This window comes from Papaver somniferum, chromosome 1 (assembly GCF_003573695.1).
Source record: "Papaver somniferum cultivar HN1 chromosome 1, ASM357369v1, whole genome shotgun sequence".
NCBI classification, from domain to species: Eukaryota; Viridiplantae; Streptophyta; class Magnoliopsida; order Ranunculales; family Papaveraceae; genus Papaver; species Papaver somniferum.
In genome coordinates this window covers 200765106-200909284 of record NC_039358.1, presented here as the reverse complement: position 1 = coordinate 200909284, position 144179 = coordinate 200765106, and the positions used below count along the sequence as shown (strand labels likewise).

The window sequence follows — 144179 nt, the reverse complement described above, 5'->3', positions numbered from 1 at the left end:
TGAATAACAACTATATAACATACTCTAAGAATATTTCAATGATTGAAGTGTAGAGTTGAGATTATATAACCATCTTTGGATATAAGCATATATAGTGTGTTCGTACATTAGTGTATAAATCCATGAACCGGGAACCAAGTGTATGCATATGTATGTGTACGAAATTGGTGAAGGAGACATGTTAAGTACGCGTACCCGTACGCATACTTGCGGAATTTCACGTCCGTGAATATCTGCTGAGTGTGGGAATTGACAAACTCTTAACCAGTCATCTCGGGTACGCATACTGACGTAAGTTTTCTGCCCGAGAATTTTTGCTGAGGTTGGAAACCAAAACCAACTCAATTCCGATTGCTTAGGTACGCATACTTAAGCTGGTTACTTTATCAAATCGGTCAGTTCATGAACTTAAACATTTAAATTATAAGGAATGCAATCTTTGCAAACCGTGACTATAATGTTCATGAATCGATTCAAGTGAATCAAACCGATTTTTTTTCAATTGTGTCTTCCAAAAGATCTAAGCAATTGAACAACTTTTTAACTAGTTCATTTGAGTCATTTGAACTAGTTGTGGTAAAGAAGAATATGGTTGATATGAAAGTGCTCATATGGCTAACCATTTGGTTAACTGTCGTGAACCAACTAAGTGTACACGTTTAGGTTCGGTTACTCAAACCTAAATGAATTACATTTCGTTTGTGTATAACAATCTAAGATTCGATCTAACGGTTGAAAGATATTAGCTTGAATCTAATCAGGTTTTCATTTAACGGTGGATATTGAATGCTTTGTTACTAAGCTAACATTGATTGCAAACCATGATTTGAAAACTATATAAAGGAGAACTCTAACAACTGGGAAACCTAATCCTCACACCTCCTCTGTGATACTAGTTGTGTTAGCTAGAGTCAATTCTCTTTTAACCTTAGGTTTCTTCTCGAGACCCTGTAGGTTAATGACTGAAAGACTTCATCGGGATTGTGAAGCCAGACCGGACTACTTTCTTGTAGTTGTGTGATCTGATCTTGTTGTATCTATCGTACGTGTACAATCGTAAGATTGGCTTGAGATTGATATCTATGATAGGCAAGATAGAAAAGAAGTCACAAACATCTTCATCTCATCGTTTGTAATTCCGCAATATCCTGTTTCGTTAGTCGATTAAGATTATTGTGAGGTGATTGATAATTCTAGGTTGTTCTTTGGGAATATAAGTCCGGTTTATCGATTGGTTCCTGTTGACCTTGATTTATCAAAAGACGGAACGAAACTCGTAGTATTTTTGTGGGAGATAGATTTATCTATTATCGTAGACTTTTCTGTTTGATACAGATTTGTTTATCAAAGTCCTCGACCTTGGGTCGTAGCAACTCTTAGTTGTGGGTGAGATCAGCTAAGGGAATCAAGTGCGTAGTATCATGCTAGGATCAGAGACGTAAGGAGCGTAACTGTACCTTTGATCAGTGTGAGATTGATTGGGGTTCAACTACAGTCCAGACCGAAGTTATTTTGCAGTAGTCTTGTGTTTGTAGCGGCTTAATACAATGTCTGTTCAATATGGACTAGGTCCCGGGGTTTTTCTGCATTTGCGGTTTCCTCATTAACAAAACTTCTGGTGTCTGTGTTATTTCTTTTCCGCATTATATTTTGTTATATAATAGAAATATCACAGATTTTTGAAATCCAACCTTTGGTTGTTGATTGAAATTGGTTGATCCTTGGGTATTGGTCTTTGGTACCATCCAAGTTATTTCTCTTGTATTCAATTAGACTCGCAGATTTCTGTTTGCTTGAGTAAAGATTGAATCGAGATATTGAGATACTAACTCTTTGATATATCTTTCTTAAGATTGAGTCTAACTGTCTAGTTGATTCTCTTGAAAGTATATTTGAGTTAGTCCATACAGATTTTTAATTGAAATATTGGGTGAGGTTGTTAGATCCCCGCTTTTTCACTTTTTATATAAACTTTGAATTTCAAGGTTGTTTAAGAATTAAGCTAATTAAGGTAGCTTTAGAATCAAGTAATCAATAATCACTGTTAGATGAAAAACTTGACTTGATATTAACATATCAAAACATACACTCTAGTTAGGATGAACCATAATCGAACCGTGTACAAAGACCTGTTCATGAAGGTTAGCCGAAACTAGCCAGTTGAACGATAAGCTTAACCATTTTCATATAATACTTTAGTACTTTAGTCTTAAGTCACAAATGTGATCGAACATGTATATAATGTTTTTAGAGAGTTGTTTAGATGACGATTATCTCGTAGAAATGATTCTGATACATCCAAAAATGTTCGACAGGGTAAGTATGTGAATTGTACATGTCCGTGAATATTTCTGTTATGGTATGTATATCGAGTATGTATACCCTTAAGACAAAAACAGGTTCAAGAAATCACATATTTTTTATGGTTCTCATACTAGGTATGCGAACCTTTTCGGTTTCGAAACCAACAGATCTTTTCTGGTTTACATACTAGATATATGTGGCTTCCTGGTTCACGAGTCAACAGACTTTTTACAGTATGGATACCGGCTATGCGTACCAAAAAAAAGTTGTCGAACTATAGCTATGCCGGTACGTGTATTGGGTACATGTACTGCGGCTCTGAACTTATTAAAGTTCTCCCAGTATATGAATTGATATGCAGACCGTCATGTATCCAGATTTATAGTAGTTTTATGTCTCTCTAATAATCGATTTGAAACATTCATGAATAACATCAATGACACATAACACTGTTCCAGGCTGTTTTCAAATGATTAAATCTTAAATCATAATTAGGTCAAAAAACAATAAAATGTTCTTGACCAAATTCATCAAGCATGAACAAATGTTCTTAATCTCAGCATATTTCGAGAATGATTAATCAAGATATACTTGACTCAAAATTTCGATTATGCATGTAATGTATACTTTAATCATGCGACAATGTCTCATAGATAGAAAGGTGAAAACTTGAGAAATAGGTGGTTCAGTCTTCACTTAACTTTTGTTGATAAATTTCTCCAAAAGATTCGGTTGACCTTCGCCTTCAAACGGTAGAACGCAGTGATGTCTGGTACTCTACTACTCACTTCAATCCTAATCCGAGACTTGACTAAATGTAAACTATAAACAATATATAGTTTTGGCCAACTAAATTTGACAACAAGCTTGAGATAGCAACACTTGTGAGTTCGACCGAGCAATGTTTTAACCCGATCCACACCCAAATCTTGTTTCTTCTCCCCCCTTAGTCCGACTGGTTTTTTTTCCAGTTAGTTCTCTCTCTCTTTTAGTCTTTCTAGTGAGTTTTTCCGTTGATATCTCATAGTTTTACTGGTAGTTCATCAGCTGTTTGGTATTGGTATATTTCTTATTCTGATATGGAGAAAAAATTTAGACATACAACCTTTTCTAGATGTGACCTCCGTCGAAGTCAATAGATTAGCTTCATTTTCGGCAACTCGAAAATAATTAGATTTGTTGTATATTTTAGTTTCTGTTTCTTTAGCATTTTTCTTGTTTTGGTTTCATTGTACTTGTATATTTGTGCTCTTATTGGATTTTTCTGCAAACTTGAAAGTGATTTTTTCCAGCAGTTATAGAAGTTTTGTTGTATTTTCCGGCGAGTTCATTATTTTCTGTGGAGGAAAGTTTCCTGACAGTTCTTTAAGAATAATATTGAGATCCTAGTTTAATCTGACCCGGTGGATTGCTGGTTGTGGTCTGAATTTTGTTTGCCTCATGAATATGTTTTTGGTGCTTTGGCAGAGAAACAAACAAAACATAATAGCATCTTTAGTTCTTATCTTTCAACAAATCAAGGTTAACTGTCTTTTTTGCATCAGCTTCAACTACACCAAATAATTCCAGACCTACTATATTTTTTATTTATGATGTTGAGAGGATTTCATTGTTCCTTGTTTTACATTTGGATTACTATTTGACACACTTTGGTTACAAGTCGGGTCATTGCTACCTTGATTGTACTAGACAATCTAAACTTAAAAAAGTCTGGCTCATGTTATTTACATGCTTTGAGGAACATTGGGTTGGGCTTGATATAGTTATTGCCTTATGCTTTAATACGTACTCGTTTTGTTTTTAAAATCAGTTTTCCCTTATATGTCTGGTCATCTCCTTTCCGAGAGAAAAGGATTTCTGAAATTATTTCTAGATCTGAAGAGATAAATTTGATAGGCAAACTTTGATGAAAATACTACAATATGTACGATTGTTTTATGATCTTGTAAACTTCGTATAAAGTTATATTAGGTTAGCCTCTGTTTTTTTAAAAGAAAATAATATAAAAAGTATATCCACGTTAGACTTCTTTTTTTTTAATTTTTTTGGAAGCGATAAATGGCAAAATTGCTAATATAGGTGCCAAATTGTTTGGGGATGTACCAATCCCTTATCAATACTGTATATATTTTGTCTTATATACATATTGGTCCATCCCAAACAATTTGGTATCCCAATTAGCAGCCTTGATAAATGGCTGTGGAAAACTGCACCAGATTTCGTCAATTTTTTTGATGACCTTCGACACGCTTGAATGTCTAGCCTCCTTGTGAAGCAATAGAAGATATTTTGAGATTATCCCAAATTTGGGAAATTGGGAAAGAAAGAAAGACTACATAGTACGCTAGAGTTCCTGGACGCTAGTCCCAAACCTTGTCAAAAGAATCAAGCTTGTTTTGACCTCTCACTCATGCCCCATGGTGAATTTAGGAGCCAAGGCATCCAATTCCTGCACTATATAGGCAACTGAAGTGAACTCTCTACGTCCTTTCTTTGTTTCTAGTTAGTGGGGGACTGTTACTTTTCGCAATAGTACATGGTACTAGTAGTAGTTTCTTTCACGAGTCATTTACCAATGAAATTTAGGACCACCACAAAGGTAACAGCTCGATTTTGTTAGTACCACTAGACCTCGCTAAAATCGCTTTCAAATTTAACGCCTTTTTCTCTGAAAAAAGAAGCCGCCGCCGGCGACACACCAGTCGTGCAAAGATAATCTGGCGGAAGAATTTATATACCGGAATGCAAAAGTTTGACTAGGGAAAATCAACGAGCATCGGTGGGACCAGGTCAGTCACCCTACGTGTGTGTGTGGCAGGGGAGTGACATCACGTACTGGGCGGCTGGGCCCTTGTATACAGCCCTATTGGCCCCCCTGTTAGCCACCCTTTGTCTCTTCCCCTAAAACACACACTGAAAACCTTGTACTCTATCTCTGGCTCTGAGTACGACTGACATCCCCATGCAACAATTTCCACAGATTTTCATCACCATATAAAACCTGCAGTTGCAATTGCAACCATGCATTCTTTCCGATTGACACGAGCATGACGGAGATAACTATGACTTCCGGAGAAGGAAAAAATTTCAACAGAAGACAGGGGTAGCAGAATCGATAGGTAGGTCCAATGCATCGCGTATTCAACTACACAATGAGCATCCATTTTTTTGGCCGTCAAATCTTACAGCTCAGAATTGCATGATACTAAAAATGTACGTGTACTCTGTGTTGTCATGCCCTTAACGAAGAAGTGTGTAAAATTGGTTTATCACTTAAATGAGTCATTATGAAGTAATTAAATATACTTTGTAACGTGTGACTGATTTTTGGGGTCTATAAATGAATGAAATTCACCAGACCAGTGAGTCCATCAAGTTCCCTTCACTCACTACAAAATCAATTACTGTCTCCCATCTCTACCCAACCAGAAAAACAATGTCTCCATTCAATTCATCTCTCTACTTTCTCATCTTCTTCCTTGTTCATATATCCATGGCTTCTTCTTCTGCGGAATTACAACATGGGTTTTATAAACAAACTTGTCCGAACGCTGAATCTATTGTCAAAAAAGTGTTGAGAAATGCCATGGCCAAAGAACTCAGGGTTGCTGCTTCTGTTATGAGATTACAGTTCCATGACTGCTTCGTTAATGTAAGTAAAAATCAATTTCACTCTTTCTTTTCCTCTATTTTTCTTCATTTCTTCAATTTTCTAGATGCTCTGTTTTTTTGGTGTAAAACAGGGTTGTGATGCATCTCTGTTACTTGATGATACACCAAAGATGCTTGGTGAAAAACTATCACTCTCCAACATAAACTCACTGAGATCATACGAAACCATCGATGAAATTAAGGAAGAGTTGGAGAAACACTGTCCAAATGTTGTTTCTTGTGCTGATATCATAATCATGGCTTCTAGAGATGCTGTTGTCCTGGTAACAAACAAAACCCAGAAACCCTTTCCTTGATTCTGCACAAAATAATCAATCACACCCTTTGATTCTGATTTTGGGATTTTTTTATTTTTGCAGAGTGGAGGACCAAATTGGGAAGTGAAATTGGGCAGACAAGATAGTTTAATAGCAAGACAGGAAGATTCAGACAAAATCATGCCAAGTCCAAGAGCAAATGCAACATATCTAATAGACCTTTTTGCGAAATTCAATCTCTCTGTCAAAGATTTAGTAGCACTTTCTGGGTCTCATTCAATCGGTAATGGAAGATGTTTCTCAATAATGTTTCGTCTTTACAATCAATCAGGATCAGGTAAACCAGACCCAGAGCTTGAATCAGAGTACAAATCAAAACTGAACAAGCTTTGTCCAATCGGTGGTGATGAAGAAGTTATTGGTGATCTTGATGCAACACCGCATTATTTTGATAATCAGTATTTCAAGGATTTGGTTTCTGGTAAAGGGTTTTTGAATTCTGATCAGAGTTTGTATTCTGCTGGTGAACCGACGAGGAAGTATGTGAAGATGTTTAGTGAGGATGAAGGTGAGTTTTACAGAGCTTTTGTTGAAGGGATGGTGAAAATGGGGGATTTGCAGTCTGGGAAAGCTGGTGAGATTAGGAAGAATTGCAGAGTTGTTAATCCAAGGAGGATTAGTGGTAACGGGTTTTGGTTTGCCAAGTAATTAAGGGATTATTAAGTGTCTTTGTTATTTGTTTAACTTAATTAGTGTAGAGAAGTGAAGAGATTAGATTTTTGATGATACAGAGGAATATTATATGTTTTTAAGTATCTAAGTTCAATATATTTTGATTTTTTCTATTGAAGACAAGTCTTTGTTAAAAGCAGTTTTTATACAAACAATGTATTTGATTGTTAGTTTTTTTTTGAGAGGAATCTTCTTAAAACAGGGTATGAAATTGTGGACAACCAGCTAGGTGATGCATGTAGTCTCACAATCATGCATCTACAATGGGAAACAGTAGTAAGTTGAGTGGGGAATGGGCATTTTTGAGTGACTAAAACCAACAAACAATATTAAGGACCACTGAAACCTCTTTTTGTTTGAGGGCAGTTGAAATTTGTTGCTGATTCATTCCGCCGAAGAAATGCAATCTCACACAACTCAAGCAATTTAGAGAGTGGTTTAGATTTCTCTTAAGAAAAGCTAAATTTGTGTTTGTGGTTGTTTACGTCATTATTATATCATTAATTTCTTATAATAAATACTTAATTAATCTCTTATCATAAGTGTTTTATAATTATCTTAATAAATATACTTTTATTAAATAAATAATAAATTTGTTAATTAAGAAACATAATAACTTTTAAAATTCTTTTTAACCAATTACATTTTTCTAAATATATTTTTATTAAATAAATATATTAATAATTATATCGATATAAATTAGAGATAATCAGTGTGGTGTTTGAGAGTGGTGATGCATGGAGCCGATGACGATAATGATTGTGGTGGAAAAGGTAGTGGTAATGAGTCGTTCTGGTGGCGGTAATGCAGGTTCAGTGTCGTAGTGGGAAAATGTTTATTGTATGTCAATAGAAACAAAAATAACATTATTACAAAAGTTGTGGTTGATTTTTTCAGTAGGTCCCACTACATGTTTCAATCGGTGATTTCTTCGGGACACATATTTCGGTCAACCTAGCAATTCTTCGTAAGAAACATAATAATTAAAAAATATGAAAAACAATTATCAGTTATATAAAGCCAACAAAAAAATAAAAAGTGTTAAATTGACATAATCTTTTTTACTTGTTATGGATAATGTCATATTTATTCTTGCAATAGATAAATCTAAGGTTGTAATTGTTTCTCATAACTGATTATTAAAATTTTATCTAACGTCTAAAATTTAATTAACAGATTACTAATTTTTCATTTATCTTTCATAATAACCATTCCGTTAATTTTCCATAGTAGACGTTGCATCAAAAATGATAATAATTAAATTATTCTATTAACAAAGATTTTTATTAAACAATGATATTAAATATAATTCGATTAACTAATATCTAAATTGGCCAACATTTATTAAGTGGATCACAATGGTGTTCGTGACGGTGTAAAGGAAAAAACATTGTGGTATGGTTGGAAACGGTGACGGAAGCTATTTCAGTAATAACAAAAATCGTGGATGGTGTTTTTGTAGTCGCAAGTATTGGTGACCAAATTGCACCAGTGAGTAATTTCGCACCGTCTCACGTATTTCTTATTAAATGGCAGAACATTATTTTTGTTAAATAATGAAGGATAACATAGTCTATTGTCATTAGGTCAAGTGGTTAACCATTTGACTACTATCTATATTTTTATGCAGCGAATAACCTCACATTTACAAGATCAATGTCGTAGATTGTCTGAGGGTTTTGAAGAATTGAAGATATATCTTTTCTGAGTCGAATGGGTTGCCATCTGAAATGGCTCAACTTTTTATAATATAATGACTTGGATAAATGAATTAGTATTTATTTGTGTTATTCAGATTGTAAAAGCATACGATGTAATATGTACTGTAGAGTCCATTCTGAGTTTCAATCTTTTTGGACCATTTTTAGAGGGGACAAAATCAACAAGGATCTTGACATTGTTAATACGTACACAATTATTTATGGGACGAATACCCTCCTTCTGAAATTTTGTCAAATTTAGGGAATTGGGAAAGAGCTTTTATTAACTATAACCTACATAAAATAAATCATTAATCCAACCAAACGGATTCCTATAATTATTAGCATAACTCATAAAATTATACATAATTTTTATATATAGCCAAAAATGTTGCAGTGGAAAATATGGAGAAAGTAAAGAGACAAAGAAAAACCCTAGATATGGAAAATATGTTGATCAGGATAATAGGGTTACATGGAACAATATCCTTTATATACATGTAGAAGAAAAACCCTAGATATCTAGCTGGGCCGCACATCTATGGGCCGTGGGCCCTACAACACTCTCCCTTGTGCGGTCCAATAGAACTTTATATGCAGTGCTTCACATTTAGTGTCTCGAATGTAGTTCTTCAAATGTCGTCCTCTCCTTGATGACTTGTGTCGTAATCAACTGCCTCATTAAAACTTTGACAAGGAAAAACCCATTGGGACAAAACCTTGGCACAACTCCTCACATGTAGTACTTCACATGTTGTATCTGGTACTTTACATGTAGTTCATCACATGGAATACGGACTTCAAGGACCGCCAAGTCTAAGTTAATTGCCTCCTTAAAACTTCGTCAGGAAAAACCCAAAGGGACAAAACCTGAACTAAATAAAAAGAGTACACTATTAAGAAAACTTAGAACATACTTGGATGTGTATATGTTGCCTCATTAAAACCTTGACAAGGAAAACGCAGTGGGACAAAATCTTGACGAAGGAAAAAGAGTACAACGTGACAGATGCAAGTAAAGGTGATCCATTACAGATGATCACTTTGCTCCGTCGAAGTTGACTAGTTGCTTCACAACTCTTAAGGAAGAAAATCCTCGTGGGAAAGACAATATCCTTAGATGGGAAATCATATTCCCGGTGTTTGTTGTTGTCTCATTAACAACCTTTCCGAGCAACAAAACCCGGTGGGAGAAAGTAACCTCGGTGAAGGAAAAGAGTTCAACACACCATTAGATGCTCCCCCTGATGCCAGACAATTTTCATTAGTCTAATGCAGTCAAAAGAAGTTGATCACACATTACTTTGGTGGCTTGAATGTTTATAAAACCATGTTGTTGATTCTGGAAGTTACGTTGCTTAAGACAATATCGCGTTTCATTTCTTTGATTCAGATATTTTCAGTAATATCAACGCGATCTCTATGTCTTCAACGTTCAACATACTTGATGTTTTTAGTGTTGTCTCGCTAAAACCTTGTTGAGTAACAAAACCCTTTGGGAAAAGCTATTCTCGATCGAAGGGAAAAAGAGTACAACACAGGTTCAATTTCGAAGTAAAATATGTCGACATCATATCCTTGGATCCTCCGCCTGATGTCGGCATCTCCCCCTGATTACTTTCAAAGTTGTTCCAGACAGTTCCTTTAGTCATGTACTTTTCGAAACTGAATATCGGTAATGACTTAGAAAATAGTCTACCATGTCTCCCCCTGATTACTTTCGTTGGAGAAGAGATTATTGTTCCTTCATAATCAACAACCTTTGGATTGCAGTTCCTTTAACATTCCTTTTTATGTCTTTGCAGGGATAAAACAAACTCATGTCAATGGTTAGTTTTAAGTACATGATTACATTCACTGTACCATTCCAAAGACGTTGCGTTGGCGTTGAGCTATATCTAGCTAACAAGGTCCCCGAGAATGTAAAATTTAATCGAGTATATGACTATACTAAGTACAACAATGCGTATATTGTTACTTAGATATGGGAATTTCATCTTCCAACACATCTTCGTCATCTTCCTTTAGACGAAATGGTCACTTACTTACATTTGAACCTCAACTAATCATGGGAGTGCTATCAGGATGCATGTCTTTATTAAATTGCCTGAAAACTTTAGAAAAAATGCAAACTGGTGGAATAATATACCACAAGCTCAGTATTCGGTCGAGCTTTCCCCAGATTTTTCATCTCAAATTCGGATTTCAAATAGATTTTAAGGTCTCTTATTACATCAAGAGTACCCATCATGTCTGTATCATCGACATATATAGCTACAATTCCAAATCAGGAACTTTCTTGTGAATACTCAATGAAAATAACTTACTTGTCTATCCCCTCCAAATCAAAAAGTCACTTAGACGGGTATTCCACACCCGCCTGATTGCTTCAATCTATAAGTGAGCGTTATATCTAACTGTAAACGCTCTCTGTGGTTTAAAGTCACTTGATTTGGGAAACAAAAGGCTATCAAGTACTTTTGTAAATATCTATTATCTCTTGATTCTTTCAGAGATACGTAACAACCACATATATATGCTGCATTTCAAGTCCTTTTGAAGTTACCAAGCTAACTAAGTAGCGGAACGCTATAACGTTCATTAGTAGAGGACAATTCCAGGTCTTTGTGAGAAACCTCGCGCCACAAGGCGAGTCTTTCTACTTTAAGACTTCATTCTTCTCACTGCGCTTGGTGATGCTTTTTCAAAAGTTGTTGTAGATAGTGGTAAAAGGGGTTCTTTTCGAACTTGTGAAGGTAACTCTTTATTTTTAAGATTTAAACAAATAAATAAATGAAGGAAATTAATAGTAATGTCAAGATTTTAGAAAGATTAAGGCTCAGGATTCACTATTAATTCAAGTTGATTGGTTATAAATAATATTTCAGAAATTATTATTAAGCTCTTTTCTTATTAAATCACTTTTTAATTTAAAAGGTGTCCAAATATTAAGTTGTAATCCTTAAGCATGATTTATCAAAGAATTATTCTAAGCATAAAACATCAAACTGATTCACAACTAATTAAGAAAACCATTTTATCCTTTTTTTTATATTTATCCAAGTGAATTAAATAAAGTAAATAATTAAAGAAATTATAAATAAAAATATTACCAATCAAACATGAGTGAATAGATCCTCCTTTGCCTCAATCACCAAGAATTTAGCCTCTCATCATGTTGGAAAAATACTCAAAAGATTTTATTAATGCTCAAAAGTTGAGTACAAATGATGAAATAAAAAGAAATCGTTTTAAGACTGTCCTTTGCGACACACAAGAAGCGTAGGGAAGAACGGCACTTCAGAAGTGCTGTAAGCTCGTCGTGGGAAAGGAACTGAGAATTGTCTCAAATATGCGACACTAATCAACGACTTTCCTGGACTGTACAATGTTCTTCGTGTTCTTCCTTTGACAGCAGCAGAACGTTTTCTCTGTCGACTCTTCTAGTGATTCTCTCGGCTCTAAATCTCTCCCAATCCCGTGCTAACCTTTCCCAAACTGTTTTGCCTTGTATTTATAGTGTTTCAGGACCAAAAATCCCCTCATTTATTGCGTATATTCTCCATTTAATCTGAATATTCCTTGCTGCCCATAATAACGATAATTTCCATTTTTAAGCCCATGCACGCGTTAGATTTGATCCTGCACGCTCTAGTTAGCCTTATCCACGTCTCAGCACTCTTTCAACGCTAGTAGAACTCCTCCATGCACACAAGAACTTCAATTTTGCTCGTGTTACAGTACATGTGCTCTGTTTTGGGTGTGTGAATCATCACGCGTTTTCCAGCCAATTCCGATCGAATCCACTGCCCAAAATGTGTTCCTTAACCTATATCACATCTCTCTATCAAATTTCAGCCATTGAATCGACCCGTAACCCCTTCATTTTTGTGATCAAACTTCTGCCAGTTGAGAATTTCATTTCCCGCCAAAAAACAATTTTCAAACGAAGAAGAAAGGGTGTCCCCCTATCCTGAACTAGGGTGCGAATAGCAGGTGTCCACTGAGGTGCCCCATAACCGATAGTGAGAGTCCGAATAACAATTGTCCTTCAAGGGTGCCCCGGGCAACTTTTCGAGCCGAATTTTCCAAAAATGTTTATTTCCTAAAAATACATAAAAACACAATATTAGTACAAAAATAGAGTTCCAACAATACGGACATTGATGACAAATTAGACACAAAAATGCGTCTATCAAATACCCCCAAACTTATTATTTGCTAGTCCTCGAGTGGCGGAGTGTTGTCTCCGGAGGGTTTACCAGAGGTGTACCCACAAAACCTTTACTTCAGACCCTAGCTATCTACAACGAACCTTGGAAGGCACTAAAGAATCTCCTTGGTTGGCATACTTATTGACTACAAGAGGAAGTACCCTGATGCGAAATTCCAATTGATGTACACGAGTTTGCACTCAAGCATACTAAAATTCATACATAAGTGACAGACCTCTACTCATATAGTTGCACTATGGACATCATATTCGGAGTCAAACTAATCACATGGAAAGATTAAGAGATGGATATAGAAAAACATAGATGGTTTTGATGTTTACTAAGTGAATGGCTTTTCCCATATCTGTCTGAAGGCCTCTGCCAAAGTGAACCTATCCTAATGGATTGAGATACTAGTCTGACTAATATCAACACACTGGCATATACAAGGGTACCAGTGGTCGATAACCTAACTCTAGGTCAACACGACTAGCATATACAAGGGTACCAGTGGTCGACTTTATTGAATTTATTCCTTTTGGTCAAATGGTCTGGTCTCAATATTTATTTTATTTTTCAACTTTTTGGTAACTACCATTTTTTTTTTATGGTATCTCAATCATTCTAATTCACCCTAGCATTGATAACAACTTGAATCGTGGGCCCCACCTATCACTTAGAGAAACATAGTTTAAAAACAAATAAAAATAGAAGTGAAAAGGACTCAACGAGATATGGTGCAACTATCATGTTATTTCTAACACCTGAGCTATGTGCTTTTATGAATAGACTCTATAGATGTTTCCATCTAATCAGATTGGTTCCTCAACTCCTACAACCAAGATGTTTCCATCCACTTATATTAGTTAGTTCCATCCTGAATACGCATAAATTTCTAGGCTCTGGAGTTTATTTATTGCAACTAAAAGATTTTCACATACCCCCAAACTTAAATCTAACATTGTCCTCAATGTTTCCAATGATAAAATTAACAGAATGAACGAGGAGAAATTGTTACCACTTGAAGCAAAAAGGGTTGAGGAAAGATATTACCGTGTTGCGTGAGATTAGGTTACCTCCCAAGAAGTGCTAAGTTTAAAGTCTTCAGCCAGACATCAAATACCTCAAAAAGGATCTTCACCTTCCAAAGTCATATACCAATAGCCGAAAAAGTTGTGGGTCCATAATACCAAATAGAGCTAACACCAATATGAGACAATTGCACTGGCTCAGAAAAATGAACAGAAGGAGCACATCCTCATCTAAGGTTTCTTGCAAGACAACCGGATCTATACAGAGCCTCCAGTTGGGCTTCATAAGGGTGTCTTGAAAAATAGATTCATCTGAAAAACGGGTTTCTAATATATGGATTTCCTCCTGAACAGTATCAGGCGGATCAGGTTGTGGAGTCTGAATAGACTCAAGCGATACTTCAGATGCACTAGGCTTGAGTCCCAAGTTAGGGACTTCTACTTGGGATAATTGACAATCTCTACCCCCAAATTTAGGGTAATCATTATTCTCCGTAAGACCTTTAACTATGGATTGAATTTCCGGATCCGGAGAGTATTTAAAATACTCTAGAGCTTCTTCTAGTTCACTACACCCAAACTTAGGGTTTTGGGTGTCCCTAGATAAACTAGTCACAATATTCCTAATTTCTAGACCATCCGGTTCCTGAAAAAGGTCAATTTCTTTCTCTGAGTTATAATCAGGTGGTTCATCCTCTAAATTCTTTTGAGGTATACTATCTATAGGACTTATATGTTTCATATCCTCTATGGTCATCCCTAGAGTTTCCTTATTGTGTTGAAGCGCGGTTGCTGGCCTAATCTCATGATCACTATCCAAATCGGAAGTTATAGGCAAAATCTCAGATGGGCCTACAAATGCATAATTGGGGTCCAGCTTAGGAGGATCTTTAGGCTCTTCGAAATAAGGGCTTAGGTAGATTCGGTAGCTAGTAATGGTTCAAACCTAGATTTCCATCTATCGGTATCTAACATAGGAATAGAATCCAACAGAGCATTTACTTGTTCAATGTTGCTATCATCGTCGAAATCCATGCTAAAACGGGCTAGGCAACTCTCTAATGGATCTTCCGATTCGGTGTTTGGTACACACTTCGGAACTAAGGTTCCTATCATGTTGACCTCTTCAATGCACGTGTCATCTAGCTCATAGGGTAGCTTACTAATATTAAAAATGTTCAGTTCAATAGTCATATTACCAAAAGACAAATTCATAATACCGTTTCGACAGTTAATGATCGCATTGGATGTAGCTAAAAACGGGCGACCTAAAATCACTGGTATTTGGTTCTCTGGGTCAGAGATAGGTTGGGTATCTAGGATAACAAAATCCACCGGATATATAAACTTGTCTACCTCTATGAGAACATCCTAGATCACACCACGAGGAATTTTAACGGACCTATCAGCTAACTGAAGTGTCATCTGTGTAGGTTTCATCTCACCAAGTCTTAGCTTAAGGTACACATGGTATGGCAATAAGTTCACACTGGCTCCTAAGTCAAGCAACGCTTTCTCAACACGGCACTTACCTATTGTACAAGCAATGGTAGGGGACCCTGGGTCTTTATACTTAGGAGTAGTGGTATTCTGAATAATAGAACTCACATGACTAGATATGAAGGCTTTCTTCTGGACACTGAGCTTACGCTTTCGCGTACACAAGTCCTTAAGGAACTTGGCATAAGAGGGAATCTGCCTAATTGCATCTAATAACGGAAGGTTGATATTAACCTGCTTAAAAACCTCTAATATATCATTAAAGTTGGACTCCCTCTTAGTCGGAACTAGCAGCTGGGGGAACGGGCTCTGGGAACAAAGCCGGGCTCATCAGGACCCTCATTGGTCTCTTTGGAGACTCTATCAGTCTTCTCATTTTCTGGCTCATAAGGGTGAACTACAACATGTTCACTATCAGGCATGGCAACCTTATTGTCAACTTTCTTTCCACTCCTAAGGGTTATAATAGAGTTCACATGATTGTACGATTTCTATGCTTTAGGATTGGGTTGAGTTTGACTAGGAAACTTACCTTTTGCCCTCAAAGACTCATTTATATGACTAACCTGGGTTTTCAACTCGGAAATAGCCTGAGAGTTAGCCTGACCTATTCTCTTATTTTCTTCTATACCTTGAGCAACATATTGCTGAACTGCATAGTGTTACGAGTTAACAAAGCAAGAGACTCTTCTAAACTCATTATCTTCTTATCCGAAGGGTTCTGAAACTGTGCCGGGGCTGAAGGATTCTTAGGATATCCAAAACCTGGGGGAGCTTGAGAGTTACTAGACTGACCTTGATTCTGGCCCTTAGACCAAGAAAAGTTGGGATGGTTTCTCCAGCCAGGGTTATAGGTTTCTGAATAAGGGTCAAACTTCTGACGGTTATCGAATCTAGTATTGTTATAAAGAGCATTGGCTTGCTCTTCAACAATATGTTCTTCCCAAAAAGACTCTATTCTACCACTAGTATCACTAGAATGACCTAATTCCAACGCTTCTAACCTTTTGGCTATGGATGCTATTTTAGCATCTGACTCATAGGATCCTTCTACCCTATTGACATTTCCTCTACTTAGAAGAATTGTTTTCTGGGGTTCCCTATTATTTTCCCATTGTTGGGTCTTATTGGCGATTTTATTCAAAAATGTCATCGCCTCATCAACAGTTTTATTCTCAAACCCACCTGTGCATAAGGACTCAACCATGGTCGTTGTTGAATAGTCTAAACCCTCGTAGAGGATCTGAACTAACCTAACCTTCTCTAAACCATGATGAGGACATTGAGAAATTAAGTCATTGAACCTTTCTAAATACCTATATAAAGATTCTCCCTCTTGTTGAGCAAAAGTACAAATTTGTGTCCTAATAGACGATATTTTGTGCCTTGGGAAAAACTTATGTATAAAGGCAGATGTAAGTTGTTCATAGGTTTCAATTGACTCAGAATCCAAACTATACAGCCAAGATTTGGCTTTATATTTTAAGGAAAAAGGGAATAACCTAAGTTTCAGTGCATCATCACTAAGGTTTTTAATTTTCAGAGTACTACATACTTCCTCAAATTCCCTAACATGAAAATAGGGGTTCTCATTCTCTTTTCCTAAAAAGGTTGGGAGCATATGTAAAGTCCCAGGTTTGAGTTCATAATTTTCCTCGGTTTCAGCTAACTTGATACAAGACGGACGAGAGGTCCTAGTTGGGTTCAATAAAGCTTTTAAAGTTGCCATTTCTGGCACTACCAAAGGACTAGGAGAAATTTCTTCACAAAGACGCAGATTCTCAAAACTGAAGTTTCCAAAAACGGGCTCTCTAAAGAAGAGTCTTCGAGCTCCCCGCCTCCACAAGAATAACTACTAGGTTTATCACTAATCAGACGACCTAGAGTATCTCTTTTCTAAGACCTATTAACAAAATCGGGCATACACTAAAAAAATCAAAAAGAAATAAAAATCCTAACAGGAAGGTTCTAGCAATCACACAGCAGGCTGACTCGACTTTACCACATCAAACCTAGATATTTCTAGCAAACAACAAGCATGATGGCTCACTTAGATTGTTTCTAGACTAGCTTCTATATCTCGAAAGGTAATTCGTTAAAATTTAAGCAAACCCCTCTGGAATCAATTCGAGTCAAAGTAAGTTGAATCGAGGCGAGGGAAGCTTAGTGGAGCTTTGATACCCAAGGCCTCACCGCAGTACAACGCGGCGCAGTCACGCATTCAACTCACAGAAACCATCATGAACTTCGAAGTATGCTAAAAGAATAACCAATATCCTTCGAAAAATTTTCCTAACAAGCTCGATACCCTATAGGTCTCTTTCTAATCAGATTTTAAAGCTTGGGTTCGCGTTAGGTTTTGTTCTCCTAAAGCGGGCAAGAAGGGAGCGGTGATGAAATCCGAACCCTTATCTTGTTAAGGCCAGGCCTTGCCCTTTACTAGTAAAATAAATACAGTCCAAATTCGTCCTCAATCAATGATCACCTTAAGGAATACAGTAACTCGCTTACAGGAGATTCGTGAGTGTTTCGATTGGACTTACCTCCCGTACCAGGCGAGGGATGAATCGTTGTCGTCGACTCGGGCCACGACTCCTATGCCGTGTGCGAACCCGAGGGGCCGAGGTGATATTGTAATCACCGTCCTTCCCTGCACACAGTTTGTATTTAACTACCCTTCCGTAGGGTTTTTAAAAAAAAAATAATAATAAAGTCCAAGAGTCCAGTCCAAAGTCCAAATAAAGTAAAGTGCAAAAGAAAAATAAAAATAACCTAAAAAAATATATATATATATATAAATCTCTCATTTTTTTCTCTCTTTTCTATATATAAAACAAAAAAAAAAATTCCTCTTTCGCTCCTTTCGCTTTAAGCTTTTCCTTCCAAGGTCCTTAGTACTCCACTTCGAACCTGCAAATCAAATACAAAAACAAACGTAAAAAGGAAAAAAAATAATAAACCTAAAAAAAAATCTACCTAAGCACAGGTCCGCGTCGGCGGCGCCAAAAATTTGATGTTTTTTCAAAAGTTGTTGTAGATAGTGGTAAAAGGGGTTCTTTTCGAACTTGTGAAGGTAACTTTTTTTTTTAAAGATTTCAACAAATAAATAAATGAAGGAAATTAATAGTAATGTCAAGATTTTAGAAAGATTAAGGCTCAGGATTCACTATTACTTCAAGTTGATTGGTTATAAATAATATTTCAGAAATTATTATTAAGCTCTTTTTCTTATTAAATCACTTTTTAATTTAAAAGGTGTCCAAATATTAAGTTGTAATCCTTAAGCATGATTTATCAAAGAATTATTCTAAGCACAAAACATCAAACTGATTCACAACTAATTAAGAAAACCATTTTATCCTTTTTTTTATATTTATCCAAGTGAATTAAATAAATTAAATAATTAAAGAAATTATAAATAAAAATATTACCAATCAAACATGAGTGAATAGATCCTCCATTGCCTCAATCACCAAGAATTTATCCTCTCATCATGTTGGAAAAATACTCGAAAGATTTTATTAATGCTCAAAAGTTGAGTACAAATGATGAAATAAAAAGAAGTCGTTTTAAGACTGTCCTTTGCGACACACAAGAAGCGTAGGGAAGAACGACACTTCAGAAGTGCTGTAAGCTCGTCGCGGGAAAGGAACTGAGAATTGTCGCAAATATGCGACACTAATCAACGACTTTCCTGGACTGTACAATGTTCTTCGTGTTCTTCCTTTGACAGCAGCATAACTTTTTCTCTGTCGACTCTTCTAGTGATTCTCTCGTCTCTAAATCTCTCCCAATCCCGTGCTAACCTTTCCCAAACTGTTTTGCCTTGTATTCATAGTGTTTCAGGACCAAAAATCCCCTCATTTATTGCGTATATTCTCCATTTAATCCGAATATTCCTTGCTGCCCATAATAACGATAATTTCCATTTTTAAGCCCATGCACGCGTTAGATTTGATCCTGCACGCTCTAGTTAGCCTTCTCCACGTCTCAGCACTGTTTCAACGCTAGTAGAACTCCTCCATGCATACAAGAACTTCAATTTTTCTCGTGTTACAGTACACGTGCTCTGTTTTGGGTGTGTGAATCATCATGCGTTTTCCAGCCAATTCCAATCGAACCCACTGCCCAAAATGTGTTCCTTAACCTATATCACATCTCTCTATCAAATTTAAGTCATTGAATCGACCCATAACCCCTTCATTTTTGTGATCAAACTTCTTCCAGTTGAGAATTTCATTTCCGCCAAAAAACAGTTTTCAAACGAAGAAGAAAGGGTGTCCCCTATACTGAACTGGGGTGCGAATAGCAAGTGTCCACTGAGGTGCCCCTTAATCGATAGTGAGAGTCCGAATAACAATTGTCCTTCAAGGGTGCCCCGGGCAACTTTTCGAGCCGAATTTTCCAAAATCGTTTATTTCCTAAAAATACATAAAAACACAATATTAATACAAAAATAGAGTTCCAATAATACGGACATTGAGGACAAATTAGACACAAAAATGCGTCTATCACTTGGTGACAAATAATCGTGTATGTCATATAGGCTTTACACTTGGTTGGTTAGCACTACCACACCAAATACCTGTATATTTGTCAATGAACCAAGTTCTACCTGGATTGTGTAGGCCAAATATGCTCTTTGTTGAAATTTAAACAACAAGAAGCAAGGCTCGATCTTATCTTTCTCTATTTCCTTAAGAAAGTGTATATGAAATTAATCATCAATACTTTCGCATGATCTTTCCATTGACTCGTACGCATTCTCATAATCCACTTGGGATGTCATCGTTCTCTGAAATCATTAAACTTCGGAGCGTCCTCCAGTTTGATTCATGGACATATTCAAAGACAATATTATGAGATGATTTCTGATGATATAAATAAGTTGTGCTTTATTCACCTACTTCCTTTCTAGATGAGGTTTGATTCGAACCAAGTGGTATCTCCAACTTTCTTTATGGAGCCACGACCTCGACCACACTTCCACTAAGTGTAGTTGCAACACCCTGGTCTATGGTGTATATCCATTATTTGAGGATTCATAACCTTGCAGGTAGGTATGCAGATGGTATGTGTGATCTCATCACTTTAGCGACATCAATGTACATTCTGAAAATCGATTATTCTTTGTCACTTCATATTTACATTTGTGGAGTATAAGAATCAATATGAGACACAGTAGGAACACACCACGACAATTCATGTCGTTCCCTTAGAAAATACTTTTTCTTATCTCCCCCAACGTCCGGAAGACTGTCTCATTAAAGTGATAACCTGTAAATATAGTGGTAAGAGATCCCCTGTCAAAAGGTTTAAAAATGCGGATAGTTATTAGACATTTTTGTCCAACAGAGTCACTTAATCATTTTGATGACCCATCATAGTACGATGTGGAGTCGTAGGGGCACATATTAGTGAAACCAAAAATGTGTAAGAACAAAAGAATGTCAGGCTTATATCCAGTTACCAACTGGTACGCAAAGAATGGTTGACCAATTGTGGGTCTAAAATGAGTAAGTGAAGATGTGTGTCATATTGCATATTCCCCAAGCAATTAAAGGTAGGTTTTTACGCATAACCATGCCTTAGGCACCATCTTATGATAGCCTTTGTGAAATCATAGGGTATAGGATGCTCTGCATTGATTCTATTAAATACTCAATAACCATCAAGTCCTTTTGATGTATACTAGCTAGCATTTACAAGGGATGGTGAGCCCTTACATGTATAATATTTGCTAGTAGTTTTCCAAACGAAAAATTTCTTGAGAACTATAACTAGTCCAAAATTTTAAAACATTCACCAGAGCCATAAGTCACTTTAATGGTCCGCATTCTGCCTGAATATTTTTTAAATTTTCACCTTGTTTTTCTTTCTAATATGTAATTTTTACCATTTGCATCTTAGGATGGTCTCGATCCTGTTTTAATGAAGACTTTGTGAAATGATTGATATTCTCTTACTTGGGGGGGTTGGGTGTTGTGCATCTAGTACTTTAGAAAACACTCATTGAGAGATATGTCGTCACTTTGCATTCTTTCAATCTTTTTTCCCATTTTCGTTCACTCAAAAAAAAAAGATATTTGTATGAGTTATTTCAAAACAATCATCATGTCACAACCAAAGTTGCTTTATGATTATGATCAAAGCCTATATGAGTCAATTCCCAACATTTCATCGACGGAGTCAATATGGATTCAATAATCCAAATATTATAGTGAATTACATTGCGTTAGATTGACTCATTAGTTTCTCTAAAATATATTTCCTTCTAAATATATTAGAGACTATAAAAGATGCAATCAATTACATGCTCATCATATTGATGTTCCACATGATATCCATTTTCACGGGTTATAACAAGGCGTGATTATCTCTCGGTACATCTAGAGATTTTGCTACGTCTTTGTTCTATCTTGAACAAATTTTGAGCAATGCTGCGCCCGATGTTCGAATCCTTATAGTCACATTATAAGGAAATAGTGCAACAACTAATTTAAATTCTTTAAGAATTTCGTGTAATAAGTGGTGTGACCTTATTATGTAACAAAAAAAAATATATCTCATTTACTTTAGAGTGTTACCATTCATGAAGATGATATACTTTTCATCATAATGTACGATTGATCCTTATAACTCAAGTACTTTTGAGTATATCTCAAGTGCTTTAGAGGATTTCAGTCTCGTGGAAATGATATCCTTTTCATTCCACAAGAGCATACACTGGATATAATTCTTCGCATAAATTTTTTTTTCTTTATTTTAGATAATATAATATCGGACAAACTATCATGTAGACAATAATTTTGGATCCAATCATGCAAAATATAGAATCTAACCATATGAATTCGATTGAATAAAGATAGACAATAAGAAAAATTGGCAAAGTTCTTGTTGCCATTAATGTTGACTTCTAGCTATGATATGACCTTCTCCAAGAATATAATGAGTTTTTTTCCATTAAATTCCCTATATCTCTTATAGTTGACTACTAATATATGATACTTGCATTACAACACTTGTACCATTGTCACTAAAATGCTTATACCAATATTTTCAACTCTCACTCATATGAGTCAGAATTACATCTTTGTCCCATTATAGGTAGATACATTTACTTTGTATCATTACTACTGGATCCAGAATTACATCTCTGACTCATGAAAACTTTTGTGAGTTTCTTTCCACAAAAAGTGAGGTTTGCTTTTAATTAAAACATATCATTGTCGAAGTTATTGACTCATTATAGTCTAACAAGTGGATTACATCCCACTGAACATTCAAGTTTGGGGGAAAATGAATGTTTCGACAAACTTCCTTCAAAGCATTACATCGTCTGAAGTTAATATGTCGCCTTGGAAATGTTTAAGGTATGACTTCCTCTTTGAAAGGTGTATCTTTACAAGTTGAAGATTTTTATGACGAAAGTATTGTACTTGTGCACACATACTTCTATATCATAGACTCTTTAATGGTGCTCAAGTACTTCTGAGTCAAAAAAGTCAAATTAGAATCGAATTGGTTTAGTCAAAGTCTGGTCAATTATTTGGTCAAGACCCGGTCCATTGGGTTGACAAGGTCATGGTTAATGAATATAAACATATACGGTCCATTATATATGAAGTATTCGGGCCCATTGTTATTAAGTTTGAAACTATTAGCATGTGATCCCAAAACATATGGTTAACCCTAAAAATTGAAAAAAAATATTCTTTCAAATGTTCTGATCGACAGACATGCATCATAGTTCGATCATGATGAAATTTTTACAGTTGCGTCAAAACTATGTTTTTACAAACATAATAAAATTTCAATAAAATCCAACGGCCAGATAAAATTATATTCATGTTTTGGTATGACTTTTCCAATTAACGTTTCTGTGGACACAGCTGGAAATATCACGTACTTTGGAGTATTTCACCTGGTTGGATCTTTATGAAATTTTCACAGTGATTCAACGAGAACCATATGTAGCACATAAAAAAATACAGAATAATCTAACGGTTGGAATTCCTAAAACATACGTTTTTCTACGCTGTTATAAATTAGGGTTTTCCTGAACGTACACAGATTCATTAAAATCCAGTTTTGGCTGAAACTATTAATATTTCAAAAGAGTAAGTAATACCTAATTGGGTCGAACATATTAAAATTTCATGAAAATCTAACGGTGAAATCTTTATGTTTGATAATCATATATTCGTGGAACCCTAAAAAATACTATGAAAACGAAATTCTTTTGTGGAACATGTATACCTGGTAACACATCCATAATGAAAATTAATCTTGATTAGAACCACGCTAATATCTTTGTGAAGGAATCCATGATTAATCTCGAGCGATAAAAATTAATAGAAATTTTTTTTGCACAAAGTGGTAGAGTCGTGCTTGATAAATGTGAAGCACTGCATATGAAGTTCTATTGAACCGCACAAGGGGGAGTGTTGTAGGGACCACGACCCATATATGTGAGGCCCATCTAGATATCTAGGGTTTCTCTTCTACATGTATATAAAGGATATTGTTCCATGTAACCCTATTATCCTGATCAATAGAAACCTCTCTTTGTCTCTTTACTTTCTCCATATTTTCAACTGCAACACAAAATAAATTAAATAAAAAATAAAATAAAAATAAAATTAATTATATAATTTTCATAATTAAAGCTATGTAAGATCTATAGTATAATTGATGATTTTTAAAAATCAATGTAATCATGATTGGGAGAAAATAACACCATCTTAGAATTTTTTGTAGAATAGTAGTGCGTATGGAGTTTTAGAAAATTATTTTTTTTGGAAAAGAATCAATAATTCCTCTCCATATAACCAAGAACATTATCCCAAATAATCAATAATTCCTCTCCATATAACCAAGAAAGAAAAAATAGTGGTCCAGCTGAACTTGTTTTAGAATTGCAAAGAATAAAACCACAACAACACTAACACGAGAACTACCGTTTCCGCAAAATAACTAGAGCATACGAGATATCACGAGCAAACCCGAAAATAACAAGAGCAATTAAAGAATATTATCGGAGGAAAAAGAATATGGTATATATACTCCTCTCTTGGGCTAATTATTTTTTCTTAATGCAGAACGTTTTGAAGTTTCTTTGGCAACCGAACAAAATCTCCCTTCCTTTAAAATGCTAAGTCATATGAGCTTCCACGTCGCACGGTAAGTGTAACACCTCCTCAAATTAAATTAGATAAAAACTTTGGGCATTAGTAATTCTGGAGAGGACACTTGGCGGAACTTTATTGGTCGGGACAGTAAAACTTGGATTACATTCTGTTTACACCCTATATTTAACTGGCCGTTTATAATCCCATTAGCAAAAACGTGGGTACACAACACTTATGTGATGATTTACAACTAACTAATTACTTACACTTGGTTTACACCAAATACTTAACTGGACTCACGTCCGTTAGGTATACAAAACATCCGTCACAAACTATACATAACTGATACACTCTTATCGCTTAAGAAAAATCTGGAATGCTTTCATCAGACCATGATTCTTCCCGTGAGAAATTAAACCTAAGTGAAGTTTTTTTTTCTCTTTTTCATCTTCATCTTAATCTTCTTTTCCTGTGATTTTTAGGTTTAATTGACCGGCTTGTTTATTTTTGTTTGTTGCAGCAATTAATGAAATTCCAGGATTCGTGGTCGCTGTTGGGTGAATGAATTGAACAAGAATTGAATTTCCGCCATGAAATAGGTTGAGGAAGAATTGGTTTCTCTTTATGTGTATTCTTTTGGCGAATAAATTGTATGACGACGAAGTAGTTACTCCGGTGTTCTTTTGGTATACTTCTATTCTTTGGAGAATTTTGCATGGATATATCAATAACCCGAAGGACAAATCCAATGAAGGTGATGCAGTGTTTTGATACGATGCAACACCATACAAAGATCCAAGGTCCGATGACAGCCGGAGTCTTCCACGATGTCCAGAGTCCAGGGATGAAAAGTTACAGGTGACGATGGTGCAGAGCTTGATTCAAAGCCTAGTTGATCCGGAGATGCAGTCCATCACTCCACATACTTCTTACATGTTTTTCAACACAATTCACAATGACGAAGCATGGTCTGTCCGCCGCCCAGCTCAACTACGAAGATTCAAGCAACCCGAAGATCTAAGCTCCGCAGTCCAAGTGAGGGGATTACGACAAGTTTTTCCGTTCATCTCTTTGCACGTATACGATCAACAACCAAGTATCTTCGGAGGTGCAACGAAGATAAAAATCTGTTCCTCCAACCCTACGATAAAAGGTTCACAAAACCATTGTCCAGTTTAAACAAAAGATCAAGCAACAGTCTTTTACAAAGACTCCAAGTTTAAAATTGGCAGTATCAGAAGTACACTACCAAGATTCTTTTACAAAGATTCAAAGCTCTGCCATGTCATGAAGGGGCATGGCCGACGAAGATGCAAAGCCATGTCAAGAAGGGGCATGGCCGACGAAGAAGCTCTGCCATGTCACGAGGATGCATGGCGGATGACCATGCAAAGCGATGTCACGAAGGGGCATGTCCGACGTTGATGCCAAGCCATGACAAATATCGCTGCTTGGTCTAAGCCGTAATAGACTTATCTTTGACAGATAACCTGTTGAGGGAAGGACCACTCTACGGCTCACATTATTGACATGGTCAAGTAATCCAAAGCTCAGAGCTCACCTTCATCCAACGTGCAAATTACGATGCCAACGATCAAAGTACCCAGAGTTTGATTCCACTGGATCGAAGTACAACACGAAGGTGCAAAGCCCAGTGGAGAAGGTGAAAAGTAAATAAAAAATCAAAGCTAAAGTACCAAAGTTTATGTCCAGTTCAAGCTTAAAGATAAGACAAGAACAAAATGGACGAGTCCCAGGGAAGCATAGCTCAAGATATTGTAGAGTCCAGTGAGGATGATCTCCAAAGACCGATGAGCCAAAGTCTTGCATGGACGATGATCCCCGAAAACGACGATGTCAAACCCGAAGGTAAAGCTTTTCACTTTCGTTTCTCCACTCCAATGATGTAACTCTCATTTGTGCTAGGATGCCAAAGTTCAGGTGTGAAGTAGTTTGAAGCTCGCACCCCCATGAATGCGAAGCACTTGGAGTAGCTCAAGTTCAAGTAATGATTGCTCCCAACAACATAACCAAGGTCATAGTTTCTATAATGATATGTAGCTACAGTGTAGCACCATTCGTCGATGCTAAAGTATCAGAGAGGCTATGTCGCAGAGACACACGATCAGTGGGGCAACAAAGTTCGAAGAATCAAACGACAAGATTCAGTACCTTCCCTAAGCAACAATGATGATGGCTTACCTCCAGACACAACCAACGTATCGGAAGTCAATTAAAAGATATGGGAAGACGAAACAGTTCAGTTCAAAGGACATACCAGTAGCAGAAGCAGCAGCCACGCCATGCGGCAAACCTCATTCAATGTATCAGCAAAGATTTTGCAAGAACAAATACTTTTGCTTCCACAAGCTTCAACAATCAACTTCTGAAACCAAAAAGGGGCATACATACATCACACCTAACTACAGAGTTTGAAAATACTGAATACTCCTTACATTCCTTACATTTTATTTATACTGGCATACATTATCACGCACACAACACACATTTTGCGTACTTGGTACGTGTCTTACATTTTTGTAAACTACATTTTTACAAATCTCAAAACACCACCGGTCTCATATCTTCATACTGGGTAAAGCGTTCACACGCAATCTCTCCGGGCTCCCCCATAAGCGTCTATGAGTGTACGACCAGGGGGAAGGCTTCCATAAGAAAGAGATGCCCAACATGACATGCCTTTGGCAGCTCAACGGAACGGGTGTTTGCAAAACATTCAGTTTTACACCACGTCTCCGGGAGACTTTCAAACCCCCACCGTTCGATAATCTCCTGGCCCGAGATTCGGCAACGGGGTGACAGGTTCAAACACTCATCTTACCTCTGCGACAATAGATTTACGATTCCCCACAATGCAGGGGCAAGATCAAACCATACAAATACTTAATAAATTTGTTACTGCTCATACGATGAATTTACCTTATTTATTATAATACAAAAAACTCCTACGAAATGTCGTCCACTTACATTTTTGTGCCGGATAAATTTGAGTAATCCTACGAGGCCCATGTATGATCCTTGGTTCAAGAAAATAGCCACATGAGCATGAAGACGAACATAAGAAAACTGTGGGAGCTGTAAGGAGGAAGCAAAGCAAACCAATAAAGCTGGATGTAGACAATACCAAGAAGCTACGAACAGCTACTGGTACGTATTAATAAAAGAGATGTTGCCTGACCGACGCCGGAGCTGCTATGTGAATAAAGCAATGTTGCTGCCCAAAGTTTTTGTCGCTGCTGTCAACAATCCTGATGTGCCAACAAAGCGATATTGCTACGATGCTGAGATCCACTTATGCTGCGTCTCATTCTCGGAATATGATGCATAAAGATCCACTTATGCTGTTGAGACGCACCTGTGTTGCTGTTGCTGTGGCAAACCCAACTCTGCTGTAAGAATGAAGGCACGACTGCTATGATGCTGCGATCAAGTTGCTGCCTCTAAGTGATGGACGTAGCTATTACCACCCGCTGGAATCATTAACCCATGTCGTTGCTCATTTGATTACCCGAAATGAGACTCGCAAGCGATGATGGTGCATAGTGCGACGATGATAACATAGCAACCTGACGATAGCTCAGACCATGTAACAAAGGCGATATGTCCAATGACAGTGATGAAATCAAAACGAAGCATAGTTCACCCAGAACTCAGCACCAATCCCAACGACAAGGAGCGGCCGAAGGAAACAACAACCGAAGCATGAACGATTATGGTGAGAGGAATTTTTCTTAAGGATCGCCTATCATCGACCCTCAAGAAAAGGGGCAAATTGTAGATACCAAATCATGCATCGTACACGTGGAGGGTGATTAGCAGTCGCAGCTGGATATAAGCATACAACGGCGCACACCGAATCAGTTCTAAGTTAGCTTAGAATCTAAGTAGATGTCATTTTTGTAAATAACTAACATCCATTTTCCTTATAAACAGAGGAAGATAAGGAAGAGAAGGGGAGGACTTGAGGAGTGGAAGAAAGAGGGAGGAGTAAGAAACCCAATACCTCTGAAGAGAGGAATAATAGCTGGGTAGTATTACTACCTTCGTTCTATCTTCTATCTTCGGTTTACCTTCGGAACCTTCGTTATACCTTCGTTTTACCTTAGTAACCTTCGTTTTACCTTCGGAACCTTCGTTATACCTTCGTTTTGCTTTAGTAACGTTCGTTCTATCTTCGTTTTACCTTCGTAATACCTTTTTTACCTTCGTTTTACCTTCGTTACCTTCGTTATACCTTCGTTACATCTTCGTTATACCTTCGTTATTGAAACTTTCACTGAACTTCATCATCATTAATGGGGTTCATCACCCTTGTAACAGATAAAAATCATAATAAAACTTTTTTTACCCTCCCGTGGATGTAGACACTCCGATGTCGAACCACGTAAATTATTGTTGTGTGAAACTATTGTTATTTATTTGTTTAAATTCATCTTCTACTTTCTGTTTTATGGTTTAAAACAAGATCCAATGATCTTGTTCGTTTGGTTGTTGCTACTAGAATAATGGTAGTAACAATTTGGCGCTAGAATCAGGCTATGGGTAAATAATTTATTCTACCTGTACTTTTAGTTTCTTAACCATTCTGCTATTATTCCGAAATTAATTTATTTCTATCATCTGAGATTTCATTGAATCGTTGTTTTCAGACGGAAAGTTTGTTTGGCTATCATCAAAATCCAACGTTTACCATCTGAAAACCATAATTATTATTTTTTCAGTATTTTATCAATTTTCTGAAGAGATTTTCAATTATAAAACCCATTTTTATCCATTTCTTTGAGAGTTCAGTCAAGACTCTTCGTTGCTTAATTTTTCCCTTCGTTTTATTTTGCCGGTGCACTATAAAATGGGTATTGTTATACCATCGTTTCCTTTGATATTTGCTTTCAAAAGCACGATTTCACAGTTACTTAACACTTTGTCTTACCATTGCTAGATCAAGCCTTGAGCCACCTTTCAACTGTTTGAAAAAATGATTCAATTGTAACTCAAAATCTGAAGTGCTCAAAACCTGTTTGTGAAAAGATACAATGAACCCATTATTTGAACTGGTTTTTTATGGGTAATTTTAAGGCAGGTCTGTTGGTCTACAACCCAATACTCTTCATTCCTAGTTGGTATGAACGGGTTTTTTATGAACTAATTGATCTTTGCCGGAATATGCACCGGATTTGTTATTTTTATTGCATCCATTCTGTCCCCCTTCATTTCTTGCTTTATTTTTAAAAGAACAGAAAATGAAAGTTTCTGCAGTTTTCCGGATTTAGCACTGTTTAGCCCAAGCTCTTCGTTTCGAATAGATAATTCTATTATTTTCTTTCAAAACTTTCAGATATTATTAGTCAAACCACTGTATTTTCTCTGCAAAACTACTTTATCATGTCTTATCTTACTGATGTCCTAGTCTTTATGAATTAATCTGACATCTGACAAGTTTTGTAAGGTCTGACAAACAAGTTTTCAATTAATCTTGTCTCTAGTTCACACCAAAACGATGCAAGCTTTCAACGATACTGTAAAGACTCCTCGTAACCACAAAAGTAGGTGGTCAAGACGATGAGATGCTACATATATGTAGCTCAGTTCCTCTAGTAGATGATGATGGCAGGATCGAAGTACAATGCCAGAGTTCACCCAAGTGGACGATGAAGTACAAAGTCCACCAGAGGACGAAGCCATGCAGCGATGAGAAAAGTCCGATGCCAAAGCTCTTCTAACGAAGACCTGCACGATGATGTCTTCGGACCAACCAAAAGTGGCAATACAACCAACTCAAACCGTAACGACGGAGGAATAAGAAACCCACTACCTCTGAGGAGAGGAATAATAGTTGGGTAGTATTATTACCTTCGTTCCCCCACACCACCGGTATTCCTCAGATGATGTACCTGCGTTCCCCCACTCCAGCAACGGTGTACCTTCGTTTTCTCCGGTCCATCTTTCAATCTTCATTCCGATGATGACAGGCTGCTGTAAACCCAGACGCTTACTACATACCACCGTTGTCGCTACCGTGGTTTGGTCAATTGCACTCATTCGGAGGAGGGGGAGAGGGAGGAATAAGAAACCCACTACATCTGAAGAGAGGAGTGATAGCTGGGTAGTATGACTATCTTCGTTCCCTCATGCTCATCGGTCACTCGAAGTACAAAGCTATCGATGAGACAAAGCCTTACAACGATGATTCAAAATCCGAGAGGAGGACTGATATCAAAGACGACGACACCCGAAGACCATACACAACGCAAAATACGAAGACGGTGGACGGAAGCCAATTTATGGGGATAACCGGCGCATCCTTGTTACAAGGTAAGCTGAAGACGAAGATCCCGTCTTACAACAAATGTTACAAGGTGACATCTGTTATGATGGCCCAAAACCGGCGCGTCAACAGGTGATGACCTTTGAAAACGAAGAGCTGAAGTCTTGCTATGAAGGCGATGTCCAAAGTCTTCTCCTCGACAATATCCTTTAAGACTTGTACAACAACCCAATCCACAACCATGTGAGGATGTGCCAAAGCCCGAAGACTCTGATGAAGTTCTAGCCCCTCATTCCGGTGATGCCCATCCAAGAAGAATTGCCAAGATATAACAATGGTGGAAGCACGAGTCAAGGGAAGTTGCAGTTCAACTAAAAGAGTTTGGCTCAAGCTCAGTTAAAAGCAATTGTCGGAATACAACTAGAAGCCACGGTTTAACCCAAGTCTGATGTCGACTATGGCATGAAGATGCCAAGTCTGATGTCAACGACGATGGGTTAACCTACTTTCTACACGAGGAGTTAATTACGAAGCATACTTCAAGAAGGTCTGTGACTGGCACGATCGTAATGAACGAGGTTGTTGCAGTCTAGTTCAGTCCAAAGTCCTAAGCTTAGATAGGACGATCAACAAATGAAGCAGATAATAACTCTACTCCGGTTTGCAAAGTGATGCCGATGCCTAAGAAGTACAAAATTCATTATAGTGTTAAAAGTGGTAGTAAAAGTTCGTTGCTCGGACTTGTAAAGATTTAAAAATAAAAATATATACAAAAAATATTAACGATATGGGCAAGAGTACTGGGACTAAGATTCGGCCGTTTTTTTCTTCTTCAAATGGTTCAAAAATTAATTCTAGCAATTATAGTTCAAAAACAAAACAAATATTAACTATAGTTTATTGCCAAGATAGATTTTATAAAATATTACTTGTATTTCTTAAGCATGGCATATCAGAAATCCCTAGGACTAACCATACTCCATCAAATGAAATCACAAAGTAATTAATTTAAAATCTTAATTCAATTAAAATTTGTGCAAAAAGTAAATAAAAGAATTAATGAAATTACCACATGGATAAAATTCGACCTCCTCCGTCGTCCCAGTGTTGGGTTTAGCTCATCATGATAAAAACACGCTCAAAATATTTATTTATTACTCAAAGGGTGTTTACAAGGATGAAAATGGAGATGAAATAATAAAAGAGTGAATGTGCGACCCACCGAAAGCGTCCAAAATGAACGACACATAAGAAGTGCTATTGTTACTGTAGCTCTAAGACCCACACCTACGACCCACGATAAACGACTGCTGGTGCAGTTCCGTTCTTCGTGTTCTTGGTGTTCTTCATCAGCAGCAGCAGCAGAAAAATGGCATCTCTGCAACTCGTGAGTTCTTCATTTTGTAGCCTCCAAAACTTCCCCAAACTCTCGACACCCCCTCTGCTCAACCCCAGCAACCTATTTATAGCCAACAGACCCATCGAATCTCGCTCATTCACTCCATATAATTCTCCATTACTCGGAAAATATTTTTTTCCATTTTCTTCACTGTCAGCCGAGATATGATCTTCTCCATCCCCTATGCCTGCGCATATGATCTGTAATACTTCCGTAGTTGCATAAACACTTAAGAAGATCAGATATCTTCCTCATTTAGTCCACAAAACTTCCCAAAACTTCCTCTCACAGAGAACTCGAGTGTATCTTCCCTTTTTAACTCTCGATTGAAAGTTAGCGGATTCTAGCCAAATTTAACTCATTCCAACGCTCAGAATAATCTTGTTATACTCAATAGATATGACCCAATTAATTCCAGCCATTTAGTCTCTCCACAAATCCATCGAAAATCAATTTGAAAATCTGCCAGGGAGAGAATATATTTTCCCGCCAAAAATGAAATTTGAATTATGAGAAGAAAAGTGTACTCCCCCTAATCCTGTACGGGTGTCCCTTTAGAAATTGGGGTGGAAATAGTAATTTTGGGGTGGAAATAGTAATTTTTCTGGGTCCTCCGGTGCATTTCTGAGGTGCCTCCGGTACATTATCCTAGGGTGTAAAACACTACTTTTCGAGCTCATTTCGCCGCAAAGGCTTATTTCTCTAAAAACATCTACAAAAACACAAAATAACACAATAAGTACTTAATCGAGTCTAACAATACAGAACATTGAGAACAAAATAGACACATAAATGCGTCTATCAAATACCCCCAAACTTATTATTTGCTAGTCCTCGAGCAAATTTATTCTAGAAAGGAAAATCATTTGAACCCCTAGGTGGCCCTAGTGGCGGAGTGTTGTCTCCGGAGGGTTTACCAGAGCTGTACCCACAAAACCTTTACTCCAGACCCTAACTATCTACAACGAACCTTGGAAGGCACTAAAGAATCTCCTTGGTTGGCATACTTATTGACTACAAGAGGAAGTACCCTGATGCGAAATTCCAATTGATGTACACGAGTTTGCACTATGGACATCATATTCGGAGTCAAACTAATCACATGGAAATATTATGAGATGGATATAGAAAAACATAGATGGTTTTGATGTTTACTAAGTGAACGGCGTTTCCCATATCTGTCTGAAGGCCTCCGCCAAAATGAACCTATCCTAATGGATTGAGATACTAGTCTGACTAATATCAACACACTGGCATATACAAGGGTACCAGTGGTAGATAACCTAACTTTAGGTCAACACAACTGGCATATACAAGGGTACCAGTGGTCGACTTTATTGAATTTTCCTTTTGGTCGAACGGTCTGGTCTCAATTTCTTTTTTCCAACTTTTTTTTTTCAACTTTTTTTTTTTTTGTAACTCAATTACTCTAATTCATCCTAGCATTGGTAAAAACTTGAATCGTGGGCCCCACCTATCACTTAGAGAAACATGGTTTAAAAACAAAATAAAATAAAAATAGAAGTGAAAAGGGCTCAACGAGTTATGGTGAAACTATCATGTTATTTCTAACACCTGAGCTTTGTGCTTTTATGAATAGACTCTTTAGATGTTTCCATCTATTCAGATTGGTTCCTCAACTCCTACAACCAAAATGCTTCCATCCACTTAGATTGGTTAGTGCCATCCTAAATACGCATAAATTTCTAGGCTCTGGAGTTTATTTATTCATACTGCAACTAAAAATTTTCTCCCATACCCCCAAACTTAAATCTAACATTTTCCTCAATGTTCTAAAGATGAAATTAAAAGCATGAACAAGGAGAAATTGTTACCATTTGAAGCAAAAGAGATAAGGAAACATATTACCGTGTTGCATGAGATTGGGTTACCTCCCAAGAAGTGCTAAGTTTAAAGTCTTCAGCCAGACATCGGAAGGAATTAGTCACCTCATAGAATCAAAAAGTAACAGCCGAAATAATTGTGGGTCTTCAAAACCAAAAAGAGGTGACCAAAGGAAACTACAATAACCCAAGAAAGTGAACAAGGATAACATGCCCTTATCTAGTTTCTTGATTAAGATATTTATATCTAATTGTGGTTCAGGTTCTAAGAAAGGGTCTAAATAAAATATTTTCATAGGTTGCGTTTCTTCATAGGTGGGATCCGAATCATTAGGTCCTAGAGTCTGGAAAAACTCAGATATGATCTTAGAAGCGCACAATAATAACCTAAATAACTGAGGATCCTCTAAGTCAATAAGATTTGACTTACAATATTGACCAAAATGAGAGTAGTGGTCATTCTTAAGCAAATGTGTCGATTCTAATTTCCTAAAGCATTTAGGTTTAGTCTCACAACTTAATATTCGACACATTTGAAATATAAACGTTCCCACATTTGGAAGAAAACTATTTGGTGGGAAAACAAAGTCAATCTGGGTATCATAGCCTGGGCAAACCACATAAACCAGAGGATGGGTTTCTAACGACTGAACTTCTTCCTGGACATCATTAGGTTCGGGAAAACGAGTATGAAGGTAATCTTGCAAAATGGTTGAGGCAGAGATATCAAGTCCTAAGTGTGGGGACTTTCTGAGAGTTAAAGGTAAGGCACTAGGAAAGTGATAATCACCCCCAAACTTAGAGTTTTCAGTGTCTCTAGATAGACCTCTAATTATTTCTTGAATTTCCGTATCTTCAGAGTCCTTAAAATATTCAAGAGATTCTTCTAAGTCATTATCAGGTAGTGCATCTTTACTCATCTCTACGGGTCTATCTTCTTCTTCCAAGACTATTGTTTCTAAGTCGCTAGACTCTAAAACAGTATTTTCGAAATAAACCCGTTCCTCTAAACCACTATCGGCTTCGTAATCAAAAGGAAAAACTACATCGTCTAAAACGGTGGTATCCCTAATCAAATCCTCGTCCTTTTGAATAGGTGAATAATCATAAAAATTATTTGGATTTGAACTATAAATAATATAATCACTATACAGCTCAAATGGATTACTAGACTCCTGATCACTATGCCTACATATTTCAGATTCTTCATTACTGCTATCCTCATCATCATAGTACGAAGATGATTGAACCTTATCTAAATAAGTAGTGTCTTTTATTCTAACCTCGTCCTCTAGATTAGGCAAATATTCACTATTTACATCAAGGGTAAAATTGGAAACACTATTTTGGCAATTTAGATCTTTTAGAGAAGTTCTATTCTGGGTCTCTAACAAAAGATTTTGGGCCGACTCACATGAATTCCTGACGTAATCTAGGAAATCAGGTAAAGAAAGTTCACTCATTGCATTATTTTCGTCCATAACTAAGTTATTCATTTCAGCGAACTTACGTGCTGTCTCAGCTAACTTACGTGTCGACTCAAGTAAAAAGGAATTAGCAGAATTTTTCTCGTATGACTGATGGTTGTGAGGATAGTAATTGGGCTCACCATGGTATGAACCATAACCTTGAAAAGTTTGGCGTTCCCAACCACTATTCCCACCATGGTAATAAAACTGATGATGTCCATATTCAAATTCAGGTCGATATTCATTGTATTGGCTTCTATCATACCAGCTCGACATTCTTAATTGCAAGGAAATTCTACACAATCACAAACAAGGCTGACTCGACCAAATCAAACCTATAAAATCTAGCAAACAAAAAGCATGATGGCTCCACTTAGATTGTTTCTAGACCAGCTTCTATCTTTCGAAAGGGAATTCGTAACAATTTAAGCAAACCCCTCTGGAATCAATCCGAGTCAAAGTAAGTTGAATTGAGGCGAGGGAAGCTCAGTGGAGCTTTGATACCCAAGGCCTCACCGCTATCACAAGGCGGCGCAGTCACGCATTCAACTCACAGAAACCATCATGAACTTTGGAGTGTGCTTAAAGAGCAACCAATATTTTTCGAACGAGTTTCCTATTAAGCTCGTTACCCTATCGGTCTCGTTCTATTCCAAATTTTAAGCTTGGGTTCGCGTTAGGTTTCGTTTTCCTAAGGCGGGCAAGAAGGGAGCGGTGATGAAATCCGAACCCTTATCTTGTATTGGCCAGGCCATGCCCTTTACTAGGAATTTAAAAACAACCGGTTTAGTCCTCAATCAATGAATCACCTTAAGGAATACAGTAAACCCGCTGACAGGAGATTCGCGAGTGTTTCGATGGACTTACATCCCGTACCAGACGGGGGATGAACCGTTGAAGTCGACTCGGGCCACGAATCCTATGTCATGTACGAACCCGAGGGGCCGAGACGATATTGTAATCGTCGTCCTTCCATGCACACAGTTTATATAATTTTTTTATTTTTAATAATACCCTTCCGTAGGGTTAAAAAAAGAATAAAGTCCAATTGTCCAGAATAAAGTCCAAATAAAAAGTCCAAAAATTACAAAAATTATGAAAAATAAAGCCTATTTACAAATTCTAAAAAAATAAATAAAAGCTTTATACATCAAAAAAATAATAAAAAATTAAATCCTAAAAAAATTATGACTTTTTTTTCTTCTCTTTTAGCTTTTAGCTTTAATATATTTGTTCCCAAGTCCTTAGTATTCCACTTCGAACCTGTAAATCAAAGGCACAAAAAGAAACGTAAAAAGGAACAAATAATAGTAAAAAAATAATAAAAACCTAAAAATTCTACCTAAGCACAAATCCGCGTCGGCGGCGCCAAAATGATTTAAGATTTTTCGTGGGGTTGTAGTAAATAGGATTCGTTTCAGACTTGTGAAGGAAATGAAATTTTTAGATTTAATAAAAATATATACAAAAATATTGACAAATTGGTAGAGAGGTACTGGACTAGGATTCCGCCAAATTCATTTCTTAAGGTTCAAATAATAATTCTTTTATCAATAATAGCTCAAAAAATATATTAAATATATCGACTCTAATTTATTGCCAAGATAGATTCTCAAAATATTAGGTGTAAATGTTAAGCATGGGACATCAAATCATCTAAGCTAAGCATGACCCATCAAATCAAATCAAATCACAACTAATTAATTTAAATCATAATTTCAATTAAAATTAATGCAAAAGTCATGAAAAGAATTAATAAAACTACCCATGTATGAAGCTCAGCCTCGGCCTCCTCCGTCTTCCCAGTGTTGGGGTTTAACTCATCATAGTAAAAATGCTCTCAAAATAATTTATTATGGCTCAAAAATGGTTTACAAATGATGAGAATATGAGAAATACAATAAAACCAGAGACCTACGACCCTCAGTGACAAAATAAGACTGTCGCCGCTGTGTCGCAAACGCTGTGGAAAATAAGACTGCCTGATGTACGACCCACAGCTATAAGTCGTTATTACTGTAGAGAAACGACTGCTGTTGCAGGTCCGTTCTTCGTGTTCTTGGTGTTCTTCATCATCAGCAGCAGCAGAGTTTCATCAACTCTTGATTTATGCTTCTCTGGACCTCCAAAACTTCCCCAAACTCTCGACACCCCCTCTGCTCAACCTCAGCAACCTATTTATAGCCAACAGACCCATCGAATCTCGCTCATTCACTCCATATAATTCTCCAGTACTCGGAAAATATTTTTTTCCATTTCTTCACTGTCAGCCGAGATATGATCTTCTCCATCCCCTCTGCCTGCGCATATGAGCTGTAATACTTCCATAGTTGCATAAACACTTAAGAAGATCAGATATCTTCCCCATTTAGTCCACAAAACTTCCCAAAAATTCCTCTCACAGAGAACTCGAGCTTATCTTCCCTGTTTAACTCTCGATTGAAAGTTAGCGGATTCTAGCCAAATTTAACTCATTCCAACGCTCAGAATAATCTTGTTATACTCAATAGATATGACCCAATTAATTCCAGCCATTTAGTCTCTCCACAAATCCATCGAAAATCAATTTGAAAATCCATTTAATCTCTCCACAAATCAACTCAATATATTTTCCCACCAAAAATGAAATTTGAATTATGAGAAGAAAAGTGTCCTCCCCCTAATCCTGTACGGGTGTCCCTTTAGCAATTGGGGTGGAAATAGTAATTTTGGGATGGAAATATTAATTTTTCTGGGGTCCTCCGGTACATTTCTGGGACGCTTCCGGTGCATTTCTGAGGTTCCTCCGGTACATTATCCTGGGATGTAAAACACTATTTTTCGAGCTCATTTCGCCGCAAAGGCTTATTTCTCTAAAAACATCTACAAAAACACAAAATAACACAATAAGTACTTAATCGAGTCTAACAATACAGAACATTGAGAACAAAATAGACACATAAATGCGTTTATCAATTCACCCAAGTACAAGTCCAGTGACGACGATGCAAGGTCTACCAGTGTACAACTCAAGCCCGATGACTCTTCTTCCACCCCGATGATACAGAGCACCAGCCGAAGTCCGATGCTGGTAATGCTTTCCAAAACCCAAAGCCGACCGCAGATGCACCAAAGAACGCCAGCAACGAACCGAAGATCCGAAGACTGACGCCGATGTTTCAAAATCCGGCAACGACGATTCAGATCCGCAGACGAAGACATAAGGATGGACGATGGTTCAAAGTTCAATACCGAAGATGCAAAGTCATGCAAGGTATGAGGATAATGAACCAGAGTCCGAAGATAAGGACGAAAATGACTCCAAGTACAACGATGGTGGTCCAACGTACCAAGACGATGATGATGCAGGCTTCCACCATTCAGGTTCCAACAACGAAGGCTAAGATATTCATCGAACACTCAGTTGACGAAGGTTCCATCAACGCAGGCTCTGCTGACGAGGAACCAACAACGAAGGTTCTTCAACGGTGACATGCACCCGCTATTCTTCGACCATACTTCATGAAGAAACAAATATGCTCCACACCAAAGAACAAAGTGAACCCGCACACTACGACAACCCTGATGACAAGGAAGATTCTAGTCTTCCCACAACAATCCGAAGTCTCTCCACGATGATTCATAGCCCAAAAATGATGAGCACATGCAGCGGTTCTGGGTTGTAGAACTCGAAGTCTTTGTCTCTATGAATACGAGGCACATGCAGCTCAGCTCAAGTTCAAGAAAGCTGCTTCACAACAATCCGAAGATACAAAGCCCCTTGATTAATCCAAAGATGGTTTCATGTCACTGGTGTGACATGAATGATGCAGATCCAAATATCCATTCCAACAACCATACAGCTCCGATAATTTCTATTCGTTATCAATGCTCACCTAGTGCTCATACTATAGGCACGACGCTACAAGGTTGCTATAATGACCAATTGATCGACGAAATCCATCATTGTATTCTCTGCTACTACAGTGATGTGCTTGCCGCAAAGAATTCATTGAAGCAATCCTGAAGCTATTGGATGTTACCGTTGTTGCTGCAAAGATATTGCGGCCCCAAACGAAGTCCCTCCGCGGATACAAGAATGGGGCAATGTCGTGAAAGCGTGTCCATGCAAGCTGAGAAAAACGAGGCACAGTTGCTGAGATTTCTTTGCTATGGCAAACATGCCGCTGACGATGTTATGTGGTAAAGAGGGAAGGATGAAGAGCCTTCGTTCTCCATCTAACTTCTATTCTTTGGAAAATTGTACAAAGTACGATGTAGAAAATGCGAAGACAGATTTCCCTCTAACTTCAAATGACGCCACTGTCAGAAGAAAAGGGGCAAATTGTATGTGTATTCTTTTGGCGAATAAATTGTATGACGACGAAGTGGTTACTCCAGTGTTCTTTTGGTATACTTCTATTCTTTGGAGAATTTTGCAAGGATATATCAATAACCCGAAGGACAAATCCAATGAAGGTGATGCAATGTTTTGATACGATGCAACACCAGACAAAGATCCAAGGTCCGATGACAGACGGAGTCTTCCACGATGTCCAGAGTCCAGGGATGAAAAGTTACAGGTGACGATGGTGCATAGCTTGATTCAAATCCTAGTTGATTCGGAGATGCAGTCCATCACTCCACATACTTCTTACATGTTTTTCAACACAATTCACAATGACGAAGCATGGTCCGTCCGCCGCCCAGCTCAACTACGAAGATTCAAGCAACCCGGAGATCTAAGCTCAGCAGTCCAAGTGAGGGGATTACGACAAGTTTTTCCGTTCATCTCTTTGCACGTATACTACCAACAACCAAGTATCTTCGGAGGTGAAGCGAAGATAAAAATCTGTTCCTCCAACCCTACGATAAAATGTTCACAAAACCACTGTCCAGTTTAAACAAAAGATCAAGCAACAGTCTTTTACAAAGACTCCAAGTTAAAAATTGGCAGTATCAGAAGTACACTACCAAGATTCTTTTACAAAGACTCAAAGCTCTGCCATGTCATGAAGGGGCATGGACGACGAAGATGCAAAGCCATGTCACAAAGGGGCATGGCCGATGAAGAAGCTCTGCCATGTCACGAGGATGCATGGCGGACGACCATGCAAAGCGATGTCACGAAGGGGCATGGCCGACGTTGATGCCAAGCCATGACAAATATCGCTGCTTGGTCTAAGCCGTAATAGACTTATCTTCGACAGATAACCTGTTGAGGGAAGGACCACTCTACGGCTCACATTATTGACATGGTCAAGTAATCCAAAGCTCAGAGCTCACCTTCAGCCAACATGCAAATTACGATACCAACGATCAAAGTACCTAGAGTTTGATTCCGCTGGATCGAAGTACAACACGAAGGTGCAAAGCCCAGTGGAGAAGGTGCAAAGTAAATAAAAACTCAAAGCTGAAATACCAAAGTTGACGTCCAGTTCAAGCTTAAAGATGAGACAAGAACAAAATGGACGAGTCCCAGGGAAGCATAGCTCAAGATATTGTAGAGTCCGGTGAGGATGATCTCCAAAGACCGATGAGCCAAAGTATTGCATGGACGATGTTCTCGTCTTCTAAGAATGTTTCAATGGTTGAAATGGGAGTTTAGAAAATTAACCATGATTGGATATAAGCAAAGTATGCGTACTTGCATATGTGTAGTCCAAGTCCGGGAATCTAGTATGCATACCCATATGCGTACTGGCGAAGTCAGTTGAAGTCCGAGAACTTTAGTATGCGTACCCGTACGCGCACTATATTCAACTGAGTTTGGATTGTACAATATTATGGGTACCCGTTTGCATACTGATGAACACAGTCCATGTCCGGCTACTTAGGTACCCGTTTGCATACTTGATTGGGTTATGTTCTAAAATCGGTATAGTCATGAATTCATATATTTATATAATAAGGAATACCATCTTTTGCAAACCGTGGCTATAATGTTCATGAATTGATTCGAGTGAATCAAAACCGATTTCGATTCAATTGTGTCTTGTATGCTTTTATGAGAATATAAATAATTGAACAACTCTATAACTAGTTTCATTTGAGTCATTTGAACTAGTTTTGTTAAGATGAATAAAGTTGATATGAAAGTGTTCATATGGATAACTTCGGTCAAGTATTGTTGAGCCAACTAAGTGTACACGTTTAGGTACGGTTACCCATATCTAAATGAAGGTACATTTCATTTGTGTGTAACAATCTAAGTCAATCTAACTGTTGAAAGATATTAGCTTGAATATAATCATGAGTTCATCTAACGGTGAATATTGATTGTTTTGTTTCAAAGCTATCAAACCCTGATTTGAAGACTATATAAGGGATGACTCTAGCAACTAGGAAACCTAATCCCCACACCTCAGATGTGATACTAGTAGCGACTAGAGTCGATTATCCTTTAACCTAGGTTTTTCCTAAAACCCTAATAGGTTAATGACTTAAAGACTTCATTGGGATTGTGAATCCAGACCCAATTATTTTCTCTGTAGTTGCGTGTTCTGATCTTACTTTATACTATCGTGTTGAGTACTATCTTCTCTAATATTTGCTCGAGATTTATCTCTGATAGGTATGATATAAAGAAGTTACAAACATCTTCGTCTCATCGTTTGTGATTTCGCAATATCTTATTCCGCTTCCATACAGTTAAGATTATTGTGAGGTGATTTATATTTCTTGGATGTTCTTTGGGAATATAAGTCTGGTATATCAATTGTCTCATGTGCACCTTGATTTATCAAAAGACGAAACAAAACTCATAGGTATTTTTGTGGGAGACAAATTTATCTATTTCAATAGATTTTTCTGTGTGAGACAGATTTGTTTATCAAGTCTTCGACTTTGGGTCGTAGCAACTCTTTTTTGTGGGTGAGATCAACTAAGGGAATCAGTAGAGTCCTATGGGATTCAGAGACGTAAGGAGCACAACTGTACCTTGATCAGTGTGAGATTGGATAGGGCTCAACTACATTCCAGTCCGAAGTTAAGTTGTAGTAGGCTAGTGTCTATAGCGTCTTAATACAATGTGTTTTTCAAAGATTGACTAGGTCCTGGGGTTTTCTGCATTTGCCGTTTCCTCGTTAACAAAATTCTTGTGTCTGTGTTATTTCTTTTCCGCATTATATTTTCTATATAATTGAATATCACAGGTTATGCGTAAGTTCAATCCGTTCTTGAATCCGGCCTTTGGTTGTTGATTGAATTGATTGACACTTGGATATTGGTTTTTGATACTGTACAAGTTGTTTCTTATATTAATCAGGCTCACAGATTTCTATTCGTTCAATTTTCTGATTACATTAAGAAACAGAGATATAACTCTTTGATATACTTTTCCAAAGATTGAGTCTGATTGTCTAGTTGATTATCTTGAAAGTATAATGGAGTTAGTCCATACATATTTCCTAAATGAGATATTGGGTGTGGTTGTTAGACCCCCTCTTTTTCAATTAGCATCTACAAAGCAAACATTAGATCAACCATGGGACTATTCTTAAATAAATTTTATTCTTACGAATACCCAAGTTGTATAAATGTAAAAGGCTTGTATTTTGCTTGTTAAAGGTTTTGAGTTTGATTGACTTTGGCGGACACGCTATACAGTCTTACTGGTGCCTGAAGCCACTTTATGCCATGTGTTCTTCTATTTGACTTTGTTGTTTTCCTATAATCCAAAACAGAGAAAACTAGTAAATTTTCCTAATCAAATTTAACCGAAAAATATGGAGATTTCGTAAGTAGTTATTTGTTGGAAAATTGTAAATTAATTTAGGTATGAATGAAAAATCGTAGGTTAAGTGCCTTAATGGATTTAGGAGTTGGGTTATTGTTTCGGCCTTATATGATTTCGGTCTAGGTATTAAAGTTAGTTTTACGGAAGTTTCGCTTCTAAACTAACAGGCATGAGAACCTTTCACAGGGAAAGGACACAACCCTTTGTATAATCAAATAGGGATTCCTGTTTAGCATCCCTTGAAGAATCTCTATGAAACATCACATAGTTTCAATGAAGAGGCACCTAACATCTATAAATACCCTGCATGTTAAGATTAGAGAATAAATTAGAAACCTAATTATCATTCTACTGCTTTCTAAAATCATCAATCAAGTTTTGTGTCAAAGAGAGAGTTCATCGCTTTAAGTTTGATTCGCCGTTTCTCGAAGTTTAGAGTGCTACTACATCGAGAAGATAGTCGTTGTATCCTGGGAAACAGACATCAATAGTCTGTAGGCACTTGCGGGGTGAATCTGTCTTAAGGATAGAGGATATAATCCTTTCCTTGACTTTGGTTTGTCTAATTGGGTTTGAATTTCTCTTCTTCTTTTCTGTTTGTTTTATTGCAGTTTATACACAAGTTTGCCAAAATTATTTTATGCTACTTATTCTTAGTTAATATTGTCCAAAATAAGACGTTTGACCGCTCAAGCATTTCTACAACCATTTCATGAAGAACTTTAAATTAAATCAAACAATTCATAAAAATCATCGCCAAATTGAACCATTTAAATAATAAAACCTAATATGGATCCCAAATACAGAATCAGATAACTAACAAACCTTGGACTGAAGAAACATAACACATTAAAAAAATTATTCTACAACCATTTTTTCAGTTGGAATCTCAAAACATGCCTTCCATCAATTTTCACCAAAATTTCATTAAGCAATTCTTCTTCAATTATTTTTACATTGGAAAATTTTATACGTACGAATCCTAAAACCTTGTTCAACTTCAAGCAAGCGAGAGAAAAACAAAGTGACAAGAATGAAAGAGGAAGAGAAAAAAATAATCGACAGAGAGACTAATGAGGATAAGAGAGACTTGTTCTGTTTTGCAGTTTGCACACGCATTAGACTTTGGGCTTACTCGGGAGTAGGAGATCCGGAATTAAACAGTGTGTAATGAAATCAATCGTATATTTATCTATTGGGAGAGTTAATCTGGACTACCACTTACATAGGCAAACTTAGCCAAATTGTGCTTCGTATTCTTGATAGAGTGTTCAGGGAAATTAATTTTTAAATCCAAATACATATTCTCTTAAAAGGAATGAAGGATATATTTTGTTTCCTTGGTTACATAAATTTCTTTAATATTTTAAATTGGGTCTCCTTGAAAATGAATTTATGAATATAAAAAGTTTGGAAAATATTTTGAACTCGCAGCTCGAGTTCAAAAATGAATTCGCAGCATCCTAACTGTCCGATGATGGAGATAATACATCATCAAACTATGGACCTAATCACAGTTAGATATCGGAAGTTTTAAAAATTCGCCGTATTTATTAAAGACCATGTGAACGAATCGTCCTAACTTCTTGCTTAATTACAAATAAAACACGAGAACTTAAAGCAGACCTAATTAAATAACTAGGTTGCGATGCTGATGATCATGACTTAACTGTCCATTCAAGAATGGGGATAAGATATTGAATCCAAAGAAAAAAAACGATGAGCAGTGTATATAGTTTTTTGATTGGTGAAAGGCATTGTATTTATTCAATGGTGATGATTTAGCGGGGTTTTTTTTCCTTGCCCTCAAGTTGCCTGGAAGCACATAATACAAAACGAAGATCATTCGGACTGTTGCATTTATTCAGTGATGATGATAGTAAGAACATCTTACGTTTGTGATCAGCATCTTGTAATTCTCTTTAATTGATCCTTCGTTTCCTTCCCCTCAAGTTGCTTGCTTTTCTTAATTATTGATTAATTGTTAATTTAGCTATCATGTTTTTATGTAAGATGATTTCGCCTCTGTTATTATATAAACCAATGTTATTTTATGCTTCTCGCTTTTTGCTATCATCACAAACAAAAATATATTTTATCAGTTAGAAATAAGAACGACTGATAGGTACAAACTCTAGGTAGTTTAAAAGAATGCATGAGATGTGAAGAATCCCCTTGTGCCAAAACTGAGAAAAAAAAGAAAATATGGTATTAGATATATGCGATTATGTGGGAAGATAAAGACGTATGTTTTAAAAAACCGGATATAACTGTGGTTAAGTCCACATTTTGATGATTGTTTGATCTCCACTATCCAACAGTTAGGATGCTGCGAATTCAAAATATTTTCCAAAAAGCTTTATGTGTATTAGAGAGTTTATTGGGAAAAATATGACTATAAATAGAAGCTGAACACAATTTTAAAACTGACGAAAATATGATAGAGGACGGTCTTTTCGAAACATAGGGAGTATGTTATTGCTTATAGGAACTTTTATAATAAACAAGAGAAAGCCCGACTCCTTCTAACATATCTTCCATTGTTATTAGAAATAAAAACTCATACATAAAAATACAGCTTGCTTAATGTAAATGAAATTGAACCATAAAAAATAATTATAAATCGACAAACATAAAGATTATCACTAAAGTTCTTATTAATTATCGACAATTATCATTATAACCGGGACCTCCATAATAAAATCCGTAACCGTTTGTATGTTTGTCATCAATTTGCAAATCATAACAATTTGGATTTCTTACGGACGTTTTAACATCTGAGGGGTCCTTGGATTCGTTGTTTTCATTAATCATTTGGATATGATGAAAATAGCTGGATATTCCGAGACCTCCTTCTGAAGAGAAATGACCGCTTCCCATTCGAGACGTAGTATGTCGTCCTTTAGATTTAGCATTAGTGATTTCTCCACCAAAATCTATTCTTGTTACAGTCTTTGACAACTGGGTGAATAGATAACTTGGATAATATCCCACGGGAATATTTTGTACTTGTACCCACCAATTTCCACTGTTTTGTTCCTACAAAATATTAAATGTCAATTTTTGGAATAACTTTTTGGCTAAAAAATACGAGACATTAATTACTTCAAGTTTCTTACCTTGTGTATTCTGAAAGTGGCATCTTTTTGGTTGCCTTTGAAAGTGGATACTTCATAAAAATTGCAACCAAGGGCGATTTCTGAGGACGTGTGCACAAAGTCATGATATTCGAGGTTGGAGCATTTATTTTTGTAGTTGTCACCTTGCAGAATCAATTAAAAAATTAACTTATTTGTTTCTTCTTTCGTAAATAATACTGAACAAAAGTAGATTGGGGTTTGGATTATCCTTCGGTATAATGAATTCTTATTATTTTCCCCTCATGGAAGACGCATTAAGTTTTAATTAACATCCTTCTTATGAGGGAAGTAAAGAATATATTTGTAATAATGATTTAACATCAAAAAAGAAAAACAAAATTGCGGAACAATAATACTTACAGTCCATAGTATAAAAAATCTTGTCTAGAAATCATAGTATCTGGGTTTAAATACCTAATTAAAAATAAGAATCAAAATATATTGATATAAGAATGACATCTAAATTTGAGTTGAATTTTGGAAACTTAACCTAGGATGAATAACTTACCTCCCATCCAGCTTCAATGGTATTGAGATCATCTCTGTTACCTGCTGAAACCCAGATTTGAGAACAACTTAATTCACTTAATGTTTCCACGATCGGCTTCCACAGATTTATTTTTGCTTGTGCTCCTAGAAAATTGCCTTCCATCCTAATTATCGCGTACTATAATGTATTTAAGCACGTAGAAAAACATATTTTTTAAAACTATTACAACCATTATACAAATAAGAAACAAATTAATAAAAAATTTACAAGAATAGTAATAATTAACTTGTGAATATACCTCATGACCGTCATCAATGTCGTTTTGCTGCAATGTATTGGGAGAAGCCTTAAAATGTGAAAGTTTTGGATGGAAATGTTTACACAAAAGTGTTCAAGGGTAATCTTTTCTAATCCTCCATACAGGGATAGTTCCTTGTGGACACGTTTCATACTTATGTTTGTGTAAGTTGAAGTGTCCCGAGGTTATCTAGTTTCAATTTCTTCGGATACATACTTGGTCTCCCCTGTTTCATATGTACCAATAAAAAAATAATTATCTTCCAAGTTTGATATAAAAAAATATGATACCATATATATTATTAAGAATAAAACAAACACTCAAACCTGTATCGTATGGTTACGAAGCAAAGGATGATTTAAAGAAGGTTGCTTGTAAGTGTCATAACAATCAATGATCTCATCTTTTTCAACCTACACGATATAAATTGATAAATAAATATATAAATATTTTAAATGTATAAAATCATTCTTTAATATAAAAAAATATAAACTGCATCTTAATTGGTCTGATTATTCATGTATTTGAAATCGTTCTTCCGTCAATTAGTCCTTCATATCGTTAGGATGAGTAGCCAACATGCAAAGTTGATGACCTTCAACATTATTGTTTTGATTCTTCTTAGAAATCAATAATACAACACAGAACCTTTCACATGAGAGGCGGGAAAAAAATCGATTTATAGGGTTACACAAAATTTACATGAGTATAAATATTTACTTACTTCCAAATACAGGATTCTAAAATATATATGGTAATCAATTATTATAACATCATTAATTCAAAAAAATATTTTTAAAAGAGGCATGCACTATGTTTATCAACCAATTAAGTCGCAACACATGTTTTTCCAATCTTTGTGAGGAAAAATATCATTGTTAGAAAAACACTGCCTTTGTCTTCATTACTTAGCCAAATTGGGTTTTCTATTCTTCATAAAATGTTCAAGAAAATTAATTTTTAAAGCCAAATAAATATTCAGGAATGAAGGATATATTTGTTTCCTTAATTACATAAAAAAAAAATAATATTTTAAATTGGGTCTCCTTGAAATGAGTTTATGAATATAAAAAATTTAAAGGTGTAAAGCGTTTATTTGGAAAAATATGGCTATAAATAGAAGTCGAACACAATTTTAAAACTGACGCATATGGAATAGAGGACGGTCTTTTGGAAACAAATGGAGTATGTTATTCCTTATAGTAACTTCCATACCAAACAAGAGAAAGTATGAATCTTTATAATATATCTTCCATTTTTATTAGAAACAAAAACACATACATAAATATAACTTGCTTAATGTAAATGAAATCGAATCATAAAAGATAAATATAAATTGACAAACATAAATGTTATCATTCAAGTTCTTATTATCGACAAATATCATTATAACCAGGACCTCCATAATAAAAACCGTAGCCGTTTGTATGTTTTTCGTTAATTTGCAAATCATAGCAATTTGGATTTGTTACGTACGTCTGAACATCTGAGTGATCCTTGGCTTCGTTTTTTCGTCAATTATTTGAATATGACGAAAATAGCTGGATATTCTGAGACCTCCTTCTGAAGGAAAATGACCGCTACCCATTTGAGTTGTAGTATGTTGTCCTTTAGATTTATCATTGTTGATTTCTCCACCAAAATCTTGTTGCAGTCTTTTGACAACTGGGTGAATAGAGAACTTGGATAATATCCCACCGGAATATTTTGGACTTGTATCCACTAATTTCCACTATTTTGGTCCTGCAAAATTATTAAATGTCAATTCTTGGAATAACTTTCTGACAAAAATAATAAGACACATTAATTACTAACAGTTTCTTACCTTGTGTATACTGAAAGTGGCATATTTTTGGTTTCCTTTGAAAGTGGATACTTCAGAAAAATTGCAACCAAGGGCGATTTCTGAGGATGTGTGCACAAAGCCATGACATTCGAGGTTGGACCATTTATTTTGGTAGTTATCACCCTGGAGAATCAATTAAAATTTAACTTATTTGTTCGTTCTTTCGTAAATAATACCGAACAAAAGTAGATTGGGCTTTGGAATTACCCTTCGGTATAATAAATTCTTTTATTTCCCCTCTTGGAAGAGGCAATAACTTTTAATTAACATCCTTTTAATGAATATCTTTGTAATAATGAGTAAACATCAAAAAAACAAAAAGTAAAAGAATTTTTTACGGAACAATAATACTTACAGTCCATAGTATAAAAAATATGGTCTGGTAATCATTGTATCTGGGTTTATACAGCTAATTAAAAAGAAAAATCAAAATATAATGATATAAAAATGACATTCTAAATTTGAGTTGAATTTTGGAAACTTAACCTTGGATGGATGACTTACCTCCCATCCAGCTTCAATGGTACTGAGATCATCTCGGTTACCTGCTGAAACTCAGATTTGAGAACAACTTAGTTCACTTAATGTTTTCACGATCGGGTTCCACAGATTTATTTTTGCTCGTGCTCCTAGAAAATTGCCTTCCATCATAATTGTCGCGTACTATAATGTATTTAAGCACATACAAAAACATATTTCTCAAAACTATTACAACCATTATATAATAAAGAAACAAATTAATAAAAACATCTACAAGAAAAATAATAATTAACTTGTGAATATACCTCATGACCATTGTCAATGTTGTTTGGCTGTAATGTACTGGGAGAAGCCTTAGAATGTGAAAGTTCTGGATGGCGGTGTTTACGCGAAAGTTTTGAAGAGTAATCTTTTCTAATCCTCCGTACAGGGATAGTTCCTTGTGGACATATTCCATACTTATGCCAAGTTTGTGTAAGTTGAAATAACCCGAGGTTATCTAGTTTCAATTTCTTCGGATACCTACTTGGTCTCCTCTGTTTCATATGTACTAATAAAAAAAAATTCTCTTCAAGTTTGATATAAAAATATATAGTACCATATATATTATGAAGAATAAAACAAGCACTCAAACCTGTATTGTATGGTTACGAAGCAAAGGATGATTTAAAGAGGGTTGCTTGTAAATGTCATAACAATCAATAATCTCAACTTTGTCAACCTACAAGATATAAATTGATAAATAAATATATACTGCAAATATTTTAAAATTATAAAATCATTTTTTAATATAAACAAATGTAAACTGCACCTTAATTGTTCTGATTATTCATGTATTTAAAATCGTTCTTCTGTCAATTAGTTCTTCCTGAATTAAAATTTGAAAAACAAACATCATTAGGATGAGTATCCAACGAACAAAGTTAATGACCTTCACCATTATTAGTTTGATTCTTCTTAGAAATCAATAATACAACACAGAACCTTTCACATGAGAGGCGGAAAAAAAATCGATTTATAGGGTTCCAAAAAATATACATGAGGATAAATATTTACCTACTTCCAAATACAGGATCCTAAAATATCTATGGTAATAATTATTATAACATCATTAGTTCGAAAATATATTTTTGAAAGAGGCATGTACCATGTTTACCAATCAATTAAGTCGCAACACATGTCTTTACCATCTCTGTGAGGAAAAATATCTCATTGTTATAGAAAAGCACTGACGTTGTCTCCATGACAGCGAAAGCTATCAGACGGATGTCGTTCAACGGGCAGTCGAATCCAGCTGTTGGGAAGTTCCGGATAGAGTTTTAGATTTGACGACTAGGAATGCAATTTCATTCCCATGTTTGGTAAATATGATTAGAGAGTGGTTAGAAATAGGAATCCCAAAAAGTAAGAGAATCTTAAACCCATGGGGGTGGTGGGTTTAAGATTCCCCTCTTTTGGGAATTTGATTCCTTGAAATAGAATTTATTTCCCATTAACTAGACACGCCATAAATGGGGAGATGCGGGTCAATGAAATTCGGCAAACACACCATTTTTACCATCTATCTCTAAGAGATCTTCTCAAATGATTTTGTTTTTTTTTCTTATTAAAAAGAAATATGTTCTCGAATCAAATTGTGAAATAATTGCTCCATAATGATTTTTATCTTTAAAAATTCTCTCAAAACATGGCGTATCAAAACATGCCTTCGGAGAACATATATATGATCATCAAAGAGTTAAATAATGGCTTTTTACCAAGTCGTCAGCGCACCAAGTCATCTGGGCAAATGAAGTGTGCCAATAATTATTGCGCAGACGACTATTTTTCAATAAAATCGATTATATGGCTAGGGTATATCGTATATGCAGATACGTATATATTGGTGCCATTTAATTAGTGGTATCACCTTAAGGACTAGTATATTAATTGATGACCATGAGTCGTTGATAATTTGGAGATTTGAATTACAATACTAAATGTATGTGTTATAGTGGTAGGAGCAGATACTAATCCTTTTTGCATCTTCGTGGTGATGATATTTAGACTCATACATGCTAGGCATAGAATAGTGAAATTATCCTTTTGGAGCTTCGTGGTAAAAGAGGGATGCTGCTGTAGTAAATTTGGTAATGATGATTGTCATTTCATTTGAAATTCAGTTATTGGTGGTAGTCTGCCTAATTTAATGTGTGCGCAATTACGCTGTTGGATATAACAATGTCGCCCGATGTACTTCATCTATGATTCCCTAAAAATAGGTTCATAGCTACACATAAACATTGGAATTCAGCTGCCTTGCTTGATTGAAAGGGATGAATATAGAACAAAATACACAAAATTGGTTAAAAAGACCAAAATCAACAATTTCTGGATGAAAGGACATTTAGATTTTGATACTGTTTAAATGGACAAAAATGTAAAAATAGCCAGGATGTAAACAGTTTCATCCTACCCATTTTCAAATACTTTTTCTTATTTTTAATTTACATCAGGATGCATCGAGTTTCATTCTTGCTATTTTTTTGGTGTCCATTACACCCATAATAATTTTTACTCGTCCATTTGAACCATGTTTAAAAATATTTAGACAAATGACCCATTTTCCGAACAATATATATAGGACAAAATACATTTTCTTATTTAATGCAACATAAGATGTTGTTTTCTTTTTTTTTTGAAGAAAAGATAAGATATTATAAATCAAGTAATATAGTACAATAGGTTTACAACATCATTTTTCTCAAAAATACTTGACTTACAAATTTATTCTCTAATATGTAAAGATAAATGTTGGAGGCTCTTGATTCTTGCTTCCTTAGCTAATGAATCCTCTGCTGAGTTGTATTTTATGTTCATATATCTTACCTTGGCTTGAGGAAGGTTATCCAGATTCGCTTCAACTTCTTTTATTGTGTTTTCAGCTTCCCAAGATATTTCCTTACACTTCTTGTTGATGAAATCGGCAATAGTTTTACAATCCGTGATAATTGAAACACTGGATAAAATATTATTTCTTAACCAAGATGTAGCTTTAAGCATTGCCTTTGCTTCTGCATGAACAGCTGTCATTGCTTTATCTGAGCCTGCTTCGATATGCATGAATTCCTCTTGGTCCACTGAATATAAGATAAAGGCAAAACCCATTAAAAGATCTTCTTTCTTAAAAGCCGCATCTATAAAATTATCCATTCTGTGTTAATTGTATTCCAATTTGGAGTTGATACTACTCCATTTCTAGCTGAAGTTTTTTTCGTGATTGATATTGAAGCTGCTGAGTGAAGATATTTGTTTATCATCTCTATCAGCATTGTCGGGTTAGGATCCTTTCCTTCGAAGACAACTGAACATCTGTATTTCCACATAAACCAGAGGACTGTAGCAATTTTGTCTGAGATTTGAGCATAGTTCGGGTCTACTATCCAGTTTTTGACCCAATTGCATATTGAGTCAGGGAAAGGTGGGTTGTTAATAAAGCTTAACGAAACCCCAAACCAGATGGCTCTCGCAAAGGGGAAAAACCTGAATAAATGTTGCTCGTTTTCTTGAATTTGTGCATTACACATCTGGCAGTCCGCAGAAATATTGTCCATGTGAGATGCAAGTCTACTTGAAGTTGGTAGAGCCTTCTGCACTAATTTCCAAAGGAATAATTTAATTCTTGGAATTGTTTTAATTTTCCATAATCTCTTCCAAGGAAAATCAACCATAGTGTCAACTTCTTGATCCTGGTTGTTAAGAAAATTATAGATATTTTTTACTGGGAAAGCTCCTAAAGAATGGTGCCTCCACTTCATTTTATCTTTCTCTTCGCTGTGAGTTGAGATTGCAAGGATTTTTTCTTTAATCGCAGGACTGAAGTATTCATCTATTTTTTCTATATCCCAACTGTTTCTAGGAGTGATAAGCTCTTTTACCATTTTTGGAACTTGGTCTCCTCTATCCGCCGATTGTTGAATTATATTTTCATTGGGAATCCATCTGTCTTCCCAAATTTTTGATGACTCTCCATTTTTAACTTGCCACACGAAGTTACCCTTTATAAGATTCAAACCTTTATAAGAGGTCCATTCTTGTTGTTGTTTTTTCATAAACTATAATGTGGTGGAGGCTTCTCCTTAGATCTTCAACTTTCCTGTAGATGCAATCAATCCTCAATTTGAATGGGTTACATTTAGAGATTTTAGTGCCATTTTTGATGGGTATTCTCGATTTTAGTGTGTTAGATATACCTGACAAGGAGAAGCTGCAGATGTACGATATTTACATTTTTTTTTTTTTTTTTTTTAAATCACTCTCTTAACCGGTATTAGATATGTGGTTTTCTCTTAAGTTTCAAATCAAGAAAATATGCAACAAAAAACAGGGACTGAATGTGCTTAGAAATTAAGGTAAATCATAGCAACACATCCTTTGGTTGGGGATCCAGGATCAGACGAATGATTTTTGGAGCAGATGGCATGAGTTTGAGTTGAAGCATGGGAATGAGGAAGCAGTAGAAATATGGAAAGGTGGCGAATCTAGAGAAACAGCTAGACCCTGCAGCTCAAGATAGTACTCAATCTGGTGTCATCCGTACACCAGATGGTGGTAGGAAGGTTGCTGCAGACCCGTACACCAGATGGATGTTAACGAAGTTGAAATTGCACAAAGAGACGTACCTGCTGTGGTATCTGAGGATTTTTGGCACGTGAAGCTGAAAATGCTAGAAAACTTGGCGCCCTTGAGAGGGTCCTCGGTTGCGGTATGAGCCATATGGTGGTACTAGAGATGGAATAAGAAGTTGCATTACCAGGTGACAGACTAAATGGCTTTGTTTAGGGCGCATCAGAAAGTTTGATGTTTCTGAGGCGGCTTTTGGTTTTGGATTAATCTTTGGATTGTTGAAGCTGTAAATTGAATCCGTCGATTGACAATCTAACTTGTTTCTAGGATTCTCCATCACACCGTCAGGTGGAATTCATACATTCGGCACCTACTTATAGTTTGCTGCCTACTCAAGTCCAACATACTTGTATGGCAAAATAACAAGGTGGTTAAGGCAACAGTCCAAAGCAGCTCCAATTATCAAACAGAGTTGATTCAAGTTCAGAAACTATAACCTATTTTATGCTTAGGCGTGAGCCGATAAGAACTTGCAGCATTTACAACCATCTAATAGACGAGGCCTGCTCCAAAATAACTAATTAAAATATATTCATATCGAAGTTTTTTCTGTGAAATCAGTAAAGTCCATATCTAATTAGGTTGTTGCAGAGAGAACTAAACAACCGAAAAGTAATTGATGCACTGTTGGAACATTATTCATATGCAACTTGCATCATACTGTCAACCAGAAGTCCAGAACCATGCAAATGAGGGGATGATCCTAAACACCTCTACAGACACACACCAAATATTTCATATCAGCTCAGATGCAAACAAGGTATAAAAAGCACTATGAATAGAACAATACGTTTCCTAGATGACCGGTTAATTAATCAAAACCGGTTAGTTAATCAAAACAAAGAAGTCACAAATAAGTTTAGGTCCATTTCCCATATATCTGATAACTAGTTTAGCTAATTTGAAGATTTCTTACAGTATTCGTCCTCATATTATCAATATTTTTCACCCTAATACAATTACTACGCTGAAATCACATCAAAACGTCCTATTTGAGATTCTCTTTTGATCTGAAAGTTATTAATAGTTGAGATGCGATGCTTTATCCTTGAACGAGCAACATTAGGGACAACTAACCAATAATAAAGTATGAGAAAAAATTATAAACATAACACTGAAAAACTTGATGTAAACATTCATAACAGATCGAAGAAATTACGTCATCTAATTCAAAGACTGCAAAATATGGACTTCACTGATTTCGCAGGGGAATGGAAAATTTTCAGTTGTCCAAACATAACACTAGCTAGCTTATAAGTTTACTGCTCCACAAAGTTTAAAGTAAGAAACTAAAGAACAACAAAATCATTCCAGAGGCAGAAAGAAACAAGGATGCAACACATGATGGTGAAACCTAAGCTGCAGGCTTAGTGGCAGCAGAGAGTCTTGATCTTTTCTTTGCAAGGCTCTCAGAACGACGATCTCGCTGTTCTTTCAATCTTGAGGCAAGAAGCTTCTGGTAATCCGCCGCTTCGGATTTTGCCTTGGCAATCCTCTTCTTTTTCTCTGCAATGCGTCCCCTCTTCCTTTGCAGAGTAAGGGGAGTCACAAGCCTTTGAACCTTTGGAGCCTTGCTTGTCTGCTTGCCTATAAACATACAAGAGAAGGTGTAAGAACAAGCAGTTTTCAGTTCCCAATCTATCTGAAAACGATAATTCGCAACTAGCAAATGACAGTGCAAGGACAAGAAATGAGTAACAAACCTTTTTTGTTTGTGAAGGTACGGCGGTACGTGTTGACATACTTTGTAACATCATCCTCCTTAGACAAGTTGAACAATTTTCGGATCTTTGAAGCCCTCTTAGGCCCCCTCATCCTGGGCTTTTCAGTGTCGGTCAAACCAGGAAGATCTTTCTCCCCCTTCTTAACAATAACCAAATTCAAAACAGAAAGGTCTTGGCTGACAATGCAACCACGAACAGACTTCCTTCTCCTCTCCCCATTACGTCTACCATGTCCTCGGAAGCATGGAGTTCCTGACAAAAAAAACAGAGACCACAAAATCACAAACCTATATAACTCAAAACTATTCATATCCAAAAAGAGACCATGAAATCACAAACCTATAACTCAAACTATTAAATCCAAAAGGAGGTACGGTTAAAAAAAATGTAAAGATACTAGAATGATTTTCACATCCCCTATACCTCTGTGAAGCAAAAGCCGAACACGGCCAGGAGTCAACACTCCCTGTTTCATGGGAAACCCCTGCTTGTCGCAGCCTCCCATAATTTTAAATACATACCCTTTGAATTCCTGTTGGGGAAAAATAAAAATTAAGAAAAACATTAGGAAACTAAGGTGCAAACTGGAAAACAGTTCAGCTCTATCAGAATAGTCGTAATACATACCTCGCCGAGAGCATCTCCACTGACTTCTTGTGAAATCCTCTTATCATAGAAGGCACGCCTACATACAATCAAACGACATTAAGCATAAGCAAAAGACTGAATAACAAATTCAAGCATGTAACATAATCATTAGCACATGAGAAAACCAAATGCAGTTAAGAGTTAGCATCACCATCAACCAACTATAACACTATCATGACTTAAGATGTAATCTCCACATTTATCCTCCATATTTTGAATAATAAAAAGACAACTACATTTTAAGACAACTACAACCCTAGCGAATCATGTGGAGAGGTCGGTTAACAAAGAACAACAGTGAAGGACTATTTCATATTCTTTCAGGTTTGAAGCCGTAGATCCAAACAACTTGAATCAGCATATTCACAATTTGAACAAATTTATTCATACAAACTAGAAAAAGGTATCCCATACAAAATACCAAAATCAACTGGGGATTTTTCCTCCTTGAGATGAAGAAGAAGATAACAAAAACCTAATAATCTTATTACAAACTAAACAGTCCAGATTTGTCATTCCAAACCCTAGATTCCAGTAATTCAAATGCAACTACAAAAAGGTAAGCTATACCACAATCAACTGAGGGTTTTCTTCCTCCTTGAGATGAAGAAGAAGAAGAAGAAAACAAGAAAAGTCCAGATGATACTAAATACCAAAATAAACAGTCGAATTAGTCATTCTAAACCTTAGATTACAGTTATTCAAATGCAACTACTGAATAAGAACTTACAGTTTCTGGTCATCATCGATTTCCAGCTTCTTCTGACAGCCGGTTGTTGGATTTGCGATATTGAACTGCACAAAAAAAACAACAACAAGAGATGAATAAGGTTGTAAAAGAAAAAGAAATCGAGATAATGGTGATAACGATGATCAAATCTACCTTCATGGTTGTTCAGAGTGTTTGCCTAGGGTTTCTTCTTCTGCCCTGTAGTTGCCGCCGCAGCTGAAGAAGAAGATTTAGGAATTCTCATTTTTTCTAACTTTATATTTTTCCACTTATTAGGAGAATGCCAGAGAGTTTTGGGCTTAAGTTTTTTCTACTTCAAACCCAGATTTACTATAGACTCCATTACAACCCGGCCCACCCGATCTTTTGCGGGCGGGTATCTAGTTCATGGATCGTAGGCGGGTACATATGGTCGATGTTTTAAATCGTTGGACACCTGCACCCATTTTTTTTTTTGTAAATTCAAATGCATTCAAAGGACTAATTTAGGGAGTTAGAAACCCTTATAGCCTTGTAATTAGAGCTTTCTAATGCTAGATTGGAAGAACTATCCAACGCATTAGATATATCTACTTCTAGATTTTTCAAAATACAAATAGGTGGATCATTGACCCATTCAAAAGAGTTAAGAAAAGTTTTAGCCTCTTTTGCAAGAGTATCTGCCACATTGTTAGCAGTTCTAGGAATATAAGAAAAACCCAAAAAAAATTGACAACTAGAGAAAACTCGTTTAACTTCGTCCATAATAACTTGATTCTCCCAGGCCATTTGAGATGGTCATCCATGTAGGTAGTCGAACAAATTCTTGCAATCACTTTCCACACTAAAATTTGTGAGTCTTCTCTCTGATGCCCAATTAGCTCCTTGCAGCATTCCTAAAGCTTCCGCTTCTTCTGAGGAAGAACATGAGATTGGACCTGCCCTTCCTTGCTCGAACTTGCCTGCATCATTCCTATAAATTAAAGAAAAACATGCAGGTATATCTTTGGAAATCCAAGAAGCATCAATATTAAGTTTCTTTTGATTTCTCCTAGGCAGTTCCCACTTTGGAACTTCAATTGAATCTGTTGAGATTTTTCTAACATAAGGGTTATCCGTATACGAGAAGTCCAAGAATCTCTGAATTTCTAAGGATAATTGAAAACTAGTTTGTTGTTGTGTTTCAAAGGCTCTATTGCATCTTTCTTTCCATATGAACCAAGCTTTGGTCAATATGATTTCTTTGGGTATAATTGTGTTCTCATTACCTAACTGTTCCTTACAAACATCTAAGAAGGAAGTACTACAATCAAAATTAAGCTCAACTGGGTAAGGTTCATCTGCCCAAACTGTTTTGCATAAGGAAAAAAAATAATTATGTGTTCTATGGGTTGATGCACATGACAGCCAAAGGAACAATTTGGATTAATATCCTCCATGAACTTTGATAATTTCATATTAGTAGAGATAGCATTTTGTAAACATTTCCAAGAAAAAATTTTGATTCTTTGGGACACATTAAGACTCCATAATTTTTTCCAAAAAGAGTCTGGTTGTCCTAAATTAAAATGATTCAATGTTCTTTCATTGAGCTTATTGTACATAGATTTCACAGTAAACATGCCAGAGGTGGTAAGAAGCCATCTGAGAGTATCTTTTTTGGTTATGTCTATTCTAATGTTATTAATTTTTCTAGCAATGTGTTCTGGGAACAGATCACAAAGTAGAGTAAAGTTCCACTTCTTAGTGATTGGATCAATAAGGTCCTTCACAAGTGTTAAGTGAGAGTTATTAGGAGTTCTAAAGGCAGTTCATTGGTCAATTCCTGATACATTGTGTCATGATAATTGTTTTGTGTATTGTTGTAAACATGTCAGGATGTGTTCTTACACCAAAATAGTTTCCCTGCGCAGTACTAAACATTATCAGAGACACTGTTTTTATTAAGTCTTAAAATGAGACATCAAAGGCTCAATTTTTTGTGTATCTCTCAAAAGTCTTTTGCAAAACTTGTAAAAATGGATTCTTGGATGTTTCTCAACTTTGTTGAATGCAAAGGTAGTTGGAAATAAACTCTTTCTTAGTGCCATGGTGAGCAAGACATTGTTCTCCTCAACACAACTTGATTGTGTTGAAAATGCATCCTCACCAAGAAATGTCTTGCTATGTATAAGGTGGGGGAAGCACAAGAATTGGGGCAAACATATTATGTTGGGTATGATTATGAATGTTTGATAACGTTGTAGAATTCGATCGAATTCTTCTAAAAAAAAGGTATGTCTCTAAACTTGAGCTAGTTTTATGATGATCTATGTACCTTGTGTATCATTCATGTCTACCTAACTTGATTTGTGTTTAAGGTTCTTAAATGTTTCGGTTTGAAAATAGTTGTTTGGGATGTTTTGGCCTTCATGGTACACTTAAGGTATGGATACCAGTTTACAAATGAGTTTTTGTAATAAAATCCAGGAAAATTCATTTGCATACTCGTATGCATATTGAAAATCCGTTTGCATACCCTTATACATACTGAAAATCCGTTTGCATACCCATATACATACTGTCCTCTATACGTCGATATTCAGTAAACTTGTTTTGGTTGTATCTTCTTCGTCCGAACTCGGAATGATCTCATTCTTTTTGAATTCTCTTCATCTTTGAATTCTCTTCGAAATGGAGATGAGAATTCTTGAATTTGGATGAGTTAAGATTGACATTTGTCATGTTTTTTTGTTTTTGATTGTTTTGCTCCGTTTCGTCGCACTTGTTCCACTTCTCTTGGACTTTGGCACTTGTATTCTTGGAGTAATACTCCTCTAATCTCATTTTCATCTTTTATAAGAACGTTGATTGGTAAATCACAAGGAAGGAAGTTCAAGAATGGACAGTAGTACGCATTGTTATGGGATTCTTGAATATTCACAATCATCCTATGTGAACTAAGGTGCATGGTCATTAATGACTTTATATGTTCTTCTTTGTTAAAAAAATCTTTTTATACGACTTTGGTAGCTATTCTTGGTGTAAATCCATGCGAAAAAGATTGATTCTACCCTCCAAGGACAAATAATCTTATATGTGCATTACGAGTTTGTCTTGATGTCTAGGAAAAACTTCTTATGAGAATTTTGTTCTTGTGTTTTTAAGAAGAATAAGTAGAGCTTGGAATAGCCATTATTGTGATTACAAATAGTTATGTCCAACGATTTTCATCTTCAATGTGTTTAGATTTATTTATTTAAAATTCTAAGTCATTTGGAAGATGGTTTTTGCAATTTTGATCTTTATGATTTTATATATTGCAAATTGTTATGGGATATGTTGTTTACGTCCGTGAACCTGTGACTATCCCATATTTGTTCAAAAGTTATCTTTATTATGTCGGTATGAAAGTATTGATAGAAGATAGAATGAACTTTTGACATTACAAGAGTTAAAGCCTTTTATGTCATTTAATTGATGGAATAAAGGATTAAGGTTTTGTGTTTACAAAGATTAAGTCTATTACATGTCATTGTGCAAATAGTAATGAAAAATAGTATGAATCCTTGTCTATTCCGCAGTATTGGTCAATCTCCGATTCACATTCTTGTGCATATACTGTGTTGCTCCATAAGTTTTCTTATGTTTGAGCATGACCAATTGAATTGATCATTCTCTTGTGGTCAGTTTAGTTGTTGCTCCGTAAGTTCTCCTATGACGAGCATGACCAATTGAATTGATTACTTTCTTGTGGTTAATTTAGTTGTGTAATTCCGATTGAATTAATCATGGATTTTCTTATGGTTAATTTAGTTGTGCATTTCGATTGGATTAATCATGGATTCTCTTGTGGTTAATTCAATTGTATACTTTGGATTCAAATTCATGTTTTCATGTGATTTGGTTATGTCCAAAGAAATCCTTTTTTTCTTGTGAAAGTAAGGTCGCCTTTGTTGTTCTTTAGGGAATGACATTTTATGGGGGAGAGATCTTATTCAACTTGTGCTTAATTGTCAAATCTTTGTGGGGAGTGCCGTTGTGTAATATTATAAGGGTTATCTTGTATCTTTATAAACTCCTTGATGAATGCATTTAGCTTCGGATTTATGATGGCATCTAAATAAGTTGATACGTATTCTCTTTTGTTCATGAAGTATCTCTATGAAAATTTCATGAGGATCCCACTAGTTTTCGTACCTTTGCCAAATTATATTGACAAAAAGGGGGAGAATTAATGTGTAGCGTGATACTACAAATACATATGGTATACGGATCATTATGTAAGGGGGGGTGGTTTTCATGTTGAGATGAAGTATTGACTAAGGGGGAGTGATACATATCACCATAGTGTTATTGTCAAAGTTGTGATACAATTGAACTTTGATTATGTGTAATAATACTATGACACCGTATAACAATGATTGAGAGCATTTTTTTTTCTCATTGTTATCGTTACGGATCTTCAACTAACGATGGTGCTAAACTTACAACCTTTGGAATCATTGGAGTACTTGGAAGTGATGAAGATTTCGAGTCATGTTGAAGATGCCAAGGAGATCAAGCATTTGGATGAGAAGCTACAATTTTTATTTATTTTGTAATCCATATGTATTGATAGTTTTTCCATTAAAATTGACAAAGGGGGAGATTGTTAGAGCACTGCTCGGTCGAACTCGCATGCGTTGCTATCTCAAGCATGTTTGTCAATGTTAGTGATCAAAACTATAAGTCTTGATTTCTAGCCTATTTATAGATGTCTCGAACCAGGACTTAGTTTGTGTAGTTGAGCTTAGACTTCACAGGGTTTATCACTTGAAGACGAAGAACTACTAAGGAGAGCTTGTGGAACTTCATCGACAAAAGGTATATGGAGACTTAAACTCATCTATCACTTGGAAAGTCTATTTCTACTCTATCTCCTATATTGAGACATAATTTGTATTACGATATAGTTTTCTATATACACATTTCATTTGAGATTTCGAGCTAAGTATATCTCGCTTACATATTTCTCGAAATATATGTTGGTAAGCTTTCGCTTCGACCAAGTTCATCTTATATCATGAGAAAATTGTTGAGTAACATCTTACATGGTTTGTGTGATACAATATCTTGAAAATTGCTTTGATGCTAATAGCGTGTGAAAACGACTATTGTCATTATAGAAGAATGTTTCAATGATTGAAATAAAGAGTTTAGAATCGTGAAACCTTTTTTGAATATAAGCACAGAGCGTGTTCGCACATTTGTGTATAAGTTGTTAGAGCATTTCTCAGTCAAACTCGCATGCGTTGCTATCTCAAGCATGTTTTTGAATGTTAGTGATCAGAACTATAAGTCTTGATTTCTAGTCTACTATAGCTAAGTCTCGGACTAGGATAGAAAGTGCAGTTGAGCTCAAGAACTCCATGGCAATCATCATACAAGACGAAGAACTAATCAAGGAATTGGTGGAACTTCATCGACTAAAAGGTATATGGAGACTTGAACTTATCTATCACTCAAAAGTCTATCTACTCTATCTCCTATTTTGAGACAAAAGTCGTTTTGCTATATAGACTTTGATTATACACATTGCCGAGTTTATCTCGCCTATCTATTTCTCGAAATATGTGTTGGTAAGCTTTTGCTTTGGCCAAGTTCATCTTTACCTAGTGAAATTCATGTTATGTTTCAATCACTTTGAAAAAATATTTACGAAAAATAGTTTGTGAATAACAACTATATAATAACGTCCTCTAAGAATGTTTCAATGATTAAAATGAGAGTTTAGATTATATAACCATTATTGTATATAAGCATTGTGTGGCAACACATATATGTATAAGTTATTTTTCCTTGAACCGAAGTATGCGTACTTGGTTGATCAGGAAAACCGGAATAAGTGATGTGATCTAAGTCCACGAACTCAGACCGCCAACCCAGTCCGTGAAATGACGGAAGTTCTCTTCCCGAGAAATTCTGTTGGAGTTTGATAACTCCTTCCAGGAACTTAAGTCCGCGAACTAAGTCTGCGAACTTAAGTTGGTTATATCTAAAGACGATTTTTTGTGAACTTACATCTATAAAAACCAAGGAATGCAAAATCAAAATCGTGGCTTTAAAGTTCATGAATCGATTCGAGTGAATCAAATTGTTTTTGCTTCGATTGTGTCTTGTGTAGTCACATAAGATTTATACAATTGAACAACTCTGTGACTAGTTCATTTGAGTCATTTGAACTAGTTATGGTGAAGAAGAATATGGTTGATATGAAAGTGTTCATATGGCTAACCATTTGGTTAACTATTGTTGAACCAACAAATGTACATGTTTGGGTACGGTTACACAAACCTAAAATTGTGCATTTCATTTGTGTGTAACAAGCTAAGTTTTCGATCCAACGGTTGAAAGATATTAGCTTGAATCTAATCAGGTTTTCATCTAACGGTGAATATTGAATGCTTTGTTACCATGCTAACAGTGATTGCAAACCCTGATTTGAAAGACTATATAAGGGAGAACTCTAGCAACTGGGAAACCTAACACCCACACCTCCTGTTGGTGTGAAATGCAAAGACACACAAAAGCTTGCAAGTATACAAGGTCAATATTTGTAATAAAAGAGTGAGTAGGGGTTTGTCCACAGGGAGAGGAGCATATGAGAAGTTTTCCTAGACTAATAAGAGTGGCAATGCACTATGGCAGTGAGCTAAACATGTAACTGATATGAACCAAGGCTTGGAAAGTAAAGCAGCAAAGAAACAGCTAAAAGAAGCAGCAAATAACCAAGGCTTGGCAGCCAAGGGCAAGAGGCAGGATTGTGCACTGACTTCAGTGCACAGTAGCTACAAGATGCAGGAACATAAAAAGCAAGAAAATATAGCTGAAATGCAAACACACAGGACTTGAAAAAGTGACTGAAATTAAGATTGACTGAAAGAGAAGTGGTGGGTAAGCCAAGGCTTATGATCCACCTTGTGTCCTAATCAAGTGACATGGTCTAGGTTATGTTCAATCCTAAGCATACAACTAGAAATGAAAGAACACCAACTTGCTCACTAGTCTACCCCTAGCATTGGCTGTCTTTTGACAGTACAGCCAATCACAGGCTCTATGAACATTGACATCTCTCATTTGCACAATCTAAACACAGCAGGGAAGAACTATCTAGCTCATTCACACTTGACAGTGCACAAGGCTTCACTGAGCCTTGGCCTGAAGATGATTAGCTCATGCTAACCATGAAGTGACAACATGCATACACTAACATAGATAATTCATACATAACTAGCAACATATCAGATAATTCAACACATAAGCAACTTGCAACTGTTAACTGAGAAGAACACTGAAATTTGAAATTCATAAAATTTTAGCAAATTCTCTACTGGCTAGTCCAGAGAGGTAAATAGTCTCCTCTACACACTTCACCCAACACCCATTTATACCCCATACACATAATTTTGGTTTTCCCCAATTTTTCCCCAAAGTCAGTAAAATTAGGTTTTGGTGAAAAATTAATTTACCTACTGTTGATGAGATACTCGCTCCATCTCGTCGACCCAATCTTTTCCTGCTTCTTCTCGTTCCTCTCCAGCTCCAATTGATGCTTTAATCATCATATATATCACCAATTTCTCACCTAGGGTTTCAGGCAGAGAGATGAGAAATTGAGGTTGTAAATGATGATTAAAGAGATGGTACGTGATGGGTTTAGGTAGAATAGAGAGTTGGTGGTTTGGTGGCTGTTGCAGGAGGGTGGTGGTGATGGTGGTGCGGCAGGGTATGGTGGTTGTTCTGCAGAGGGGGGTGGTGTAGGTGATGGCTCGACTGTTTGGGAGAAGGGGGTTGTTTGGGTAGGTGGTATAGGCTCGGGTACTAGGGTGTAAGGCGAATGCATCGAGTCTTGATGTTCTGTGACTCTGAGCTGCGAGATGCGAAGATGGTAGGTAGATCGGACGGTGATGTGGAGTGAAGCTTGGAGCGACCGTCAGATTATATGATACAACAAAATGAACGGTACTTGATGGAGTTAGGTACTGTAGTGTAAGGCGGAGATATCAAACTTCGATGCACAGCAAGGGAGCGACCGTTGGATTCAACTACCATCTAATCTGAAGGCTTGGAATTTCGGCGCTGTGGTGCTTGGCAGAGACTTCAGATTTTGATGCACTATGCAGGAGCGACCGTCGGATGCGTCTGGGAACTGATCTGACGGCTGAGAACGGAGGCGCTTTTGTGTGTAGAAAATGAGGTTGTGCGCACCATTCTTCGCGGCTTCCTTGCGTAATTTCTCCCGGCTTTTCACTACTTTTCTGCTCTTTTCGCTCCGCGACTCATCCGAACTTTATTTATTACCTAAAAATACAAAATTAATTAATAAAATATTTATTCTTGAAAACAATGAAAATACAGAATATGGGATAAAATGTAGAATTAATGCATAAAAGATGAGTTAAAATGCCAACAAAAAGGGATAAATATTACAATATTTGGCACTCATCAAATACCCCCAAACCTGAATTTTACTTGTCCTCAAGTAAAACAAAACTAAGGAAATCCTAACTATACCACTGTCGCTGGTCTCTCGAATGCATTTAGCGTATGCACTAAGCCTTTTAAACCACTAAGTGTCCCTAGTGGACGAGTTGAAGTCTCGTGAAGGTTTACCAGAGGTGTGCCTAAAACCTAAGGACAAAATATAAGCTCAGATTCCATCAAACGTGACATGTGCAAAACAGTTAAGCTCACAGCAAAATGGAGATGTCAATCTAGCTATCGAAGGCACAATCCTAGCACTGATAACAAATAAGGACATGTGATAAGAGTGTAAAGTGTATCTACACATGTGTAAAGAAAGATCTGAAGTCATGACTACTAATCACCAAGAGATAGTTTCTCAGGCTAAGAACTGAGGTCGAAATCTAGCTAGCTGTCCGGACTTTACGAGAATTGTGAATGAGTTGGAGGTATTTCACAATTACTCGCGTTGTACATCAATGGCATACACCCTCCTTGCTTATTACAATGAAACAACAAAATGACTCTTTACATGACTCTTATTTACATTGACTCTTTTTTATTTTTGGAGCAAGAGATGATGGAATTGATAAATACTTGATTTTTTGGTATTTTTCTGATATTTTTTTTTTCTGAATATATACATCGATTTTTTTTTTTTTTTTTTTTTTACAAGGAAACACTTTTGATACATATACAAAAGGAAACAAAAATTACATGACACTTTGCAAGAGGTAGCCCTTTTTGATGCACCCAGTTAAATTCGATGGTTGTCTTTCTTAATGTAACCTCCACCTTCTATCCCAACCAACCAAAGAACAAGCTAGTCAAGTTTCGTTCAGTATTCTAAAGTGATTGGCAATCGTAACTTCCTATCAAACACCTTGAAGATCGAGGCCATACATGTATTGGTAGATCGTGCGCGTGCAAATTTCTTATCACTAAGTGAATTGTGCTAGAATCAGGGTGCCTAAATATCTAGACTAAGACTCCTAATAAAAATACATATTTGCACAAGAGTCAACATTTCAAGGTAAATGAGCTCCATTTTTATGTTTTTTAGTTTTTTAATTTTTTTTCAATTTTGATTTTTTTTTTTTTTCTTTTTTTTTTTTTTTTTTTTGGAATTTTTCAATTTTTTCAAAAAAAGAAGGAGTTCGTTTTCAATTATGGCAAATTATCATGGTATCTACTCTATATCCCCAAACCTAAACTAAACATTGTCCTCAATGTTTCAAAGTATGGAAAGAATTATAAAACAATATATGAAGAGGAACATGCTGAGTAGAGTAAAAGGAGAGAGAATACCCGATTGTACGGTGGTAGCTCGATTAAAACTCCGTTATTTCAAGGCAAAAATCCATCATATTAGCAGTCACAATGGATGGGCACAAAATATTCACAAAAGGAAATTTTACTAACACATTATCTACAAGAAAATTTGGTTTTTAATGGGATTGGACTTTTTGGAAAAAAATTTTGGTTTTGTTGGGATACATTTGGTTTTGATGGGAAAACGAAAAATTTTGGTTTTTAGGGAAACATTTGGAAAACTGTTTGGTTATTTAGGGAAAGAGTGGACCAGTTTAGTCCACATAGACTGGGTCCTCCAGGTCGGATGTTTCAATGTCGGGTGGAAATGGCTCAAGGAATGGCTTTAATCTCTGCCCGTTGACTTTGAAAACGTTCTTGTTGGAGACATCCTCCAGCTCTACAGCTCCATGAGAAAAAACTGTGCGTACTAGGTACGGACCCTTCCATCTGGAACGCAGTTTTCCTGGAAAAAGATGTAATCAGGAGTCATACAGCAAGACTTTCTGACCAGGAGTGAAGGATTTGCGCAGAATACGCTTGTCATGAAACATCTTCATCTTCTGCTTGTACAGCTTGGCACTGTCATAAGCCTCATTTCTCAATTCTTCCAACTCGTTGAGTTGAAGTTTCCTTTGAATTCCAGCTTCGTCCAGAGAGAAGTTCAGCTCTTTGATTGCCCAGTAGGCACGATGTTCTAATTCCACAGGTAGATGGCACGGCTTTCCATACACTAGACGATAGGGGGACATGCCAATTGGTGTCTTATAAGCTGTTCTATAGGCCCACAAAGCATCATTCAATCTAATGACCAATCTTTCCTGGACGGGTTGACCGTCTTCTCCAGAATGTGCTTAATTTCCCTATTAGACACTTCCACTTGTCCACTAGTCTGAGGGTGGTACGGAGTAGCAACCTTGTGAGTTATGCCATACTTGCGTACTAAAGACTCAAAGTACTTGTTACGAAAATGTGAACCGCCGTCACTGATGATAGCTCTAGGGGTACCAAAACGTGCAAATATGTTTTCCTTTAGAAATGAAAGTACCACCTTGTGGTCATTTGTTCTGGTTGCTATGGCTTCTACCCACTTAGAAACGTAATCAACTGCGACTAGGATGTACAACTTGCTGTCAGACATGGGAAATGGACCCATGAAGTCTATCCCCCAAACATCAAAAATCTCCACAATCAAAATGGGGTTATAACCGGAAAAGCTATCTAGAAAACAGTAGTGACTGTGTCCAGACACAGGTTCTAGCATTTGGTCAATGAAAGGGAGCGGGAAGTGATCCTTCCTTGTTACTGTGTTCAACTTCCTGTAGTCGATGCATACTCGCCATCCTGTGATTGTACGAGTAGGGACTAATTCATTCTTGTCGTTCTGAACAACAGTAATGCCTGACTTCTTAGGCACAACTTGAATGGGACTAACCCATTTGATATCGGGAATTGGGTATATGATACCTGCATCAAGTAGTTTCAGGATTTCTCCTTTGACTACATCTCTCATGTTAGGTTAAGTCTCCTTTGCATTTCCCTCGATGGTTTGGCATTCTCTTCAAGGTTAATGTGGTGCATGCAAATGGTGGGACTAATTCCTTTGAGATCTGAGATGGTCCATCCTAAGGCCTCTTTGTGTTCCTTAAGTACTTCTAAAAGCTTACTTTCCTGTTCCGTGTCTAAACATGATGAAATAATGACAGGTAAAGTATCAGAAGAACCTAGGAATGCGTACTTCAACGTACTAGGCAATGGTTTCAATTCAAGCTTGGGTGGCTCAACAATGGATGGAATAAGCTTGGAATCAGAGAATAGGGGTTGTTCCACTTCATATTTCCTTTCAGTGATGTCCATTTGAGGTACAGATTCGAGCAGAGATAGGACGTCACTACAGTATGCATCATCATAGAAATCAGGGTTAAAGTTCTCCATACATGCTTGAAAGGGGTCAACGGATAGAATGTTAGTCAACGAATCTTGCATTAATCCTTCAATCATATTAACTTCATGTACATCATCATCATCAAGATTCACAGGTTGTTGACTAATATCGAACACATTCAATTCTACCGTCATGTTACCAAAAGACAGTTTTAACACTCCATTCCGACAGTTGATGATCGCGTTGGACGTAGCCAAGAAAGGACGTCCTAAGATGACAGGAATGTGACAGTCTGGGTTTTGTACAGGTTGAGTGTCTAAGACAATGAAGTCTACGGGAAAATAGAATTTGTCAACCTTGATCAAAACATCTTCACCACTCCACGAGGAATCTTGACAGATCGGTCTGCCAGTTGTAGAGTGATAGATGTTGGTTTCAACTCCCCAAGACCTAACTGCTCATAAACAGAATATGGCAGTAGGTTAACACTTGCACCTAGGTCTAATAACGCTTTATTGACCGTGTGTTCTCCTATAGTGCAAGAAATTGTTGGACATCCTGGATCCCTAAACTTGGGTGGAGTTTTGTTCAGAATGATGGAACTCACCTGCTCAGCTAAGAAAGCACGTTTTTGCACATTGAGCTTGCGCTTTTGAGTACACAAGTCTTTGAGGAATTTGGCATAAGCAGGGATTTGCTTGATTGCTTCAAGAAAAGGAATGTTGATGTTGACTCTCTTGAACAGATCTAACATCTCATTGTAATGGGTACTTTTCTGTTGATAGATCAATCTTTGAGGAAATGGAGCAACAGGAAGATGAGTTGGCAAAGGGACATTCACAGCAGTAGAATTGTCAGATTTTCCAACTTGCTCAGATTCTTTGGTTTTCTGGGGTTGTGGAGACAACGTGGAATTTGTATCAGACTCATTAGGTTCGCCTACGTTGTTCTCGATGACTTTACCACTTCGGAGGGTGGTAATGGCATGGATTTGATCAGGTGAGGTTTCAGTGCAGGATGTTGTGCCTGTTTGAAATATCCTCTTTGGATTTTGTTGGGGTTGGCTCGGAAGTTTACCCTTTTCTCTCTCACATATTTGATCCATCTTTTGATCTAGATTTTTCTGACTTTGCATCAAACTCTGGAACATTCCTCTAAGGTGGACAATCTCTTGTCGGTATTGTGTTGAGGATATGATTGTTGTTGAGAGTTTGATTGTTGTTGAGGGTTTCTCGGGTGTTGATAACCTTGATTGTTCTGATATCCCTGATTGTTTTGATAGCTCTGATTGGGTTGAGATGGTCCTCCTTGAGTGGGTCCTTTTGACCATGAAAAGTTAGGGTGGTTTCTCCATCCTGGATTGTAGGTCTGTGAATAAGGGTTATGCTCTGGTTTTTGAAACATGGCATGTGCCTGTTCAAGCCTAGACTCCTGGACTGCAAGCAAATCGGGACAATTTTGGAATTGATGGTTGGGGTCGTTACAAGCAGCACAAACAGATGAAGCGACATGTTCTCGGAGAGTAGTGGTGGAAGGTTTTGAATTTTTATGTAGTTCTAACTCTTCTAATCTCCTAACTATTGATGCCATGTTTGCTCTACCCTCAAAATCCGCTTCAATCCTAAAAGCCTTTGCTTCGGATGTAGTCTTTCTGGTTTCACGGATGGATTCCCACTGTTGCGTCTTTTCAGCTACTTCAATCAAGAAGTCCCAAGACGCGTCAGCAGTTTTATCTACGAATAGACCATTACACATCGACTCAACCGTTGTTCGGGTGGACACATCTAGACCTTCATACAAAATTTGCACAAGTCTCCATTTTTCAAAACCATGATGGGGACATTGGAGCAATAATTCATTGAATCTCTCCAGGTATCTAGCTAAGGTCTCACCTTCTAATTGCACAAAGCTATTCAGACTTTGACGAATTGTCGCAGTCTTGTGGTTCGGGAAAAACTTTTTGAAAAACTCCTTTGTGAGGTCATCCCATGTCATGATGGATTGAGGCTGTAAAGCATAGAGCCAGGCCTTTGCCTTATCTTTCAGGGAAAAGGAAAAAGCCTTAACTTCAGGGTTTCGTCGGTCATTTGAGTGAAACGCAGAGTTCCACAAATTTCCTCGAATTCTCTCACGTGGTGGTACGGGTTTTCATTCTCAACACCTCTAAAAATAGGAAGCATCTGTATTGTGCTTGATTTCAGCTCATAATGGCCATTAGCCTCGGGTAGCACAATACAAGAAGGTTGACTGGCTCTAGTTGGGTACATATAATCCTTGAGGGTACGTGGTTCTCCCATTGTTTCTGGTTGATCTGGACTGTCTCCCTCAGAACTTAGAATTTCGATAGGTTCGTCTGGGTTAATTCTAACAAGTCTGTTTGTCTGGTCTCTGTAGGTCACAATCATGTCCTAGTAGGTACCTTAACTAACATGTTGGTCAGACAGAGCAATCGGAAACAATTTGACCCAAGGGTTATGAAGATTTGGTTTTTGAATGGGTTTTGGTTTAAAGAAGGGATTTTGTTTTTTTTGGTTTACAAATTTTGGGCTTTGGAAAAAAATTTTTGAACTAAACCTAGCATAAATTATCACAACTCATAAAAGAAAATAAAAACAATAATAATAATTAAAACAAGCCCATAAAAGAAAAAAGAAAAATAAAAGAAAAATAAAGAAAAACAAAAAAGAAAATAAAAAATTATTACAATCCCAAATATAAAAAAAAAGAAAAAGAAAATAAAAAATTATTACAAACCCAAAATAAATAATTAAATAAATTATTACAAGCCCAAATTTGAATTTAAATGAGACCCAAGTGGGTTAACTCATGGGTTAGGCTTACTTGTTTTTGGAGGGAAGCCCAAAAATAGGCTTTTAGTCCCCTTTTAGTTGCAAGGCCCAGTTGGGCTTTATGATCGTCCTAGCAGCTCACGTCCAAGCCCAGCAGCAGCAAGTGTAGCAGAGCCCAGCAGCAGCAGCAACGGAGCCCAGCTGAAGTTGCAAGCCCAGCAGAAGTTGAGGTTACTGAGCCCAGCTCAGTTGGTTCGAGCCCAGTTCAGAGGTTGCAAGCCCAGTAGCAGAGAGTTGGCAGCAGCAGCAACAGCAGCAGCTGCACAGCAACAGCACCAGTAGCAGCACAAGCAGCAGAAACCAACACTTGCACACCAACAGCAGCAGCTGCACAGCAACAGCACCAGCAGAATCTGCAGCTTCTCAGCAGCAGCTTCACAGCAGCTTCAGCAACACTTGCAGTTGCAGCAGCAGCTAGGCAGCTTCAGTTGGCAGCAAGTTGGCAGCAGCTTGGCAGAAGCAACAGCAGCAACAGCAGCTAGGCAGCTTCAGTTGGCAGCAACAGCAGCAACAGCAGCTAGGCAGCAACAGCAGCAACTTGGCAGGGCCAACAACAGCAGCAGACTCTGAAAACTTCAAAAATATGGCAGCCAGCTCCCCGGCAGCGGCGCCAAAAACTTGGTGTGAAATGCAAAGACACACAAAAGCTTGCAAGTATACAAGGTCAATATTTGTAATAAAAGAGTGAGTAGGGGTTTGTCCACAGGGAGAGGAGCATATGAGAAGTTTTCCTAGACTAATAAGAGTGGCAATGCACTATGGCAGTGAGCTAAACATGTAACTGATATGAACCAAGGCTTGGAAAGTAAAGCAGCAAAGAAACAGCTAAAAGAAGCAGCAAATAACCAAGGCTTGGCAGCCAAGGGCAAGAGGCAGGATTGTGCACTGACTTCAGTGCACAGTAGCTACAAGATGCAGGAACATAAAAAGCAAGAAAATATAGCTGAAATGCAAACACACAGGACTTGAAAAAGTGACTGAAATTAAGATTGACTGAAAGAGAAGTGGTGGGTAAGCCAAGGCTTATGATCCACCTTGTGTCCTAATCAAGTGACATGGTCTAGGTTATGTTCAATCCTAAGCATACAACTAGAAATGAAAGAACACCAACTTGCTCACTAGTCTACCCCTAGCATTGGCTGTCTTTTGACAGTACAGCCAATCACAGGCTCTATGAACATTGACATCTCTCATTTGCACAATCTAAACACAGCAGGGAAGAACTATCTAGCTCATTCACACTTGACAGTGCACAAGGCTTCACTGAGCCTTGGCCTGAAGATGATTAGCTCATGCTAACCATGAAGTGACAACATGCATACACTAACATAGATAATTCATACATAACTAGCAACATATCAGATAATTCAACACATAAGCAACTTGCAACTGTTAACTGAGAAGAACACTGAAATTTGAAATTCATAAAATTTTAGCAAATTCTCTACTGGCTAGTCCAGAGAGGTAAATAGTCTCCTCTACACACTTCACCCAACACCCATTTATACCCCATACACATAATTTTGGTTTTCCCCAATTTTTCCCCAAAGTCAGTAAAATTAGGTTTTGGTGAAAAATTAATTTACCTACTGTTGATGAGATACTCGTTCCATCTCGTCGACCCAATCTTTTCCTGCTTCTTCTCGTTCCTCTCCAGCTCCAATTGATGCTTTAATCATCATATATATCACCAATTTCTCACCTAGGGTTTCAGGCAGAGAGATGAGAAATTGAGGTTGTAAATGATGATTAAAGAGATGGTACGTGATGGGTTTAGGTAGAATAGAGAGTTGGTGGTTTGGTGGCTGTTGCAGGAGGGGTGGTGGTGATGGTGGTGCGGCAGGGTATGGTGGTTGTTCTGCAGAGGGGGGTGGTGTAGGTGATGGCTCGACTGTTTGGGAGAAGGGGGTTGTTTGGGTAGGTGGTATAGGCTCGGGTACTAGGGTGTAAGGCTAATGCATCGAGTCTTGATGTTCTGTGACTCTGAGCTGCGAGATGCGAAGATGGTAGGTAGATCGGACGGTGATGTGGAGTGAAGCTTGGATCGACCGTCAGATTATATGATACAACAAAATGAACGGTACTTGATGGAGTTAGGTACTGTAGTGTAAGGCGGAGATATCAAACTTCGATGCACAGCAAGGGAGCGACCGTTGGATTCAACTACCATCTAATCTGAAGGCTTGGAATTTCGGCGCTGTGGTGCTTGGCAGAGACTTCAGATTTTGATGCACTATGCAGGAGCGACCGTCGGATGCGTCTGGGAACTGATCTGACGGCTGAGAACGGAGGCGCTTTTGTGTGTAGAAAATGAGGTTGTGCGCACCATTCTTCGCGGCTTCCTTGCGTAATTTCTCCCGGCTTTTCACTACTTTTCTGCTCTTTTCGCTCCGCGACTCATCCGAACTTTATTTATTACCTAAAAATACAAAATTAATTAATAAAAATATTTATTCTTGAAAACAATGAAAATACAGAATATGGGATAAAATTTAGAATTAATGCATAAAAGATGAGTTAAAATGCCAACAAAAAGGGATAAATATATACAATATTTGGCACTCATCACCTGTGTGACACTAGTTGTATTAGCTAGAGTCGATTCTCCTTTAACCTTAGGTTTCTTCTTAAAAACCAGGTTAACTACTTAAAGACTTCATTGGGATTGTGAATCCAGACTGATACTACTTTCTCGTAGTTGTGTGATCTGATCTTGCTGATTCTATCGTGTTGAGTAGAATCGTAACGATTGGCTTGAGATTAATATCTCTGATAGGAAAGATATAAAAGTAGTCACAAAAATCTTCGTCTCATCGTTTGTGATTCCAAAATATCTTCTTTCGCCGCGTCGATTAAGATTATTGTGAGGTGATTGATCATACTAGGCTGTTCTTTGGGAATATAAGTCCGGGTTATCAATTGGTTCCTGTTCACCTTGATTTATCAAAAGACAGAACAAAACTTGTAGGTATTTCTGTGGGAGACCGATTTATCTATTACTGTAGACTTTTCTGTGTGATACAAATTTTTTTATTAAAGTCTTCGACTTTGGGTCGTAACAACTCTTAGTTGTGGGTGAGATCAGCTAAGGGAATCAAGTGCGTAGTATCCTGTTGGGATCAGAGACATAAGGAGCGCAATTGTACCTTGGATCAGTGTGATATTGATTGGGGTTCAACTACAGTCCAGACCGAAGTTAGTTTGTAGTAGGCTAGTGTCTGTAGCGGCATAATACAGTGTGTGTTCAATCTGGACTAGGTCCCGGGGTTTTTCTGCATTTGAGGTTTCCTCGTTAACAAAATTCTGGTGTCTGTGTTATTTTTATTCCGCATTATATTTTGTTATATAATTGAAATATCATAGGTTGTGCGTTAGAATCAATCAATTGGAAATCCGACCTTTGGTTGTTGATTGAAATTGATTGATACTTGAACATTGGTCTTTGGTAACGTTCAAGTGATTTCTCTTGTATTCAATTAGACTCGCAGATTACTATTTGCTTGAGTAAGAATTGAATCGACAAAGAGAGATATAACTCTTTGATATACTTTGTTAAGATTGGGTCTAGTTGATTCTCTTGAAAGTTATTGGAGTTTGTCCATACAGATTGTTAATCGAAATATTGGGTGATGTTGTTGTACCCCCGCTTTTTCATAAGTCCAAAACTGGGAACCTAAAGTATGCATACTTGTGTGTATACAAAATGGTTGAAGGAGACTGGATAAGTATCTGTACCCGTACGCATAGTGGCGGAAGTTCACGTCTGTGAATTTCTGCTGATATTGGAATTTGAAAACCAACTCATTCAGTTACCTAAGTACGCGTACCTGTACGCATATTGCAGAAAATTCGCGTCCGTGAATTTCTGCTGAGTTTGAAAAACCAAACAAAACTCAAATCCGGTTACTTAAGTACGCATACCCATACTGTTAGAGCATAGCTCGGTCGACCTCGCATGCGTTGCTATCTCAAGCATGTTTGTCAATGTTAGTGATGAAAACTATGAGTCTTGATTTCTAGCCTACATAGCTAAGTCTCGGACTAGGATAGAAAAGTGTAGTTGAGATCAAGGACTTCATGGTGATTCATCATACAACAACGAAGATCTATACAAGGAACCGTGGAACTTCATCAACAAAAAGGTATGTGGAGACTTGAACTTATCTATCACTCAAAAGTCTATCTATTCTATCTCCTACTTCTTATGAGACAAAAGTCGTATGCTATATAGACTAGATCATACACATTTGACATTTCAAATTGAGCATTCATTGCTTATCTTTATCTCGAAATCATGTGTAAGCGTTTCGCTTTGATCAAGTTTATCTTCACCTAGTGACGAAAGTCATGAAAAGTTTCAATCACTTTGAGAATTGCTCTGACGTGAATCGGTCTGTGAATAACGGCTACAAAGCGTCCTCTGAGAATGTCTCAATGATTGAAATGAGATTTTATATTACATAACCATGTATTCCTTGAAGCGAAGTTTTCGAACTTTGTTGATCAAGAGAAATCGGAAGGATTGTGGAATTGGCTTTCCCAGTCCGCGAACTGTCGGAAGTTCTCGACCGAGAATTTCTGTTGGACTTTCCAAAACTCGTTTGTGTGCTAAGTCCGCGAACTGGCAGAAGTTCTCTTTCCGAGAATTTCTGCTGAGTTTGGAAAACTAAACCGGTTTACTTAAGTCCGCGAACTTGTTTGTGAACTTAAGAGGTTATGATCTAAAGATGTGCTTTGAACATGAAACTTAAATTACTAAGGAATGTTTTATGCAAACCATGGCTATAAAGTTCATGAGCCGATTCAATCGAATCGAATCATCTTTGTTTCAATTGTGTCTTGTGTGGTTACATAAGATCTCATAGCAATTGAACAACTCTTTAACTAGTTCATTTGAGTCAATTGAACTAGTTATGGTGAAGAAGAACAAGGTTAATATGAAATGCTCATATGGTTAACCTTTTGGGTTACTATGTTGAACCAACATACACGTAAACGTTTGGGCATGGTTTTCGCAAACCCAGTTTACGCCTACCCAAGTGTGTGTGACAAGCTAAGTTTTCGATCTAACGGTTTAGAAATATTATCTTGAATCTAAATCAGGTTTTCATCTAAGGGTGAATATGGATTTCTTTGTAACTAAGGCAAAACCCTGATTTGAAGGCTATATAAAGGAGACATCTAGCTTTGAGAAAAACTAATCCCCACACGTCTGTGTGATACTAGTGCGCTCGCTAGAGTCGATTATCCTTTAACCTTTGGTTTTCTTCTCTAAAACCAGGTTAACGACTTAAAGACTTCATTGGGATTGTGAAGCCAGACGGATACTACTTTTTATCGTAGTTGTGTGATCTGATCTTGCATCTTCTATCGTACGACTACAATCGATTGATTGGCTTGAGATCGTGAGAGTTCTCCGATAGGCAAGATAAAGAAGTCACAAACATCTTTGTCTCACTATTTGTGATTCCTCGACAAGCCGCCTGTGTAGTCAGGAAGGATTGTAGAGAGGTGATTGATTAAGTTAGTCTGTTCTTCGAGAATATAAGACCGGATTATCAATTGGTTCTTGTTCACCTTGATTTTATATCTTAAGACGGAACAAAACCTAGGGTTTATCTGTGGGAGACAGATTTATCCTTTGATATACTTTTCTCTGTGAGACAAATTTGGAAATCGAGCATTACTACTATATTATGACTCTTTTTTCCAAATTAATATATAAATAAAATATGCACACATTATCCACCTATTTAATATATTTGCCCCACTACACCAAATAAAAAATACATCGTCAAAGGTTAGGGTGAAGCCCCGCGCACACAAAGTTAAGAATGCATTACCATGGGACGGGACGAAGCCCCGCGCACTCTAAATGAAAAGAAAAAAATAAATAAAATCTGCATATATTCTCTGCCTATTTAATGTATTTCCTCACCCAAATCAAAAATATATAGCCACGGGGCGGGCGAAGCCCTGTGCACACCAAATCGAAAATGCATCGCCCCTTGTGAATATAATCTTAGACACTGTTTGATTTGATGGGCAAGATAACCTTTGTTCCTTTTTTTCATCTTGTTCTTCTTCAAAACTAGTTTTGATTCTTATCTATGGATAACAGTAATGATCGATTTGTGAAGCTCCTTGTTCCTTTGGGTGTTGGTTGCGCAAGTTAATGGTTCACAGCACGAAAACTGAATTCTCTTGAAGAAAAGTTTGTAGGAAAACTGAATTCTCTTGAAAAACAAAATCGGAGAATTATCAAACATATGAATATGCTTGAAGAGAACCAAAACAAACTGATTAAGAAGATTACAGAAGTTGAGGAAAGATTTCATACAGCTGAAGGTGATATCCAGTTTTTGAACGGGCGTGTCAATTGCAGTACAAGATTATAGCTAAAAATCTTCATTCATCATGTAAACCATATGGTATATATATTCTCAATCATAATATAAAAGGTCCATTGTGGTTGTTGTTGTTTCTTGATAAGACTGTAATGTTGTGGAGGCTTCTCCTCAGATCTTCAATTTGCCTTTAGATGCAATCAATCCTCAATTTGTTACATTTAGAGATTTTAGTGTCATTTTTGATGGGTATTCTCGTATTCGCGGTGTAGCGTGTTAGATACCTGACAAGGAGAAGCTGCGGATGTACGATATTTACATAGCTCGCGCCACAGAATTTTACGATGCTCCAAAAACAAGATATATGAGCAAGCCACAGAATCTTGTCAAGACTATGTGCACATGCAGACCTTGCGAAGAATTTAGGAGAAATTGATCGCACTCGTGCTATATACATTTACTCATCCTGGTTTGTGTATCCGTGATCAGACAGGATTTATGGAGCAGATGGCACGAGTTTGAGGTGAAGCGTGTGAATGGGGAACGATAGACATATGGAAAGGTGTTGGAGGTCCCGAAGATGAAATGGGCGAACCTAGAGATAACAGTTAGCCCCTTCAGCTCAAGACAACAGTACTCAATCTGGTGTGGTACTGCTAGGAAGGGTAGGTCCTTGGTAGGCAGTATGAGCCATGTAGAGATGGAAATTGAATAGAGTTGTATTTGTTTTTCGCGCATCAGAAAGTTAAAAAGATTGGTAAGATTGTTTTGATGTTCGAGTGTTCTGAGGAGGCTTTTGGTTTGGTTTTCGATTAGTCTTGGTAAGTTGTAAATTGATTTCATAGATTGAAGGCCCAACTTATTCCCTCGATCTCGCCTTTCTAATTCCTACGTTCACTAAATTCTACCACTTCAGTTTATTCTAATTCCAATCAGAAACAATTCAAGTTCAGAAACAATAACCTATTTTATGCCTAATCCGACAAGAACTTGCTGAATTTACAACCATAACACCTTTTCTAATAGACAAGAGGCGCTCCAAAATAACTCATTCAAAATATATTCATGTCAAACTTCGCAGGGGAATGGAAAATTTTCATTTGTCTAGGTATAACACTAGCTAGCTTATAATTTTACTGCTCCACAAAATACATTGAAGTTCTTCAAAGTTTAAAGTAACAAACTAAAGGAAAACAAAATCATTCCAGAGGCAGAAAGAAACAAGGATGCAACACATGATGGTGAAACCTAAGCTGCAGGCTTAGTGGCAGCAGAAAGTCTTGATCTTTTCTTTGCAAGGCTCTCAGAACGACGATCTCGCTGTTCTTTCAATCTTGAGGCAAGAAGCTTTTGGTAATCCGCCGCTTCTGATTTTGCTTTGGCAATCCTCTTCTTCTTCTCTGCAATGCGTCCCCTCTTCCTTTGCAGAGTAAGGGGAGTCACAAGCCTTTGAACCTTTGGAGCCTTGCTTGTCTGCTTGCCTATAAACATACATACAAGGGAAGGTGTAAGAACAAGCAGTTTTCAGTTCTCAATCTATCTGAAAACGATGCTTCGCAACTAGCAAATGACAGGGCAAGCACAAGGAATGAATAACAAACCTTTTTTGTTTGTGAAGGTACGGCGGTACGTGTTGACATACTTTGTAACGTCATCCTCCTTAGACAAGTTGAACAATTTTCGGATCTTTGAAGCCCTCTTAGGCCCCCTCATCCTGGGCTTTTCAGTGTCGGTCAAACCAGGAAGATCTTTCTCCCCCTTCTTAACAATAACCAAATTCAAAACAGAAAGGTCTTGGCTGACAATGCAACCACGAACAGACTTCCTTCTCCTCTCCCCATTACGTCTTCCATGTCCTCGGAAGCATGGAGTTCCTGACAAAAAAAACAGAGACCACAAAATCACAAACCTATATAACTCAACATATCCAAAAAGAGACCATGAAATCACAAACCCATAACTCAAACTACTAAAATCCAAAACGAGGTATAGTTTAAAAAAAATGTAAAGATTCTAGAATGATTTTCACATCCCCTGTACCTCTGTGAAGCAAAAGCCGAACACGGCCAGGAGTCAACACTCCCTGTTTCATGGGAAACCCCTGCTTGTCGCAGCCTCCCATAATCTTAAATACATACCCTTTGAATTCCTGTTGGGGAAAAATAAAAATCAAAGAAAAAAATTAGGAAACTAAGATACAAACTGGAAAACAGTTCAGCAATATTAAATTAGTACTACATACATCACCAAGAGCATCTCCACTGACTTCCTGAGAGATCCTCTTATCATAGAAGGCACGCCTACAGACAATCAAATGACATTAAGCATAAGCAAGACAACATAACAATTTCAAGCATTTAACATAATCATTGGCACATGAGTAAACCAAATGCAGTCAACAGTTAGCATCACCATCAACTAAAATAAAACAATATCATGACTTAAGATGTAATGTCCACATTTATCCTCCAGATTTTGAATAATAAAAAGACAACCACATTTAAGTCAACCCTAGAGTACCAATATTTTTCCAAAGCGAGACACACTAATCATACATAACTCGTAAATAACTAGTTCTAACATGCTTCATAGGGAATATCCTGTGGAGAGGTCGGTTACCAATATTTTTCCGAAGCGAGACACATTAATCATACATAACTCTAAATAACTAGTTCTAACATGCTTCATAGGGAATATCCTGTGGAGAGGTCTGTTATCAAAGAACAACAGAGAAGGACTATTTCAAATTCTTCAGGTTTGAAGCCGTAGATCCAAACAACTTGAATCAGTATTCACAATTTGAACAAATTTATTCATACAAACTACAAAAATGTATCCAATATACAAACTACCAAAAACAAAAACCTAATAATCTTACAAATCCAAATACAAAAAGATAATCCCATACAAAATACCAAAATCAACTGAGGATTTTCTTCCTCCATGAGATGAAGAAGAAGAAAACAAGAGAAGTCCAGATGATACTAAATACTAAAAACTACGACCTAATAATGTTTCAAAATAAACAGTCGAATTAGTCATGCCAAACCCTAGATTATAGACATTCAAATGCAAAATAAAAGTCGAACAAACAATCATTATAGTGAGAAAACAGTGTAGAACTTACAGTTTCTGGTCATCATCGATTTCCAGCTTCTTCTGACAGCCGGTTGTTGGATTTGCGATATTGAACTGCACAAAAAACAACAACAAAAGATGAATAAGGTTGTAAAAGAAAAGGAAATCGAGATAACGGTGATAATGATGATCAAACCTACCTTCATGGTTGTTCAAAGTGTATTCCCTAGGCTAGGGTTTATTCTTCTGTTGCCGCCGCTGCTGAAGAAGAAGAAGATTTAGGTTTTCAGCTTTTCATTTCTAAGTTTATATGCCTCCGCTTATTAGGACTTGAGATGCTGAAGAGTTTTGGGCTTAGGCTTTTTCTGCTTAAAGCCCAGACTTACTATAGACTCCATTACAACCCGGCCAACCCGATCTTTTGCTGGCGGGTATCTAGTTCATGGATCGCAGGCGGGTACATGTGGTCCACGAATAGGCTAAATGGTTTTACTGGTTTTCAATATTGTAAAACCGAGTACTTCGGTTTTGATTTTTCCGGTAACCACACCAAATATAACCATGTGCAGTCCTAGTGGTTGTTGTTTTATAAATCTGTTGGACACCCGCACCTATTAGTTTGTTGTGGTTGTTAAATTTAAAAAATCGTTCCGCATCTGTACGATTATACCCGTTATTTCAAGGGTAGTTGTGAGAAAGGTAGTCAATATCGGTTGTATCGGCCGATATTATAGGTTTTTATCGTATATCGGAAAAAAACTGTACTATATTGTTTGTGGGTGAAAACTGCTTCTGCCGATTTTGGTAATTTTGTGTGGATGAGAAACGAGTCTAAACCCTAAACAATGCACTGAACGGGAGTACTTTTGATTCGAGAGATCAATCTGTACAATCCTGGCCTAAACCAAGAAATGGTCGTTCCAGGCTTGCTTCGGTCACAAAGTGAAGGAGAAGGGTTGGTCTTAGGGAGGGAAGCGAAGAAAGTGCTGAGACCAGAATCGTTGATTCTGAAGGTGTGGTTATTTATGACTTATATCAGAAAGTAGCAGTGGCTACCAGAATGGAAAGCTATCAGGTGATTTCTGAATACTGTGTTGTTCTCTGACCAAAACGTGTTGTTTGGTGAAAATAGGTGAAGCCTATTTATACAAGTTATATTGAAACGTACCTGGTCTCGTAGGAAGTGGAAACGATTGAGTGGTGGAAGAATAGAGTAACGTATAACCGTCAGTCATTATGCTTCCATGATGAAGGAAGTGAATTCGTTTACACCGTTACTTTTTACCACCATTAATTGTCCCGCTTCATGACACTTTCTTGTAACGGGCACATTGCACGCCGCACGTTGTAAACCGCCAGACCAATACCCTGACGAGCATCCCCCAGTTTGTGACATGTTTGATTTCTAGAGTGTTTTTGTGGAAAACATGTAGCAGTTTGCTATGTGTGGCAAGTCAAAGTCGAGGGACTTACCACAGGAAAATAGCATGTAACGCTATTGGGCTCGTTTTGGCTGGTCGCCTAAAACTTTCCACAGGTTTGTCAGTTCGGTGGCGAACTTCGATGGTTGAGATCGCATCTCATGAAGGAGGGTAGCCGTTGATTATGGTTACCTTGTGTTGGCGCCTGATAATGGCTCAGTGGTGTTTTGGTGTACGCCAGTGGCAATGTGGCACGGCTGGTATGGCTCGTGCATGCCAGTGGCACGGTGGTGCAAGTGGCGTCTAGCGCATCCATGGCCATTAGATTTAGGAGGCTGGTCGCCTAAAACTTGCCACAAGTCTGTCAGTTCGGTGGCGAACTTGGATGGTTGAGATTGTATTTCAGGAGAGAGGGTGGCCGTTGATTATGGCCACATTCTGATGGCACCTGTTAATGGCATAATGGCATAGCCGCGGCGTGGTGGCATGTGCCTACGGCATGGTGGCATAGCCGCGTCTGTGGCGTTGTGGCATTGCCAAAGCTAGGATTTGTATTCGTGGCCAAAGTTAGGGCTTGGCGGCATGGCCAAGGCTAGGATTTTGCGTCGTGGCCAAGGTTAGGGCTTGGAGGCATGGCCAAGGCTAGTATTTGGCGTCGTGGCCAAAGTTAGGGTTTGGCGGCATGGAAAAGGCTAAAGTGGCTCGTGGCATGTTGTGGACTATGACCAAAAATTAGGGTTTCGGCTAATGCTACTGAAGAAAAAGTCTTGTCTCGATCATGGAATCCTAATTGGAGTCCGTTATGGCATTGGCCACAAACAGAAAGTGGATTAGCGTGTAGTGACGTCATTTGTGGCACATTGGCATGTTACTGCGGCATAGTGGCATGTTGGCATGTTACTGCGGCCGAGTGGCATGTTGGCAATGCCGATTAATGTGTTTTCGTGGCAAAGCGCGTTTGGCTTGCCAGTTAGTATGGTGGCGCGGCAGGGTACGTTTGGTCTTTAATGTATGGTGGCGAGTTTAGAGTGACTTGATTGGTCAAGAAAAGGGGCCGGCCAAACATAAAGCGCGGCCACACCTCTAGTGCTCGTGGCGTATTTTAAAGTGACCTGATTTGGTCGGTAGGAAGGAGAGGGGTCGGCTAAGCATGGGCGTGGATACACTTCTGGTGTGAGTGTGGCGGCTTTAGAGCCACCTGATTGATCGAGGGAGATGGGGCCGGTTTAGGATGGGGCGTGGCCAATGGCACTAGTTGGCCTAAGGCATGGCAACGCCTCCCTTTGCTGCTGCTCCTATCCTGCGGCTCCTTGTTTTCTGATTCTGGGGAAGATTTTTTACCTGCTAATCCATGACGGATTAATTACCTAGTTTGCCTAGGCTTAATTTCGACAAGCAAGGTCTGATATACTGCGCAAGGCGCAAAAACCCTAATTTTGCAAATTAGTCAGGATAATTGATTTAATTCTATGTGTTGACACAGAGTTCTTTAAGTTCATTGCCAGAGAGCAGCATGCTTTCTGATTGAATACCTTATGCAAAGACCTCATCCTTGATACTTGGAAATTCGTGTTACTCTGCTGCAAGTGAACACAAATTGTCATGCCATATCAACATTAAGGGTTCAGTCGGGAAACATAGCACATGAAGCATTCAAAGAAACTTATATTAATCGAATGTAGGCAAGGTGCCAAAATATACATAATACTTGGGATTGTTGACACATACACTATTCTAGATAAATTTCATAAGAAAATATTGAGTTGCTAAATAAATGTGTCAGTGAAGAGGTGGACAATCATGGCTCCGTTTCCTTACAGAGTGACGTCACATCATATGTAAGGTTTTATAATTTTATCCCTAAGCTAAAAACCACCATCAACATTAAGTCCCCTGCTTAGCTCGGAACAATGGCATTGTTGCGGGGTAAGCATAAGATGGTGACAGACAAGGATAGAATCGAAACGGAAAGTCATGGAGAGATTAACATGAAGATTTGGCTAACATTTGGCGGAAGGCATGAGGAATCCGTGATCCTTGCATTGCCGGCTTTGCATAAATTCTGCTTGGACATAGGGTGTTGGCATCAGCGCTGCAACTTTGGCTACTGACCGGCAGAGATGGCACTGCAACTTGGTCTGCGGAATGGGCGCTGGCCGTTTAGGAAAGGTAGATGGCGTTGTTGGCTTTGAATGATGGATGGCGTTGCTTGCTTGGCTACATCCATGGAATGGTGCTGCTGGCTAGATCCGCGGAGAATAAAATATGGCATGGCTGGCTCCTGATTCGTGGAACGGTGGATGGCGCTGCTTTGAACATCCAAGATGGCGCTTCCTTGGATGGTGGAGATGGCACTGCTTTGAACGACTAAGATGGCGCTGCTTTGGCTGGCTAGGTAAGTGGCGTTTCTGGCTATGGACAGGTGAATGTCGCATGGAGCGATGGAAACTGGCTTCCAAACGATGAGGATGAAGCCGGCTAGGTCACAAGATGAATGGAGATAACACGGATTTGATCACAGAGTGCTGGAGTCATGGCGCTGCTTGCTAGGATATGGAGTGGGCGGAGATTGCGCTGGTTTGAGCGGTGAATAAGGCGTTCATTTGGCTAGGTCACGGAATGGCAGGGAAAGCGCCTGGCTGGCATTGCGGGTCTGGTTTCCTTCTGTGTATGACCCGAAATAAGAAACCTTCTTCTACTCAACCTTCAAAATACAATGTATATAAAAGGCGTTTTCCACCCTTTTATTTTCGTATCATTGGATTTATCTCTGTAGCGGCAAGCCTCTTTCCATCAGCAGTCCAGGTGAGCCAATTATTCTTTCTTTCGTATAGATCATCATAGAATTGCATCCATCCTCTTCACAGGTATCATCTCGCGTCTTTTGTCATAGTTCTCCATTTTGTGTTCTTCATCATGTAGACTGCCGATGCAGACATAATGTAAAAAAGAAAGAAAATTGTAGTGCACAATGGGATCTTCCGGTGATGATCATACCTCTGACTCTTCTGAGAAATTTTTTGAAGTCGACGAACCCAGATTTTCTTCACATGAGGAGATATTTAGGAGTCTTAGTCTAGATATTTAGGCACCCTGATTCTATCACAATTCACATAGTGATAAGAAATTTGCACGCGCACGATCTACCAATACATGTATAGCCTCGATCTTCAAGGTGTTTGATAGGAAGTCACGATTGCCAATCACTTTAGAATACTGAACGAAACTTGACTAGCTTGTTCTTTGGTTGGTTGGGATAGAAGGTGGAGGTTACATTAAGAAAGACAACCATCGAATTTAACTGGGTGCATCAAAAAGGGCTACCTCTTGCAAAGTGTCATGTAATCTTTTGTTTCCTTTTGTATTTGTATCAAAAGTGTTTCTTTATCAAAAAAAAAAAAAAAACGATGTATATATTCAGAAAAATACAAAAAAAAATCAAGTATTTATCAATTCCATCATCTCTTGTTCCAAAAATAAAAAGACAGTAGTCAATGTAAATAAGAGTCATGTAAATAGTAATTTTGTTGTTTCATTGTAATAAGCAAGGAAGGGTGTATACCATTGATGTACAACGCGAGTAATTGTGAAATACCTCCAAGTCATTCACAATTCTCGTAAAGTCCGGACAGCTAGCTAGATTTCGACCTTGGTTCTTAGCCTGAGAAACTATCTCTTGGTGATTAGTAGTCATAACATCCGATCTTTCTTTACACATGTGTAGATATACTTTACACTCTTATCACATGTCTTTATTTGTTATCAGTGCTAGGATTGTGCCTTCGATAGCTAGATTGACATCTCCATTTTGCTGTGAGCTTCTACTGACTTGCGCATGTCACATTTGATGGAATCTGAGCTTATATTTTGACCTAGAACTTTGTAGGTACGTTCTAAGCAAACCTTCACGAGACTTAACTCGTCCACTAGGGACACTTAGTGGTTTAAAAGGCTTAGTGCATACGCTAAATGCATTCGAGAGACCAGCGACAGTGGTATATGTAGGATTTCCTTAGTTTTGTTTTACTTGAGGACAAGTAAAATTCAGGTTTGGGGGTATTTGATGAGTGCTAAAAAGTGCATATTTCTATATCTTTTTGTTGGCATTTAGCTCATCTTTTGTGCATTAATTCTACATTTTATCCCATATTCTGTATTTTCGTTGTTTTCAAGAATAAATACTTTTCTTAATTAATTTTGCATTTTTAGGTACTAAATAAAGCATGGTTATCTCACGGAGCGAAAAGAGCAAAGGAACGGCAAAGACTCTCGATAGGAGGAAGCGAAGAATGATGTTTGCAAGAGCCGGATCAACTAGAAGTGGGCTTGAAGAGGAAGAATTGTTCTTAAAGAAGATATGGGCTTTGTATACCCAAGGCCCAAAACCCTTACCCAAATCCATTTCCATTATCCATACCCATTTCCATGAGAGCCGTCAGATTGGATCCATCTTGTCATCCAACGGTCGCTTCATCATTGTGCATCAAAATCTGAATCTCCTGTCAAACACCATAGTACCTAACTCCATCTGAAGCCATCAATTTTGTTGTATCTCATAATCCAACGGTCGCTACATACCTCTCCATCGTAGCCGTTCGATTCAATCTATATGGGATCATCCAACGCTCTTTACTCGATGTTCATCAAAGTTCGCTATCCCCGCTTCACACCCTAGCATCCAAAACCATCGACTTCACCCAAACAAGTTCTTCTTCCCCAAATCCTTTTTCCCCAAAAACTTTCTTCTTCCCCCGACAGTGCAGTCGAGCTCTGCTCCTTCCTCTCTTCCATCACCTGCAACTCCTTCACCATCATGCCCCGACATTACCAGACCTCGAGCTCCATCACCACCTTCTTCCCCGACCATCACAGAAACACATCAACCCACTTCCCTGGTTCTTTCTATCTTGTTCTTAGCATCTACACAACCCTAGATGCTACAAACAAGAAAGGCAGAGCTAGAGTTCAGTTACAGTGGAGAGAAGACCAAATTGGAGCGTTGTTCGAGTTGACAGGAGCAAGTGGAAGCATGGGTCAGCGCTCAATTGCAGAGGAGACAACGAATTCAGAGGGTACGGTGAGTTTTCCCCAATTTCCCAAGAACCCTAATTTTATCAAATTTGGGGAAAATGCTTGTAAACCCTAATTGAATGTTTTGGGTATAAATAGAGATGAAGGGTGAATGTTAGAATCATCTCTGGGCTAGCCAGTGAACAATATTTGCAATCAGTTTTCATTTTCCAAATTCCATTTTAGCTACAGTTGATTGTGTGCAACCTGTGTTCATGTTGTATCTTAATTTAGCTTATTTGATGAATGTTGTTGTTATACTCATGTCTAGCATGAGCTAATTCACTGCAACTAAGGCTCTGATGAAGCCTAGTGCACTGTTAGATGATGCATTGTTAGGATAGTTTTCTTGATGCCTGTTTTGCTTGAGCAATGGGAAGTAATCAGTGCTCTGGTATGCCTGTGATTGATTGTGCTGTCAAAAGACAGTCAATGCTAGGGGCATATCAGTGAGCAAGCTGATTTTCCTCCCATTCTAACATATGCTCAAGGTCTTCAACTCAACCTAGATTGCATTTCTTGATTAGGGCACAAGGTGGATTCAATTGCCTTAGTAACTTCACACAGTTCTGCATCTTTTTCCTTTTCTGTCACTGTTGCTCAATGCCTTTGCCTTAGGCTGCTGCCTTTGTTTCACTACCACTGTTACCTCATTGCTATTCACTGCCTTCATCCATCACTGCTCACTACCACTCTAGATCATTGTCACTGTCACTGTCACCATAGTTACTACCCTTAGCTCACTGTAGGATAAATTTAGCTAGGAAGACTTCATCACACTCACAAGTCCCTGTGGACAAACCCCTACTCATCCCTATACTATAAAGCTTGGCCTTGTATACTTGCAAGTTTTGTGTGCAACCCCATTTTCACACCAAGTTTTTGGCGCCGCTGCCGGGGACTTGGCTGTGCTGTTTTTGAAGCTGCTGTTGCTGTTAGCTTTGTGGAGCCAAAGCTGCTGCCAAGCTGCTGTTGCCGTTGGAACTGCAGTGAAGCTGAAGTTCCTGAACTGGTGTTGTGGCCCATGTTGCTGCTTGTTGCTCTTTGCTGCTGCTGTTGATACTTTAGTACTGTGGTGCTAAGAAGCTACTGGTGCTGAGGACTTGCAGCTGTGCAACCTGCTGGATATTTGGAGATGCTGGTGCTGGAGCTGTAAACTGCCTCTGCTGCTCCTGGTCCTGCTGCTGATCTGCTGCTGCTGCCTGCTGAACTGAGCTGTGCTGCTACTTTCTTCTTCTCCCTAGTGCTGCTGCTACTTCTTCCTGCTGCTGCTGGAGATTGGGCCATTGCTACAGCCAGCCTCTGGTGCTGCTGTTGTTCTCCTTCTGCTATTGTTGAGTTGCTGGTCTGAGCTTGTTGCTGAGAGCCAAAGCCCAACTGGGCCTCTCCAACAAAAGTTTAGGAAGATCCAAAGCCCAACTGGGCTGTAAGCTGCAGAAGGTGAAGAAGTTGAACCAAATCCCAACTGGGCCATAGAAAAGCCAAAGCTTAGGACGATCCAAAGCCCAACTGGGCTTTTGCAACCAAACCGAACAGCTGGGATGTGCTTTATAGGTAAGCCTAAACCCATTAAGAGAACCCAACCTGTGGGCTTACATTTTTAATTTGTGGGCTTGTAATAATTTTTGTTTTTCTTTATTTTTTATTTGGGCTTGTAATAATTTTTCTTTTTCTTCTTTTTCTTTCTTTTATGGGTTTGTAATTATTATTGTTGTTTTTATTTTCTTTTATGGGTTGTGCTAATTTATGCTAGGTTTAGTTCAAATTTTTTTTTTTTCCAAAGCCCAATTTTAGACCAAAAACAAAATCCCTTATTAAAACCAAAACCCACTCAAAAACCAAATCATCAAAACCCATTTTAAACCAAAATATTGGGCCTTTTTGTGGTCCAAAATTGTTTCCGATTGCTCTGTCTGACCAACATGTTAGTTGAGGTACCTACAAGGACATGATTTTGACCTATAGAGACCAAACAAACAGACTTGTTAGAATTAATCAAGAAGAACCTATCGAAATTCTGAGTTCTGAGGTAGACAGCCCAGATCAAACCGAAACAATGGGAGAACCCCGTACCCTCAAGGATTATATGTACCCAACTAGAGCCAGTCAACCTTCTTGTATTGTGCTACCCGAGGATAATGGCCATTATGAGCTGAAATCGAGCACAATACAGATGCTTCCTATTTTTAGAGGTGTTGAGAATGAAAACCCGTACCACCACGTGAGAGAATTCGAGGAAATTTGTGGAACTCTGCGTTTCACTCAAATGTCCGACGAAACCCTAAAGTTAAGGCTCTTTCCTTTCTCCCTGAAAGATAAGGCAAAGGCCTGGTTTTATGCTTTACAGCCTCAATCCATCATGACATGGGATGACCTCATAAAGGAGTTTTTCAAAAAGTTTTTCCCGAATCACAAGACTGCGACAATTCGTCAAAGTCTGAATAGCTTTGTGCAATTAGAGGGTGAGACCTTAGCTAGATACTTGGAGAGATTCAATGAATTATTGCTCCAGTGTCCCCATCATGGTTTTGAAAAATGGAGACTTGTGCAAATTTTGTATGAAGGTCTGGATGTGTCCACCCGAACAACGGTTGAGTCAATGTGTAATGGTCTATTCGTAGACAAAACTGCTGATGCGTCTTGGGACTTCTTGATTGAAGTAGCTGAAAAGACGCAACAGTGGGAATCCATCCGTGAACCCAGAAAGACTACATCCGAAGCTAAGGCTTTTAGGATTGAAGCAGATTTCGAGGGAAGAGCAAACATGGCATCAATAGTTAGGAAATTAGAAGAGTTAGAACTACATAAAAATTCAAAACCTTCCACCACTACTCTCCGAGAACATGTCGCTTCGTCTGTATGTGCCGCTTGTAACGATCCCAATCATCAATTCCAAAATTGTCCCGATTTGCTTGCAGTCCAGGAATCTAGGCTTGAACAGGCACATGCCATGTTTCAAAAACAAGAGCATAACCCCTATTCACAGACCTACAATCCAGGATGGAGAAACCACCCAAACTTTTCATGGTCCAAAGGGCCCACTCAGGGAGGCCCATCTCAACCCAACCAAAGCTATCAAAACAATCAAGGTTATCAATACCCTAGGAACCCTCAACAATAATCAAACCCTCCACAACAATCATATCCTCAACACAATACCGACAAGAGATTATCCAACATAGAGGAGATTGTCCAGATTCTGGTGCAAGGTCAGAAAAATCTTGATCAAAAGATGGGTCAACTCTACGATTCCATGAGCGAGAGAGAAAAGGGTACACTTCCTAGCCAACCCCAACAAAATCCAAAGAGGATATTTCAAGCAGGCACATCATCTGCACTGAAACCTCACCCGATCAAGTCCATGCCATTACCACCCTCGAAGTGGTAAAGTGAGAACAACGTGGGCGAACCTAATGAATCTGATACAAACCACATTGCTCCCACCCCAGAAAACCAAAGAACTGAGCAAGTTGGAAAATCTGACAATTCTACTGCTGTGAATGTCCCTTTGCCAACTCATTCTCCTGTTGCCCCATTTCCTCAAAGATTGATCTATCAACAGAAAAGTACCTATACAATGAGATGTTAGATCTGTTCAAGAGAGTCAATCAACATTCCTTTTCTTGAAGCAATTAGGCAAATCCCGCTTATGCCAAATTCCTCAAAGACTTGTGTACTCAAAAGCGCAAGCTCAATGTGCAAAAACGTGCTTTCTTAGCTGAACAGGTGAGTTCCATCATTCTGAACAAAACTCCACCCAAGTTTAGGGATCCAGGATGTCCAACAATTTCTTGCACTATAGGAGAACACACGGTCAATAAAGCGTTATTAGACCTAGGTGCAAGTGTTAACCTACTGCCATATTCTGTTTATGAGCAGTTAGGTCTTGGGGAGTTGAAACCAACATCTATCACTCTACAACTGGCAGACCGATCTGTCAAGATTCCTCGTGGAGTGGTCGAAGACGTTTTGATCAAGGTTGACAAATTCTATTTTCCCGTAGACTTCATTGTCTTAGACACTCAACCTGTACAAAACCCAGACTGTCACATTCCTGTCATCTTAGGACGTCCTTTCTTGGCTACGTCCAACGCGATCATTAATTGTCGTAATGGAGTGTTGAAACTGTCTTTTGGCAACATGACGGTAGAATTGAATGTGTTCGATATTAGTCAACAACCTGTGAATCTTGATGATGATGATGTGCATGAAGTTAATATGATTGAAGGATTAATACAAGATTCGTTGACTAACATTCTATCCGTCGACCCCTTTCAAGCATGTATGGAGAACTTTAACTCAGATTCCTATGATGATGCATACTGTAGTGACGTCCTATCTCTGCTCGAATCTGTACCTCAAATGGACGTCACTGAAAGGAAATATGAAGTGGAACCACCCTTACTCTCTGATTCCAAGCTTCCATCCATTGTTGAGCCACCCAAGCTTGAATTGAAAACATTGCCTAGTACGTTGAAGTACGCATTCCTAGGTTCTTCTGATACTTTACCTGTCATTATTTCATCATGTTTAGACACGGAACAGGAAAGTAAGCTTTTAGAAGTACTTAAGGAACACAAAGAGGCCTTAGGATGGACCATCTCAGACTCAAAGGAAAGCCCACCATTTGCATGCACCACATTAACTCGAAGAGAATGCCAAACCATCTAGGGAAATGCAAAGGAGACTTAATCCTAACATGAGAGATGTAGTCAAAGGAGAAATCCTGAAACTACTTGATGCGGGTATCATATACCCAATACCGATAGTAAATGGGTTAGTCCCATTCAAGTTGTGCCTAAGAAGTCAGGCATTACTGTAGTTCAGAACGACAAGAATGAGTTAGTCCCTTCACGTACAACCACAGGATGGCGAGTATGTATCGACTACAGAAGTTGAACACAGTAACAGGAAGGATCACTTCCCGCTCCCTTTCATAGACCAAATGCTAGAACGTGTGTCTGGACACAGTCACTACTGTTTTCTAGATGGCTTTTCCGGTTATAACCAAATTCACATTGCACCAGAAGATCAGGAAAAAACTACGTTCACGTGTCCCTTTGGGACATTTGCTTATAGACGCATGCCCTTTGGGTTGTGTAATGCACCTGCTACTTTTCAGCGTGCATGATGAGCATTTTTTCTGACATGATAGATAGTTTTCTCGAGATCTTCATGGATGATTTCTCCGTGTTCGGTTCTTCGTTTGATAAATGTTTAAGACATCTTACCCTTGTGCTGTCCAGATGTAAGAAAAGGAACCTTGTTCTAAATTGGGAAAAGTGCCATTTTATGGTGAATTCAGGAATAGTTCTAGGACACATCATCTCGGAAAAAGGCATTGAAGTAGATAAAGCTAAAGTAGACCTCATCCGACATTTACCAAAACCCCGCTCTGTGAGGGAAATTCGATCATTTTTAGGTCATGCTGGTTTTTACCGGCGATTCATCAAAGACTTTAGCAAAATCTCAAGACCTCTGTGTAGTCTACTCCTCGCCAAAGATGTTACCTTCAATTTCGATGATGCTTGTGTGAAAGCTTGGGAGGAATTAAAAACTCTTCTCACCCGCCGCTCCTATAGTCCGACCACCCAACTGGGAACTACCGTTTGAACTCATGTGTGATGCCTCTGATTATGCTGTTGGTGCTGTTTTAGGACAGCGTGTTGATAGACTACCATACGTGATATACTACGCTAGCAAAACCCTTAATGATACTCAACTCAATTACACAACTACCGAGAAGGAATTGCTTGCTGTCGTTTTCGCATTAGACAAGTTTAGATCTTATCTCATAGGATCTAAGATCATCATATACACTGACCATGCGGCTTTGAAGTATCTTCTTTCCAAGAAGGATGCTAAAGCTCGCCTTATTCGATGGATACTCTATTACAGGAATTCGATCTCGAAATCCGTGATAAGAAAGGTTGTGAGAATGTGGTTGCTGATCATTTGTCTAGATTAACCATTGAGTCTATTGATGAGTCCATGCTAATCAGAGAATCATTCCTGATGAGCATTGATGTCTGTATCAGACCTTCCTTGGTTTGCCGACATTGTTAACTACCTCGCAGGTAGGATGCCCTCACGTTGGTCGAGACAAGACCGCTATAAGTTCTTGGCTGAAGTTAAACATTTCCTTTGGGATGACCCATATTTGTTTAAGTACTGCCCGGACCAAATCATTAGGAGATGTGTCCCCAACACTGAACAGAAAGATGTGATATCTTTCTGTCATGACCAAGCATGTGGAGGCCATTTCAGTGCCAAGAAAACCGCTGCAAAGATCTTGCAGTGTGGATTCTATTGGCCATCATTGTTCAAGGATTGCCATGATTATTGTGTTGCTTGTGAACGCTGTCAAAAGCTAGGAAGCATTTCGAGGAGAAACATGATACCATTGAACCCCATTTTGATTGTGGAGATTTTTGATGTTTGGGGGATCGACTTCATGGGTCCATTCCCTATTTCTGACGGTAGATTGTACATCCTAGTCGCAGTTGATTACGTTTCTAAGTGGGTAGAAGCCATAGCAACCAGAACAAATGACCACAAGGTGGTACTTTCATTTCTAAAGGAAAACATATTTGCACGTTTTGGTACCCCTAGAGCTATCATCAGTGACGGCGGTTCACATTTTCGTAACAAGTACTTTGAGTCTTTAGTACGCAAGTATGGCATAACTCACAAGGTTGCTACTCCGTACCACCCTCAGACGAGTGGACAAGTGGAAGTTTCTAATAGGGAAATTAAGCACATTCTCGAGAAGACAGTTAACCCGTCTAGGAAAGATTGGTCATTAAGATTGAATGATGCTTTGTGGGCCTATAGAACAGCTTATAAGACACCAATTGGCATGTCCCCCTATCGTCTAGTGTATGGAAAGCCGTGCCATCTACCTGTGGAATTAGAACATCGTGCCTACTGGGCAATCAAAGAGCTGAACTTCTCTCTGGACGAAGCTGGAATTCAAAGGAAACTTCAACTCAACGAGTTGGAAGAATTGAGAAATGAGGCTTATGATAGTGCCAAGTTATATAAGCAGAAGATGAAGATGTTTCATGATAAGCGTATTCTGCGCAAATCCTTCACTCCTGGTCAGAAAGTTTTGCTGTATGACTCCCGGTTACATCTTTTTCCGGGAAAACTGCGTTCCAGATGGAAGGGTTCGTTCCTAGTACGCACAGTTTACCCTCATGGAGCTGTGGAGCTAGAAGATGTCTCCAACAAGAACATTTTCAAAGTCAACGGGCAGAGATTGAAGCCATTCCTTGAACCATTCCCACCCGACATTGAAACAACCAACCTGGAGGACCCAGTCTATGTGGACTAAGCTGGTCCACCCTTGTACATAAGTAGCTGCGTTTTCTTTCCCTAAAAAACAAAAAAAGTTTTCATTCCCGACAAAACCAATTTTTTTTTTTCCCAAAAAGTCCAATCCCATTAAAAACCAAATTTTCTTGTAGATAATGTGTTAGTTAAATATTTTATTTTCTTTTGTACATATTTTTGCTAATCCACTATGATCTCGGCTGACATACGTTGGATTTTTTTGCCTTGAATAACGGAGTTCTAATATTGCTTTCGCCGAAATCGGGTATTCTCTCTCCTTTTACTCTACTCAGCATGTTCCTCTTCATATGTTGTATTATAATTTTGTTCATATTTTGAAACATTGAGGACAATGTTTAGTTTAGGTTTGGGGGTGAAAAGTAGATACTTTGATAATATTCCATAATTGAAAACAAGAACTCCTTCTTTTTGAAAAAAAAAAAAAATGAAAAATAAATGAAAAATAAAAATAAAAATAAAAAATTAAAAAATTGAAAAAAATAAAAATAAAAATGGAGCTCATTTACCTTGAAATGTTGACTCTTGTGCAAATATGTATTTTTATTAGGAGTCTTAGTCTAGATATTTAGGCACCCTGATTCTAGCACAATTCACATAGTGATAAGAAATTTGCACGCGCACGATCTACCAATACATGTATAGCCTCGATCTTCAAGGTGTTTGATAGGAAGTCACGATTGCCAATCACTTTAGAATACTGAACGAAACTTGACTAGCTTGTTCTTTGGTTGGTTGGGATAGAAGGTGGAGGTTACATTAAGAAAGACAACCATCGAATTTAACTGGGTGCATCAAAAAGGGCTACCTCTTGCAAAGTGTCATGTAATCTTTTGTTTCCTTTTGTATTTGTATCAAAAGTGTTTCTTTATCAAAAAAAAAAAAAAAAAAAAAAAAAAAAAAAAAAAAAAAAAAAAAACGATGTATATATTCAGAAAAATAAAATATCAGAAAAATACAAAAAAAAATCAAGTATTTATCAATTCCATCATCTCTTGTTCCAAAAATAAAAAGAGAGTAGTCAATGTAAATAAGAGTCATGTAAATAGTCATTTTGTTGTTTCATTGTAATAAGCAAGGAAGGGTGTATACCATTGATGTACAACGCGAGTAATTGTGAAATACCTCCAACTCATTCACAATTCTCGTAAAGTCCGGACAGCTAGCTAGATTTCGACCTTGGTTCTTAGCCTGAGAAACTATCTCTTGGTGATTAGTAGTCATAACATCCGATCTTTCTTTACACATGTGTAGATACACTTTACACTCTTATCACATGTCTTTATTTGTTATCAGTGCTAGGATTGTGCCTTCGATAGCTAGATTGACATCTCCATTTTGCTGTGAGCTTCTACTGACTTGCGCATGTCACATTTGATGGAATCTGAGCTTATATTTTGACCTAGAACTTTGTAGGTACGTTCTAAGCAAACCTTCACGAGACTTAACTCGTCCACTAGGGACACTTAGTGGTTTAAAAGGCTTAGTGCATACGCTAAATGCATTCGAGAGACCAGCGACAGTGGTATAGGTAGGATTTCCTTAGTTTTGTTTTACTTGAGGACAAGTAAAATTCAGGTTTGGGGGTATTTGATGAGTGCTAAAAAATGCATATTTCTATATCTTTTTGTTGGCATTTAGCTCATCTTTTGTGCATTAATTCTACATTTTATCCCATATTCTGTATTTTCGTTGTTTTCAAGAATAAATATTTTTCTTAATTAATTTTGCATTTTTAGGTACTAAATAAAGCATGGTTATCTCACGGAACGAAAAGAGCAAAGGAACGGCAAAGACTCTCGATAGGAGGAAGCGAAGAATGATGTTTGCAAGAGCCGGATCAACTAGAAGTGGGCTTGAAGAGGAAGAATTGTTCTTAAAGAAGATATGAGCTTTGTATACCCAAGGCCCAAAACCCTTACCCAAATCCATTTCCATTATCCATACCCATTTCCATGAGAGCCGTCAGATTGGATCCATCTTGTCATCCAACGGTCGCTTCATCATTGTGCATCAAAATCCGAATCTCCTGTCAAACACCATAGTACCTAACTCCATCTGAAGCCGTCAATTTTGTTGTATCTCATAATCCAACGGTCGCTACATACCTCTCCATCGTAGCCGTTCGATTCAATCTATATGGGATCATCCAACGCTCTTTACTCGATGTTCATCAAAGTTCGCTATCCCCGCTTCACGCCCTAGCATCCAAAACCATCGACTTCACCCAAACAAGTTCTTCTTCCCCAAATCCTTTTTCCCCAAAAACTTTCTTCTTCCCCCGACAGTGCAGTCGAGCTCTGCTCCTTCCTCTCTTCCATCACCTGCAACTCCTTCACCATCATGCCCCGACATTACCATACCTCGAGCTCCATCACCACCTTCTTCCCCGACCATCACAGAAACACATCAACCCACTTCCCTGGTTCTTTCTATCTTGTTCTTAGCATCTACACAACCCTAGATGCTACAAACAAGAAAGGCAGAGCTAGAGTTCAGTTACAGTGGAGAGAAGACCAAATTGGAGCGTTGTTCGAGTTGACAGGAGCAAGTGGAAGCATGGGTCAGCGCTCAATTGCAGAGGAGACAACGAATTCAGAGGGTACGGTGAGTTTTCCCCAATTTCCCAAGAACCCTAATTTTATCAAATTTGGGGAAAATGCTTGTAAACCCTAATTGAATGTTTTGGGTATAAATAGAGATGAAGGGTGAATGTTAGAATCATCTCTGGGCTAGCCAGTGAACAATATTTGCAATCAATTTTCATTTTCCAAATTCCATTTTAGCTACAGTTGATTGTGTGCAACCTGTGTTAATGTTGTATCTTAATTTAGCTTATTTGATGAATGCTGGTGTTATACTCATGTCTAGCATGAGCTAATTCACTGCAACTAAGGCTCCGATGAAGCCTAGTGCACTGTTAGATGATGCATTGTTAGGATAGTTTTCTTGATGCCTGTTTTGCTTGAGGAATGGGAAGTAATCAGTGCTCTGGTATGCCTGTGATTGATTGTGCTGTCAAAAGACAGTCAATGCTAGGGGCATATCAGTGAGCAAGATGATTTTCCTCCCATTCTAACATATGCTCAAGGTCTTCAACTCAACCTAGATTGCATTGCTTGATTAGGGCACAAGGTGGATTCAATTGCCTTAGTAACTTCACACAGTTCTGCATCTTTTTCCTTTTCTGTCACTGTTGCTCAATGCCTTTGCCTTAGGCTGCTGCCTTTGTTTCACTACCACTGTTACCTCATTGCTATTCACTGCCTTCATCCATCACTGCTCACTACCACTCTAGATCATTGTCACTGTCACCATAGTTACTACCCTTAGCTCACTGTAGGATAACTTTAGCTAGGAAGACTTCATCACACTCACAAGTCCCTGTGGACAAACCCCTACTCATCCCTATACTATAAAGCTTGGCCTTGTATACTTGCAAGTTTTGTGTGCAACCCCATTTTCACACCAGCGATCACTGAGGATGTTGTCAAGGTAGATGGGGAGGCGGTGGAAACATATGTTGGAGTCGTTGGAGAAGTTGTGGGGACATATGCTGGAACTACTGTAGAAACAGATTCCGGATGGGATGTTGAAGCTGCTGCTAAAACGGCTTCTGGATGGAATGTTGAAGCTGAAACAGCTTCTGGATGGGATATTGAAGATGCTGCTGAGATAGCTTCTGGATGGAATATTTGCTGTCGGAGAAGGTGCTGGGGCAAGTGCTTGAAAAAACTATGATGGAGGCGCCATTGACCAAGGTGTTTGTCAGTGACAACTGGTTTTCCCATTTTGCGATTTCCTTCCGTAGAGAAAAACAATCTTTTCGTACCTTGTAGATGTTTTTGATACTTCGGTTTTTCTTTTTGTTCGTGCGAATGAATTCATGTTTCACCAAGTAATATTCTTTCATTTATGCTTCTTTGATAATTTCATATTTTTTATTGAATGAATAAAATCTTCCGGAAGAGACCTAAAACCCCTTTTGCGAAAAACAAGTTCTTCCACCCTTCCAAAGCGATTCAGCGGATGGGAAACCAAATCACATAAATGATGCAGTAATAATGCTAGTAGGCGTGTCACATTCTCTCCGTTTAGCTACTTCCATGGGAACGCCTCGCATGTCGTTGGCAACAGTAACTCAAAACAGGGAAAAACAGTAGCAATGATTAAGGATTATGACCAACCTTATATTGGATTTTCCCTCGCAAATTACACAGGACGTCTATGACATGCCGCCTGGGTATGTAGAAGTGTGAGATGTCACAAGCTAGGAAGCACATAGTGATAAGTAGAGAATCCTCGTCGGGCAAAAGTTGAAGCCAGATGTTCTTGAAGGAAGGTGTTCGTGCAGCCACTCGATGATCTTCTTCCTTGTACATTCCCTTCTTGGGTATTTTTTTTTTCGAATAAGATATTTCTTGTAGGGTTTGATTTTTTCTGGTTTTTAATTGGTGGGTAATGACTTTGTGGGTTTGGTGGATACTTTTCCCTTGTGATGATTTAGGAAAACTTATTTTGAAATAAAGATGCTTAAAATCGAAACCCTGATTATGAATGCAAGCAGTGCAATCATTTTGGAGGGATTACAAATACTGCAGGGAAAAGGGAAATTACTGAATAAAATACTTAAAAGGAAAACGCTGGAGGAAAAGGTAGCACAGCGTTTTAGGTATTGAAGGGCTTGAGCCATCGTGAATGAATTGTCACGCCTTCCAATTTGTAGGCATTGATGAGTTTGCAGTAACCACCCAAGATAACATCTGCCACCAGGTATGGCTCGTCTTCCCTTTCTTTAGGCGAATCAGGTTGAGCGGCTAGCTTCACTGTTACATCTCCAACTTGAAACGCGGTCGCCTTGATTACCATATCTCCAATTTGAAACGGGTTTGGGCGTTGTGCAGCCACTTGATTTTTGAGCTCGTTATCTTTGACTGAGGAAGCTTCTAAATATTTGACAAAGCATTTGAAAGGCCCATCATCCCATTCACATCTCTTAATGACGCCCGGGTTGGTAACTAGATTGAGTCCCCATGCCTGACCAAGAGGAGAAGTGACTGGGTGCAGAAAGGGTTGTCCAATAAGACTTACTTGTGTTCGGAATCTTCAGATGAACGTCGACGTGCTTTCTCCAGGTAATTGAGTTACCTTGGTAAGTTGTTGATACGGAAACATGTGATATTCAGGGTTGGATGGCTTGTTGGAAATTCTTTCGGGTATCGACACCGGCAGAGGGGATACTCCTAATTTCGATTTATTGCCATGTACCCATGAGCGCCCCGGAATCATGTCGTAATTTGAGATTTCTTTGACAATGTGGAATTTTCCATGTGTTAGAGCATCTCCCACCTTAATTTCAAGGTTGATGTAGCCATATGCGTCTATTGCTTCTCCTTCCAAGTTTTTGACCACAATTGGGGAAAAGGTAGCCTCATGCTTCAAAATTCTCGCATCTCTCAAAGTCTTGATGGTAACGATGTTGAAGTCAGAGGTCGCGTCGATCAATGTGCTATCAAGCCCGGCGCCCCTAAGATAAACCATGGTCAGCAGTCCCCAGTTGAATTTTCCAACACCGCTTCCTGGGAGAGCTTGGGATTCTGGTATGGTTTCTTCAATAGGAAAAATTCGCTTGCCCGTGATTAAGGGATGCGAATGTATCTTGATGCTGCGCCTTGGAGAAATAGAGAATTTCGCATACATGCTGCATCATGGATTGCACGGTTTTGCGAACAGAGTCCCCAGAGAGCATGCAACTTCTGAACGGAAGAGGGTCTTTGCGAACTCCCTCATTGCCCAATTAAAGTTCCCCTGCCTCCATCTTCTCTTTGAAGATACACTTTAATCTATTGTAGTCACTGGTCGGGTGATGGAAAAACCTGTGGTAGCGGCAATACTTAGGGTTTGCCATTTCCTCTTCAGTTGACGGGCGCCTGATAGAAGGCAGCTTGATGGCGCCATCTTGGACCCATGCTTCCAAGAGTTCAGTTACTTCATCGATTGGAAAAGGAAAATCTAAGGCCTTTTCTCCGACTTCTTGATGCTGCGCAGGAGCCTTAGCTGCGGATGTACTGGCATTGCGCGTGATAAGCACGCAAGTGCGACACTTTTATATCCACATTTATACTAGCTAGGTCTCAATATTTTGCTAATAATATCACTTTAGAACTTTTACAGGAATTACAAGTGAAATCCGACCACCGGACCGAAAAATAACCAAAGTGGATGGCCTGGTATCTTTAGATATCAGCACCACTCGAGTTTAATGAGAGTTTGTGGGCTGGCAAACCAACAAACTCATATGTCGTAGGCGTACCACCTTGCCATCTTGTTCGTTCAAGCTTATGGGCTGAACCACTCAAGCCTAACCCACCAGCGGCTAAGGAGTAAACGGGAGACGTGGCCTACTCTATTGCCACATCTCTTGTGGGTATATTCTAAAAGCTTCTTCTCTGTTTTTATCAAGAGAGAGAGAGGAGTAGCATTTCATTTCTTTACCATCGTAACTAAAGGGGATCTGGGTTCATTTCTTCTTCAAGTTGTCGCAACAACGAGAATGGATCTGAAGCAGTAGTGGTTACAACAACAATAACAACAACTGAGTTGTGTATCCAGGGTTTCGAATCAGTGAAGATTTCAGTCATGTTGGAGCTGAATTTGATGCCGTGAAGACAAATAACAAGATTGGGGATTTTGGCATCAACTGATTGAGAAACAGCACCAGCGGTATCAGATATGAGATGGGCATCGATTGTTTGCGATGGGAGAAGAATCAGATGACGGAAATATTGGCAGTGATGGCCTCTTTGAGGTTCTACAACAGCAACAACAAATTGAATCTGGGGGTTCTCATGTAGGTACGCAACAGGGATTGAAGTTTACAGTAATAACGAACTCGGATTTTGGGGGTTCTTGGCGCAAACTGAAGTTGGGCATTAACGGAGGTTCGATTTGGTTTGCATTAAATTGAAGAGGCATCTACAGATGGGGTCTTGTTTTGTTGGAAGGACAGAATTCAACTCAAGAAATCAGCAAGAAGAGCCAGGAGATGCAGGTGCAAATTACTTCAAGTTCCTACAACAACGAGAGTGGATCTGTGTATTTTGGGGTCGCTTGAGTTTTGACCTAAAATTGGTGTTGAATGTCGAAGAGCAACTGCTGCTGGATTTGACGTTTAGAAGAGCAAGGAAATGGTTACTGTATATCTTGATCTACAGATGAGAATGAGAACAGATTTGGGGGGCTTGGCAGTTCAAGTGAATTACTGCCATTGATTTATTGTATGGAGCAGGGTTCAGAGCTGATTCAGCTGAAGGTTAGAGGGTCAGTGAAAGGCAGTAGTAATTGGGGTTTGCTGGTGATGATTTTGGTTCGATTCGTGGCTTGAATTCCATCAAGAAAACAGGCTATGGAGGAAGCAAATTGATGGGTTCAATGTGTTATGTTGCGGCACCAGTTCATAGAGATAGAGTCGATTTAGACTTTCGAATTCAGAAGCATCAGCCTGTGGAGTTGTAAAGAAGGGGATTTGAGGCATCAGAGTTGCAGGCACTGGTAGTTGTTGCTACAGAAATTTAGGAGCTTTTGGTGTAAACTGAAATGAAGTAATGATGCTTAGACAAGAATGGAGTTGGTGGTGATTGAATTAGGTATTTGGTGAGGAAGTAACGAGTAACAACAGATGGAATTGGGGTTCGTTAGTATGGTCAGAAATGTTGGCTGCATCAGTTCAGTGGGTCTGAATGGTCGTGGCAAGTGGTGCTGAGATGTTGTTGGACTGGGTTCAGGCCAAGGAGTTAGCTAGTGAAATTGAAGTTGAGTTCTGTTAGTGGATTGGGGGCCTTTGGAGTTTGCTGGAATGGTCCAAGTAGGGGTCTTTGCCACGCCTATAAATAGAAAAGGAGATGGATTGGAAGATATACGCCGTTTACAGGGAAGAAAAGTAGGGTTAGCTATTTTGCTTTCTGTTATTCATATGTTTAGTTTAATATTCTCTTTATCATTTTCTATGACATTGAACAGAACCATGTCTAGTTAAACTCCTCATTAGGGTGAAGGATGAACTTGTAGGTTTATTTTATTCATGTTCTAAAACAAGGGTTTCTACCAACTTTGAGCTTAATGTCATTTGTTTGAGTTTCTCTACAATGATTTATCTTCTATTCAATTTCTCATATTCTATGTCATGTATAGTTTATTGTTAGGTTGATATAAATACTCACCGAACCTTGTTATGGATTGGTTTATGATTATTCCAAGATTATGTATGTCATGTATACTTAGTACTAGGGATGTCTACCTTCTAGGTTGAGAATAAACAATATTTTATGATAACTCTTGCCTATAAATCCTTAATGAAATATCTTCCTTGCGTTAGTATCTAGGTTTGCAACTTCTCATGAGTAAATTTGAGACCTTGTGATAGAACATTAGTAAACATAACTTACAACGGATTCCGTAGCCCTAATACTTCCACATCTTTGATTACAATCTTAATTATTTTGTTTTGGTTTAATTTGTTAGCTTATAAGAATTCTGAAATTTCCACTTTGAAATATTCTTGACTTGAAAGTTACTAGTATTGATTGGAAAAAGAGTTTAACTCTCCTCGTGGGAACGATCCCTATTTGCCATTATTCACATATAGTGCACCGTATACTTGCGGTTAATTAAAGTCGGGTCTACCGACACATCAGCGCGCTTGGATTGTTTTTCTGCCGCTGGAGTCTTCATTTTTCCTCTTTCACTTACCACGCTCACCGAGGGGCCAGTGTTATATTGCTTGTTGATGAGATGTCTATTTCCTCGAGTTTTGCGTGCGTCTTTAACCTTGGCTGGCTTGGTTCATTCCAACAATGCTGGTGCTGTTGTGACCGACCGTTTAGCAGCCTCATGAAGTTCAGAGAATGCCTGGAACCGCAGATTCTCCAGTAAGGCACGGTAGGTGAGAACCATGCCATTGATGCAAGAATCCACTAATTTTTGTTCCATCACATTTGGGTCGTGACAATCCAGCGCTTGAATTCTGAATCTTTTGACATAATCATTTGGATGTTCATTGTTTCGTTGAAACATCCTTCCTAAATCTGAGAAGGTAATTTGCTCAGACACAAAGAAGTACTTTTTATAGAAAGTCGTGACCATGTTACCCCAGTTGGATATGCTATTTGGTGTAATGTTGTTGTAGCACGTGTATGCTCTTCCGATAAGTGACTTCGAAAACTCTTTCAAACGGAGAACATGATTGTGTTCATCCTCGCCCAAAGATTCCAAAAATGGAGAGACATGTTCACGCGTATTTCCGGTGCCGTCATACAAGGAGAATTGAGGAGAAGAGTATCCTCTCGGAAGAGGAATTCTTTGTACTTCAGGAGGATACGGGGGTTGATGTTGATGCATGTCCGCAGAATCACTTTTGTCTCGGTTTCGAAGAAGTCGTTCCAAATCTTCTCGTGTGACAAAATTGGATGTTTGATTCCTCTCCGCTGGAGCTCCTGAACGAGTCTCTTCATCCACAAAGGTGCGCCCTGCTGAGTTGTCGACGCCAGGAGTATTGAAGGTGTTCCTCGTTGGCTATGGTTGGCGTCATGCCTGTGGTAGCCGCTCCGTCAGTGTCTTGGGGAAAATAAGCACTTCTTTCTGAGTCGAAGCCATGTCCGTCTAAGCTCTAGCGAGAACCTCATGTCTTTCCATCAAATCAGCAATGGTAATATGGGATCGGCTTCCTCTGGCTCCCCCAGTTTCCCGTCCTGATGGTGGAGTAGCGGCGGCTCTGGTGACGGTTGGAGGTGTCACACTTGAAGAAACGTTGGGGGTGGCGGCAACAGCACTGGCTCTGGTGACCGGAGGTGTAGCGCCTGAAGGAACGCTTTCCGCGCCGCTGGTGTTGATAGGTGGTGGATTAATGCCACTGGAAGGAACGTTAATACCGAGTGTATTTTCAGCGCTAGTGTTTTCAGGGTTTGTTGCTGATCCGGACCTGAGTTCTACCATCTTGAGATCGGGATTGAAAAATGAAATTGGAAATTAGAAATTGATATCGCAACCGAGAGATTAATCTCCCACCGTGGTCGCCAATTGTTTGTGGGTGAAAACTGCTTCTGCCGATTTTGGTAATTCTGTGTGGATGAGAAACGAGTCTAAACCCTAAACAATGCACTGCACGGGAGTACTTTTGATTCGAGAGATCAATCTGTATAATCCTGGCCTAAACCAAGAAATGGCCGTTCCAGGCTTGCTTAAGGAAAAGGGTTGGTCTTAGGGAGGGAAGCGAAGAAAGTGTTGAGACCAGAATCGTTAATTCTGAAAATATGGTTGTTCACGACTTGTATCAGAAAGTAGAACTGGCTAGCAGAATGGAAAGCTATTAGGTGATTTCTGAATACTGTGTAACACCCCGAGTTTCGGACCAGGGTCAAAACCCATATGGAGATCCGAACTCGAAGCGTTACGGGTCGGAAAGAGACTAAAAAAATTTATTCATATACGAAACATAATTAAATCTTTGTATACATGAGTTGATTCGTATGAATTTACTAAACATCTTTAACAACATTTCAGTTAAGATTTACATTTCAAGCAATACAATAAAACAATTCAATCATTAAGCTACTCATTTCTAGCTTTCGTTGTGCCACTCTGATATATTTGCAAGGATGTCAATTGGGGGTGAGATGACAGCTCAATAGAATGCACCCCTATTCTCTAAAGATGCGGAAACAAAATCATTTCATCAAGGAATAACAATATGATAACAAAATCATTTTATCAAGGATGTCAATCATTTAGTGCAACTTCAACGAATATATTCAACCAACAACATTACCTCATAAATATTATTTTCAACAAATCATCCAATTCATTTGTTTAATCATGAATTCACAATAAAATATTATTTCTAACAAATCATCTTAAGATTTCAAAACAAGACTTCACAATATTAATATTATATCAGTAAATCATCCTTCAATCACGAGTTCATAATACCAATAATACTTTCAATAACTCATCCAATTACATTTCACGCACGAATTCATAAGACTATCAATATTTTCTACAAATACTTCAAATCGTATTTCAGTGCTTGAGTTCATAAAGCCAATAAGGTTTCCACAAATTGTTCAATAGAGATTTCAACAAATGATTCACAAATTAGTATTGTCACCAACAAACCATGGGTTTACAATACCAAAATAATTGTCAACAATTCATTCATCAATGATTTAATACATCTATTCACGTATTAATATACACAGAGAGAACATGAGTTCACTAATCATCCATTTGGGATTTAACACATCAATTCATAATTCATCCATTAAAGTTTCAACTCATGAGTTCATAAAACCAATTATGTTTGCAACAAATCATTTAATATATATTTCAACACATCTCACCAAAAAATCTTGAGTTCACGGTACGAAACCTTGGTTCGTACACCCACATATCGTTTATCGGCACAGACAGCCTCCATCGATGGTCAGGAACGAAAGTTCCTATGGGGATCATAACCATTTTATCTCGGGGATCATTACCCATTTCATTCACAATACGAAAACCTTGGTTCGCACACCACCTATCGTTTACCGACATGGACAGCCGCCATCGATGGTCGGGAAACACAAGTTCCCATGGGGATCATTACCCATTTAACTCTTGGGGATCATTACCCGTAGTTATCATGAAACATATTCCATATAACAGTAAAACATTAACTCATTTAATTTTATAAATTATTTTTACAAACAACACAAGCAACCATGGCTTAACAACATGAATTTCTTTCAACCATTTAATCAAACACACTAACTGCAGACATTTTACATCATGTGTTTCAGGTGATGAAATTTTCCGATCTACCTAAAGCTTTTACTAAACATTCCTGACACCATAGTGTATAACATAACCAAATTTCACATCAAACTAACGGCTCAATCAAAAGATAATGATTTTACAAACGCATCACAAAATCTGGGCAGATAACACCAGTTTACCATAATATTCACCATAAATTGATATAAGTCTCAAATTAAGCAAACCCAAAGTATAATGAAAGATAATACATTTATCTACAACTTTTGTTAAGACTCCAAATCATGTTAACATCATTAAGACTATCTAAGAACATCAAAACCACTGTAAAATGAAACTGTTCAGAATTTCAGAAACTATGATCCAAATTACAAGAAACATTCAACGGTTAATGTATGCTGAAAATTCTCAAAATTTAACAAGAGGTACCTAAGCATGTTATCTATGAAAAGAAGAAGCCTGATCATCAATAAAACATATATATTTCTTTAAATAATTTACAGAAACCTAACAATACAAAGATATGAAGCAAACACCAAAGATAAACACCAAAAGAGAAAGGGTCTAGCATTCTACCTCAATTGAGTTGATCCTCTACTGATTTTGATAATTAATCTTCCTCCTCAAGAACCCTAGCTCCATATCCTTCTCCTCTCTCTATAGCCTTTTCTTATCTGACCTCTAACTCTCTCTCCTAATTTTAATTATAATTATAAAACCTATATTAATACAATATTAAAACTATCACTAATATACAAATTTATTATTTTGTTTATCTTTTCATTTTACCTTAATTTTATCTATCTATTAAAATGACTCTATTTCCACCTATAGCTTTCCTAGTTCAAGCAACCCACCTAGGTTAAGGCCAAAGAACAACAACCTAAATAACAAGTTAGAGGGCATAACCCGACCCGAAACCGTAACTAAAATACAGGGTATTACATACACTCTTGGAAGAGATATCTTTCCAAACCTTTCTGGGAACAAGGTGAGTGCCCCATATCTCCAATTTTTCAAGGATGTTCACTCCGTTAATAGCTATGCTTGGGGGACAGCATCACTTGCCTACCTAAATTGGCGTGGTGTTTAACTTAGGGTTAAAATTGTAAAACCTTACATCTGATGTGATGTCACTCTGTAAGGAAATGGATCCATGAGTGTCCACCTCTTCACTGACACATTTATTGATCAACTCAATATTTTCTTATGAAATTTACCCAGAATGGTGCATGTGGCAACAATCCCAAGTATTCTGTAAATTTTGGCACCTTGCCTAGATTCGATTAATATAAGTTTCTTTGAATGCTTCATGTGCTATGTTCCCCAGCTGAACCCTTAATGTTGATATGGCATGACAATTTGTGTTCACTCGCAGCAGAGTAACACGAATTTCCAAGTATCAAGGATAAGGTCTATGCATAAGGTATTCAATCAGAAAGCATGCTGCTCTCTGGCAATGAACTTAGAAGAACTTTGTGTCAACACATAGAATTCAATCAATTATCCTGACTAATTTGCAAATGTTAGGGTTTTCACGCCTTATCATACCTTTCTTGTCGAAATTAAGCCTAGGCAAACGAGGTAATTAATCCGTCATGGATTACCAGGTGCAAAATCTTCTCCAGAATCAGAAAATAAGGAGCCGTAGGATAGGAGTAGCAGCAAAGGGAGGCGTGGCCATGCCTTAGGCCAACCAGCGCCATTGGCCATGCCCCATCCTAAACTGGCCCCATCTCCCTCGACCAATCAGGTTGCTCTAAAGCCGCCACACTCACACCAGAAGTGTAGCCACGCCCATGCTTGGACGGCCCCTCTCCTTCCTACCGACCAAATCAGGTCACTTTAAAATACGCCACGAGCACTAGAGGTGTGGTCGCGCTTTATGTTTGGCCGACCCCTTTTCTTGACCAATCAAGTCACTCTAAACTCGCCACCATACATTAAAGGCCAAACACACCCTGCCGCGCCACCATACTAACTGGCAAGCCAAACGCACCTTACCACAACAACACATTAATCGGCATGCCAACATGCCACTCTACCACAGTAACATGCCAACATGCCACTCTGCCGCAGTAACATGCCAATGTGCCACAAATGACGACACTACCCACTAATCCAATTTATGTTCGTGACCAATGCCATAACGGACTCAACTTAGGATTCCAAGATCGAAATAAGACTTTTGCTTCAGTGCATTAGCCGAAACCCTAATTTTTGGTCATAGTCCACAACATGCCACGAGCCACTTTAGCCTTGGCCGCACGGCACCAAATCCTAGCTTTGTCCATGCCGTCAAGCCCTGACTTTGGCCACGACGCCAAATTCTAGTCTTCGCCATGTCGCCAACCCTAACTTTGGCCACGACGACCAATCCTAGCCTTGGCTATGCCGCCAAGCCCTAACTTTGGCCACGACGTGAAATCCTATCCTTGGCTATGCCGCCAAGCCCTAACTTTGGCTACGGAGACAAATCCTAGCATAGGCCATGCCACAACGCCACAGAATCGGCTATGCCACCATGCCGTAGGCACATGCCACCACGCCGTGGCTATGTCGTTATGCCATTAACAAGTGCCAACAGAATGTGGCCATAATCAACAGCTACCCTCTCTCCTGAAATACAATCTCAGCCATCCAAGTTCGCCACCGAACTGACAGACTTGTGGCAAGTTTTAGGCGACCAGCCACCTAAATCTAATGGCCATGGCTGCGCCTGGCGCCGCTTGCACCACCGTTCCACTGGCATGCACGAGCCATGCCATTCGTGCCACATTTCCACTGGCGTACACCAAAACACCACTGCGCCATTAACAGGCGCCAACACAAGGTAACTATAATCAACGACTACCCTCCTTCATGAGATGCGATCTCAACCATCGAGGTTCCCCACCGAATTGACAAACTTGTGGCAAGTTTTAGGCGACCCTCCTGTGGTAAGTCCCTCGACTTTGACTTGCCACACGTAGAAAAGTGCTACATGTTTTCCACGAAAACACTCGAGACATCAAACATGTCACAAACTGGGGGATCCTAATTTGAGTCTGTTATGGCATTGGCCACGAACAGAAAGTGGATTAGTGGGTAGTGGCGTCATTTGTGGCACATTGGCATGTTACTGCGGCAGAGTGGCATGTTGGCATGTTATTGTGGCAGAGTGGCATGTTGGCATGCCGATTAATGTGTTGTTGTGACAAGGTGCGTTTGGCTTGCCAGTTAGTATGGTGGCGCGACAGGGTGCGTTTGGCCTTTAATGTATGGTGACGAGTTTAGAGTGACTTGATTGGTCAAGAAAAGGGGTCGGCCAAACATAAAGCGCGGCCACACCTCTAGTGCTCGTGGCGTATTTTAAAGTGACCTGATTTGGTCGGTAGGAAGGATAGGGGCCGATCAAGAATGGGCGTGGATACATTTCTGGTGTGAGTGTGGCGGCTTTAGAGCAACCTGATTGGTCGAGGGAGATGGGGCCGGTTTAGGATGGGGCGTGGCCAATGGCGCTGGTTGTCCTAAGGCATGGCCACGCCTCCCTTTGCTGCTGCTCCTATCCTGTGGCTCCTTATTTTCTGATTCTGGAGAAGATTTTGCACCTGCTAATCCATGGCGGATTAATTACCTAGTTTGCCTAGGCTTAATTTCGACAAGAAAGGTCTGATATACTGCGCAAGGCGCAAAAACCCTAACATTTGCAAATTAGTCAGGATAATTGATTGAATTCTATGTGTTGGCATCGAGTTCTTCTAAGTTCATTTCCAGAGAGTAGCATGCTTTCTGATTGAATACCTTATGCATAGACCTCATCCTTGATACTTGGAAATTCGTGCTACTCTGCTGCGAGTGAACAAAAATTGTCATGCCATATCAACATTAAGGGTTCAGCCGGGGAACATAGCACAGGAAGCATTCAAAGAAACTTATATTAATCGAATGTAGGCAAGATGCCAAAATTTACAGAATACTTGGGATTGTTGCCACATGCACCATTCTGGGTAAATTTCATAAGAAAATATTGAGTTGATCAATAAATGTCTCAGTGAAGAGGTGGACACTCATGGCTCCATTTCCTTACAGAGTGACATCACATCAGATGTAAGGTTTTACAATTTTAACCCTAAGCTAAAAACCACGCCAATTTAGGTAGGCGAGTGATGTTATCCCCCAAGCATAACTATTAACGGAGTGAACATCCTTGAAAAATTGGAGATATGGGGCACTCACCTTGTTCCCAGAGAGGTTTGGAAAGATATATCTTCCAAGAGTGTATGTAATACCCTGTATTTTAGTTACGGTTTCGGGTCGGGTTATACCCTCTAACTTGTTATTTAGGTTGTTGTTCTTTGGCCTTATCCTAGGTGGGTTGCTTGAACTAGGAAAGTTATAGGTGGAAATAGAGTCATTTTAATAAATAGATAAAATTAAGGTAAAATGAAAAGATAAATAAAATAATAAATTTGTATATTAGTGATAGTTTTAATACTATATTAATATAGGTTTTATAATTATAATTAAAATTAGGAGAGAGAGTTAGAGGTCGTAGAAGAAAAGGCTATAGAGAGAGGAAAAGGATATGGAGTTAGGGTTCTTGAGGAGGAAGATTAATTAGAAAAATCAGTAGAGGATCAACTCAATTGAGGTAGAATGCTAGACCCTTTCTCTTTTGGTGTTTATCTTTGGTGTTTGCTTCATATGTCTTTATATTGTTAGGTTCTGTAAATTATTTAAGTAAATATATATGTTGTATTGATGATCGTGCTTCTTCCCTTCATAGATAACATGATTAGGTGCCTCTTGTTAAATTTTGAGAACTTTCCAGCATACATTAACCGTTGAATGTTTCTTGTAATTTGGATCATAGTTTCTGAAATTTTGGACAGTTTCATTTTACAGTGGTTTTGATGCACTTACATAGTCTTAATGATATTAAAATAATTTGGAATCTTAACAAAAGTTATAGATAAATGTACTATCTTTCATTATACTTTGGTTTTTCTTAATTTGAGACTTGTATCAATTTATGGTGAATATTATGGTAAACTGGTGTTATCTGCCCAGATTTTGTGATGCGTTTGTAAAATCAATATATTTTGATTGAGCCGTTAGTTTGATGTGAAATTTGATTATGTTATACACTATGGTGTCAGCAATGTTTAGTAAAAGTTTTAGGTAGATCGAAAAATGTTATCACCTGAAACACATGATGTAAAATGTCTGCAGTTAGTGTGTTTGATTAAATGGTTGAAAGAAATTCATGTTGTTAAGCCATGGTTGCTTGTTTTGTTTGTAAAAATGATTTATAAAATTAAATGAGTTCATGTTTTACCGTTATATAGAACATGTTTCATGATAACGGCGGGTAATGATCCCCGAGAGTTAAATGGGTAATGATCCCCATGGGAACTTGTGTTTCCCGACCATCGATGACGGCTGTCCGTGCCGGTAAACGATAGGTGGTGTACGAACCAAGGTTTTCGTATTGTGAATGAAACGGTTAATGATCCCCTAGAGCAAATGGGTATGATCCCCATAGGAACTTTCGTTCCTAACCATCGGTGGAGGCTGTCTGTGCCGATAAACGATATGTGGGTGTACGAACCAAGGTTTTCGTACCGTGAACTCAAGATTTTTTGGTGAGATGTGTTGAAATATATATTAAATGATTTTTTGGAAACATAATTGGTTTTATGAACTCATGAGTTGAAACTTTAATGGATGAATTATGAATTGATGTGTTAAATCCCAAATGGATGATTAGTGAACTCATGTTTTCTCTGTGTATATTAATACGTGAATAGATGTATTAAATCATTGATGAATGAATTGTTGACAATTATTTTGGTATTGTAAACTCATGGTTTGTTGGTGACAATACTAATTTGTGAATCCTTTGTTGAAATCTCTGTTGAACGATTTGTGGAAACCTTATTGGCTTTATGAACTCAAGCACTGAAATACAATTTGAAGTATTTGTAGAAAATATTGATAGTCTTATGAATTCGTGTGTGAAATGTAATTGGATGAGTTATTGAAAGTATTATTGGTATTATGAACTCGTGATTGAATGATGATTTGCTGATATAATATTAATATTGTGAAGTCTTGTTTTGAAATCTTAAGATGATTTGTTAGAAACAATATTTTATTGTGAATTCATGATTAAACAAATGAATTGAATGATTTGTTGAAAATAATATTTGTGAGGTAATGTTTTTGGTTGAATATATTCGTTGAAGTTGCACTAAATGATTGACATCCTTGATAAAATGATTTTGTTATCGTATTGTTATTCCTTAATGAAATGATTTTGTTTCCGCATCTTTAGAGAATAGGGGTGCATTCTATTGAGCTGTCATCTCACCCCAATTGACATCCTTGTAGATTTATCAGAGTGACAGAGCAAAAGCTAGGAATGAGTATCTTAATGATTGAATTGTTTTATTGTATTGCTTGAAATGTAAATCTTAACTGAAATGTTGTTAAAGATATTTAGTAAATTCATACGAATCATCTCATGTATATAAAGATTTAATTATGTTTCGTACATGAATAAATTTTTTTAGTCTCTTTCCGACCGGTAACGCTTCGAGTTCGGATCTCCATATGGGTTTTGACCCTGGTCCGGAACTCGGGGTGTTACAGTGTACAACATATATGTTGTTGCAGTTTGCTTCACTAACTCCTCGGTCATCACCAACTTTCCATCTTTAACCCTCTCCGTTGTATCTGAAAAAAAGTTTTTCAACCTCAACAACTTGAACTTCTTGTTTTTCTTGTTGGATGCACCTTTATCATCATGGGTAGAAGTGACATCTCTCACAGAACAACAAAACTCTAGTTCGGTTATTGATCTTGGCCAAACTAGAGTTTCTTCCGCCAACTTATACAACTCATCCCAACTCATATTATAAAACGCTGCATCCACGCTTTCGTCGGTGACACTAAGGCCCGTAATCTTATTCGCTTCTTCAGGAGTGATTGTCATCTCGCCAAAGGGGAGATGAAATGTGTAAGTCTCGGGAGCAAATCTCTCGGCAAAGGCGGAGGACGTCACTCTATCACATTCCTGATGACCATATCTAACGGCATGCCATAATCCAGAGGCTTGCACTATAGCAATCACCTCAGGAACCTCTTTAAACAAATCCCAATGTGCATCCCTTTGATATCTCAAAACTCAGACCGCACGACAATGGTCAGGAGTCTCATATATCCTCTTATCCCAAGACTCTCTGTAACCAATCAACACTTTGCCTCCGTCGGCTGGAAGACCGTGTGGCAAACCATCCTCTCGTTCATCTATTACATCATCATCATAAGGAATGTGAAACCCAACAAGATGAGGTGTAGCATCTTGCTTCTCTGGTTGTTGTTGTTCTTCCACTTCAGGTTGATCTTCCATATCTGGTTGATCTTCCAAGTTTTTTCTTTTACCCTTTTGGTTCCTATACATAGTACAAAAACATAAATAAGTATAATCCTACAGAATACACATCATATCCTAAACAATCAAATTTACAGAACGAAGTGCATATTAAACTTATTACAGATGAAACAGCCGAACCTAACAATTTCAAAGATCGGCGATGACCAAATTACGCCGAACTGTTCTTCAATAAAAGTTCGGCTTCTATGAGCCGAACTGTTTTCTGTGTTACGAAAAAAAACCTAGGTTATTCTAATTAAACCTAATCTAACAATACACGAAAATGCATTTATCGACAAATTAAATGGTTGGTTTTGTAGAAAATACCTTATAATCCTCATTTCTGGGGTTTCTTCTTCACTTGATTGAACTTCTTTGTCAATTTCAATTTGAAATCCTTCTGAAGGTTGTTGGTCTTCAATTGACGGATTAGAAGAAGATTTTGACCGCCTACCAATTGCTTTTTGTTCTCCATGAGCCATTTTATAGTTGTGTTTAATCGACGATCAAATTTTTATGAATCGACGATCAAATTTTTATGAATCGACGATTAATTTCGTGATGAAATATGATTTTAACCGTTTTTCCCCTACTTGCTTCGGATGGAGAAGAGGAGAGGAATCGAAAAGGTATTTTGGTGTTTCTTATGCTTTGATCCGAAAGAGAATTTTTTGCTTTTATATCACCTTAAGGGCAGTTTAGTAATTTACGTGTTTCTAGAATATTCTAATACTTTCCAAATAGTTCGGCTCTAAAAAAATTTGAAACATAAACCGAACATGTTTCCTTGAGAATATCAAGTGCCAGCAATTTGGTTCGGCTGGATACTAAATTGGAAATTTATGCCGAACTTATTACTAAGAGAACTATTGAATGTCACCAAATTAGTTCGGCGGAGACGTATTAAACACTTATAAGTCGATCTTTTTACTTGGACTATTAAGGTATGTCAGCAATAGGTTCGGCTCATACGTATTACGTACTCATAAGCCGAACCTATTACTGTAACTTAGATATCACATTGTACTCAAAGCATAACATTTCAGTTAAACATAAAAACATAACATTGTACTTAAACATCGTAACATTGTACCGAAAACCAAACAAATAACATTGTTTTCTTCAAGTAAATAACATTGTGTTAAATTCAAATATTACTTAAAAACCAAACAGTAAAAACCTAGTGTACTTCCATTTTAACATATTTATTCATTGAGCACGACCGCGTTTTCCACCACCATGACCTTTTTTACCACCACTTCCACTCTCACATTCATCTTTGTTGATTACTCCATCCCAACGGTTGTAAAGATATTCTTGCTCTTCCACTGACATCTCTGCATTGCAATCAATATTCTTCTTCATCCTCTTTAACACGTCTTTACCACCGGTCACCTAATCAAATTTAGTTACAACAAAGTATAAGCAACAATATACAAAAATATTAAAAACAACTTTAAAAGAATGCACTCAATATATCATAGTTTGGTAAGCCTTTGCAACATCTTCAACAATGCCCTTTGAGTTCTTCCTCGTCTTCGGCTCCACTTCCTTTTGTTTTTGCTTTCCCCTCTTAGCATCTACCAAAGCTTGACTTTCCCAATTAATGATTAAGGGATGTGAAATTTGGTTATACCAATCTATATAAGCCGGGTCAACTTCACAAGGATCGTCACGCAACTCTTCTAAGTTATCCAACTTAATTTGTTCTCTTCCCATTTATCCCAACAATCAGTGGTAGGATCGGGATCATATTCGGCATTCCATGAACTTTTCGTACTCTTAGTTCCCTTAGAACCCTTGGGCAACAACTTGAACTTTGATTCCTCTAGCACCGAAATCGTTTGGATAAATCCATATTGACGGAGTACTCGACGGGGACCAAACAATGTAAAGTCGTCGGGATAAAACAACGGCCCGTAGTACATCCCCAATGGCATATCTTCATCCTCAACAACTTCATCATCTTCTTCATCCTTTTTGTATGGTTGAAATACAACCAGTTCAACAGTCAAAAAGTCCAACTTTTCTCTCAAATCTATCAAGATTTCCTTTTTATTCCTCTTATTATTTTCCTTGAAAATCCATTTTCCCGAGGTAAGGAATGTATCTACCCACTTGTCATCTTCCTTGGCAAATTTCAATTCCGGGAAACGGTCATATATCCATACCTACATCAACAATATGAAGGAAAAAAACCAAAACTCTTTTATTAGAATCAATCAGATCATTGAGGATGGCAACTTTGGGAAATAGTAGAAAGTTCGGCTTATATGGAAAACACAATAACAAGCCGAACCAGATAAGTTTATCAAATATGGTGCTATGATGCTTAGGTTCGGCTTAAACAATTAAATTCGTAAAAGTCGAACCCTAATAAAACTAAGTTTGGCGTAAAACTAAAACCTAATATTGAGCCAAGTTTAGTCATGAAAATTGAACTAAAGTGTGTAAACTTACCTGAAGCATGGTGAAATAACCTCCAATATTTGTACTTGTTAACCTAGAGGCAGTTCCAAGTAGCTCGAATAGGAAAGAAAGGGCCGCGGTTCCCCAAGAATACTTGTGGCAGCTTTTCAAATCCCTTAACAATTGAAGGTATTGAGCATTAACCTTGTTCCCACTTTTATCGGGAAATATAACACTTCCTAAAGTATACAACAAATACGCAGTAGCAGTGCGCCTAGCTGTGACCTCGTCCATAACCATCTTTCCCTTTGAAATTTTCTCTTTCGTGTCTCCAAAATACTTTTTCAAAGCGGTGAACTTGATTTTCTTCAACTTCTTTGTGCTAGAATCCACAAACTTCACCTCTTTAGCAGCGCAGGCAAACTCCAATTCTGTCTTGTCTTTTGGCCAACCTAGAGTTTCCTCAGCACGTAAATACAACTCATCCCAGATCATTTCATAAACCGCTGAGCTCACATTTTCCCCCTTCATTCTAAGACCACTAATCTTCTGTGTATCATCGGGAGTAATTGACATCTCGCCAAAGGGGAGGTGAAATGTGTAAGTCTCCGGACAAAAACTCTCACAAAATGATGAGTTTGTAACAACATCAAATTCCTCTTGTGCATAGAAAATAGCAGGCCATAAACCAGAACCATGTATTAAAGCCACCACCTCAGGAGCCTCTTTGAAAATATCCCAATATGCGGCACTCTGGTGTCTAAGTACGCGTACTGCACCTCTGCGATCTGGAGTCTCATAGATTCTCTTCGCCCATGACTCCTTGTAGACAATCAACACTCTTCCACTATCTTCCGGAAGACCATGGGGAAAACCATCCCCGCGTTCACGTATAACATAATCATCACTAGGAATGTGCTTACCTGTCTGCCTTGATGTATCAGCTTTCTTTTTCCCCTTCTCTTGTTTTTGTTGGGTTTCTTGTTGTGGTTCTTCCTCTTCATCACCATCATCCTTATCTTCATCACTGTCACCCTCTTTTTGTACAGGCAAAGAGCAAGTCGTGTTAATTCCCATTTTCCCTGCATGCAAGTTCTTAGTGCCAACACCTCGAGGTTTGGGAGTTTTTGAATTAAAAGGAGTCACTTCCATTGTTCCCCTAGAAGAATCTTCGATTACATGTCATAAATCAACTAAATACGAAAAACCAAGCAATGGGTTTGTGGTAAATACCTTTCTATGTCCAATTTTATAGAATCGGGGTCTATTTCTCGCTCTCCAACACCAATCAATCCACTATCCTCTTCATCTCAGTCTTTTCCAAAAACCCTAGACTGAGATGCTACAGAAGCAACACTAGGATTCGACACCGTATTTCTAGGACATCGCTTAACACGAGGTGCCATGTATGTGTTGAATCGAGAACTTAATTGAATAAAGAAATTTTCAGAAAATTTCGGAGAAGAAGATGAGAAGAAGGGGGAGAGAGAAGGGTTTTTGGTTTTTAAAACTTTTTTTTTTCGTAAGTAAAGGTTTTAAGATTAATTAGTGGGTGACGATAAATTAGTGGGAGGATAGTTAATTAGGGGATGGGTTAATTAGTAGGAAAGTTTTAGGATTAGAATTTAATTAAATGGAAGGGTAGTAATGTAATTTAAACTATGGAAGGGTATTACAGTAACTTAAGTATCACTAGAACACCCCTTAGCATGTTGCATAATAAGTCTATATGCCCCAAAATTATCTTGTAAGCCCCAAACGAGGGTTCCATCAAAAGATTGGATGGTATAATAAGTCTATATGCCCCAAAATTATCTTGTATGCCCCAAACGAGGGTTCCATCAAAAGACTGGATGGCATAATAAGTCTAAAGATTGGATGGCTGTCTGTATGCCCCAAATGAGGGCTCCATCGGAGAGTTAAAAAGATTGATGTTCGAGTGTTCTGAGAAGGCTTTTGGTTTTCGTTTAATCTTGGATTGTTTAAGCTGTAAATTGATTTCGTAGATTGAAAGCCTATTCCTCCATCTCGCCGTGCTAATTCATATGTTCAATAAAGTCTACCACCTCCGTATATTCTACTCAAGTCCAACATACTAAATGGCAAAATAACCTGCTCCAAAATAACTAATTCAAAATATATTCATGTCAAACTTCGCAGGGGAATGGAAAATTTTCAGTTGTCCAGATATAACACTAGCTAGCTTATAATTTTACTGCTCCACAAAATACAATGAAGTTCTTCAAAGCTTAAAGTAACAAACTAAAGAACAACAAAATCATTCTAGAGGCAGAAAGAAACCAGGATGCAACACATGATGGTGAAACCTAAGCTGCAGGCTTAGTGGCAGCAGAAAGTCTTGATCTTTTCTTTGCAAGGCTCTCAGAACGACGATCTCGCTGTTCTTTCAATCTTGAGGCAAGAAGCTTTTGGTAATCCGCCGCTTCTGATTTTGCTTTGGCAATCCTCTTCTTCTTCTCTGCAATGCGTCCCCTCTTCCTTTGCAGAGTAAGGGGAGTCACAAGCCTTTGAACCTTTGGAGCCTTGCTTGTCTGCTTGCCTATAAACATAGGAGGGAAGGTGTAAGAACAAGCAGTTTTCAGACTTCAATCAATAATCTAAAACTGGTACTTCGCAACTAGCAAATGACAGTGTAAGGACAAAGGGAAGTGTAACATACCTTTTTTGTTGGTGAAGGTACGACGGTAGGTGTTGACATACTTTGTCACATCATCGTCCTTAGACAAGTTGAACAATTTTCGGATCTTTGAAGCCCTCTTGGGTCCCCTCATTCTTGGCTTTTCAGTGTCAGTCAAACCAGGAAGATCTTTCTCCCCCTTCTTAACAATAACCAAGTTCAAAACCGAGAGGTCTTGGCTCACAATACACCCACGGACAGACTTCCTTCTCCTCTCGCCATTACGCCTTCCGTGACCACGGAAACATGGAGTTCCTAACATAAAAAGAGACCACAAAATTAAAAAACCTACGCATATACAGAACAGACTACAAAATTATGAACGAAACTCAAACAATGCAAATCCAAAAAGAGGTACAGATTTTCGCATTCCATGTACCTCTGTGAAGCAAAAGCCGAACACGCCCAGGAGTCAAGACTCCCTGTTTCATCGGGAACCCCTGTTTATCACACCCTCCCATGATCTTAAAAACATACCCTTTGAATTCCTGTTGGGGAAAAATAAAATCAAGAAAAACGTTAGGAAACTAAGATACAAACTGGAAAACAGTTCAGCAATATTAAATTAGTAATACATACATCACCAAGAGCATCTCCACTGACTTCCTGAGAAATCCTCTTATCATAGAAGGCACGCCTACAGACAATCGACAATCAAATGACATTAAGCATAAGCAAAGACAATATAACAATTTCAAACATGTAACATAACCATTAGCACATGAGACAACCAAATGCAGTTAACTTCAATCAGCATATTCACAATTTGAAAATTTTTATCATACCAACTAGAAAAACGTAATCCCATAAAAATACCAAAATCAACTGGGGATTTTTCCTCCTGGAGATGAAGAAAAAGATAACAAAAACAAAACCTAATAATCTTACACACTAAACAGCCCAGATTAGTCATTCCAAACCCTAATACTCATATCCAACTACAAAAAGGTAATCCAATACCAAAATCAACAGGGGATTTTCCTCCTTGAGATGAAGAAGAAGAAAACAATGAAACGATCTAATAATCTTACAAAACAAACCCTAGATTGGAGACATTCAAATGCAACTACTGAATAAACAATCGTTATAATGAGAAAACAGTAAAGAACTTACAGCTTTTGATCATCGTCAATTTCCAGCTTTTTCTGGCAGCCGGTTGTTGGATTTGCGATGTTGAACTGCACAAAAGAAGAAGAAAAAAACACAGGAAAATGTAAATATTAGGAGAAGAAAGAAAGAAATGAAGAAATCATTCATAAGTAGTAGTAATGAGAACGATTCAATCAAAAGAACCAACCTTCATGATGTTTCTCAATCGGCAGTGCCTCCTAGGGTTTCTAACTGCAGCTGCTGCTTTCTCTCTAGGGTTTATTCTTCAAACACCAGAAAAAAGAATTGCTCATTTTCTTTATATTTGGAGGAGATTGTGATATTTCGGGCTTAGGGTTTTTGTGATTTATAAGCCCAAATCATCTTATTGAATATTAGCCCATTTTTATTTTTTAGGTGAGTATTGTCATGGAAATTTCCAGGAGATCACTCTTCTCGACGACACTCATTACACCATTGATATTCTTTGGGACCCACATCTAAGTGCATTTAGGAACAATCATAACTTTGTTTTTTCATTATTCTCTTCACGATTTCTCGGAGGAGAATTGGATTGACTATTCTTTTGCAAGTTAGTCTTTTTCCAATTAGGGACATCAGATCTAGTCTTCGTCTTTACAAAGTTATCCTTTTCATAATGACGACGATTGTGAGAAGGATTTGGTATTTATAGATAAATATAAGTTTATCACAGCACGGATTCCTTTTCCTAAAGGTTGGACCGTTACAACCTGTCAAGGGGATTAGCCTTAACATATGATATAAGTTTGATCACTTCTTGTGATGCCCAAACAAGAACGTCGTAAAGTTTCTCATTCCTTATGCGAAAATAACATCCCCTTTGCAACTGATCTTTATTTCTGCAATAATAGCAAACATAAAGAATGTTCTTACCCGGAGGCGTGTGTGTTGTCTTAAGGATTTTCACTTTTGACTTCAGTGGAAGCCTTTGGTTAAGAAGAATCATTAGCATTGACAAAATTTACCTCTTTACTAGTAGTTGGATCATATATTCCCTTATAGCCAAATCCTTGTGTATCACGATGATTTTTACTTGCTCCTAGTGGTTAACTTGTACGAGATAGTATTGAACTTTTTCAAGTCCTCTTCCAACATCTTGATTTTATCAAGAGCAACAGCTAGATCAGCCTCAAGGAATTTTTCTCAAGCGGGACAAGCACTTTCCCTGTCTTCAAAACTAACTTGTTGAGAGTTATTCTCTGCTTCAAAATCTGGAAATTTTTCAATAAAAAGAAATATAGGCGAAGATTATCACATTCAAGTGACTTTCTACTTAGGTCTTCTTCATGATCTTTGAGGATCGATTCGTTGTGGTGATTCCAACCATAAAGACCTTCGTAAATCGTTCTCAATTTCTTGTTTCTCGACAGAAAGTAGTTAGAAAAGGTGTGAGACAAGAAGTCGTCAACTTTGTCTTTGCCAAAGGTTTCAACATCTTTATATACTCGAATATTTCATCATCTACATTTCTATCAATATCTGAATCACCTTCATCAGAAAGCTTATCCAACTGTTTTCCTAGGTAATTTTACATTATTAATAAGAGAAACTTATCTACTATATTCATGTGAGGTGATTTCATATGGATGTTTAAATATTGAATTAGATGCGACAGTTCCCTCGGGCGTTATGATCAAACTTTCAACAAAAATCAAATCATGTGTGTTTCATATTTGACAATATGCCTTTAGGTCAGATCGCTACAGACACAGACTTAGGACTTCATACTATTTGCCTACTCTAATACCAATTGAAAACGCAGGGGTACCAAGTACACCACCAACTTTTTCGTTTGGGTCCATAAGACAAAACCTAATACAAAAACAAGTAGACTTAATTAATGATCCTAGAAAAATATATGTATATATGGTTTATCTTTCTTGTACAAGCAGTAGTTTAGATCAAATATCCGTGAACCTAATTGTATACAAGAACTCTTGGACGATCTCAAAAATCAATATCCAAGAACAACCTTGTTAGAGCACTGCTCAATCAAACTCGCAAGCGTTGCTATCTCAAGTTTTTTGTCAAGTTTAGTTGTCAAAACTATAAGTCCTGACGATCTCACATCCCCTGTACCTCTGTGAAGAAAAAACCGAACACGACCAGGAGTCAACACTCCCCGTTTCATGGGAAACCCCTGTTTTTCGTAGCCTCCCATAATATTGAATACATACCCTTTGAATTCCTGTTGGGGAAAAATAAAAATTAAGAAAAACATTAGGAAACTAATGTTTAAATGCATACTTCATTATGCTACAAACAAATGAAGGAACGCCCAGAGCATACCTCGCCAAGAGCATCTCCACTGACTTCTTGTGAAATCCTCTTATCATATAAGGCACGCCCACAAACAATCAAATGACATTAAGCATAAGCAAAGACAATATAACAATTTCAAACATTTAACATAACCATTAGCACATGAGAAAACCAAATGCAGTTAATTTCAATAAGCATATTCAGAATTTGAACAGAGCAACTGGTGTCAATTTAGATGAACAAAAAATACACGAAAAAATTATAAATACAAGAAAAATCATGATCAATATACTAAAGGTAATTTAGGTAAATCATCACATTTCATAAACGGGTTCCAATTGATTCATTTCCAGAAATTAGACAACTGATTTCATTGACAATATCTACTTACAATTGAACACATTCTACTGGTTTTATTGGCACAAATTTAGTTACACATATGAATCCTGAATCTAAGATCTTCAAAAATTAGACTGAAACCACTAGAACAGAAGAAACCCCTAATTTCTGAAACCTAGAAAACCAGAAACAACGATTAAGAACTAATAAACGTAGAAACAGCTTTGGTACCCTAACCAAAGAGAAACCCTAACCAAAATCCGAACACAGGATTCCACAAAAGTATCAGCTAGATAAAACCAAAAGGATTCAACTAAGTATTATAAAATGAAACAAAAAATAAAACGAGATCAAGGAAATATAATAAAGAAAATTAAGATTAGAAAAATAAACAATAGAGTTATTGAACTTACAGCTTTTGATCATCGTCTATTTCGAGTTTTTTATGACATCCCATTGTTGGATTGGCGATATTGAACTGAAAAACAAACAACACAAATAAAAATAGACTAGCAATAAAGAAATATGAAAAAAATAAGAATACGTAATTAAAATGAGGGTTTAGCAAACAAACCTTCATCATTGCTCGAGTTTTGCCTCCAGAATCCTCCTCCTTCGCTTAGGGTTTCAACTGCTGCGCTCTAGAGTTTTTGGAAGAACAGAAGAAGGAAACAAAGGAGTAAATACCAGCTTTCATTTGCATATAAAAAGAAGAGGAAAAACTAAAATTTGAGCTTAGGTTTCCTTTTGGGCCAAATGTTTTATAATCTTGAGCCAGCCATTCCCGAACAGTCTCTAACCAATGTTCACATGACATTTCAATTTTGTCGAAGATATAATAATTTCCTGTAATTTTGTAACGAGGGCCATTTGAACGTATGATAACAAAATCATTCTTTAATTATTTTACTGAACAACTTTTTCGGAATGAACGCACAAAAGTGAATCGAGAAGATTGTTGGAGTATCAATATTGTATGGAAATCTAACTAATATGGATAATATATGTGGAGCGAGGTTCGTAATGTTTCAAAAATTTACTAATTGCTCCCAGAAGCTCAAACATCCCTAAAATTTTCATTGAGATCGTTATTCTCGGTAAATTTTTGCTATTGTTCAAGTTTCGGGCAAATGATTGTTGAATTATAAAGTTTGCATACAAATTTTCTGGTGTTATCAATACATGGGTATCTTTTTTTCATATTGTTTTACTTTTTTTTACGTGAATATTATGTTCGAACGATTCATATTACTCTTTTAGGTTTTTGTTACTATATCTTTTGTATAATAAGAAAGCTAAAAAATTTTCTTTTTAATAAGAAAGTCTAGCCATCAAGGGGTTCGTTTTCCAACAAGTACTTGATGCCATACTTATTACATATTTAGCTAATAAATATGTTGCGCAGTTCGTTTTTCTCGGTACATGTGTGATTATTCATTTATGAAAATACTTAAGACACTCAATACAATACCTAGTCATAGAGGGGCTTCATTTTCCCAACAAATACTTGATGACATACTAATTGCATTTTTAGCTAATACATTTGTTGTGCAGTTGGTTTCTCTGGGTACATATGTTAATACCCATTTATTAAAACACTTAAAGACACTCGATACAATCCCTAATAATTAGATAGTTCTTCCATTTAACATCTCTTACACTTTCATTCAAAGCATTAATAACATTGATGCAATTTCCTTCAATGTGCACATTAGTAATATTCTTCCTCTCTGCCCATTGTGTTGCTTCAAGTGCTTCCAATGTTTCAACCTGTTTCACATCCTCTGGTACTGCTGGAAAACCTCGGGCTCTTTTAAAGATACTTGCATCATTAATCATAATTAGTGTACCTCCTATACATTTGGTATCTTTACAAAAGGAAGCATCAACGTTAACTTTATTGTAGCCCTCTAATGGGGTCAGTCTTCCACTGAACAACTTGTCCTCTTCTTGAAATGATTCTAGCAATATTCACATTCCAATCATGAACAGACTGCTTGCACAATTTTATTAACCTATAATTGTACATTGTCAAAAACTATTGCGCTTTTTGTTTTTCATATCTGCCACAAAATATGAGTAATTGTTATCAACACAGTCTGATTAATAGCCATATTACTACATGTACCATTACTAAACCAACTGGTATTCCAATCTAGCAGACTCATACCAGTTGCAATTCTGCTATTAGGATAATCTTAGCATTCCAAACTTGTTTAGCCACATCATATTCCAAGAATAAATGGTCTGCAGTTTTTACATCGCTAGCACATAAAGGGCACTTAGGATAAACATTTATAATATGTCTAGCAATCCTTCCTGTCTCTAACTAGGAGGCATTCATGTACGCATTCCACACGAAATACATAAATTTAGGAGGTAGAGATGGTTTCCATAATTGAAGCCAGAGAAAATTATGAGGACCATCGAAAGAGGTATGGGAATTTTCCCTACTTAGTAATTCATCGGATAACACACGCATTAATACGCGTCCATTTCGCGAACTGTTGCAACACCGAATATGGTATGCGTTTATTATGAACTTCCCGAATTATTCGTAATTGCGAATTATTCGCCTGTATGATACGGACACGTGGTGGTGAAACTGGTAATGATTTGTGTAACAATTTTAAAATTTTAAAATTTAGGGAGTGGGAGAATATCGAACCCAGGATCTCTCGGTTACTACACTCCAACCGTTGGGTTATGCCCTGGTTGGTCATCTATTTCCATATATTACATATATATAACAATTTTATCATATTTTGTTTCTATTGTTGGGTGTAAAAGCTATTTTTATATAATATAACATAGCCGAATTTTGTGTGTCGAGTTAGTATCTCAAAAAAGAATCATATATGTACTTATGACGTTCCCTATTACTCCCAAATCACGAAATGTTGACCGGATTTTTGACCGAATTTGAGTTTTGTACATCCATATAGTACTCGTAAGTTTGCCGTTACGTACGTATGTCGTATTCGGGATTGCTAACTAGGATATTTCTTGCAACATCAACAACTTTATAAGCACTCTTAACAGAAAAGATTTCATTCTTAGCTAGTTTCCAAATCAAATCTATTCCCACCACTTAAAGGTATCCTAATCTCACAAACCACATTCACAATATTACTATCAAACTTAAAAGTGCCAGAGTAGTACAAGTATTCTTTCAACTGCCAACAGGTAACCAATTATCTTTTTTTGATGTGATGGGTCTTATTGGGAAGTCCAGAAAATGCTGGATATGGTTTCATAAGGAGAAACAATTGAGGGTATTATGTTATTGTTGTAGCAGGTGGTATGAGAATTGCCACAAACCAAATGCGGGATATGGTTTCATAAGGAGAAACAATTGAGGGTATTATCTTATTGTTGTAGCAGGTGGTATGAGAATTGCCACAAACCATTTTGCAGAAGTGATAGCAATTCTGAACGAAGTGAGAATTTTTTTTATTTGTTTTAATTTTTGGAACGGATTCAAGAGTAGTGATCAGATCATATAGATCTAATCAGATTCCTTGGCATGTAATCTCAAGATAATATATATATATGTGTGTGTGTGTGAGATACTATCTCAAATTGGGAGTTTATACACAGTTACAAAGAATTAAACTTCTCAACTGACGAATTAGCTAGGAAATGAGTTAACTTACAAAGAAGGACATTCTTATTTTGGATACCCGGCGAGAGTTCTTGAAGGATCTTGAAAATGTTTGTCAATTTTATTTTAATCCGTTAAAATTGAAAGAATTTTAGAGATTCTTGAAATCTCTTGTTAGTCAATAGAGTTTTTTTTTTTTTTTTTTAAATCTCAAGCAATCTCTGTTAGTGGATCGTGATTTTTATTTTAAGTTTTCAAAATTCTCTGTTATTGGAGTTGGAATTTGAAATCAATGATTTATGATTTTGAGAGACTTGTAGAGACTTTTATTACAAAATATACCATAAAAGGCTAAAACAAGATCTCTCCGAAATACTTAGGTGATATTTTAAGAGATTTTTTTCTTTCTTCTTTCTTTAAGGATTAAATATCAAAAAATTAACAACAATGACCACATTAATAAAAATGAAAAAAAAAATATACTATCTTCCGAAACCAAATAAGTTCACTAGAGATTCAAATCCATTATGTTCGTCTCGTTTTGAATTTTCTATTGGCAAAATGGTTACGATTTGTATGATCCATGCATGGACTAATACATTTCCATTTTGCAGAATTGCCACAAACCATTTAGCAGAAGTGATAGCAATTCTGAACGAAGTGAGAATTTTATATATATATATATATATATATATATATATATATATATATATATATATATATATGTGTGTGTGTGTGTGTGTGTGATCTATCTCAAATTGGGAGTTTATACACAGTTACAGAGAATTAAACTTCTCAACTGACGAATTAGCTAGGAAATGAGTTAACTTACAAAGGAGGACATTCTTATTTTGGATACCTGGCGAGAGTTCTTGAAGGATCTTGAAAATGTTGGTCAATTTTATTTTAATCCGTTAAAATTGAAAGAATTTTTGAGATTTTTGAAATTTCTTGTTAGTCAATAGAGAGTTTTTTTTTTTTTAAAAATCTCAAACAATCTCTGTTATTGGTTCGTGATTTTTCTTTTAAGTCTTCAAAATTCTCTGTTATTGGAGTTGGAATTTGAAATCAATGATTTATGGTTTTGAGAGACTTGTAGAGACTTTTATTACAAAATATACCATAAAAGGCTAAAACAAAATCTCTCCGAAATACTTAGGTGATATTTTAAGAGATTTTTTTCTTTTTTCTTTCTTTAAGGATTAAATATCAAAAAAATTAACAACAATGACCACATTAATAAAAATGAAAAAAAAAATACTATCTTCCGAAACCAAATAAGTTCACCAGAGATTCAAATCCATTATGTTCGTCTCGTTTTGAATTTTCTATTGGCAAAATGGTTACGATTTGTATGATCCATGCATGGACTAATTATTCATATGTTCATTGTGTAAAAAAATAAATACACTGCTTGTTTTACGTGTATAAGGTGAAATTCATATAGTATATGTTTTGTTGTCTCTATGAATCACCATAATTCCTAGAAAATTATTCAAAGAGTCTCCAAAAATCTCTAAAATCACAGGGAGTCACCCAAAATCTTTCTCATAAAAAGTCTCTTAATGCCTCTACCGATCCAATTGACTAACCCTCTATAAATGATAAAGGCAGCCCTTTTTGCTTGGTTTTTGGTCACCCCTTTGGGGTTTTTGTGTACTGATTAGTTTTTCTTTGGGAGAAAAAAAAACAAAAGAAAAAGGGAGATTTTGTTTTTCCCCCTCAAAATAAATAGCTATTTTGCATTACCCCTTTTTAAATTGATAACCCCCTTTAACCACAATGTATCGTGACTGGGCAGTTAAGTTAACACGTGATCCACAGTGTGTTGAAAGTTAAAATGAAAATTAAAATATTACTTGTAAAATCCCATAGATACCCTTCAGTACAAGCTTCATCTTCTTCACCGGGTTATTAAAAGAGGTTGCGTACTTGCAGAGTAAGAAAAAAATAAGGTCGAAATTTTGAAGTGTATCATTTTCTAAAAAACAATTAATGGGTATCCAATAGAAGATTTTCGGAGTTCAGTTATGTACCAAGATTCGCAATCGAGTAAAAATTTGGTGAGAAAAATTGATAACTATTGAAAAACAAATCCTAACAATTTGATAATTGTGATCAAGATCGGAGAAGTAAAAAAGAAAACCTAGCCTTTTAATCGATTGTATCTGCAAAATATTTGACTTCACCGTTTATTCAAGCACAATCAGAGACAAGTTGCAGTTGAAAATAAACCCCTTTGATGGAGCTACCCTATTCACACTATTCCTAGATAAGGCATTTGATCAAACACTTTAGATGCTTGATCTAAATTCAGAGTACTTGATGCACATTTTAATTCAACAATCGACACCAAAACTTGTTTAAACAAATTCAGAATCGATCAGCCAATCAGTCACTATCATATTCAATTTCTTTAATGACGTCTAATATTAATGGTAGATTAAGATCAGAGATCCATGAATCATTTATATCCCAAATCACCAATATTCCCATGATTTGAAGGTGAATGTAAATTATAATCAAACACAACTTTTCCAAACCTTCAAAACATCTAAATGATCATTACTCTCCTGTATTCAGAATTTTACTTCAATGGCAGCAACATTCCATTCTTATTATTCTTCTTAATGCAACACTTTCAAAAATAAAAGTTATTTGAAAAAATAAGAAGAGACGGGCTCCGGATCCTCTGTGCCAAAAACTGCATGTTCTTCTGTCCCATCCAACCACAACGTGCCACGTGTCCTTAGCATTTCTGAAGAAATCTACCTCTGTTATCTGTTGTTACTCCATAAAACAAATAAAGGAAATTAACTGTTCTTCTCCTTCTCCTCCGTCCTCCCCTTATCAAAATACACAGTGGTTTTTTCCATATCATATAACATAATCTGATGCCGATCAACTTAGATCCATATTTCTGAAATTGTTTGATATGATCAGTGAAAACAAATCTAATAAACATAGAATCTTATTTTTGAGATTTTTATGTAAGCCAAGTCAAATTTCAAATTGAGAATCTTATAGTTGATTCTCTTCTATTACCATCAGTATTCATCAAGTTATACTATTGTAATTGAAAATTTATAATTAGTTAAGAAAGAAGTGTAGTTGTAGAAAATCCCACAACTACACCCAATGAAGTGATAAGAACACAAAGTCTAAGTCATGAAGATAAACTTAAACATTAATGATATTATACACTAATTTGACACTAATATGATCTTCACAAACTCTTTATATTGAATACATGATGTTCTTACAAGAGATTCAAGGTGAGTTTTCATACAACAACGGAGAGATACAAGATGAAAGTAGTTTACACACTTGTTTATCTCTTGGTAGTTTACTTACTTGCTCACTGAATCCCCCCTCTTTCTCTCTTGTTTGGATCCTTATATAGGCAAATATTTGGGTGGAAGACAACTAGGTTCACCTATATGAGTTCTGCTAGCTGACCTTTGGCCAATTTGTCTTATTCTTCAGGCTTTGGGGAGATGCCGATGTCTTTCGCATGGCTCCTTTGTGCACTTCTTGATAGGTGTCGCGCTACATTTGTCGCATGGTTATTCCTCGTGCTTCCTTTTCGCATGATTACCCTTCGCCTAATGTTTCTCTTCTTTGTGTTGATAATTGTATTAGCTAGGGCGAGGTTGTGATTTAGCTATGTGTGATATTTCGTCCCTACATTTTTCCTCTTCTCACGTTGTTCTTCTGTGAGACGAATAATGCGAGAATCCTTCCTTTGATGTTTCATATTCGACTTTACTTTTTTCCGACATATTTCCGGTTTTCCTGTGTAATTACTTCCACGTGCAGTGATTCCTCCTTTTCTCGGCTGACACACCTAGAGTTATGATGATTGGTTACGGTTGCATCCGGTTCATATATCTTTATAAATAATCCCGGAGAGAGAATCTCGTCTTCATCTTCTTATTTCATTCATTTTCTTCTTTCTAATCTAATAAGAACTATCTCTGCGGAATTTGTTCATCTGCAAGGTTAATTGCTATGTCAAAACAATCTTCCGTTCCTTCTTCCGGCGAATCGTCTCATCAATATGTTCTTATTTGTTTGGATTTTATTGAGTTTTCATATCTCATTGTCTTGTTATCTGTAAGTTTCTCGTATCTTGATCTTTCTTATTTTTATCTGCTATCTCAGTCCCATTCTGTCAAAACCCCCGGTTAACCTTGCTACTGATCGGAAAAAGGTTGTGAAAAAGGGTTCTTGTAAGTGAAAACTTTCGCCTGGAAGGGAGGATTCTTCGCACAAGAGGAGGGGTTCACGCAGTGGAGCTCTTTTTCATGTGGTTAGTCCTATGACCCTGATACCTGTCGCGTCATTGAAGGGTGAGGTTACCACCAGTCTTTCTCCTCAACCAATCTCTTCGCTCGCTCCCGATCATGCTCCGGAGGAGTCTAACGTGGCTTGTGTTGCTCCCAATGTCGTTGTTGAAGAGGAACATGCTGCTCCGGCTACTGCCGTCGAAGCTTCTCAATGGGCAGCTTTGATATCTATTGCTTTAGGATCTGTCTCCTCATCGTACTGGTGTTGAGTCTTACCCACTCTCAATGCGTGATAAGCGTACTGCTATTGCCTCAGAGGTTAGTTCTTTTATATTTTATCCTTTCTTCTTTGCACTTCTCTTAAGTTCTGATATTTTTGGTGTTTCGCAGAAGTTTCTTCGTCGTCTGGTTGAGGTTGAAGAGTTGTCCAAGGATGAGGAGGTTATTGACGATTTGAAGAAGCAATTGTCCGAGCCATCTTCTGGGGCGGATGAAGTTACTAAGCTCCATGCAAAGAATGAAGAGCTTAGAGGTAAGATTTTGCGACGTTATGACTTCTTGCATAGTTTGCTTTCGCACTATTCCTTTTGATTCTAGGTCTTTCGCACTTAAGCTTTAAAACGAAAACGTACGTCTGAGCGTTATGAGTTTGAATTTACCACGAATGATACTCGTGCTGAGTGCAATGTTCTTAAATCTCAAATTTCCCAACTGGAGGGTGATCGCCTGAATCTACGGGATCGTATATCGGGTCTTCAAATAGACAATTCTGGTTGGCGTGCTCGCTCGGATCAGCATTGTGCCTTATTTGGTCAGCTTGCTAGGGATCTAGAGGTGTCTAATATGCTGAATCATGCTCTTCTTTATGAGAATCGCACTTTATCTCATGATAATCGCGGTCTAAAGCACAACAAGCTTTCTTTTGATAACGCATACTATAGGCTTTCTAGGGATCGTAATTTGTTAGAGATTTCTCTTCGGTTTCAAAAGAACATATCAAATGATCTGTCGTCAGAGTTAGCGAAATTGTCGAAGGAGAAAGATGAAGTGTGTCGGTGCAAAGACCAAGCTTTAGAATATCTTCGGCTATCTCAAAGTGATAATCTTCATTCTGTTGTTTCACATGATGTTCATGTAGTTGCCTCGCGAAGCAAAGGTAGTCGTGTAGGTTGCCGTGACTTATTTCTTTAGTCTTGTATTTTCCTTTAAATTCTATTGTTCTAGCATTTCTTTCCCACAGAGGAGATAATCGCGCTGAAGAAAAGGCTGGCGTCTTCTCAGGAAGGCCTGACCAAAGCTCTTAAAGAGCCAGATTCTGCATCTCGAAAGTTCACTGCGTCCTCTCATTTAGTGGATGAAGTCTCGCAAGAGCGCGATGATTTAAGGATGGCTAAGGAGAAGTTGGAGCGCTCTTACTTGGTTCTGGATCAGGAGTATCAATCATTCGCCGATGAAGTTAAAAAGAAGTGTACCAAGTCGTCTCAGCGTCGCGTGAATGAGGAGTCCCAGATCGCGGTTAATTGGGTTTGCGAGAGGCATAATTTACCTCGCGAGGTGTATCCTCAAGTTCCTGTTAGCGATGACGAAGAAGAGGAGGTTATGATTGAGGGTGGTGTAAAGGACATGATATCTGATACCGCGGATGGTGGCAGTGGTGAGAAAATCCTTCTCAGATTGGTGAGGGTGTTTTGGATCAGCAGGTCACTGGTGATGTTGATGCCTCATCTCAAAGTGCCTCTATATCCGTGAGTGCGAACCCTTATGTGGATGTTTTCGATGTTGCTTCTTTGTAAAATTTATCTTCAACTTACTCTTGGTTCTGGGTGCTCCCATGCTTGGGGGGCGAAATCTGACTTGACTGTTTTTTTTATCTCTGCGTTTTTTATTAGAACAAAATAGAATATATATTTTTAATCCTATTTTATCATGCTTCTAAATGCTAGGACCGAGGAGGTGGGGAGCATTATTCCCCTACTTGCCTCCGCAGGTTATTTCTGCGACAATATACCAGGCCTAGATACTCCCGTGAGTAAAAAGCCCCAACACATTGCCGTCTTTGACACAATTCTGCTCCCTAATGGAGGGTGCCGTCCATTTCATATTTCCCCTGAATCTCCCCTTCAAGGAAGCCATCCCTAACCATTTTGGTTGAGCTCCTCCCATCCGGTTATTCAACGACCAGTGTTGTCGCAACCTCACTCTTTTCTCCCAAGTGGCTTAATAGGTATGAGATCGCACCCTAATTGTGGTTTCTTTGGACCGAGAATATCACATTCCACCCCATACCAGAGATCTTATTCGCTGAGTGGTTCGTTCTCAGTGGCCTCTAGTGGATGGGATTTTCTTTCACCCCAATAAGTAATTTTCCCAGGATGCTCCAGCTATGACGCGCGTTAGGGCTTAAGGGTCGCTTCGTACATACTGTGCAGTCCTCCGGTCGCACAGTTTGTGTGAACTAAGTTGACACGCCATAATTATAGTCCCAGCCTCCATAAGTAGAGTTTTTAATAATATTTTGATCCCCCTATTGAGGTCTTACGAAAGTTTCTTGTTGCTTCATCGCATTGCTTTTTTCTTTTCCTTTGGTTTGCATGCTTGCTTGCTTATCAAAAATCTTGCTTCATATCTGAGCTTTTTTGAATTTGTACATAGCCTGCCTTCTTCGTTGCTCAATGATACTTGATAGTGTGTCCTTCTGCCTCCATCTTTAGTTATTGGTTTCAGCACTAGTTTTGATCTCTTGTAATTGCTTAAGGATTTCTCCATTGTCTTCGCGGTCATCAGAGCGTTCGTTGTGAGTGCAGCTCATATATTCTTCGCATTGTAGCTTCCACCTTGACACTAAGTTTTTTAGGCTTTCACCCTGCTCTCTTCTTAGGTTAAAAAAGACCTTTTTTCCTGCTCTAAGTAATTCGGGTTGTGCATGGGTGTCTATGAACAGGTCTTGCAATGTGTCGCACATTTCCTGATGATATGTGCATTCCGCCTCCTTATCTGGTTTTTGCCTTTTCTTGGGAGATAGACTTCGTGACTGTCTAGTCGCTTGGATTACCTTCGCCTTTCCACGCTTTAGCTTCTCCTTTCTGGTCACTTCATTTTCTCCTTTTCTTATTGTATTGATCATTAATCTCTCTGCTCGCTTATCATCTTTCACGTTTTGCATCTGCTTTTCTTTCAGTTTCACTTTTCCTTCGTATTGTCGCACATCTGCCTCGTTACATATTTTCGCATTGATACAGTCTCCACGATTTCTCCAATCCCTGATGGCATCGGGAATCGAATTCTCCTGTGGAAAGTCGATGCGACTCCCATAACTCCATGGATCCAAGGACTTCCAATGATTGCATTGCATGGCGATTCTACGTGCACGACACAGAAGGTGACCACCGTTTCCAGGGTTCCTGCAGGTATGACCAAAGTTATTTCTCCCTTTGATCTTGAGGCGACACTGTTGAACCCGTAGATCGTATACGTGGAAGGTATGAGATCTGAGTCGTTGTATCCCATGGATCTGAATGCATGGTAGAACAATATATCAACTGAACTCCCGCTGTCTACTAGGACCTTGTTTATTGTCCACGGCTACCTCTTTTCATCTTATTTTCTTTCCATTTGGAATGAAGTTGTATAGTCATGGTGGCTACCAAATGATCAGAATGCATCCCAACTCCTGCTTGCATGTCTCCTGCCGTAAAAGAGATTGGCTGTTTTTGCCATTCTTCGAGTGCGCGACTCTTAGTTACTAAATGTATTTCTTCTCCATTTCGATCTCTTTTGTAGACTCAACTTAAATATCATGGAAGTTGCTGATGTCCTTTGCAGAGTGGATGATTGAATTTATTTGCCTCGAGTTTTGGTCAATTTCGATGCGATGGATTTCAGCCGGTTGGGATTGTACCCTTGGTAGCTCGCCTTCTTCCAGGTATTGATTCAATTTTCCTTTCTCGATTTGCTTTAGTATAAACTTCCACACATTTCTACAATTGGCGGTAGTGTGACTGTGAAACCGATGGTACATGCAAAATTCGTTAGTCTTTGCTCCGTGTACGGGTTCATTTCCGATATTAAATGGTACTGCTATTTCTTGAGTTAGAATGAACGCCTCCCAGACCTTTTCTACTGGGGCGTTCAACCTAGGTAGTTTCACATCGTCAAACGGTGGGTAGTTTGGCCTTCATTCAAATCTTGGATTAGGGTTATATCCGGCTCTTCGGTCGTTGTTAAACCGTCCTCCTTGATTGTCATACCTTCTAGCTGGGTAGTTGTATGCGTGGAGTCTATCCCCACATTCTCTCTGGTACCACTCTTCATCCTTGCTTGACAGAGCTACCTCTTTCGCAGTTCTTCCCACGGCCAGCCTTCTTTGTTCAGTATTAGAAGCATTCTCGACATTGTTTGTTATTCGCGGCATGAGCATCGCACTTCCTCCTTTTGCAGCTGTAATGGCTGTCAAGCTGGTGTTCATTTCTCTATGTTTTTCTTCTAGTGTTATAAATTCCTCCTAGTATCCTCTTAACTCTTGCATGTCAATTTCATGTCTGCTTCAGAATATTTCCACATACAAGAGATCAGTTGGGTACAATGCATTGACGAAGGCGAGTATCAGATGTCGCTCCGATACTTCTCCCGCAGATTCGCTGCACATGGTTCTCCATCGTGTAACCAGGCTTCACAAGCTTTCTCCATGCGCTTTCTTCAGTGTAAACGCATTTTCAATTCTCTCCTTTGTGCGAATACTAGTTATATAATTCCCCATAAACAATTTCTGCAACTGCGCGAATGAAGTCACGGATCCTTCGCTCAAGTTATCGAACCATAGTGAAGCCTCTCCTGTCAGACTTGCCGGGAAATACTTGCATAATACCGCCTGATGCTGGGCCCATGTCATTAACGGCATGTTATAGGCCTTCACGTGTTGTACCGCATTTCTGGTACCGTCGAAGATGCTAGAAAACGTGGGTAGGACACACTTCGCTGGGATGGGAGTGGTGTGAAAATGGGATGCACACAAAACACTTGCAAGTATACAAGGTCAAGATTTATAATATAGTGATGAGTAGGGGTTTGTCCACAGGGAGAGGAGCATATAAGAAGTTTTCCTAGGCTAACAATGGTGACAATGCACTATGGCAGTGAGCTAAGGGCATGTAAATGGCATGAACCAAAGATGCAAGGTAAAGCAATAAAGAAACAAGCTAGGAAAAGAAGCACAGACAATAACCAAGGCTTGGAAGATAAAGCAGCAAAGAAACAGCCAAGAAAAGCAGCAAATAACCAAGGCTTGGAAGGATAAGCAAAGAAACAGCCAAGAGAAGCAGCAAATAACCAAGGCTTGGCAGCCAAGGGCAGGGTGAGTTCAGTGCACTGACTTCAGTGCACAGTAGCTACAAAGTGCAAGAAAATGAAAGGAAAGAAAAGTAACTGAAATACAAGCACACAGGACTGAAAAATAAAAGTTACAGAGAGGGAATTGGTGGGTAAGCCAAGGCTTATGATCCACCTTGTGTCCTAATCAAGTGACATGTTTCTAGGTTATGTTCATTCCTAAGCATACAACTAGAAATGGAAGAACACCAAATTGCTCACTAGTCTACCCCTAGCATTGGCTGTCTTTTGACAGTACAGCCAATCACAGGCTCTATGAGCATTGGCCTCTCTCATTTACACAATCAAAACATAGCAACAGGAAGTAACTATCCTAGCTCAATTACACTTGACAGTGCACAAGGCTTCACTGAGCCTTGGCCTGAAGTTGATTAGCTCATGCTAACCATGTAGTGGCAACATACATACACTAACACAGATGATTCATACACAACTAGCAACATATCAGATAACTCAAAACATAAGAAATTTGCAACTGTCAACTGAAAAGCACTGAAATTTGAAGTTCATAAAAATTGTAGCAAATTCTCTACTGGCTAGTCCAGAGAGGTATACAGTGTCTTTCACACACTCCCCACAACACCAATTTATACCCAATTACCCATTTAGGGTTTTCCCCAATTTTCCCCAAAGTCAGTAGAACTAGGGTTTGGTGAAATTGATTTACCTACTGTTGATGAGATACTCTCTCCATCTCGTCGACCCAATCTTCTCCTCTCTTCTTCTCGTTCCTCTCGAGCTCCAATTGATGCTTTAATCATCATATATATCCCCAATTTCTCACCTAGGGTTTCAGGCAGAGAGATGAGAAATTGAGGTTGTAAATGATTAAAGAGATGGTACGTGATGGGTTTAGGTAGAATAGAGTTGGGGAGAAATTAGTGGAGTGATTTGGGGTGAGGTGGTGGTGATGGAGACGGACATGGTGGTGGTACGGGGCATGGCGGTTCTGCAGAGGGGGTGATGGAGGAGATGGTTCGATGGAGAAGGGAAGGGTGTGTTTGTTTGAGGTGTAGGTGCTCGGTCGCTAGGGTGTGAGGCGAGTGTATCGAGTTGATGATCTGCGACGCTGAGCCGTGGGATAGGGAGATGAAAGATCAATCGGACGGTGAGATGAAGTGAAGCTTGTAGCGACCGCTGGATTTTTTATACAACGAAGTTAACGGCTCTAGATGGGTTAGGTGTTGTAGTGTAAGGCGGAGATATCAAACGTTGATGAACAGCAAGGGAGCGACCGTTGGATTCAACAACCATCTAATCTGAAGGCTTGGAATTTCAGCGCTGTGGTGCTTGGCAGAGACTTCAGATTTTGATGCTCTATGAAGGAGCGACCATCGGATGCTTCTGAGAACTGATCTGACGGCTGAGAACGGAGGCGCTTTTGTGTGTAGAAAATGAGGTTGTGCGCACCATTCTTCGCGGCTTCCTTGCGTAATTTCTCCCGGCTTTTCACTACTTTTCTGCTCTTTTCGCTCCGCGACTCATCCGAACTTTATTTATTACCTAAAAATGCAAAATTAATTAATAAAAATATTTATTCTTGAAAACAATGAAAATACAGAATATGGGATAAAATGTAGAATTAATGCATAAAAGATGAGTTAAATGCCAACAAAAAGGGATAAATATATACAATATTTGGCACTCATCAAATACCCCCAAACCTGAATTTTACTTGTCCTCAAGTAAAACAAAACTAAGGAAATCCTAACTATACCACTGTCGCTGGTCTCTCGAATGCATTTAGCGTATGCACTAAGCCTTTTAAACCACTAAGTGTCCCTAGTGGACGAGTTGAAGTCTCGTGAAGGTTTGCTTAGAACGTACCTACAAAGTTCTAGGTCAAAATATAAGCTCAGATTCCATCAAACGTGACATGTGCAAAACAGTTTAAGCTCACAGCAAAATGGAGATGTCAATCTAGCTATCGAAGGCACAATCCTAGCACTGATAACAAAAAGACATGTGATAAGAGTGTAAAGTGTATCTACACATGTGTAAAGAAAGATCTGAAGTCATGACTACTAATCACCAAGAGATAGTTTCTCAGGCTAAGAACTGAGGTCGAAATCTAGCTAGCTGTCCGGACTTTACGAGAATTGTGAATGAGTTGGAGGTATTTCACAATTACTCGCGTTGTACATCAATGGCATACACCCTCCTTGCTTATTACAAAAACAACAAAAGATGACTCTTTACATGACTCTTATTTACATTGACTATTCTCTTTTTATTTTTGGAACAAGAGATGATGGAATTGATAAATACTTGATTTTTTTGTATTTTTCTGATATTTTTTTTTTTTTTTTTTTCTGAATATACATCGTTTTTTTTTTTTTTTTTTTTTTTTTTTTTTTTTTTTTCAAAGGAAACACTTTTGATACATAACAAAAGGAAACAAAATTACATGACACTTTGCAAGAGGTAGCCCTTTTTGATGCACCCAGTTAAATTCGATGGTTGTCTTTCTTAATGTAACCTCCACCTTCTATCCCAACCAACCAAAGAACAAGCTAGTCAAGTTTCGTTCAGTATTCTAAAGTGATTGGCAATCGTAACTTCCTATCAAACACCTTGAAGATCGAGGCCATACATGTATTGGTAGATCGTGCGCGTGCAAATTTCTTATCACTATGTGAATTGTGCTAGAATCAGGGTGCCTAAATATCTAGACTAAGACTCCTAATAAAAATACATATTTGCACAAGAGTCAACATTTCAAGGTAAATGAGCTCCATTTTTATGATTTTTCATTTTTTAATTTTTTTGAATTTTGATTTTTAATTTTTTTTGGAATTTTTCAATTTTTTCAAAAAAGAAGGAGTTCGTTTTCAATTATGGCAAATTATCGGTATCTACTCTATACCCCCAAACCTAAACTAAACATTGTCCTCAATGTTTCAAAATATGGAAAGAATTATAAAACAATATATGAAGAGGAACATGCTGAGTAGAGTAAAAGGAGAGAGAATACCCGATTGTACGGCGAGCTTAAAAACTCCGTTATTCAAGGCAAAAATCCATCATATTAGCAGTCACAATGGATGAGCACAAAATATACACAAAAGGAAATTTAACTAACACATTATCTACAAGAAAATTTGGTTTTTAATGGGATTGGACTTTTTGGAAAAAATTTGGTTTTGTTGGGAACATTTGGTTTTGATGGGAAAACGAAAAATTTTGGTTTTTAGGGAAACATTTGGAAAACTGTTTGGTTATTTAGGGAAAGAGTGGACCAGTTTAGTCCACATAGACTGGGTCCTCCAGGTCGGTTGTTTCAATGTCGGGTGGAAATGGCTCAAGGAATGGCTTTAATCTCTGCCCGTTGACTTTGAAAACGTTCTTGTTGGAGACATCCTCCAGCTCTACAGCTCCATGAGGAAAAACTGTGCGTACTAGGTACGGACCCTTCCATCTGGAACGCAGTTTTCCTGGAAAAAGATGTAATCGGGAGTCATACAGCAAGACTTTCTGACCAGGAGTGAAGGATTTGCGCAGAATACGCTTATCATGAAATATCTTCATCTTCTGCTTGTACAGCTTGGCACTGTCATAAGCCTCATTTCTCAATTCTTCCAACTCGTTGAGTTGAAGTTTCCTTTGAATTCCAGCTTCGTCCAGAGAAAAGTTCAGCTCTTTGATTGCCCAGTAGGCACGATGTTCTAATTCCACAGGTAGATGGCACGGCTTTCCATACACTAGACGATAGGGGGACATGCCAATTGGTGTCTTATAAGCTGTTCTATAGGCCCACAAAGCATCATTCAATCTCAATGACCAATCTTTCCTGGACGGGTTGACCGTCTTCTCCAGAATGTGCTTAATTTCCCTATTAGACACTTCCACTTGTCCACTAGTCTGAGGGTGGTACGGAGTAGCAACCTTGTGAGTTATGCCATACTTGCGTACTAAAGACTCAAAGTACTTGTTACGAAAATGTGAACCGCCGTCACTGATGATAGCTCTAGGGGTACCAAAACGTGAAATATGTTCTCCTTTAGAAATGAAAGTACCACCTTGTGGTCATTTGTTCTGGTTGCTATGGCTTCTACCCACTTAGAAACGTAATCAACTGCGACTAGGATGTACAACTTGCTGTCAGACATGGGAAATGGACCCATGAAGTCTATCCCCCAAACATCAAAAATCTCCACAATCAAAATGGGGTTATAACCGGAAAAGCCATCTAGAAAACAGTAGTGACTGTGTCCAGACACACGTTCTAGCATTTGGTCAATGAAAGGGAGCGGGAAGTGATCCTTCCTTGTTACTGTGTTCAACTTCCTGTAGTCGATGCATACTCGCCATCCTGTGATTGTACGAGTAGGGACTAATTCATTCTTGTCGTTCTGAACAACAGTAATGCCTGACTTCTTAGGCACAACTTGAATGGGACTAACCCATTTGCTATCGGGAATTGGGTATATGATACCCGCATCAAGTAGTTTCAGGATCTCTCCTTTGACTACATCTCTCATGTTAGGATTAAGTCTCCTTTGCATTTCCCTCGATGGTTTGGCATTCTCTTCAAGGTTAATGTGGTGCATGCAAATGGTGGGACTAATTCCTTTGAGATCTGAGATGGTCCATCCTAAGGCCTCTTTGTGTTCCTTAAGTACTTCTAAAAGCTTACTTTCCTGTTCCGTGTCTAAACATGATGAAATAATGACAGGTAAAGTATCAGAAGAACCTAGGAATGCGTACTTCAACGTACTAGGCAATGGTTTCAATTCAAGCTTGGGTGGCTCAACAATGGATGGAATAAGCTTGGAATCAGAGAATAGGGGTTGTTCCACTTCATATTTCCTTTCAGTGACGTCCATTTGAGGTACAGATTCGAGCAGAGATAGGACGTCACTACAGTATGCATCATCATAGAAATCAGGGTTAAAGTTCTCCATACATGCTTGAAAGGGGTCAACGGATAGAATGTTAGTCAACGAATCTTGCATTAATCCTTCAATCATATTAACTTCATGCACATCATCATCATCAAGATTCACAGGTTGTTGACTAATATCGAACACATTCAATTCTACCGTCATGTTACCAAAAGACAGTTTTAACACTCCATTCCGACAGTTGATGATCGCGTTGGACGTAGCCAAGAAAGGACGTCCTAAGATGACAGGAATGTGACAGTCTGGGTTTTGTACAGGTTGAGTGTCTAAGACAATGAAGTCTACGGGAAAATAGAATTTGTCAACCTTGATCAAAACATCTTCCACCACTCCACGAGGAATCTTGACAGATCGGTCTGCCAGTGTAGAGTGATAGATGTTGGTTTCAAACTCCCCAAGACCTAAGACCTAAACTGCTCATAAACAGAATTATATGGCAGTAGGTTTCACCGTTTTTAACTTCTTCACTTGCACCTAGTCTAATAACGCTTTATTGACCGTGTGTTCTCCTATAGTGCAAGAAATTGTTGGACATCCTGGATCCCTAAACTTGGGTGGAGTTCTTTTCAGAATGATGGAACTTACCTGCCAGCTAAGAAAGCACGTTTTTGCACATTGAGCTTGCGCTTTTGAGTGCACAAGTCTTTGAGGAATTTGGCATAAGCAGGGATTTTGCTTGATTGCTTCAAGAAAAGGAATGTTGATGTTGACTCTCTTGACCAGATTAACATCTCATTGTAATGGGTACTTTCTGTTGATAGATCATCTCTTGAGGAAATGGAGGGCAAACAGGGATGAGTTGGCAAAGGGACATTCACAGCAGTAGAATTGTCAGATTTTCCAACTTGCTCAGATTCTTTGGTTTCTGGGGTTGTGGAGACAACGTGGAATTTGTATCAGACTCATTAGGTTCGCCCACGTTGTTCTCGATGACTTTACCACTTCGGAGGGTGGTATGGCATGGATTTGATCAGGTGAGGTTTCAGTGCAGGATGTTTGCCTGTTTGAAATAATCCTCTTTGGATTTTGTTTGGGTTGGCTCGGAAGTTTACCCTTTTCTCTCTCACACATTTGATCCATCTTTGATCTAGATTTTCTTGACTTTGCATCAAACTCTGGAACATTTCCTCTAAGGTGGAAATCTCTTGTCGGTATTGTGTTGAGGATATGATTGTTGTGAGAGTTTTATTGTTGCTGAGGGTCTCGGGTGTTTGATAACCTGATTGTTCTGATATCCCTGATTGTTTTGATCTCTGATTGGTGAGATGGTCCTCCTTGAGTGGGTCCTTTTGACCATGAAAAGTTAGGGTGGTTTCTCCATCCTGGATTCGGTCTGAAATAATGGGTTATGCTCTGGTTTCTTGAAACATGGCATGTGCCTGTTCAAGCCTAGACTCCTGGACTGCAAGCAAATCTGGACAATTTTGGAATTGATGGTTGGGGTCGTTACAAGCAGCACAAACAGATGAAGCGACATGTTCTCTTCGGAGAGTAGTGGTGGAAGGTTTGTGAATTTTTATGTAGTCTAACTCTTCTAATCTCCTAACTATTGATGCCATGTTTGCTCTAACCCTCAAATCCGCTTCAATCCTAAAAGCCTTTGCTTCGGATGTAGTCTTTCTGGTTTCACGGATGGATTCCCACTGTTGCGTCTTTTCAGGCTACTTTCAATCAAGAATCCCAAGACGCGTCAGCAGTTTTAATCTACGATAGCCATTACACAACAGACTCAACCGTTGTTCGGGTGGACAACATTAGACCTTCATACAAAATTTGCACAAGTCTCCATTTTCAAAACCATGATGGGGACATTGGAGCAATAATTCATTGAATTCTCTCCCAGGTATCTAGCTAAGGTCTCACCTTCTAATTGCACAAGCTATTCAGACTTTGACGAATTGTCGCAGTCTTGTGTTCGGGAAAAACTTTTTAAAACTCCTTTATGAGGTATCCCATGTCATGATGGATTGAGGCTGTAAGCATAGAGCCAGGCCTTGCCTTATCTTTCAGGGAAAAGGAAAAAGCCTTAACTTCAGGGTTTCGTCGGTCATTTGAGTGAACGCAGAGTTCCACAAATTTCCTCGAATTCTCTCACGTGTGGTAAGGGTTTTCATTCTCAACACCTCTAAAAATAGGAAGCATCTGTATTGTGCTAGATTTCAGCTCATAATGGCCATTAGCCTCGGGCAGCAAAATACAAGAAGGTTGACTGGCTCTAGTTGGGTACATATAATCCTTGAGGTACGTGGTTCTCCCATTGTTTCTGGTTGATCTGGACTGTCTCCCTCAGAACTTAGAATTTCGATAGGTTCGTCTGGGTTAATTCTAACAAGTCTGTTGTCTGGTCTCTGTAGGTCACAATCATGTCCTAGTAGGTACCTTAACTAACATGTTGGTCAGACAGAGCAATCGGAAACAATTTGGCCCAAGGTTATGAAGATTTGGTTTTGATGGGTTTTGGTTTAAAGAAGGGGTTTTGTTTTTGGTTTAAAAATTTTGGGTTTTTGAAAATTTTTGAACTAAACCTAGCATAAATTATCACAACTCATAAAAGAAAATAAAAACAATAATAATAATTAAAACAAACCCATAAAAGAAAAAAGAAAATAAAAGAAAATAAAGAAAAACAAAAAGAAAAAAAAAAATTATTACAATCCCAAATAAAAAAAAGAAAAAGAAAATAAAAATTATTACAATCCCAAAATAAATAATTAAATAAATTATTACAAGCCCAAATTTGAATTTAAATGAGGCCCAAGTGGGTTAACTCATGGGTTAGGCTTACTTGTTTTTGGAGGGAAGCCCAAAAATAGGCTTTTAGTCCCCTTTTAGTTGCAAGGCCCAGTTGGGCTTTAGGATCGTCCTAGCAGCTCACG

The 144179-nt window shown here is 38.0% G+C and overlaps 4 protein-coding genes across 5 annotated transcripts; 1 reads left to right on the top strand and 3 right to left on the bottom strand.

Moving 5' to 3' along the window:
- The first annotated feature begins 5657 nt into the window (after positions 1-5657).
- LOC113312081 (peroxidase 17-like) lies at positions 5658-7093 on the top strand. The gene is made up of 3 exons (XM_026560849.1): positions 5658-5956; positions 6048-6239; positions 6336-7093. Exons 1-3 carry the CDS (start codon positions 5741-5743, stop codon positions 6939-6941), a joined length of 1014 nt encoding a protein of 337 aa, XP_026416634.1. The 5' UTR covers positions 5658-5740; the 3' UTR covers positions 6942-7093.
- A 48205-nt stretch (positions 7094-55298) lies between these two features.
- LOC113312074 (40S ribosomal protein S6) lies at positions 55299-57544 on the bottom strand. Its single transcript, XM_026560842.1, has 6 exons — positions 57431-57544; positions 57278-57342; positions 56527-56584; positions 56323-56431; positions 55879-56151; positions 55299-55762 (listed from the first exon to the last, which is right to left on the bottom strand). The coding sequence occupies exons 1-6, from the start codon at positions 57434-57436 to the stop codon at positions 55530-55532; spliced, it is 744 nt and encodes a 247-aa protein (XP_026416627.1). The 5' UTR covers positions 57437-57544; the 3' UTR covers positions 55299-55529.
- A 21632-nt stretch (positions 57545-79176) lies between these two features.
- LOC113312063 (40S ribosomal protein S6-like) lies at positions 79177-122851 on the bottom strand. 2 transcript variants are annotated; one of them, XM_026560833.1, is made up of 6 exons: positions 81411-81540; positions 81260-81324; positions 80375-80432; positions 80173-80281; positions 79734-80006; positions 79177-79613 (listed from the first exon to the last, which is right to left on the bottom strand). In XM_026560833.1, exons 1-6 carry the CDS (start codon positions 81414-81416, stop codon positions 79381-79383), a joined length of 744 nt encoding a protein of 247 aa, XP_026416618.1. In that variant the 5' UTR covers positions 81417-81540; the 3' UTR covers positions 79177-79380. The 2 variants fall into 2 exon arrangements, with proteins under 2 accessions (XP_026416618.1, XP_026416622.1); XM_026560837.1 differs by lacking the exons at positions 80375-80432; positions 81260-81324; positions 81411-81540 and adding an exon at positions 122810-122851.
- On the bottom strand, positions 118805-120821 carry LOC113312053 (40S ribosomal protein S6-like). Its single transcript, XM_026560824.1, has 6 exons — positions 120687-120821; positions 120503-120567; positions 119969-120026; positions 119769-119877; positions 119372-119644; positions 118805-119251 (listed from the first exon to the last, which is right to left on the bottom strand). Exons 1-6 carry the CDS (start codon positions 120690-120692, stop codon positions 119019-119021), a joined length of 744 nt encoding a protein of 247 aa, XP_026416609.1. The 5' UTR covers positions 120693-120821; the 3' UTR covers positions 118805-119018.
- Positions 122852-144179: the final 21328 nt, after the last annotated feature.

What these genes read in the sequence shown, in the direction of transcription:
- LOC113312081 (XM_026560849.1), top strand. Translation starts at nt 5,741, where the DNA reads ATGTCTCCATTCAATTCATCTCTCTACTTTCTCATCTTCTTCCTTGTT. An exon ending in TCCATGACTGCTTCGTTAAT is followed by an intron (nt 5,957 to 6,047) that starts GTAAGTAAAAAT and finishes GGTGTAAAACAG; the next exon opens with GGTTGTGATGCATCTCTGTT. An exon ending in CTAGAGATGCTGTTGTCCTG is followed by an intron (nt 6,240 to 6,335) that starts GTAACAAACAAA and finishes TTATTTTTGCAG; the next exon opens with AGTGGAGGACCAAATTGGGA.
- LOC113312074 (XM_026560842.1), bottom strand. An exon ending in ATCGATGATGACCAGAAACT is followed by an intron (nt 56,585 to 57,277) that starts GTAAGTTCTTAT and finishes GATTGTATGTAG; the next exon opens with GCGTGCCTTCTATGATAAGA. An exon ending in TACCTTCACAAACAAAAAAG is followed by an intron (nt 55,763 to 55,878) that starts GTTTGTTACTCA and finishes GTATGTTTATAG; the next exon opens with GCAAGCAGACAAGCAAGGCT.
- LOC113312063 (XM_026560833.1), bottom strand. An exon ending in ATCGATGATGACCAGAAACT is followed by an intron (nt 80,433 to 81,259) that starts GTAAGTTCTACA and finishes GATTGTCTGTAG; the next exon opens with GCGTGCCTTCTATGATAAGA. An exon ending in GTGGAGATGCTCTTGGTGAT is followed by an intron (nt 80,282 to 80,374) that starts GTATGTAGTACT and finishes TTTCCCCAACAG; the next exon opens with GAATTCAAAGGGTATGTATT.
- LOC113312053 (XM_026560824.1), bottom strand. An exon ending in ATTGACGATGATCAAAAGCT is followed by an intron (nt 120,027 to 120,502) that starts GTAAGTTCTTTA and finishes GATTGTCTGTAG; the next exon opens with GCGTGCCTTCTATGATAAGA. An exon ending in TACCTTCACCAACAAAAAAG is followed by an intron (nt 119,252 to 119,371) that starts GTATGTTACACT and finishes CTATGTTTATAG; the next exon opens with GCAAGCAGACAAGCAAGGCT.